At 48.1% G+C, this 138,254-nt stretch overlaps 15 protein-coding genes across 21 annotated transcripts in view; 6 read left to right on the top strand and 9 right to left on the bottom strand.

Annotated features, from left to right (window-relative positions):
• Window positions 1–18,000: 18,000 nt before the first annotated feature.
• LOC143432604 (uncharacterized) lies at window positions 18,001–60,590 on the bottom strand. The gene is made up of 7 exons (XM_076909353.1): window positions 59,886–60,590; window positions 56,010–56,109; window positions 54,022–54,184; window positions 24,713–24,898; window positions 19,113–19,302; window positions 18,697–18,989; window positions 18,001–18,625 (listed from the first exon to the last, which is right to left on the bottom strand). Exons 1-7 carry the CDS (start codon window positions 60,124–60,126, stop codon window positions 18,074–18,076), a joined length of 1,725 nt encoding a protein of 574 aa, XP_076765468.1. The 5' UTR covers window positions 60,127–60,590; the 3' UTR covers window positions 18,001–18,073.
• Window positions 56,247–58,259, top strand: LOC143429663 (uncharacterized). Its single transcript, XM_076905348.1, has 3 exons — window positions 56,247–56,413; window positions 56,492–57,024; window positions 58,053–58,259. Exons 2-3 carry the CDS (start codon window positions 56,644–56,646, stop codon window positions 58,257–58,259), a joined length of 588 nt encoding a protein of 195 aa, XP_076761463.1. The 5' UTR covers window positions 56,247–56,413; window positions 56,492–56,643.
• A 14,064-nt stretch (window positions 60,591–74,654) lies between the features above and the next one.
• Window positions 74,655–87,917, bottom strand: LOC143427829 (uncharacterized). 2 transcript variants are annotated; one of them, XM_076902300.1, is made up of 15 exons: window positions 87,771–87,917; window positions 86,916–87,054; window positions 86,607–86,743; window positions 86,293–86,533; window positions 86,086–86,202; window positions 85,212–85,441; window positions 84,073–84,282; window positions 82,842–83,085; window positions 82,127–82,401; window positions 81,730–82,051; window positions 81,183–81,653; window positions 80,023–80,153; window positions 75,572–75,723; window positions 75,232–75,494; window positions 74,655–74,976 (listed from the first exon to the last, which is right to left on the bottom strand). In XM_076902300.1, exons 1-15 carry the CDS (start codon window positions 87,867–87,869, stop codon window positions 74,693–74,695), a joined length of 3,315 nt encoding a protein of 1,104 aa, XP_076758415.1. In that variant the 5' UTR covers window positions 87,870–87,917; the 3' UTR covers window positions 74,655–74,692. The 2 variants fall into 2 exon arrangements, with proteins under 2 accessions (XP_076758415.1, XP_076758422.1); XM_076902307.1 differs by having other exon boundaries at window positions 86,916–87,058; window positions 87,771–87,804.
• Window positions 87,918–88,699: 782 nt separating this feature from the next.
• Window positions 88,700–90,125, top strand: Pym (partner of Y14 and mago). The gene is made up of 3 exons (XM_076909515.1): window positions 88,700–88,838; window positions 89,114–89,210; window positions 89,291–90,125. Exons 1-3 carry the CDS (start codon window positions 88,808–88,810, stop codon window positions 89,814–89,816), a joined length of 654 nt encoding a protein of 217 aa, XP_076765630.1. The 5' UTR covers window positions 88,700–88,807; the 3' UTR covers window positions 89,817–90,125.
• Window positions 90,126–90,278: 153 nt separating this feature from the next.
• Window positions 90,279–91,576, top strand: LOC143432623 (GATA zinc finger domain-containing protein 1). Its single transcript, XM_076909392.1, has 3 exons — window positions 90,279–90,836; window positions 90,912–91,114; window positions 91,195–91,576. Exons 1-3 carry the CDS (start codon window positions 90,561–90,563, stop codon window positions 91,406–91,408), a joined length of 693 nt encoding a protein of 230 aa, XP_076765507.1. The 5' UTR covers window positions 90,279–90,560; the 3' UTR covers window positions 91,409–91,576.
• Or (AP-3 complex subunit sigma-2 or) lies at window positions 91,572–93,822 on the bottom strand. The gene is made up of 3 exons (XM_076909401.1): window positions 93,497–93,822; window positions 93,035–93,418; window positions 91,572–92,236 (listed from the first exon to the last, which is right to left on the bottom strand). Exons 1-3 carry the CDS (start codon window positions 93,563–93,565, stop codon window positions 92,114–92,116), a joined length of 576 nt encoding a protein of 191 aa, XP_076765516.1. The 5' UTR covers window positions 93,566–93,822; the 3' UTR covers window positions 91,572–92,113.
• A 389-nt stretch (window positions 93,823–94,211) lies between these two features.
• LOC143432614 (beta-1,3-galactosyltransferase 1) lies at window positions 94,212–96,813 on the top strand. 2 transcript variants are annotated; one of them, XM_076909372.1, is made up of 5 exons: window positions 94,212–94,349; window positions 94,728–94,911; window positions 95,517–95,782; window positions 95,856–96,130; window positions 96,211–96,813. In XM_076909372.1, the coding sequence occupies exons 2-5, from the start codon at window positions 94,728–94,730 to the stop codon at window positions 96,626–96,628; spliced, it is 1,143 nt and encodes a 380-aa protein (XP_076765487.1). In that variant the 5' UTR covers window positions 94,212–94,349; the 3' UTR covers window positions 96,629–96,813. The 2 variants fall into 2 exon arrangements, with proteins under 2 accessions (XP_076765487.1, XP_076765486.1); XM_076909371.1 differs by having other exon boundaries at window positions 94,728–94,968.
• A 1,808-nt stretch (window positions 96,814–98,621) lies between these two features.
• Window positions 98,622–101,172, bottom strand: LOC143432608 (uncharacterized). Its single transcript, XM_076909359.1, has 3 exons — window positions 101,040–101,172; window positions 100,408–100,707; window positions 98,622–100,174 (listed from the first exon to the last, which is right to left on the bottom strand). The coding sequence occupies exons 2-3, from the start codon at window positions 100,454–100,456 to the stop codon at window positions 98,688–98,690; spliced, it is 1,536 nt and encodes a 511-aa protein (XP_076765474.1). The 5' UTR covers window positions 100,457–100,707; window positions 101,040–101,172; the 3' UTR covers window positions 98,622–98,687.
• A 40-nt stretch (window positions 101,173–101,212) lies between these two features.
• Window positions 101,213–104,155, top strand: Pex5 (peroxisomal biogenesis factor 5). 2 transcript variants are annotated; one of them, XM_076909349.1, is made up of 9 exons: window positions 101,213–101,355; window positions 101,698–101,889; window positions 102,000–102,082; window positions 102,169–102,607; window positions 102,691–103,231; window positions 103,300–103,468; window positions 103,550–103,707; window positions 103,780–103,947; window positions 104,023–104,155. In XM_076909349.1, exons 2-9 carry the CDS (start codon window positions 101,817–101,819, stop codon window positions 104,060–104,062), a joined length of 1,671 nt encoding a protein of 556 aa, XP_076765464.1. In that variant the 5' UTR covers window positions 101,213–101,355; window positions 101,698–101,816; the 3' UTR covers window positions 104,063–104,155. The 2 variants fall into 2 exon arrangements, with proteins under 2 accessions (XP_076765464.1, XP_076765463.1); XM_076909348.1 differs by having other exon boundaries at window positions 101,698–102,082.
• A 1,146-nt stretch (window positions 104,156–105,301) lies between these two features.
• Window positions 105,302–110,170, bottom strand: LOC143432586 (BLOC-2 complex member HPS3). 2 transcript variants are annotated; one of them, XM_076909305.1, is made up of 4 exons: window positions 109,741–110,170; window positions 106,088–109,351; window positions 105,889–106,003; window positions 105,302–105,808 (listed from the first exon to the last, which is right to left on the bottom strand). In XM_076909305.1, exons 1-4 carry the CDS (start codon window positions 109,753–109,755, stop codon window positions 105,627–105,629), a joined length of 3,576 nt encoding a protein of 1,191 aa, XP_076765420.1. In that variant the 5' UTR covers window positions 109,756–110,170; the 3' UTR covers window positions 105,302–105,626. The 2 variants fall into 2 exon arrangements, with proteins under 2 accessions (XP_076765420.1, XP_076765421.1); XM_076909306.1 differs by having other exon boundaries at window positions 106,088–109,567; window positions 109,741–110,169.
• Window positions 110,171–110,530: 360 nt separating this feature from the next.
• Borr (borealin-related) lies at window positions 110,531–111,674 on the bottom strand. Its single transcript, XM_076909377.1, has one exon. It carries the CDS (start codon window positions 111,477–111,479, stop codon window positions 110,619–110,621), a length of 861 nt encoding a protein of 286 aa, XP_076765492.1. The 5' UTR covers window positions 111,480–111,674; the 3' UTR covers window positions 110,531–110,618.
• Window positions 111,675–112,168: 494 nt separating this feature from the next.
• LOC143432629 (leucine-rich repeat-containing protein 51) lies at window positions 112,169–112,891 on the top strand. Its single transcript, XM_076909400.1, has 2 exons — window positions 112,169–112,283; window positions 112,410–112,891. Exons 1-2 carry the CDS (start codon window positions 112,169–112,171, stop codon window positions 112,889–112,891), a joined length of 597 nt encoding a protein of 198 aa, XP_076765515.1.
• LOC143432612 (cyclin-L2-like) lies at window positions 112,885–114,851 on the bottom strand. The gene is made up of 4 exons (XM_076909370.1): window positions 114,500–114,851; window positions 114,216–114,400; window positions 113,563–114,147; window positions 112,885–113,480 (listed from the first exon to the last, which is right to left on the bottom strand). Exons 1-4 carry the CDS (start codon window positions 114,728–114,730, stop codon window positions 113,234–113,236), a joined length of 1,248 nt encoding a protein of 415 aa, XP_076765485.1. The 5' UTR covers window positions 114,731–114,851; the 3' UTR covers window positions 112,885–113,233.
• A 212-nt stretch (window positions 114,852–115,063) lies between these two features.
• LOC143432582 (uncharacterized) lies at window positions 115,064–125,227 on the bottom strand. Of its 2 annotated transcripts, none has more exons than XM_076909296.1 (7): window positions 124,626–125,227; window positions 121,244–121,395; window positions 121,078–121,168; window positions 120,889–120,992; window positions 120,406–120,821; window positions 118,053–120,322; window positions 115,064–117,946 (listed from the first exon to the last, which is right to left on the bottom strand). In XM_076909296.1, exons 2-7 carry the CDS (start codon window positions 121,356–121,358, stop codon window positions 116,770–116,772), a joined length of 4,173 nt encoding a protein of 1,390 aa, XP_076765411.1. In that variant the 5' UTR covers window positions 121,359–121,395; window positions 124,626–125,227; the 3' UTR covers window positions 115,064–116,769. The 2 variants fall into 2 exon arrangements, with proteins under 2 accessions (XP_076765411.1, XP_076765410.1); XM_076909295.1 differs by having other exon boundaries at window positions 124,726–125,227.
• An 8,829-nt stretch (window positions 125,228–134,056) lies between these two features.
• Window positions 134,057–138,254, bottom strand: part of LOC143432592 (uncharacterized) — a 7,106-nt gene continuing 2,908 nt past the window's right edge. For both annotated transcript variants that reach the window (XM_076909319.1, XM_076909318.1), the window contains exons 2-4: window positions 137,610–137,750; window positions 136,512–137,107; window positions 134,057–136,271 (exon numbers count right to left, since the gene is read on the bottom strand). In XM_076909319.1, the coding sequence (XP_076765434.1) occupies window positions 134,448–136,271; window positions 136,512–137,107; window positions 137,610–137,727 (2,538 nt within the window). In that variant the 5' untranslated portion in view covers window positions 137,728–137,750 and the 3' untranslated portion in view covers window positions 134,057–134,447. The remainder of the gene's footprint in view (window positions 136,272–136,511; window positions 137,108–137,609; window positions 137,751–138,254) is intronic.

Raw genomic sequence — 138,254 nt, 5'->3', positions numbered from 1 at the left:
CCGCACGCACACGCCATCGAGGAGATCGCCGTGTACCAGCAGAAAGCCAGCCTCTACACGCGAGCCAGGCGTTAGTCGAGATTCAATCGCGGATGCAACGCTCGCGAGCAACCAACCGTCGCGAGTCACTTAGAAATATATCTGTATAGAATATAAACGCTGAGAGTTCGCTCGCGAAATTGTGCAAACGTTAGGAATCGATGGGCTCTAACTCCTATGCTCTTTTCAGGCGCGATAGATACGAACGTCGTCGAAGCACGCTTCGAGGAGACTCCGACGGCTTCGACGCGCGAGGGAACCGTTTCCGACGAGTGAGCAATTACACTTGTCGCGCGGTGCCGCGCGGCAGAGTGTCGAGCAAAAGTGTTCTTTTTTCGAGGGCGGATGAAGCGCGCGCCCTTAGCGTCGCGCGGAATCCTTTCGCGTTTCGATGACAGGCCGCGGAAGGATCGGTCCCGGCAAGGAATCGAGCCGTTCGATAAATATCCGCGGTGAGTGACGGACCAAACCCCACCTACCGCCTCCCTCAGCCCTCGTTGCTTTTTCCTTTTGTCTGGCCTTCGAAAGGGCGGTTTTCTCATTTCCTCTAGCCGGCATCCTCGCTCTTACGCTCTCGCCTCCTCTCGTTCTATCGACCGACTCGTTCGATTGTACGTCGCTACTCGAGCTCGTTGTATCGCCGAGGCGAACCTACCCCAGCCTCAGACCCACCCCGTTCGCTCGGGCTTTGCTCGGGGAACCGATACTAACGTAGGTGTTTCGTTTGCCGCTCGAGCCACAAGTGGTACACCTTGTTGCTCGCAATCGGAATAATAGCGGCTTGCCTTTGCCGCTGCCAACGGGACGCCCGGGTCCGTTGTCTACCTTCGAACAATGCTAGCCTAGATAGTTCCCCGGAATAATAACTGGGAGGAACTTCGCTGGCCGATTACATCTTTCCGGGATCGTTCCATTTCGGAAAGAAAATCAGATAGAAATCGGGATACTTTCGCGTCCCGAAAGGCGAGAGTTGAAGTTTCGTCGAGAAAATTGGCCGTAGAACCGTCCTAGACACTAACCTAGGTACCCTTAAGTACTATACACTCGCTCGAAGTCGCTCGTTTCCTTTATCTCTCTTCTGTTTCTCGTCGAAGCCGGCTGTTCATCTTCTTCCAGCGGCGCGTACTCTGTTCTCTGTATCCCCTCGCAGCCGCTCCCTAGCCAAGGAACGCGAGTACAGACTCCTGCGTAAGGAGGCCATATTTCATAAGACTTGCTGCTTTCCTCCGGCTGCTTTCCTTTCCTCCACCTCCTCCGCCTTCTCACCCTCCTCCTTCGTCGCCGCCTCCAACTTCTGCTGGTGTGCCGCGGCTGCTGCTGCTGCTGCTGCTGCTGCTGCTGCTGTTCCAGCTCCTCCGGTTCTTCTTTCCCTTTCCTTTTTCCTCTTTCGATGGTCGAACGGTCGAGCCACTGGAGCCCCGTGCCGCTGTCAGAGTTTCTAGCAACGCTTGCGCGACCCATTCCCATCTCGTTTTCCCCATCCAATCCCATGGCCCCTGCCAAGCTCAGTACTGCCAGCCGCCGATGTAATGTTTCTTTTATTGATTTTGCGGCGACCCGCGGAAATTATACGGCCCATGGATGTATGCACGCCCTGGCTCGCCTCGTCTCGTCTCGTCTCCTCTCGTCTCGTCTCGTCGCGTCCCGTCTCCTCGACTACGTTCACGCACTGAATGCCTGGTTGACTGACTGCTGGCTTGGCAAGTACGCCATCGTCCTCCCCGACAACGATAACGACAACGACAGCGTCGCTTTTCGAACGATTCCACTCTCTCTCTCTCTCTCTCTGTACGGCTCACCTCGCGTTTTCCGACACGCGAGATCCTCTACGCTCGTCGAGGAGAACGACGAACAACGAGCTTTCACCTCGTACGAGCGTACGAAACATCGTCGCCTGACCGATCGTCAGCGGAATCGCCGCGATTCCTCTCGATGCGCTTTCTGTCGCGCGTCGACGTCGATAGGTCAAGGACGCTCTCACGGTTCTCGAGGTCAGGTCGACAAATCACCCTTTTCAGGCTGAACGTCCGTGAAAAAAGGAAAAAAAAGGAGAGAGGACAGGAAGCGGGCGGCGGAGAATCCGACACCCTTCGGATTCCTCGCCCATCGCCGTTCCCCCCTTTGACCCTAAAAAAAAAAAAAAAACAGAAAAAAGGAGGAGAGAAAAATACAAATCGCGCGACCAATCCCGGCCACCCTCCGACGCTCGCCTCATCGGCCACGAAATTACGTGACTCGCCTTCAGCGCTCGTACAACCGATCGGGACGTAACGCTGAAAAACGGTCGACGCGCCGCGTGACCCGATGGTGCCGGCCACCCATTTTAACCCTGCCGCGACGATTTCGAACGAGCGTTTTCGAACAGCGAAAAGTTCGATGGACCAAACTTGATTTCGCTTTAATTAATTGAAACATATTTATTGAACCGATCGCTTACACGAATTGGCGGCAGCAACAATTAATGATTTTCGGTCCGCGTCCCGTGCCTCTCGAATCAACGGCCGGACCCGTTAAAATTGATAAAACGCGTCTGGTGGAACGATCGCCCGTCGTGCCATATTGTCGGCGAAAAACGGTTTTTATCGTTGCGCGAGAAAAAAAAAGCAGAGAGAGAGAGGGAGAGGGAGAGAGAGGGGCGACAAACGGGGCGAGAGAGGTGGATGGAGAAAAAAAAAGAGCGAAACGAAAAAATAACGGGGACTACGAAAAACGCGGCGTGTATCTCCGATATCAAATTGTACATGGATAAACGTACTCGACCGACAGAACGAATTGGATAGATTAAGAGCCCGGCTCGACTACTAATTGCCTGATAACAGCGTACAAACGCGGCGATCATAGCTGACTCGCGCGTTTAGAGGCGGCCGATCAATCATTCCGGCTATTTACGATGCGTTTGCCTTCCGTCCTGCGTCCCAGGACGCGAATCGCCTCGTTCCAGGCGCGTTTAAAATCGAGCGCGTTTCTCTTTCACCGCCTTCTGCTTTCACCGGACCCACGAGTCCCGCGCGTGCGGTATGCACGTGTTACTCGATTTCCATACCGGTATCCGCCGCGGATTTAACGAGTCGAGGGACAACGATGTTTATTAAAGACCCTGTGATCGATGCGCGACCCAAGTTGTCGCGCAAAATTGGACCACTGTCGGGACGGGCAGGACACCACGAACGCGTTGGGAAAAAGCTATCGGATACGGCTCGACGGGCGGCACCGATAAGTGTTGATGAAGGAACAGTCGAATAAACGGATCGTTTAGTTAACGACGGGGGATGAAGGGGGGCTGAAAAGGTGAGAGGTTGGCCGACCACGTGTGACGGTGCGTGATGCTACCGGCGTCGGTACTCCGGAGCGTACGTGACTCTCGTTTTCGCCGGGTGCCGTATAGAAAGCGAAAACGGGCTTCTACCTACATTTCGCCCATTCACGCAGAGAGCCCCGAGAACGAGGCTGGAGGGTGGCCGAGGGGCGCGAGGAACGCTGGCAACGGACGGCGAGGGGTGGCGGCGAAAAAAGAAAAAAAAAGCGAGAGAGAGAGAGAGAGAGAGAGGAAAAAAGGGAAAAAACGCCGAGAGGAAAAAAGAGGAGAGGAGAAAAAGAGGAGGAAAAATAAAACGACGAAGGAGGAAGGAAAGAGCGTGGAAAAAGGGAAAAAGCGGAACGCGGTGGCAGGCAGGCAGCGGTGGCACTATCGGCAGCGACGCGGCGAAAAAGGGTATTTTGCGGAGAGACACCGAGAGTACGGTGAACCGTGCACACTAATAGGCAGGCGCGCGCGTACGGATACGCGAGGCGAGCCCGTGCGTAAGCTACGTTTGCAAACGGATACGCGTCCGCTCGAGGGTGGTCGGAGGGGATTCGCGAAAAAGGGTGTAGGTTCGTCGCGGATGGGTTGTAGGGCAAGGGACGGTGGGGTGGATACACGCGGCCGTCCGCGGAAAGGAGAGAGTGGGGGGAGGGAGTTACGAGAACGAGAAAGGACAGAGTTGAACGAAGCGAGAGGCAAAGGGGAACACTAGAGAGTGGAGAGAAGCGGAAAGAGAGCGAGCAGAAAGAGAAAGAGAAAGAGAAAGAGGGTGGGGAAAAGAGGGAAAGAGAGAAGTTGAACGCGGGGTAAAAAGGGTGGCTAGGGGGGCTGGAACGAGCGGGAGCGGGATGGGTTCGTTGCCAGGGATGAAGTACGTAGGTATTGATCTATTTAAAGCCTAGAGTTCCAAACGAGGTCCTTATTAAAAAGCGGAATGAAACAAGGGGCGTTTCGTCCCCCGCCGGCTCCGCAACCCTCACCTTTCCCTTCTTTCTCTCATTCTCTCTCTCTCTCTTTCTCTCTCCTCCTCTCCGTCGCTCGCACACGTTCCGGGCACGGCACGCCTTTCAGATTCTTTCTTCTACTTTCTTCTCGCGTTCTCCGCGCTCGATGCTAAAGGGTCCGCTTGCTAGCAAGGGAGGAAAGTTGCGTAGCGAGCGGGTGGCAGACGTTCGGCGATCCTTTGGACCGCTCTCGAGTGCGCCCACCCCACGAGTCGAGGATCTCTGTGGGTCTTCGCGGCTCTTCGTCGTTGCGAGACCTTCCTTCCGACCTTTCGCTCGTCACCGCGAGCGCGAAATAGGCCGATGATTTAACGAAACAATCGTCCTTCGCTCGCTCCAACTGGAAATCCACCCTTCGTAACGGTTCGACCGAGAAGAGAGCGTGCGAAGAACGGTCGGAGGTTCGACGAGTCGATACCTCGAGAAGAACGAAGGGAAGACGAAGGGAAGACGAAGGGGTTTCGATCGGACGGAACGTGCTCGTTCGAACGATCCTCCGAAAATCGTGGATCGCGACAGAGCGATAAAGCGGATCGCGAGGGCTGCCTTGAGGCCATCGTTGGCGTCGGGGCTGTCCTTGAACCGGAATCTGGAGAACGTAGAAGCGGCAGGGTGGAGCGCGTTAGGCCTGGCAACACTCTCGGTCGGATATAAAATTCAGGAGTTTAAAGCATTTTAGTATCGATCCTCGTTTTTAGTACTAGACGCGAAACTCCCTCATCGGCGGTCGTTTGGTGGGGATGTACCTGGACCGCGATGGTGGGAGACTCAACATCCCTCTGGCAGCCAGCCCCTGTCGCGGGTTGGCTTGCCAGAGAACGATGCGTAGTTACACTGGCTGTATAAGTGTGTAAATGCATAATAAAACTGGCGCGCTGAGCATCAGAGGGACGTAATTCCTGCACCCCTGATTTTACTAAAGCGGCAAAAAACATGCATTTCCATTTGACGCGTTTCACCCCGACTGCCTATCGCGCTAGTTCCACGACCACCACCCTTTCCGAGCCCCTCGCGGCCCCTCCTCGCCCCCTCGTCCGCCTCCGGCGTTCCCGTTATTCGGTGAATTTCGTTTATAAATTAACATGACCATTTATAATAATTAGTCGCATTACCGTAGAAAGTATATACCTATCGTTATTTTGCCGTACCAACGAATGCATTTCATAATTATCTCGACAGTTAAACAAACACGGAGGAGAGGTCTTTCTGTTTCTATGATAATTGCGTCCTCTCCCTCCTCCCGGCGAGTCCGCCGCGCGGCTCGCCACCCCCTCGGGCGCTCTGTTGCCAGGCTTGTCGTAAATATTCGATTAATAAATTAAACGAAGGAAAACGACTATCAATTGCGTTCAACCGGTATCGACGCAATATTTACGGGATATAAACGACGAGAGCCGATATCGGATGGAGCTACCAGCATCTGAAATATCCTGTTAATCCTTACATTCGTCATCGAGCGGATCGATGAATCCCATTTACGAAATGGTTACCGGGCGCGTCTTCGCTCGAAACGAAAGTCTGCCTCGAACGGCGGCGAAGCCCAAGCTTCGTCGATCGAACGAAAATCACCGGCTTCCACGGACGGACGCGTCCTCCTCCCGATAATTATCGTTAATCCTGTGCTGGTAACGCGCGGAAAGGATCTCCCCGCGACGAGAGTCGTGTCGATGACACCGGCGAACAAGATTTTCGCCCGTTTCTTTACGCGTCCCGGGATACGCACGCACGATGCCGCGGCAACCCTTCCCGATACCGTCAACCGTTTTTCACCCTTACCGCTCTTGCACGCACTGCTGACCGTCGACCGTTGCGTTCTCTCCCCTGGCCTGGTTTCTTCTATTAATAGCGGAACCTCGAGTTTTCCTTTCCTGTGCGTACGAAGGAGGCGCGCGGTTTCGATGGACGATCGCCTAGAAAATATCCAACGGCCGATCGAAGGGCTCGACGGGAAGAAAAACATCGCCAGGCGACGCTTACTCTTGCGATCGGGAGGACGCCGCTCACTCGGGTTTCACGGAGAGAACGGCCGGCGAGAGCATCCCTCGTCCAAAGGGCGTGAACCGGTAGTTTAATGCGGATGTTTGCGCAATTTCCGCGAAACAACCGACCGAGTGGGCGGGCCAATAGAGCGGAAAAGAGGCTGTTTCCGCTAAGGTTCTAAACAGCGCCGGGAACAACGCCGCGCTGTTCCCGGGAAGAATTAGTTAGGGAAACATCGTGAGAGAAAAGAGTAAAAGAGAAACATAAAAATGCGTTACTCGAGACTGCTACGGTGGATAGGACGTTGAAGGGGGTGGTGGGACACGCAGGCCGGCGGCGACGACGTTACGAGGGGGTAGCTAAGAGGCCTCAACTTTTACAACCCGCACATGGTTGCGCGGTGTACACCGTATTCGTTGCTTGCTCATATCGGCGCGGCTGTTCCCTCTGCCGTTTTCAAAGGCACACGCGTACCGAGGCGCGTTAGGGAACCTCTACGAGTGGCTCGTCCTCCCGCGGCGCCGTCGATCTTACCGCGATTCCGATTGAAAGCGTTCCCCGTAAATCAAAGGCAACGACGTTTCGCGTATCCCCATAATTCACCTCCGGGGGAGGGAAGAAAAAAAAATTGGCACGACGCGTAACGGTTTTCCCGATCGTTTCGCGATAACCGGTAGGCGGTGGCGGGAAGCATCGATAACGTATGTCGCGCGACTCTTATCGTTGTACGCGTGCACCGCGAGCTTGCACGATCGCGGAGAGTGATAGGGTAACGTTATCGGACGTCGACGAAAGACGCTCCACGGATCTTAATTTATATCCCGCGGGAGGTGGTGCTCGCTAATTGACCGACCGCGTCTCCCATTTCCGGGAGCATTACGCGCGACCAGCAGCTACCCGTCGCGTCCTTTTTTCGGATCGTTCGCCGCGCGTATGTACCCGAGCAACATTGTATTTATGTACGCAGGGAGGAAATTATGCGCGTAGGGAGGAAAAGAGAAGGGCAGCTCTCGGCATCTCCGGTGTGCTCATGCATAATTCAATCAGAGTTAGACTAGAAACGTCAATACAGCTCGCAGATTATTTCTTTTCCCGGGCTGCTGCGCTCTCCCGCCTAGTCTTGTTCTTTCTCTTTCTCTCCGGCGCTCTCCTCTGCTCCGCCGCCCCGCTGTTCCCGGTTCCAGAGGGAAGAGGAGCAGAAGCGAGAGGGGAAAAGAGATTTCTCCTTCTGGCGCCTATCCGGCACCCCGCCCCCCTCCCCCCCCGTCGGTCGGCCACCCCGTCCCACCCCGCCTACCCGCCCCTACCGAACCCCGCTCCATCCCCACCGCTCTTCTTTTATATTTTAATCAACTAATTCTGCGCAATGCGTACATTTATTGCGCCCTTTCGGTCGGCGGTATCCGCCTACCCCTTCCCGCTTAACGGCCCCGGCGCTCCGCCACCCTCCGTCACCCTCCGCCCGTGGTATACCATCCCGCGTTTTAATTGCAAATCTCACCTCGTCCGCTGATTCGATGGGATTTTTTCGCTGCCGGCCAATGAGAACGATCACGACCGATGCCGGCTTTTGGCAAAGTCAATTTTTTGTCGCTCTTCTTTCCCTCCCTCCGCCCCTTCGCCCTCTCGACACGCCGGTTATACACGCCGGCATCACCCCCCGGTTTTCATCCCCGCCAGCCCCGTCGCTCCTCGATCATACCTGGCTCGCCTATCGCCAGGAAAAACACATCGTTGTTTCTCTTTATATTCCCCCTCGCGCAACCCCCCCGACCCACTCCCGACCACCCGAACCCACCCATCCACCGCCCGTTCGCCGCGCGATTCGTAATATTGTTAATTAAATGTCGTAACTCCGCTCTTTGTGTTTCGCAGGGCATAATGATATTAATTATCCGTCGCGACTCGTTCGTTCGAACGAGTTTCGATGCGTAACGCCATTATTAATCGGATATTAATAAATAGCCAGGCAGCGGCGTTGTCCCGAGGAAAAAATTCTCGGCCGCGACCAAGAGCTTTAAAGAATGCGTACCACGCGCGGTCTCGTTCGGCCAATATATCTAATATATACCTCCTACGTACGACGCCCTATGTCCGCGTACCTTCCCGTGCGTAAGCCGTTTCTCCTCGAGAGACATCTCACCGACGTCCTCCTCCTCGTCGTCGTCGTCAACGTCGTCGTCGACGTCGTCGTCGCCTACTCTCGGAGAAATCCAGCCCTGCGGGGAGAGAAAAAATATTGCATTACCTTCTACGCTAATAGTTTCCTTTGACGGCCCATCAGCGTCTGCCTTTAATCTAGGCGGCCACAAAGGAACTCATCCTTCACCCTCTCGCGCGCGCAACGCGCGGCATCCCTCTCCATCGGTGGTGGCCTACGTTCTCACTCTCGCTTTCTCGTTCCACGGCGTGGAAGCCAGCGCGTGTGTACGCGTGTGCACCCGTAAAGCACGCATTTGTCCGTGATCCGCGGCACGCCGCACACGCGGTTGCCGCCAGTGGAAAATAGAAACAAAAAAGGGAGGAAGAAAGGAAACTCGCGCGTGAGGGCCGTTGCGGAGGGCGCGCGGCGAGAATTATCGCGGAGGTCGTCCTCGTCGGTTGCCGACGAATAGAGGGACCCCGCGTGGGGTGAAAGGGGTAACGACGGTGTGTATACCCGCGGAGAAGATTCGTGCCCAGGACCCAGGGCCACGGGCGGAAAAAGGGGTGATGGGACGCGAGGAGACCCGTGCAAGAGAGAACGAGACGGCCGTTTTTTAAACGCGATCTCGCTCCGGCACCGCGAACCTCTGTGTAAAACACAGTCGAGGGTATGTTCTCCTCCTTTTGGCGAGCCCTGCCCCGTCCCACCCTCTCATTCAATAGTACCACCCTCCTTTTAGCCTCGGCTTCTCTTTTTCTAACCGAGTCCCGGTGTCTTTCTTCGGCCTTCTATCTGCCGTTTCCTCTCTTTCCATCGCGCTCTAACCCTCTCATCCTACCGTGATACGATTTCACCCTCTTTTTCCTTGCCTTGCCATGCCTTGCCTTGCCTTGCCTTGCCTTGCCTTCCCTCGGGCACCGAGATCCCTCCCACCCTCGAAGCGACTACCTTTGCCTTCGGCTAAAGAGGGAAATGAAAGCGAAACTGTTCAGCGGTGCTCTCACCCGACTTCGTCTCCCCCGCCTCCCTCTCTCTCTCTCTCTCTCTCTCTCTCTATCTATCTCTATGTCCATCGCTTTTACTCTCTCACGGTCTCTCACGCGGGCTCTCGTTCCTCCTCTTCTAGCTCGTGTCGTTCGCCTCTTCGTACGCTCTCCCTCGACGCGCGTATCTCTCGCTCGCTCGCGTTACCGCTGAAACCTCCCTTTTCCTTCCTACCGTGTGTCAGCCCTCCTCGTGCCACCCTTCTAATTTTTCCACCTCTTTCACTAAAATTAAAATCAATAGTAGCACCACGTGCCCGGGGACCCTGCCAGGAACACCGCCACCCTCATCAGCCGCCACGCCGCGTCCCTCGAACCCTGAAAAGTGCTTCGAAATAGTGCTCGTATCCGATACACTTTCCCTCGGCGGTCGCATGATTTCTCCGACGATTCCGCGCACGAATTCTCCGTTTCTCTCCCTCCGATTCCCTCTTCTGTTCCTCGTTTTTCCTCTTCCCGTGCCGCTGCTCCTTTTTTCTTTTTTTCCTCTTTTTCTCTTTTTTCTTCTTTTCTCGCCTCGTTGCTTCCGTCGTGGAATTCCGTTGAAATTCGTTTCGGCCACGACCGCTAACACCGGATTTAATCCGGCTGCAGCCGTGGCGCGTATAACGCGGAATATTATTGCACACAAACGATCGAAGCGAGAACAAGCCGCCTCGATTCCGGAGCCGCGGAACGGCCCCGGAATCACGGAAGGATAATCGGTGTACCTGTTGTTCGCGCGTAACGGCGAGCCATTCGTTAAATCGATGCGTTTTCCACCGGGCACGCCGACGATCCGATTTGTTAGTCAAATTATTTCTACTCCGCGAGAGACGTTCTCTTCCTCGCCCGCACTGCTCCTCGATCATCTTCCCTCTTCGCTGTCTCCCAACCCTCGAACCTTCGCACCGTGTCACCGAATGTCCGCGCGTGGAACGGAAACCTAAGAGCCAGAGGAACCAAACAGCGGTCAACCGTCGTTCTCCGCGAAAATCGAATTCTCATCGCAGTCTTATCGTTATCCGAGGGTGGGAAAAACGGTTTCCAACGGTGGCGAGAATAATCGGGGTAAGTGGTGTCTTTAACCGGAAACGGAAATCCCCGGTGGAGGGCCTCGGGCCGACTACCTCGCCGCGCCGGACGAGTAACAGGTAAGGTTCGATCCACGGTTAAAGCATACAGGTGGCCGAGCACGCTTTCATCATCCTTTCCACGTGCGGCCGTGTGTGCGGGAGAGCGTGCGGTTGTCCGTGCCGCGAGTCTGTGTCCGTGGTGCTCACGGGCATATGTTTACCGGGCACGAAGACGCGCACCGGCACCGACGAGGGACCCGCCGCTCGCTTGCCATCGGATAAGAACCTCGCCGCGTCGACGAGGAGGATCGTAGCCATCGCCAGCCGTACCGTGGTTACGTATCGGAAAACCCACCCCCACGGCCGGGACATTCGGCGAGCTGGGTGTCCCGCGTTGCACACCCTTCCACCCTGATCGAGCGAAGGAATTTCGCCGAGGGGCGGAGAGGACAGCCGGTTGAACGACAGTCGTTCCGTTCCCTCAAGATCGCCGAGGTTGTGTGCGCTCTGTTTGTAAACAAGGGGGATCGGCTACGAGGGGGTGGCTGAACGGGAACCCTTTTGTTCGATTTCGATCAGGTGTACAGTCCCTTCGCGAACGTTACCCCGGGCCCCTGTATCGCCACCTACACTCGATCTCGTACTCGTTTCATCGAACGCTGTCCCCGGTTTTTGTCTGGGCGTACGTTCCTTGGATGTACCTAGGCATTGTCCGGATGATGATTTTCACGATCGGGCGTAGGATCTTCTAATCAACGTAATTAACCGAGCACGAGACTGGATGGCATCTGACAGAGCTCGTCACGCGGCGTGCCAATCGACAACGATAATGTATCCGGCAAATAATACGTCCGTTTTGCGACCATTGTCCGGCTCTACGTAATGGCCGAGCATAATTAGCAAAACCAACTAAAATAATTAACGTGAACTCTAATTTCGTGTCGCGTATAAATTGACCGGTCGCTGATGCATTAAAACGGTTACGAAAGGTACATTGGGAATCGCGACATCGATATTATTGAAAATAAATATTCCTCTCTGCCAATTTGTTCGCGTTTGCCCGGTGCACCGCGTGGGAAGCAACCTTCGCCGCTTTTTTTCCCCCGCTTTTTTTTTTGTTGTTTTCTCTCTTCTTTTTTTTTTGTTTTTCGTTCACCCTCTGTTTTTTATTCCATTTTTCCCGTGTATTTTTTAATAATCCCCCGGTACTTTCTCTGTCGTGCATCGATCAAAATCCAGCTGACCGAATTAAATCGATTTCGCGTCCGCCGTCCCAGTTCCGCTCGGTTTCAGCGGACGAGGACCGATGGAAAACAGAGCGGAGGCGGCGTGCGCGATACGAAAGTCGTTCCCGTTTCGCTTCTGGGCTCGGTTACCCGGCACCCGTTGTCTCTCTCCGAGAAGGATGACTCGGCGGATGGCGGCGGTGCGTCGGCGGGCAGAGCGACGATTAACAGCAGCGGACCGTCCCGCGGCGGCGATGCCTCGTAAGCGTCGACGAGGACGGATCGCTCTGTCAAAAGCCATTCTCGCGGCAAGTGCAACGCGGCTCGTTCTCGTTACGAGGCTGTGAGCAGCCGCGTAACCGGTGCTCGTACTTTTCATCCGGCTGAATCGTTTCTCCGGCACCCTTCGTGGCCACCTCCTGCCGCCCCCGTTTCGTTCCCGGTGCCTATCCTTTTATCAGCGGCCCCCTTCGCTCCTCTACCGATTCCCGCGGCGGCAGCAGCAGCAGCAGCAGCAGCACCAGCACCAGCACCACCAGTACCACCGTCGACCTTCCTCTTCCTCTTCCTCCTTCCTTTCCCTCTTTCCTCGTCCCTCTTTCCCTTTTCCCAACGCTCGCCAACTCTCACTCTTTCTCTCCTCTCCTGTATTCCGGGATGCGAGCGTGCCGCCCCCACCAGAGCACTCCCCACAATGCGATGGTGGTATTGATTTAAAAGTACATTCGTGTTTTCATAATGCCGTATCTGTACCGACGCTCAAGCGCACCCTTCTCCCTGCCCACCCCCCTCGCCGCCCCGCGCTCCCTCTTCTTTCTCTTTCGTTCTTTACTCTCGGTTCACCCGGCCCGCGGCTGCCGCCGCATCTCGCTCACCCCTTAACCTCCTCCCTCTCCCTCGCTCCCTTGTCACCCACGCGTAGGTATGACGGCTACCCGCCCTTCGGCCAACCTTCTCTGTTCTCCATCCGGCCGCGTGTCTCGTTCCCGTCCTCGTACGTCCCGATCGGTCCCGACCGTTTTTGCCCGTCCTCCTTCGGCCGGCCGCGGAAAGGACGACACGAGTGGTGCGATTAAATCCGCGTTAATCGCCGCGCCCGATAATTCGATTCCACGGGTAAAAATAATTGGCCAAGAGCGCGGTGCCGTGCGTCGGTGGGCAGTACCGTTTCGCTCCATTCGCGCTGCCTCCGTCACAGCCTCGCCGATATAGGGAGACAGGCGGTGGGACGCGCGGTGTGAAAGTTCGCCGCGAGTTCGTCGGCCGTGCCGCGGGCCGATTTTTCCCCCGAGCTCTCTCGCGTCGAGCATGCTTGCCCTGTGCGGTCCCGAGCTGACCCACGTACGCGCCCAGTCCACGCGAGAAACGAAAGTTCTCTCGTCAACCAGCCACGAAACATCGACGAGGAGCCGAGGAAATTAGCGCTGGTAGGAGGCTCCGGGAGGACCCCGACCGGGCCTGGGTTACAATAAAACCGGCGAGAGAACTCTTGTAGATATACGGCTGTACGGTTTCGAGAGAGCGTAACCGCCGCTGTATTCGTTCCCTTCTCCGCGTTCACCAGCGCACACCTGCCCCGTTTTTGTAATCGTCTTTAATAAACAGTAATTATGGTCGCGCATACGTACGAGCGGATGACGTGCGTGCCTCTCTGCCTACGAGCCACTCTCGCGTCTCCGGATACCGGTTACCGGAGAGCCTCCTGTCTTCCCTCGCGAGGTAATTGCCTTCGCCTTGGAAAAATTATCCGACAAACGTTCGTTCTTCGTGCACCGTCGTCGAACGATCTTCCCCCAATGGTCGATCTTTACGTTTTAATTAACGCGCTGGCACGCCTGCTTATTGTAACCAAGAGCAAGCTTCGCCTCGCGTCTTCCCTCGCCGCTTACGCGAATCCACTTTCGTTCCTCCCGCTCGAATTCTCGTCTTCCTCGTTACCTCGTTTGACGCATTACGGAGCGGGAGGGGGGATGTGGGAGTGAAAAAAAAAAAGAAATCGAACCTTCGAAATCCCCCCACGATCGACCGCGAGAATAGAGAGCCAGTATTTGGCGGCTCCACCCACACGTGATCGCGAAGGGTTGTCGGCAGATGGGCATTGGCGAATCCTAAATAGCGGAAAAATGGTGGGGATATATTAGCGGTTTTTACTATTGATTACCGAATTAAAAACGCGCATGTATAATTCAGTGATATTTTGCGTTTCGCTGGGTCCGCCGCTGGCGCTGCCAGCCTCGCGCGACAACCCCCGTCCCGCGTTCCTTTCCACCCCTTCCGGACGTTTTATCAGCCGAGTCGCGCGACTTCAACCCCCGCGGCGTCGATTCCAGGTGGCGTACAGCGTCGAGGGTACGGCGAGTAAAGCAGTTCGAGTCACGGGTGGCGCACTAACCGTTCGGTCGATGGCGTTCGCCTTCAGGGGGTGCGCACCCTCTCCGATCGATCTTCGTACGCCCACGGGCTGCGTTACCGACCCGATGTTATCGTCCGTGGTTAAAATGTCACCGCGGAACGAGACTGAACGCGTGATAAATGGAAACCAGCGAAGAGACGGATCTCGAATCTCGTGGAGCGAGGAAGAAGAGGGCGATGTTCGTGTCCAATGATTTATTTTGCAAAATAAATTGACATATACAACGTGATACCTTAGCGAAAATGAATGTCCACACGTTCGTTCTGAAGGAGTTAGACGTGCGTGCCACCAGCGTACACAGACACGTAGCACGGATGGACAAAGTTACTTTCGGACTTTGACTCGTTTCGACCCGCCACCCCGTCGAGGAGGCGGCGAGGGGACGAACGAAGGGATGGGTGCGGTGCGCTGGTAACTGATACATGAACGAGAGGAGACGAAAAAAAGAACGTAATCCATGATCGAAAGCTGAATATCGTCCAAGCCCAATTTCTACGTAACCGACTGTTCACTGTCGCCGCTCGCTTAATCGCTACGATTCGAATTTAATTGATCATATGGAACGGTTGTGTGTCGGGATCGTGGGGGATCCACGCGCGTCTCCCTTAATCGTTAATTAAGTCTTACTTCGACGAATCTCTACGATAGTAATTACCACTAAAGTGTCCTTACGAACTGGTGATGCGCGACGCTATAGAATAACGGAGCGTTACGCCGTCAAAGAACGGGGAACGGTTTCCTCTTACAAAGTGTAACTCGGCCCCGTGTCGATCCGCGTGCGTCTACGTTTTCATCCTCGAGAACTGGGCCGGCCCTTTAACGCGACCGTCCTCTGCTCGTCCACGGTGGTGTTCCTCGTTCGTAGACCGCTTCAGATCGACCCGAGGACGACCCAAAATAGTCGATCGATAGTCGACCGGCTACTTGTCGTTCGTATAATTCTAGAAATACGCGAGAGACATTCAGGTCTTATAGAAAATTAATACTTGTCCACAGTTAGACCTCTAATACCACCTAGTAACAGCCACACGAGAATCGCTAAACCTGGAAACTAGACTTACTCGTTAGCGAGATGTAAAAGCGGTAGAGTCTCGGGTATAAGAGGGGTATGTGGTGGGTATGGGCGACGGGAATGAATCGATTCTGTTCGCGGATCGTGTGCAGCACGGCTAAATTCTTACGTACGGTACTTAATCGCTAGATACGCTCTATATAATCTATTATTACTACGTGAACGACACACGCTCGTGCCAGTGGGCGAATCGATGAGTTACTTTTCGATGAGTGTATGTGTCTGTGTGGGCGTGTGCGTCTGTGCGTGTCTCGTGGTAGTCGCTGTCATCGGCTCGGGTTCGATAATGACTTCGTAGACGCGAGATGTGAGATTCTATATTGGGAATGACAGATTCTTGCCATTTCTTAGCCACACTGTTTCGTGTGCAAATCAGAAATCGAATACGAACTACCCGTTCCAACGCGATTCGCGGTCCGCGTAGCTGTTTCGTAGCTGTTTCCGCGCTGTTTGGTCGAAAGCTGGAACAGTATATCTCGGAAATGACGAAAATACGGTGATAGGACAATTCGAAGGTCGATTCTCACTGAGAATGGAGCGAGGCGTATGGAGAGAGCCAATGAGGCGCGACGAACGAAGAAACGAGGACGGTGGATGCGGAAATGACCAAAGTGTCGGCCGGCTGGCCGCATCGTCGTCCATCGTGGATCCATACGCGATAGCACCATATCAACAACAACGTTCGCACTATGTAACGGAAGCGTATAAAATCTGAAATATTGGTAACGCAGCATCTGCTCGAAACGTACAAGTAATTAATTAATAATAATAATAAGATCGTCGAGTATAGTCATTCGGCATACGTTCGTCGAGTTGCCCCCGAGAGACCTTAAGGAACTATTTTGGCACTAGAATCCACGTAACGTTAATCTTAAGCCTCTGCTCCGACTTCCTCGAGTCGTTCACCTTGCGCTTAACGTAATTATGCTTTACGGATACGGTATACCTAGGATTCGTTTACTGGTTCTGATTATTTTTCGAGCTGCCTCGAACGTGCAAGACCTAGCGAAACCGTCGTCCTCGATGATTCGTAGGCTAATGCCGCCTAGAACTCGTAGACACTTGGACACTTGGCGTTACATCGAGTGTCGAAGGCCACGCTCGAACTCTTACTTTTCTAACGATCGTTCTATCGATCTGGACACTTAATTGCGTTCCACTAACGATGCTTAATTAACAGCTATTTCGTACCTACGGTTTCGGACAATAGAAAATTCATAGCAAATCTGGTTCGTTTTGTAAAACTGTTTTAGTCGAGCGGAACACGACGCTACGATTTCTAGAACCGCTTACAAAAATTCGGCATACGTATCCAACGTGTAATACGGATCTCCTCTCACGTACGCGTTAAAAACATTGTAAATTCGCTCGAAGACTCTCCTTTCTCGCAAACGAACCTTTCAAACTGCTGCTCGATAAAACGCGTCCATCTCTCGAAGTCCACGCGACGAAATCCCAAAGGGGGTAGACGGTTGTTCGCGATCGGACGAGAAGAGAAGAGGACGCACAGGGGAGTGGAAGAAAAAAAAATAACGCACGTTTAACGAATCACTCGCGGCTAGAACAGTTTTCCGTTCTAGAAAGTACTCCAGATGGATTCCAGGGGAACGATCGCAGTCTAACCCAGCCTCGTGTTTTCGAAATCCACAGTTCTCCACCCACTCCCCGTCTGCTCGGGCGTTACGGACACGCGTGCACGAGGGACGGTCCTCTCGACGAACAACTCCACCGTGTGGTGCATCGTGTTTCACGCTGCATAACGAGCGGACGATCGTTTCGAGTACCCGCCGCGGACAACCGACGGCGGCTCTTGCACCCCCGCGACGCGATTGCGGTCGCCAGCGCGCACAGAGTCACGGACGCGGAATCCGCAGGTGGCGCGCGTCGAGTTCGTTAGCGGACGATTGTTCTCCGCGGTCGTAGATCCTCGGTTTGGTAAATTTAACTGGCGGACCGAATTCGTGGAGCGCCACGAACACCGTGGACCGAACAGGGGCTGAAGGACCGAAGGAGGAAACAGACGGTGGTGGAGAGCGTTGGGACGCGAGCGGGAGGAATAACGGAGAGAAAGGGGTGGAGTTCGGGGCTGGTAACTGGCGAAGAGTCATTAGGAGATATTGTCAATTTGAAGCGCCTCTGCCGCGGCAGCGTGCTATGAAACACGGCTTTCCCCTGGATACGACCAATTTACCCTGGTCACTCTACCAACTTCCACCCCCCCGCTCAACCCCTATCGATCCGCCGGCGACGTGATTTTCTCCCTCGATGATTTTATCGCGGACAAACTCGGACGCGACTTCTTTTTATCGCTCTTCTTCTTGCTCGCGTTGCCGCCCTCTTTCCGCCGCGGAGAGTTCCTCGAGCGGCACTGTTACTGGGACCGCGGTGTACCCGATGGGATGGCTGTCTCGCCGATATTGCGGAAGTTCTTGAAGACCCCCAGGTAAAATCTCCGGGAACACCCCAAAAGGGACATCCGTTGGCGCTGATGGGATATCTACAATGAGTTTCGAGTTTATTTCTCTTTTGTTTTTCTTTTAAATAAAAATCGTTCCCGACGCCGGACGGAAGCGCGGCTCCTGGACTCAGGATCGAACTCGCGCGGCCGTCCGCGCCCCGTCGTTTTGATTTCGCTCCGTGTGAATCGTTCGGGCAAAGCAAATGTTCCCTGGACTATTATATTCTATCTTCGTAGAAAATCGCTGCGCCGCTGTCCGACGATGGTTGTGTTCGACCGTTGGACATCGTGCTTTGAGACGGTTCGCGACAGGGCCGATGCGAACCATCCTCATTAACTCTCCTTCTCCTCGATGGGACTGACTTCGTTCTGAAGGAGCTCGAACTTCGGGCTCAGTCCCGGAAGTATGCTTTTCGTGCTGGTCTTAATCTGGCTGTAAATGTCCAACGACTTCTTTGGCTCCAGCTCCAGGTCCCGTGTTTCCTCGATCAGTCGCGGCGGAATACTTCCGCTGCGTTTATGGCTCGGCACAAACGCGCAAGGTTCCGGCTTCTGCTCCTTTGCCCTCTCCTCCTTGTGCTCTGGCGTCAAAGTGCCGTTCCCCAGTTTCCTTTGCTGCTCTTGAAACGTGTCCTCCTGGACGTCGTCCTTCAGCAGCGCACCGGTTATCACGGGCTTGTTCGCCTCCGATTTGCCAAAGTCGTTACTCAGAGCTTTTTGCTCCGCGATCTCAGGCTTGTTCGGGGTGGTGCCGTTCACTTGGAGATTCGGGTTCGAGCGGACCGTGTCGGTGGAGATGCTGGCGTCCGTCGAGTCCTGCTGGTCCGTCGAGCCACCGGATCCTTGAGAGGCGTCCAAATTGTTCTGCTTCCCCGCGATCGATGGCTGAAGGAAAAGAAATGGACACGTTTTCATTCGATACATTTCACAAATGTCGAGAATACGTTCTCACTTACGCTTTCCTCGGCCTCCTTCTCGATGCTCGAGGTTTTCGAGACGTTCAGCAAGGTCTTCTCGGTGTCCGGCGACTTATCGAATTCCACCCATTTGGAGCCGCCCTCGAGTTTCCGTGACAACGTATCGGACTCGTAGCTACCGCCGTACATCGGGTAGGTCAGATGGCCCGCGTCGTATTCCACTTGATTTCCATAACGATAGCTGGGATTGACCGAGCCCGGGCTAGAGATCGAGAGATCCGACTGCGACAGCCCCGTGTTCGTGCTTCCGAACAGCGTGGTGTTCTCGAAACCTGCATCAGAGGGGGCGTGGTTTTTCATCGTCCCGCGTTTTCAAATATCATCCTCTTTAATTCGCCGCGGCTTGTACCCGGTTAATGAAGGGTCGGCCGAGTTTAAAAAAAGCTGACACGTACCCGGCGATCGATCCTCCGCAATTTCTTCCCTGTGAACCAGAGCTTGCTGATCGGTTACGCCACCGGTCATGTCATCGGAGGAGCCTTTATTACCCTCTGCCTCCTCGTTCTGATAGCTAGGTTGAACCTCCACCACGAACGAGCACCCGTTATCTTGGTACCTGCGATTTTTATTATCCTCCATCGTCACCTAAAACACGGCAACGACCGGGGTTCGTTAACTTCCTCCCTGGCACCTCGTCCCTTCGTCGAAACGGCGGGTATACGAGTAGCTTTTACGCCGAACAGGGAAAACTTTACCGCTCGTCTGGAGAACAAAATACAGGTAGAAACCAGCGACAAGGTATTAACGAACGCGAATCGTAGGGGTCGGTTACAGGGGCTGGACCGTGCGAGAGGGAGCTGATCATTTGACGAATGATCGTGCGATTAGCGCTGTTCGTTTCGCCCGCCTCGCAATCTCACCTCGACCCTGCGCTGGTATTTTAACGACGCAACTCGATCGGGGTGCGCGGCTCGAAACACCCCGCAATTGCGAGCTCGATGCGTCATCCTTTAGGTAGGTCATCGGCGGGCGGACACGGAAGGCGAGGAAAGAAGGGAACGTTAAACGGCTCCCTCGTCTCGCGTTCCTCCTTCGTCGTTAATCGAGACGATACACACGGTTAATCCGGCCGCGAACGGTGCCAGTTCGCTCGTCCGATTGTTATCGCGCGATGGTAATTCGTAACAAACGATCGCGTTGGTTAACAGAGGGTTCGCGTTCGCAGCCGACACATTGGATAGCAGAAAATTAATTTCCACTTTATGGATTTCCTAGCCGACGTTTCCAGTTTACTCGTAACACGGCTCTCGCCCCGGGGCCGTGTGCGAATGCAACCGCGACGGAAGTTACTCGACTCGACGGACCGCAGAATTAGTTCTCCCTATTGTTCGCAGCCTCTCCGACGCGTTTCGCCCGGTCTCGCTCGCGAGGCCGACCGCGGGTGCCGCACCACCCCCGAACGCGCGCGTCGCTCGCGCGTTCTATCGAGAATGTCGATATCGAGACGCATCGTCGAAGCAACCGATCCGAGTTCAACCCGTGTCGAGCAGTCGTCGTTAATAAACAACGTTATGGATACAGATACGGTAACGTCTGTCCGCGCGGGAAAGTTAGGCAACCTCGAAATCGAGGGTGGCTCGCAATCGATAGGTTTCGCAGTCCCCGCGCTGTTGCGCGTCGTTCGTAACGAGAACGGCGTTTGGAACCGCGCACGGCGACTTTGATTTCGCGCGTCCCATTGTCGAAACTTTCCATCGTGCCGCGGAAGTTCGAACCCCCTTGGCTGATAAATTATTCCATCGCCTAATAGGTTCCAACGATCGAAAGCGTGCATCGCAGTTTGACCTAAATAGCGAGGTATCCCGACGGTGGAGCGCGAGGCAGCTAGATCCAAGGGATACGACGACGGGTGTTACGGTTCGTCGTTACCGCGCGGGGTTAATTTGAAGTAGGGCGGCGGTCCCATCGAGCGAAACGACGGCCTTTTAGGCGGGTACCACGTCGCATTTACCTCGCGGCGTTCCTCGAGGAACATCCAAGACTTCGCGTCGTTCGACGAGAGGAAGAGATAGATAGATAGAGGGAGAGAGAGAGGAGGAGAGAAAAGGTATCGGTCGAACCGATATCACCTTTGTCCCCTACCCGGTTGAAAGGGACAAAGAGGCGGTAACGGTAAAAGGGGGAAGCAAAGTGGCTTCTATTTCTCGATTCCTCGAGGATACCGACTCCCCGAGGCGTCGTATAAACGGGTCTCGCAGTTTTTCACGGCCCCACGGCAAAGTGGCGACTCGCCGCTCGCAAATCGAGCTCTTCGAACCGATCCTCTCGATGGATCGTGGGAAACGAATCGGCCACTGGAGACGGGACGTAGATTTCCCGATGACGCGCGATACGCGGGGTTGGACGAGGGGATACGCGGGTGGAAGAGATGGAAGGTTACGTACACGTACGCGGATCGAAGGGTGGCATTCGGGAGCGGGAGCGAGGGGCGTGTCACGCTCGCGAAGGAAATGGTACCGCGTCGGATGTTCGTTCCAGTTTGGAAGTCCCGCTCGAGATCGCAGGTAGAAAGGCGCGAAGTTGAAGTGGTCGGGGCGACGGTTTTCGAAAAGTTAAGTCCCCGGGAACAGCCATAATTTAGAGACTCGGCTGCCTTCCGTTTCCAGGAACCTTCGTCAGGAGCCGCGACGAGAACTAGAAGACGAGTTGCCACCAACGCGCGAGTTGCCTGACCTCGCGCGCGACGCTGGCCTTGTTCTCTCTGTGCAGCGCGCGATCATTAAAGGCTGAATTTTACGAGCGTTCGACGGATCGCGGGGTATTGGTGTTCGTTACGAGGCTGACCGGAGAACGCCGGGGTTGCAGATTGAAACGCGAGCGGATCAACGGGAATTCGGCCGCGCTGCCCGAGGATTAAATTAAAAGAGAATATGGACACGGTGTGCATCGCCACGGCGATAGCCTCTCATTACGATGTTACACGTATAAATATGTTTACTTATCGAGATCACAAGGGGAACGCTTCGCCGAGAATTTAATCTTCCACGTAATAAATTAATCGATGCATAATAGGGTGCGAGATTACCGATCACGCATTACTGATCCCGGATGCTCTACTAAACGGACGACGCGTAGTTCGTGCCCCCTTCCAGCGTTTATTTATACCCGACTGCTAGTTAATAACCTTTTATAACCCAAATTTTTTTATATCCTTCGACGGTGATTAACGCGCACCGCGTTGCACGACGCCTGTATAATTGAAATTAATCATTCACCCGGAACGCGGTTGGAAACGACGATGGAAACAATCGCGCGTGGCTACGCTGACGACGAACTTTAAATCGAGCTTGGCGAAAGAAACTCGATGGCATCCACCGCTTAACGTTGCCCGAACGGAGACGCTGAAAACGGTCCTCCGTCCAATAACCGTATCGGCGGTCTCGAATGCGCTCGAACTTCGGGTACAATTGTATCTTCGTAGAAATTGCTGGAGAGGGGAGAATGGTAACGCGGTAAGACGATTCAACGAGGTATGCGGCAATGGTACACGGACAACAGCTAATTTGTCGACTAAAGTTCAAATGACTCGGCAACGATGCAGGCTGGTGGTGGTTCGCGGCGCATCCTGCGCGCTTTGCAGACGATGCAGAATTTAATCGTCGAATGGCTCGGGAGCGGTGAACGTTTCCCTCTTGTTTAAAGAAAAGGGACGGTAAGAGAGACGATCGTTGGGCGACATCGCGTCGTAAAGGATTAATTTCGCATCCTCATCGGGAATAGGAGTGGTTAATAGAAGGTAGGAGGAGGCAACGAACTGGATGGCTTTCGAACGAGCACACTTCATTCGAAAGAAACAGCACTTGTAGCCTCGATAGTGTGAGTATTTCTCGAATTCTGAGGGTATTCCACGCGGCCGAGGGTGAACACCGCGACTTGGCCTCGTGCCAAGTATTACGTCGAAGCATCCCGAGCATCCGCCACCCCTTGCGCCCCCGTTCCTTTCTATCCGTCCTCGACGCGGACAAGCGCATCGCGCGGTTTTTGCATTCCTTTAAGCTGGAAGTGCGCGTAAGACGCTTGTCGCGGCTGAAACAACCGAGGGCGTGTGAACCAGATTCGTCTGTTCGCGTTGAAATAGCGATTCCGTCCTCGAGCACCGCGAAACCGATACCGTTCCACGCGAGCGTATCGATCTGACGCTCGGACGTTCCGTTTTCACTGAGAGGTCGGAGGCACGCGCGAGCCCCGCGTGACTTCTCCGCCACGTCGAGTGTGTTTGCCAAAAAGATCAGCTCGCGACGCATAACCTCGGGGATTTCTACGATAGAAACGGAACGTAGTCTCGCGGTTTATCGTCAGATAATACGAGTCTTCCCACCGATAATCCCTCCCCCCCGTTCTTTCCGCCGATATCGGCCGCCCGTATCGCTTTATCGCCGCGGAAGCACGGACGTTCAACTTCCCACGTATACGCTGGCTCGCAATCAGGGCTCTCGCGAGGTTCTCGTCCCCGTTTATCTGTCGATTAACAGACTTACCCAGCCGTGCACGAGCTACGCGGGGACTTATCTCGGATTTAGGGGGGGCCCGATCCGCGATCCACCGGGTTCAATCCACGCCCTTTCGTTGTTCGATCGCACTCGACGGTTTGGGGTGTGCGCGCCTTGTTCGTGTATTCGTGTCAACCGGCGCAAAAGAAGAAGGGATGGGATCCTGCGAAGGTTCGGGTGGGCGGTGGGAAACGGGGCGGGAAGGGAAGCCTGGAGGCCAGGGGAAATTCTTTCGTCGACGTACCTCTCTGTCTAAAGCGAAATTAAATTGCAACAGGTCATCCTAGGAATAGCCGGCGTGTTACTGCAATTTTCGAGCGTGTTGTCCGAATGAAATTTCTAGCGGGATCGTGGCGAGTAGAGGGTGTGTGCGGTAAAAGAGACGCGGAGCACTAGCCCAGCGGATTTCGTGAATCCCCAGCAAGATGAGTTTCCACGGATAAGCCTGATCCCGTAAGTAGGACGATAGGCGGAGGCGAAATTGCCTGGTAACCTTCGACCTTACAGGGCCGTACGAGTCCCGATAATTGCGAACCTGTTATCCCTGTCAAAGAGGAGCCGGTGTGACCCAGCTGGGCGAAATCTGCTGCTCGACGATCGATTTCACGGCGCCCTTGTCGACTCGTCTGGACAAAGAGAGATATTAATCCAGCGTGGCGATTGTCCACCTGCTGGCTCGTTGCTATCGCTTTACATTGCGTTAAAAAAGAAAAAGGGAGAGAAAAAACAATGGTGCTAAATCGATTCGCGCGAGTCGTGAATCGCCGACGCTTATAATAGAGATAAGAGGGACGAACTCGAAAATCCTGATAGAAACGAGAGTCTGCGTGGATCGAGGTTAATTAGTTTAAGCCAACAACCGATAGCTCGCACCTTTCCTCGATCGCAATTGTCGATTCGACCACCTTCCCGCACCTGTTGCGCTCTTATTGTACACCGGATGTCGATCATACCGCGCCACGACTTCCACGTTACATCGAGACTGGTGGACGAATCGAAAATCTTCGTTTCCGTGGGATAATATTCATTAAATCTACGAAACAGTCCTTGAAAGACTGATTACTGACCACGATCAATACATTTTACGTATTTTTTTGTCCGAAATCAATTGAGAGACATTTTCTGATTATATAATAGGAGCTAACTTTATCTTCCAAATGGATTTACCCGACGTTTCAATTATTACGCGAGCCACCAAATCCAGCACCCCGTCCTCGTCGCCGTCCATCGTACCGCGCGCATCGCTAATGAAGCGACCTTTCAATTATCGATTAAATTCCATTTAATTGGATCCGCGGAAGAAGTCCTTCTGTCCGTCAACAAAATCGAGTCGCCGCACTAAACGCTTCGACCGCAAAATAACTTCGATCGATCGAACAGCGTCGGGCCACGACGTTCACCGCGAAACGTCGAGGCAAGCTTTTTACATGTAGGTCGTCGAATGGTGTCGCATTCCTCGGGACCTCGACGCCCTCCATCGCGAGTCCCACCACGCGAATACTCACTGCTCGCTCCTCCGTCTCTACGATAAGGTGGTTGTTCTTCAAGGTGAGGGTGATGATGTTCCCATTGGCGTTCTTATTCGTATGATTCCCTGGCGGGGTGTACTCGACAGGGGTGGCGCTGGCCGCGTTCGCCTCCTCGACTTCAGTCTCGCACATGTACCTGGGCCCGTCGAGCCCGTTCACCAGCTGAAACCCAAACAGGCGGACAATTAATTTTCCCTCTAAACGCAACGCGCGTCAGAAGGATCGGTGGCGGTCGTCCAAGTCCGCGTTTTTCACGGGCACGTAATCACGTGGGCGTCCGGTTGCAAAGTCGCGGGGTTCACGGACTGGTCGCGCCTTCGGGCAACGGCCGATTAAAAGTTTTTAATTCCGAGAATTTATACGGCGGCGCGAGCTCGACTGCTGCCAGAGGGGGTTAATACCGCCGAATCTGCGGCAGATTTACGACAACACCCAGCCGGCTGAACGTCGCGCGCGGAACGGTACTTTTATTTGGAAAGCGCGCCCTCTTTTATTTTTGCGCCCGAGCTTTTTCTCAACCGTGCACCCAAGCGAGAAAGCGGGCCAACGACTTATAGGCTCGAAGGTGTTACACGCCTAGCGATCCTCTTTTTCAGAGGACAATCGCGCGCCTCCAACTTTGGTGACTTTCGAATTTATGAATATCGATTCCCTCCTGGCTGGTGCCAATTTCAACGTTCCAAACGCCATTATTTGTTAGTGGCATCGCGAAATTTTCGTAGAACGAATACTAATGTCTGAGGCGTGACAGGCACGCGTGACATGGGTTACGCACACGTGCGACCTCCAGTATCATCGAGCCACAATTCCCGACGAGATACTGCATAACGGAAGAGCAGTTATCCGTCAAGGAAATTGACAGCGAAACGGAACGCCACGGCCGTATCCTGGGTTCGTTTCCTCGCGCGTCTCTCGAAACAGGAATTCATCGCACCCTCCGCCGCGTACCGATCGACCGGAAGAGGAAGAAGCGCAGAACCAGTCCGCGGTTTCTCCCCTTCACGGTTTTATTCCTATTCGATTCTAGCGAGGCGCGCGCGGGACTAGTCGCTTGCAACGGGCGATGATGGGTGACGCGGCAAGTACGACGCCCGATAAGAACAGATAACCGGGGAATGAAATATCAGAAGGAACGCGAAACATTTCTGCGACGTGGAACGTCGCACAACTTAGTCGATCGCGTTATCGACTAATCGGAAACTTAACGAGGACTGCTTATCGCGTCTAATCGTTCCACGAAGGACGGGTTACTGTTGCGAGAGTGTCTCGTTCGGCGCGTTGGAGAATTCTTTTCTGCTCGTCGTTTCTGGAGCGTCAGAAAATTGCTAGTTTCGACTAACTGCTTCCGTACGTTTGTAACTGTACATACGCTCAGGTATGACATCGTCGTGCAGTTTACGTTCCGAGCGATCTTTTGCCATTGAGAGAGCGAGGCAGAGGGGGTGGCAGTCTTGGGTGGCGACGAAGAAGGGCGCGCGACCCCATTCTCAACCCTCTCGATCGAAGCACCGATTGGTTCGTTGGCTCGTTCCCTACCCGATGATCGCCACTGATTTAGAAAGGGTACGTTCGATCGTTCGTTAAAGCGGCGACATCGGGAGAGAAATAATTTCCAGCCCCTTAGTCCGCTCTTAACTTGACTCCTTTATTCCGATTACAAAGCTCGCGCGCGTCCAACGCTGTACCCAACGACGCGGTCCTCGTCATCGTGCGGTTCCCGTTATCGCCAGATAGAGGAAGCCAACGGTCGTGAGAATTCGGAAATTTTCCTGGTTTTACGCCGCTCGAGCGCGTCCAACAACGCGTCCGCCTAATGTCGCGCTCGGAACGCGCGACGCGCGCTCGTTTTCTCGTTCCTGGAAATTCTTATCTCTTTCCTTTATCGTTCTTTGCACGAGCCTCTTGGAACGCATACCGGTGCGGTTCAGGGAACACGGGGTGCGTTCCACGGGCTTCGCCGCGGCCGGTCGATCGAACGCATTCTTCAGCTCGAGACCCGACCGCGTTCTAAAGGAGAACTTCTGCATTCACGGAAATACTCGTTTGAATGAAATAATTGGCGGTACGAGTGCGCTCTACGATACGAGTCTTGGTATTCAAAAGCCGCGCGAGGGGCAGCGGGGACGCGGTTCTCGAGCTCGAAAAAGCTCGTCCCTCTTGAAACTGTGCCGCGTTTTAACCCGTTAAATCACCGATTCGTTTTCTCCGACCGTACGAGCTAAGCGCCACTCTCCATCCGTCTCTCCGTCTCTCCTTCGTACGTTCCACTTTTCCGTCCGCTCGCGAGACGAGGACGGAGAAAATCGCTGCGCGGACGGTCGATCGCGATCCATCGGGATGCCTCCGCGTAGGATCGACACGATTCTCTCGCAACGATCGAAAACACCGAGGGGGATATCCCTTCATTACGAGCAATCGCTGCCTCCCTAATTACCCCGGTGGAACCGGGCCATCTGTCGGGTCGACGCGCGCACGTAGCTAGCGCAAGAAAGTTAGCGCCTATGGCTCGGATACGCGATCACGGCCGGGGCTCCTCTCGAAAGAAAGTAGCCCGGGAACCGGCAATTTGTCGACGATTTTCACTACAATTTCGGTCGAGGCGCGCATCGATTTTTCGACGAGTCGCGAGGCATCGCGCGGTTCCTTCGAGCCGAGCACGTACCATCTTAATTGCCGTGGCGTAGCGGATCGAGGATTAACGCGATTAAACCTGATTACACGTTTCGTTTCTAACCGAGTTGTCAGCTCGCGAACCGTCTCGACCGGTCGTCGAATCGGTCCCGTTGGCCACGCACGGATCCATCGGATTAGATTCGGATCGTAATTACGTAATTCTCGTAGAACTGTATTAAATTGCAGTTCGCGCGACACCGTAATTGTCCTCCGCATAGCAATTAATTGGGAGCGAAAACGCTTGTCCAACTTGACGAGCGAAAATGATGACCGCGTGTCCCGGTGGTATCGATTCGCATATTTTGACGCGGCCCGTGTAAACGTTAACAGCGAAATTGATCGACCAAAGGGCACGTTTGCTCGTTCATTTTCCGGTACGATTGAACGTTAGGTTGGCCTCCTTTAAAATGCAAACTAACCGGACTACCGTCGCGCGACCATGCCCACGGTATAGCCATCGTGTCCCTGGCAAGGACGACCTCCGGAAGAACGATAGAAAGAACGATAGTTGCCGGTCACGCTCGACTCGGCTAGACGCAGGCTAGACACGAGAAACGCAGACGTAGGATCCCGTAGACCGGTCGGGCAAGGTCGTTGATTCAGGTGGACGGACGCGTGGTATACCTGCTCTAGCCGGACTTTGAGTCGCGATAGCGGCGGTCAAAAGGTGCCGAAGGAAACGGTAATCCAGAAACGGCACGGCCGTGGAACGATTACAATTTCAGATCGCGTCGGCCTCTACTCTGCACAGCTGGTCGAATAAGAAACGAAACCTAAGCGCACTTCTTTGCATAACAAGGATCGGCTCCCGCGTTCGCCGTCCAGAGAAAAAGTGGAACGAGCCGATCGTGGCCGGACCGTGCGGCTCTGCTGGCGACGACGATGCCAAGACGACGCGGAGGCTGGCTCCGCGTGTATCTCGCCGAGGGATCGAGGACCGGTGGACGTTTCCGCAAAACTCGCGCGCGTCGTAGCGAACGGGCGCGTCTCTGTTAGAGGATGATTTTAGTCAGCCGCGTTGCCGAAAGCCGCGCAGGTGTGCGTGTGCAGGCGCGAGCGCGAGGCGCGTGTGCGTGCCGTCCCGTGCCGTGCCGTGCCGTGCCGTGCCGTGGCATGGCGTGGCGTGGCTCTCCGCGTGGTTTCAGCGTTGGCTTGTGCCAAAGGGTACTGACCCTGACCCAAGGGGCATTGCTCCTACGGTGCGTTTCTCCCGTTCCTTTTCTGTTAGATCGCTCGCACCGGGCGTAGGGACACGGCAGCTTAGTAACGATGTCCGGGCTTCATCGAGGAATCTTTTTGCATGGACGCTAAACGGTCCGCCCGGGCAAACTAGTCGCCTGTTCCCCGACAGAGACGACCGGCAGAACGAGGAAGCGATCGACCGGGGCCACTCCCGAGACGGCTCCTTACCGCGACCAGTTCGACGCGAATACACGCGTACCCGCTAAACGTCCCCTCCAATCGCTTCGATCGTTTCTTTTTTTTTTTTTCTTTCTTTTTTTTCTTCGCTGCTCGAACTACGAGTCTAACCAGTTTCGGTTAACCATCGAGTTACCATTGACTAATGATATTTCGAAATTTCCTGCGTTACCTCATCGGTCGCGTATACTTTTCTAGATTCATTCGCGTACGATGTATAGTTGGTTTTTGATGTTTCGTAGATGCTCGTCGAGTTAGATGAAACGAACGACGAGGGGTATTAATTGAAACGTAAGACCACTGTCGAGAACGAGCATCGTCGAGTAGCGTTGGTCGTTCGGTTGCATCGAGCTGAATCGAGGACAGACGGCGAATCGGTGCTCGCGATGATCACTCCCATACCATCTCTCTGTTAGAGAGTACTCGAACGGGCGAATCGAAAAAAGAGCATAGTCCAGCGATTCGCGTTCCGATTTCTCGTGGTGGTCGTTCGCCTTCCCCATAAAAGGTTCGGCTAAGACCGCTCCCCGGGCCCCTCGTCGGCCAACAAGTCTACTCCCCCTCTTACAGTACGTCCTGTAGACGTACCGTCAAGAAAAGGATACCACGTAGACGAGTTCTGGCCAGCCGGTGTCCCATATACCAGGCCTTTCACCTTTGCCGCGGATCCTCGAATCGCGCCACCATCTCGCCGCCGTGGTCCACGCGATTTTTCAACGAGCATCGTTTGCCGATGAAACTGTACGGCTCGAGCGCCAAAGAATTTCTTCGTCGCCGCGGTTGCCTTTTGCTTCGACGCAAAGGGACGATAGTTTTCCAGAGCTCGATGGTTACGTACACGCGATTTCCGATTCCTCGAGTTCCGCGAAATCGAGGCATTGGAAACGGAGCGCCAAGCTCGCGTCGCGATATTTTTTAACGCTCCACCTCGCCAGACCACCCAAGCTATTTCGCGTTTCAACCGCTCCCGCGACATTCAACGGCGCGTCCGTTCGAAGAATGAAAATAGTCGTGGCAGGCATTCGACGTGTGAATGAAGTCACGCGATAAACACGACAACGTAGACTGTAAACAGCGTGCTTTCGAGTATTCGGAAATCGCGCGGTCTCTAGTTACGCAACCGTCCGATCGATCGGACGATCGATCGTTCGCGCTTTTAGACGGTAGAAAAGAATCACGAGGAAAGACGAGGAATAAAAACATTTCATATCGCGTTCTCGGTTCGTGCCAATTGCTATTCATTGAAAAATCTCTCCTCCTCCTCCATCGCGAGAGATCACCTGCGCGGCCATGTCGTTCACTCGAGTGGCGAAAATTGCAGAAATAGATTCCTTCGAGAGGCTTCGATTCAAACGAGACCTCGAGTTGCGATAGCGCTGCTCTTCGCTCGAGAGACGTCACTCGACGGAGAGCGAGTACACCAGTCACTCTAATTCGGCCTTGAGTCTAATCCTCGTCGTTGACCGCTGGTCACAGACCCCGGCTAACGTCCGTTGCGAACGACTCTCGTTCGGCTCGGCTGAAAAATTCGCGACGCGTCGCGCGGCTTCGAATCTATTATATTATAGACGGCCGACCAATGTTCTCCCCGCGAGTTTCGCCGTTTCGCTCGTCCACCGAGATTCTCGCCAAGCGCGGGAAAACTCTCTGGAATTTTAATTGTTCAATTGCCTCGGTTACGCTCGCCTCGCGAGCAATCCCGCGAATGTCGCGCGAAAAAAAAAAAGAAAAAAAAAACGTTCGAATTACCGAAAAATCTCTGCCCCGGGGAATTTTTTCGCAGCGACGATCCGCGGACGGATTTCTGACGGCCGAGCAATCGTTCGATTTAATTCCCTCCCGCGCTCTGCTCTCGAACGATATTTTCGGTCCGCGTTCCAGCCAGCGGATTCTGGCAGCTCGCTTGGCCTATTCATAGAACAAGTGGCATCTAAGCGCGCCTCTGGTTACCAAGGTTGGCCGTGCCGCTAGTTCAAGGCTGAGCGAAGTATCAAACGGAAGTCTGGCCAGCGCACGGTCTGGTTCGGTGTACGTCGCGAATTAGCATGCCCGAAACGTTCTTTCGATGGTTGGAAACGCATTAGACGCGTCTGGTTGGCCAGTTACGCGGTAAACGTAGGTTAGTGACACTGCGAAGGTCGTACCTAGCAAAGCCAGACCGGGGCTGACAATGAGTCAAGCGGAGCCGAGAGGAATTGAGTCATAGATCGTGACGCGATCTAATGGCGGCCGCCTTAAAAATACTTATTCGGTCAGCCGATAGTTTCGCGTTTTCCTCGAAACTATGACTGGTCTCGGGGACCAGGAGAGAGAGGGGGGATATTAACACGTTCACCGACCGATCGTCCAAAATCCATCGGTTTGTTTTATCAACGGATTAACGAAACGATTTTGTTGTTTGAAAAATTTTTAAGATATTTACGTAGACGATAGCAGTTTGAAAATCTCGCCTTGACAAGTCGCGCGGCGTTAAAAGTTTCGCTTGTTTTCGGCAAAGTGGATTAAATGGAATTTTTCAACGCCTGATCAAACATTTAGGCGGCGCGGGTACGCAACCGACCATCCGGGGATTTCCTCGCCCCGCGACGCGTCGTTCAAATCCTGTTTCGCGATTAAAAAATAAATTCGATAAATAAAAAGGTAAGAAGCGACCAGCCGCGCGCGAGTCGCGAGTTTCGCGGAAAAATAGTTTCGCGAGCGCGTCGCGCGTCCTTAGGTATCCGACTCGAAATCGGGACACGTGATTTCATTAGGGAACGCGAATTTAACGGGCTGGATTCGTTCAATCGCGACCTTAAGTGGCTTAATTTCTTCCACGTTTGATACACAGCTCCGCTCAAACAATGAGACAATTGATGCCAGGAAAAAAGAAATAGATCGAGTCACGTTCGTTCTGACTCACGTATTCGCGCGCTAAACATAGACGGCACGATGCTCGGTGCCGACGAAACAGAAGGAGGAAACGCGACCGGTCGCGGCCGTTTCGCATGATCCGTTGGTTAATTTATGCCGGCCTAAGTAGCGGCTCGATTCGGTCGACTTTATCGGGCCGCGCGACTACTAGAGGCTCGCTTCCTGGAAACGCGGAAACGGCCGCGTGATAAAGTACGGTCTGGGAGCCTGCATAAACGATGGATTTACGAGTACGCAGCCGAGGTCGTGCAAGTGGCCGTAATGATTAGACGCGTCGCAAACGCGGTCCCGATTGCTTAGTCTGCGAGCGAGTGTTTACGTTACGCCCACAAAGAGACTCGGTCGCGGCTCATGGCTGCTCGCCCGAACGTGTCTGACCATGATCGTCCACCTCCCCCAGCGTCGTCATTCTACTTTCCAATTTCTCCGGCTCCTAACGTCGCTCGTCGCGAGATCGAAAACAAAAAGAAACGGTATTGCAAGGATTTTCGCGTCCTCTCGATATCGCGTCTTGAGAAAAAAAGAGGTAAGTCACTCTATTATAACAGAACGTAGAAAATGTGTTAAAAGGTGTCTAAAAAGAGACGCAGTTAACGAATGTGTGTCAGGAGAAAAAAAGCAAATTAAATTCTTTTCCCGTTTTTTTTTTCTTTTTTTTTTTTTTTTTGGTAACGTTTAGACTCGATCGCGTAAAGTGACGCGCGAAATGGAAGATTCGAGAAACGACGAGGGTGGATAGCGACGGCACGTATCTCTCGGATCGCGTCTATCGCGATCGCATTAACAGACTCGTCGAGAGTCGTTCCTCCCTTCCAGAGGCACGTGCTAGACGCTCAAGGATAAGGATCTTTGTTTAACGACTAGCTTTTTTTCAGCTACACCGTTAGAGGTTGCAGACGGTCAAACTACTTTCGAGGACGTTTGCAATTAGAAGGAAACTTGGGACGTCGTAGACTATCCTGTGTTTGCGTAAAGATCATCGTTCGCCAACGCCGTTCGCAGACAGCTGAACAAACGATCGCGAATTGCGTTTGAACGTTTCGACTATCAAATTTCGACTCGTACCGTAAATAAATTCCAAGATTGACAATCTTCTAATCGGAATCTCTGATCGGAGCTACGTGGCGGCGCGTTCAATTCGTTCGTCGAAATAAGCAACGAACGAACGCTGCAGGGCGGACGATAAATTTAGAAGAATTCCATATTGATTCGCTTGAAATCGCGCGGCGTTCGCGTCGCTTAAAGAGGACGGTTACGTCGCGCGAGTTTCGCTAGCCGTAGTTCGTGGTAATAGACCGGGAGAAAAAAAAAACGAGCCAAGGCCGTCTCGGGAGGAAATAATCTTGATTAACTAGAATGAGCCGGCAGCCTTAACTTTTGCTTTCTAATGGCAGGGTCGCAGACGGTCGCTCGGAGAGCCTAGGCCTCGTTAGAACGATCAAGGATCCTTATTATTCCGGCTTAGTTGCGCAACTTGGCCATAACGCTCGCTCGAACACCGGTTTCAGAACGGTTACGTAAGCGTCTAAGTAAGCCTAAGCGTCTGCAAATGCGGCCGTCCGGCAATGGGAAACTTTAAATGCCAACTGAATTCTCCGACTAGGAAGAATGCCGTGGAGAATATCAGACGTTGAACGCGGTGTTGCGCGCGAGGCAAAAAAATTCCACGTTAGTCGAAATATCAGAAATATTTCCCAGCCGCGGGAAAAATCTGTATCCGGCCTGTCGCGGCGACTTTTCATTTTCCTCGCCGCCGATATCGAGCCTCGGTCACGTTCGTTCTATCTTGGTGACGCGTGAAATATGGAGGACCCATTCTTCCGCGCGTTCACCAGCGTCCCGCTATTTCCTTTCATCGAACGATAGAAGAGGCGTCGTTGAATGCCCGTCCGAAATCGCGCGTTCAACGACACGCTCGATAATAAACGCTCGATTAATTAATCCGGCTCTATTCGCGCGACGTCTACTACCACTGGCGTCTGTCCGCGAATGGAGGTAGCTCTGGTTGATGGAAAAGGAAGGCAGCTAGACGAGGGCGTCTTGCCTCGACAAACAGCTGGGAGGAAGAAGAGAGAATTAGGTCTTTGATAAATAAAGAAGAAGGTGCCGGGGCAAATAAAATCGCAGCCTAACGCAGTTTGAAACGGGCGGCAAGGTCGGCGCTGCGATTTCCGGGGCTGGCTGGCTTCAATTATTAAACGGCACGTCTTTTGTGCCGGTCGTCCCTCGAATTCGCCGTCTTTTCGGAAATTTACGAGTTCCACCGGGACACTAAGTGTACACGAAGCGGCTAGATACCGCGGCGGAACAAAAGACCGCGGTGCCTGGTCTGGTTTTGAATTTTAAAACGCAGAGAAACGTCCGGCCGACCGGTTTGCAGTCAGAAATAAAGAGGTAAACAAACGAACGGAAATAGCGGGCCAGGTTGTTCCCATTACCATTATTGCGAGAACGTAATTATTCATTTGGACGTTTCAAAGGCCAGGTTATCGTCGCGCGAAAATAAAATCAGCACCGATAGAACGCGCCATTTGATAACTGCGAATTTACGCTCGCTGACCGGTGCTTTGTATTAATCGCCCGTGGAATTTGACGATACAACGCCGATGAATTTTACGTCTCGTCGCCTGGAAAAAGAATTGCGATTTCTGATGCGCTCGTTCCAGTCGTATCGCCGCATCGAATGTTTCTGTCAAACGGCCGGAATCCATTGTCAGTTCGGTAGTCCGTTTGATAAAACCAAATTTAACGTTCATTGTTTCGCCCCTTAAACGCAATAACGTCGGGTGAACACCCGCTGATTTCAATAACCTGCAATCGCGTTACTCGTATTGTTCGGGATGATTATTTTTTCATCACGGAAATTGATATTCCGGATAAAAACAAATACCACCGCGTTGCGACTGCGTCGAGCGCCGATAGCATCGACGAACGCTCGTTCGATTCCTACAACTGGATATAAAATAACAATCGAAAGAATCTCCGCTGAAAGGCGGTGCTGCGTTGCACCGTCACGTTTCGCGTCGATGCAGCTCGCTAGCAGGAAATGAAGTCCAGCCTAACGTTCAGGAATTACGAGCGCCCCGGATTTCGTTGATCTTGGCCGACTTTTCCAAGTACGCGCCGGGCCATCTGCTCCGTTCTATTCCGGTTCTAAGACGAGTTGGAATTAGAAGCGCGTCGATCGAGGCCACGACACGAACTTGACCAAATTTCCAAGCCCCGCGGCCGAAGGACGTTCGATGTTTCCGTAGCTGGCGTCCGAGGCTCTTCTTCGGGATCGTCTTCTAACGGCGCGACGGAGAACACGTTCACGATCGTGATCCAAGACAATGGGACACGCCACGAAACGGACCAAGGTCCCCTCGCGACGTACGCGAGACGCGAATTATTTTCCCGTATCATATAGTTCAGGCGCCATTGTCGACTAACCTAGATTCTACGAGGACGGACGCTTATTTCCTGCAGCAGTTCGCCAATCATTGCGATATAAATTTCCATTATCTGCCGAGGAGAATACTCGGCGAGGATCGCTGCGAACTGCGCGACGAATCTTCTCGAGGTACGAGCTTAATTCCCTGGAAGCTCCGTTACCTTTTCCACTCCGTGGTATCGTTCTACGTTTCACGAGGAAATGGCGCGGGATTAGAGGCTTCGAGGGAATCCAGAGGCGAGAAAAGAGAGAGGGGGTACACGGATTTCTCGGACTTTCGTGACCATTATACGCTTCGTCTCCGGTATTCGAGGCACCGCGATGTAAATCACGCCCAGCTTCGATGTTCCCGTGAAATTTCCCAGCCAGTCTGGCAGCGCATCGATGATAATGAAAAGGAAAAACCGGTGCACCGCGCGGCGGAAACTTGGACGGCGAACGCGGCGGAAAGTTCGCGACAAACAGGTACCACCGGGCAACTTCCGGGCCGGTCATGTATTATTCCGCGAAAACTCTCGCGTCGAACTTCTCCGGAGACGGGGAGAGATCGCAAACGGCTGGCAAGTTGGTCGATAAAATATGGTGATGGCGAGCGTGAATAATTAAGCGGTGACCTCGTGTCCGAATTGTCGGGAGGGATCCCAAGGTGTGAGTGGCATTTTTTCCTGTTCCTTCCTTTTTTTTTTTTTTCCTTTTCGACGACGTATCAAATCGCGATCTGGCTTTCTCGAGAGGCCTCGTTAGCAGGAACCGGCTAGTAACGCCGACTAGACGGAGCTTAGGTCTCTGTTAGTGGGCCGCCATAAACCAGTCGCCCGTTATGCGAGTACACGGTGCGCCGTATACCGTTAGTATACAGAATAGTGGTAGCACCGGCGGGCAGGTAGTGCGAGTATTATGCCCACGTCTCTCCTATAATACCCAAAAGCAATCTGCGCCGGAGAGGTCACCGGGAACAAAGACCAAAGATGGCCCGTCGCGATATTCCACTGCCAGGTTTGCACCGTCCACCGCGCCATTATATTCGACTACTACCGCCGCGGACTGGTCGATCTCCGATTTCTCTCCGTGGAAACCGTTGTTAACCCCGTCTACCCCTCCGAATATCGCGTCGTCGAAAACCCTTTGACGTCTTCCTTACTCTTCGCATTTCGCGCAGGGTCAGTTTCCTCCATCGGGACGAGAAGAACCATGCCGAAGAAAGTTGCGTCAGCGTCTTCCGCGTGGCGACCCAAATGCGCGAGTTTATCGAGTCGCGGGAAGCGATAACGTTTCCGCAAATTCATCGGAACGCCTCGAAACGAACGTTCGCCCGAGCGGCGAACAAGTTTTTCCGCTCGATTCGCCGGATAACAAGCTCGGATAATGCTCCGCGCGCGTTAAGGGAAAGGGGAGACTGTTGCCCCGCGGCGGTGCGATGGCCCCAAGGAATTTATATGAAAAACTAATGAAAAGTAAGAGAGCAGCGCGAGCGGAGAAGGAGAAAGGGATGCGTTAATCTGAGATCGCGGCGTCAGGGATGCGGCCCGTTGCCGCATCGAAATGAGTTTTTAAATTAAATTTTCAAACATTGTCCGTGCCGCAATTCGCCTCCTCGAGGGCTTTAAATTAAATGACGGCGCGCGGTGTTGCTGTTGCCGACATTGCGTTTACTTTTTTCCGTTTTCCCTCCGCCCCGTTTCTCTTCACGCTCGTCCGCGTTTCCGCGCCGGTTTTTCGTGCGCAACGCACCGTGACCCGAGCAACGGTTACCGCAAGACAGCCGATGGTCTAACAGCGAGTAATCGAGTGACGGTACGACCGACGGCTACAGGAACTCGTTAAATCGCGCGATTCAAATGATCGAGAAAACTGTCGATGGAAATATTGCCAGCTGGGACGAGAAAGAAGCGCATTTTCCTAAGCACAACGATTAAACAACCTGTATCGATGAGAGCGGTAAGAACAGAAATGGAATCCGTCGCATCGATTCTTCGCGCGGATTCTCAAGCATCTCTCCATCGTGTATAATTTGGCAAAATATCTCTGTTGGAGGACGCTCGACGGTTTTCACACGTTCCTGAACGAGTGGCACTCGAGTGGCACGTTCAACAGAGAGATTGATATTCATCGAGAGTTCTTCAAAACGTATTAGCTTAATCGAGTGTTAATACGAGTCTAACCGAGCCGTGAGATTTCATGGAAACGAATGCAGACGCCACGCATTGGAAATGTCGGGGATAAAACCGAGTCTCTTAATTTAATTAAACGAATTTGTTTGCCGCATTGAACGAACGCGGCCACGATCGGCGATTACCCGGTTCACAGTGGACGCTCGTATCGGAGATTCGTTTTTCGAATCCCGTTAACAAGCTTGAAAACAATGACGATAATTGCCAAACGAAGTTCAAGCTGCGCTCGTTGAAAGGAAACAAGATGATGCGTAATACGCTTTCGAACAGTAATGAGCGGCGCTCGCTGAATCCGCTACTAGATTTATTTTTGGGGCCGCTTTTATTATAAAGGTCAAGCGAATTCGCTCACGACGAATCGGCGAATCTCTCGGCCGTGTTTTCTCCAACTGCCACCTCCCATAAATGTTGCATGAGTGCCCAAAGCAACTGGCATTAATAATTTAAGTCTCACAGCGAAAGGTACGCGGACGCTCGTCGCGCGACTGGCATCGAACGAGACGACGCTGCGGACGCCATCGTGAGAGAATCGCCATTTTCATCCCTTCGCGGGCCAACTTTTTTTCCCTCTCCTCCGCGCGTGTCGCTGGACGCGACGCGAAATAAATTTCGTCGGTCGTTCGCGATACCTTCGTTTTGTATTCCACGCGAGCCGCCATGCAAATCGGCTCGACTCATTTGAGGTAATCCCACGGCGGTTCTAGCCAGCGAGCTGAAATCGTTTTCAACTCGCTGGGAACGTTCGATTTCGCGAGCGCGGCTCGCAACTGGCCCGATTAGATAACAGCCGCGAACAGAGATTCTAACGCAGGAAACGAGTCGAGAGTGCTGAATTTCAGCGTGGAAATTGAGCGAAACGTTATCGCTCGGCACGCTTGCGACGAAGCACGAAAGTCGAAGACGGTGAGACGCAGCAAAGTTTCCGACACGACGAACGCGTCTGGTCAGTCGCTCCGATCGGTCTCTATCCGCTAGCTTTCAGAGTCGCGTCGGTTTTCTCGTGTAGGTAGACGTGCGTGTGGGTAGGTAGACTCGAGCGAAATACGTTTCGCAGTTTCGAAGGTCTGCCGCGTTGTTTGCACGACGTCGGTCATTGAAATAATATTGACATAGTACTGGCGAATGGACAGAGACTTCCTTGTGGTTCGTAGTCGAGATAAGTTAATCTCTATCATAGTCTGGAACGCCTCGCGAGCGCATGGCAAACAAGCAGCGTTATCTTCCCAGGGCTGGTACGTCAGCCGATAACCAAACCGCGCCATTTCGTTCTAAAAACCTAAATCCGCCGAGCGAATAGTTCGAGCGGCCCGTTACGTTCGCAGTTTGCACGCGCAGAACGCCGCCGCGCGAATCGATAACGCAACGTTCCACGTTTCCCGTACGCGGGGACAATTTATTGCCCTCTCGATCAATGCCCGGCGACGATTTAAATCGGCGAATCGGCCGGGCCACGCTCTCCTGACTGATTAGTCGCGTAATCGAAACGGGAACGCCGAATCCGCGTTCCATCTTCCGTGTCTAGAGCGGCGTCGCTCGCGCGAAACGCCGCGCGCGCGGAGGGTTCGTCGGGAGCGCGTGAAACGGGAATTGCAGGAGGGCAACGAGTGGATCGGCGCTGCAATAAAATACGGGAGGGCTATAATCACGATCGTACGAGGATACACCTAGCCGGTCGCGACTCCTCGCGAGCGTGGATGCGGGTGCAGGAATGGCGTTCCAAGCTTTTCCCTCCTCTCCCTTTCTCTCGTTGGAGGGCCCCCCCTGTCGGCCCTCGGCGTACGCCCCCCATCGAACCAGCCAGATTTCTTCCCTCTCTCGTTTTCATTCTATGCGCTTCCTCCTTTCTCTTCCTCCCCTGCGGAGAAGGACTTTTTGTCTCGGCCAGGTTTCGTGCCACCGCTGCACGACCGGCCCGTTGCATTTCCGTCATGCACGCTTCGCGAATCCCGTCGAAACAGCGTGATTTCCTTCGGCCCCCTTTTTCCCTCCGAACCCGGGGCCGCCCTGATCCGACTCTCCGCCGAGGCCCGACGAAGGAGGCATTGACTCCAGCCGCGTGGATCACGAAACTGAAAAGGCGCACCGCACCGCCGCCACGACGATCTAGAAGTCGTCGCATCTGCCATCCCGTTCCTTTTATTCCCACCGTGGGCCCACCGTCGCCGATTCGTTCCTCTTTCTTTCCCCGCCGGTCTCACCGCCGCGACATTAACCGAGCAATCCCGCCGTTTTTTCTTACGCGCGACGATCGCGCGCAATACGGTTTGATCCGATGGTGAACCCGTCCGCGCGGTCGGACGGGAACGAGAACGGGGAGAGGACGGCTGAACGGTAGACCGGCGAAATTCCAAACGGGGAATCATAATTTCGACGAGATCGCGCGACGAGATAGGCGAATCGTATATACGATACTTATCGCGAATCCCGTGTCAAACGGGGGGTTGGGGGAGTAGAAGGGGAAGAAATAGAGGGGTTCCTCGTTCCTCGACATCGGCGCTGGCATCGGTGGAACCGGCAGCAACAGCAGCAACATCAACGCGGCATTACCACCGGCCTCTCTCTCTCTCGGCTGCCTAAAATCGACTCGTTCTATCGTGGCTCGCCATCCCTCCGCGCCGCGCGCTGGCCCGCCCGAAGAAGTTGTCTCTCGGTTCCCAGGTCGAGTTATGCCTACAAGAGAGGGAACAACTACCGCGAAATAACCGACTATCCGAAAGAGCCGACGGTAAATAACTATAATTTCTTTTGGACTCGGCTACGTTCAGGGGTTGAGTAGGTTGGCCAGCAGCGCGCGTACGGCGATAGGAGAAGGACGAGAAGTCGGGAGAGGGAGGACCAAGGAGCCGGTACTCTCCGCGGCGAGCGGCCAGAAGAAGAAGAGGAAGAAACGCGAGGAAGAACGGGCCAAAGAAGACAGAGAGGAAAAAGTGAAGGAGGAGAGACGCGGTGAGAGAGAGAGAGATCGAGGATGAGCGACGAAGAGAGAAGGTGAGAGGAGAAGGAGGTGGAGAAGAAGAAGAGCGGTTAGGTCCGCGAGGCTGACCAGAAGAATCAGAGGCGTGGAGGGGATGAAAGCGGGCCCAACCGAGTGCAACGACCCCTTCTGTTAGGTCAGCTACCCCACGGGCGAAGCAACACGAGCGGACCGGACGGACGGACGGGTGGTCGGCCGGACATACGGATGGACAGATGTACAGACGAATGGACAGTCGGATGGACGAAGTTGGAGAATCGTGTAATCGCGCGAGCAGAGTAGCCGCGACGCGTCCTCTCGCGATTCGTTTCAATTTCGAGGTAACAGCCTCGGACTCGACTGATCGTGTCCCACGTGTTCGCTCCTATTACGATGTAGCTCTCGATCTACGATCCACCACGTTGAAGCCTGGACCACGTATATCGATTCGTTAAATTGAAATATATCCACGCGTGTTTTCGAATGTCTCATGCTTTTACCCGATACCACGAGCCAAACAGAGCAACGTGTAGGAACAGTGGCAAACCAGAGGTAAGCAAGGTTTCTCGAATCCATACTTGAAGCTCGAAATGAAATTTCGACGCGTAAGTAGCACGGAGAGCTCCCCGATGCGCTTATTGGTTTCCATCCGACAGTAGTCGTAGGCAGGAAGATACACTGCCACGATACACTGAACCGACGAAGAAAATCCATCGAGAATGAAAAAGACAATACAGGATCGTATACCGCGGAGGTCGGTCGTCGATGCGATCCAACGATCGATAACCCCGTATTTACCTACGTTTCGTGAACCAGCTAGTGGAATCCAGCCGTGGTCTGACCAGTTGGACGTCCGCGGCTCAAGCTACTTCCGAGCTGGCCGCTTATTCGGCCCGCTTGGAGAACGGTCGGCTCGCTCGGGACGTATAATATCGTTTAAGATCCGTAACACACTTGCATAGGTTGTATTTTAATTGCAACGACAGAACAATGGGCAAAGCGTATAGAATTTTGACCGGGCCCGCATAACATTCCGCGTGAATCACGGCGTCAGTTCGCACATAGGTGCGTGCCTTGAAAGATGCAAGGCCGGCCACGTGGCACTTTCGTCGTAACAGTACGCGAATAATGTATGTCGCATACTTCGACGAAACTACCAGGAAAATGACCCGATGAAAATTCCAAGACTACAGCGCGGCGTTCAGTTTGCGAGCGGCACTTTCGAAACGGCACGCACGGGGATAATGGCGCTGGGAGGATCGGGTAAAAATGAAATCCTTTCGATATCAACGGGCTGGCGATGGCTGAGCTCGCGTAAACAGGTGTACGAAACATCGGCAGCCCCGGTGGGTTGCATCCACCTGAAAAAGAGTAGCGCAACGCGCGCGTCAATTTACACGGGGCTCTGGCTTGTGCGTGGTTCCAGCTTGCGCAGGACGAGCAAGCTACCTACGAGCATCCTGCGAGCTGCGACCGTGCATCGACCCCGCGCTGCACTTTCTTGCGTTCTCTACGAATTCCTTGAACTCCTCGTGGCTGGCAATAAAAAATGATCGATCGCAAAATGGCTCGAGCGGAGAACCGCGCGATGCGTCACACGGCGTACAACCGCTGCAACCATCTGTCACGCTTCGTCGAGTTTATCGAGCCAGCTGATATCAATCGGCTCGTTACAGCGCGAAAATCGATTAGCCACGATCGGCACGGTTCTCTCGTTTTTTATCGCTCTCTCTCTCTCACTCTCTCTCTCTGTTCACCGTGTACCCTTGTCCTGGTTACACCGCCGCCTTCCCTTCTTCTTCTTCTTCTTCTCGCGCGTCAGCGCTACCAAAAAAGAGAAAAATCAAATGAAAAATAAAATCAAATGGAAAATACGAATGCCCCATAAAAAAAACGTACCTCCGCGTGCCTTGGAGAACGCGCGCGTGCGATGAAACACGGCGGGCACGTTTTCCATCTTCCATCGATTTCTATGTATAACCGATTGCTCGATTTCGAGCGCGGTGCACGCGTTTCTGGTCTATTCAGCGTAAAATAACGCAAGCGGCGAGGAGAGGCGCGTTTGCCGTGTCGCGTCGGCTGCGATCAACGTGCTGTGCAGTTGCAACGAGAAGCAGCCACGAGGCGAAAGGGAGAGGGGAGGACACCGATGGCAAGGCGCCAGATAAGAGAACTCGCCGGATGAAAAAGTTATAAATAAGCGTTGCGTTCGACGATGTGTTCGTTGGTAATGCAAATACACAGCCGTGGTTCTCCTGACAGCGATCGCGGGCCAATTAACGCTCCGCTTCCACCCTCCTCCGGGCCCGTGGAATTCGAAAATGCCGCGGGGACGCTGCCCGTGTACGTAAATCGGATCGATCGCGCGCTAATTGCCCGCGGATCGATGCTCCATTCATTGTTCTCGCGTTCCCACCGAGGAACAGGCGGAGAGGCGCGCGGTATCTGAAAACTCGCGTGCGCGATGCGCCGAGAACGATGCTGCAGTTTTATTTTTGGGGCAGTTTATGCGGTGCTCGAGGATTTTAATAATAGGCAGCGGTTCTATGGGCGGGGCCGAGCGAAATAGTGCAGGCTGTCGTAATTCGAGATTCGCTCGGTTCTTGCTCGAAATAGTAGACGGCCGCGAGTCGGATGCGAGGACCGTGGTGGCAGCCGTGACGTTATCAAAGATCAAACACGCGGCTGCACGATCCACCACGATCCCTGATAATGAAAACGGTCCCGAGGCGGCGGCGACGGCGGCGGTGGTGGAAAATTTTCGGCGAACTAGCTTCTAACCACGCAGCTACGACCGTAGATGGGACGGGCGACGTATAAACATTTTACGAGCGACGCCTATTGTTCTCGTTGTCGAGCAGACCGCCACCGGAAAGAGCCGAGCGGCACCGCGGCGCGGTGCAGCCTGGCGTTTCGTCCTGGGTCAGGCGGAATCTACGCCGCCGCGCGACCTCGGTGAAATACGAAATTCCGCAAATCCTCGCGGCGGGCCACCGGAACACCGACGAAACAATAATAAGAGGGAACGGGCCACGGGCGTGTTCGCGAAAAACGGAAATAGCTCTCCCGTATTCGATCGAAAAACAGTTCCTCCGAATTCTATTTCCGTCCCGGTGGATACGTTTGCCTATCAATCGTGACCGTGGCTCCTCCTCGCTGGGGCCGAGCGGGACGATTTGTTAGCCAAATATTTTTCGAGCAACGTTCAAACAGAGAAACGTCTATGGCAAATAGCGCGCGGTGCAGAGGTTAAGAGAGCGTGGAGCGCGGCGGAGAGGCCGGGAGAAAAGGAGAAAGAAGAACCGGGCGAAAAGGGAACGCGGCGTAGCCGTGCGCCGAGCGGTGTAGAAGAGAAATTGGGACACTTAGCAGCCGTAAGCAGCCCGATTAAGGTCTAAGGCAATCGCGCTGGTTCGAGGCTGGCCGCGATAGTCGAGAACGCGTCCAACGAACGCGAAACCGATGTTGACGCCCGAAAAACCGAGGGGCGGTGAGGCGAAGGAGTTCTCGAAGCTGGAGCCGAAGTCGCAGCCGAAGAAGACGAAGTCGCCTAGCAGGGGCTAAGCTGGTAGGCACGGAAAGGGGCTGAAGCGGGGTGGGGTGTCGCGGCAAGAAACTGTCGGTGGGCGGTGTGGCATCGGCGACGGCGACTGCCAGGGCTCCCGAGGGGCAGGAGGAGGCCACCAATGACGGCAGTATAGGGGCAATGGAGGGCAACGCACCCAGTCAGCCTTGGCATGAATTGAGTCTAGCAATGCGAAAGTAAGGTTAGCAGGCGCATTAGCGCCGCGTCCAGCTAGTTCTCCCCGCTTGCAGCCAAGTGCATCTCTCCGGAGTGCCGAGGCCCGTCCCCGTCCGTTCATTTTGCCGCGGCAGGATTTTATCTCTCCGCTCGGAGATATACCCGGATCGCCGGGTTCTTCGATCTTCACCAACGAATTAACCGATGACGGTCCGAAACTTCGTGGATGCCGTTCAGCTGGCTCGAGAAAAGAAGAAAAAGGGATAGAAATTTGCCACGATGGCGAATATCCCCTCTCTTTCACTCTCTCTCTCTCTCGCTCTTTCTACTACGCTACCACGACGCAGCGGGAAAATTGAGCCGTTCTAGCGTTGGTTGGCACGCACCGCATCGCGACGCGGTCGTAAAACCGGCCGATTGGCTTGGCGAACGTTTCCCAAAGAAGCTTATTGATCCGCGAGTCGGATGCACCGCGTTCTACCCGCGAGTTTAAAGCGGTTTCCGTTGTTGGAAATCCTTCGGAGTGGATTCGCGTAGCGCGGAATTAAGACGATCCGCCAGCGAGGACGCACGGTCCCTCCGATCGGCGGGAAATTTTCGCACGACCGCCCCGCCAAGGAACTGACAGATGCTCGTGTTTTCGTAAGACGTTCGCGTGACTCCGCCACGGAAGTGTACCACTGGTAGCGGAAATAATTACCCTTATTTATCTTACGGTCGCTCGAGCGCAGACGGTCCCTACGGCGAATGCATCTTCCCCGAAGCATCGCACGAAATTACGAGGCAAACAGGGGTGGGGGGAGAGCAGAGGCGAGTGTCGCGGTTTTTTCTAAAATTGTCGTCGAAAGAGGTGGAGGGGGCGTGTTTCGAGAGCGTGTAGGCAGCAGATTTCTCGCTGATTCCGCGCAATAGATACCGGTCTTGAGTAATCGATAAAACCCGATGCAACAGGGCCGGCAAGCAATACGACCGGTGGCTCTTGCGACATCCCCGGCTCGCGTACTAGGACATAAATTATTCATGCCCGTAAAAAAACTCAACCTTGCGATTCTTCGTGAAATCCGTGGCCGCGGCCGTAACGCGAAATCGGCCGGCACCATAAATTTCCGGCAGAGCGCCTTGGCGTTCTTACGGCGGTGTCCGAATGCGGGTCATGGAAATTCGCGTCGATAGGGAAAAGATGAAATCCCGTAGCCGAGTAAAGGTCGAGAGATTCGGCGAACGGAACGAAACGGAACGGAACGGAGCGGGTTGGGACCGTGGCGAGGCTGCATAACCGCGGCCGGGCGAGCACGAGCACGATGCAGCCGATGCAGGCGATCGCGTCGGAAAAAGAGCTAGCGGCATGGCATGCCGGACGAGGAGAGCCGGGACGGTGGGGCAGGAACGGGGTGGGTAGAGAGAACGTCAGCCTCCCGGTGCTGGAGGAGGGGGGCAAAGAGGAAACCGGAGAGAGAGAGAGAGAGAGAGAGAGAGAGAAAGAGAGAGAGATAAGAACCGACGAACGGAGAGAGGAACGAACAGCGACGCGAACGAACGCGCGAGAGAGGAAGCGAGAAATCGGGAATGCAACTCGAACGGGGAACGGAGTGCAACGTCCGGTGGTGGGGGAGCTAGTTGACGGTAGTGGGGACGGCGCGCCGCTTTTGAAAAAACCGCAAAGCTTTAAGAAGGCGCGCGGTACCCCCCACCCTCGAGTACTACGCGAGCAACTAGCGGCAGACATAGACAAGCCTCGCGCTTACTATTACTGGAAAATAGTAGTTGGATCGTGGTAGCCGAGGATCGCGCTGGGAAATCCTCGGGAAAATCGATCCTCGGTGAAAGTGTACCGCGTACTCCAAGGTCGGCCGGATTCAACGGAAGGACGTTTTTCCGATTCGGCAATCGCCCCGCCGGAAGATGAAATCCCGCACGGGCTGCCTCGGTTCCCATCGGCGTCGGAAAAACGGCGAGCATCGTGCGAAACTCGTCGACGAGAGATCTCCGGAGGTATCGCGAGGAAGGGTGAAAATTGGAGACGCCCTGGCGTCGTTTAGCCAAACAGAATTTTCGAACATCGTCGAGGCGACGAGCGAACGCCGCTCGAGAGTGCTGTGCCCCCGCTGATCGGGAAATTTCCTTCACCCCGGATTATTTAGCGCCGTTTCGACGAGGCGAGGAGTCGTCGGCCAATTTTCGCGAACAATTTTCCGGATCGAACGGTACACGCGACGAACTCGAGGCGACGCGACCCGGATGAAGTCCGTCCGGGAAACACGTTAAGCCCGACCAGAAGTGTCGATTGAAAATCCTCGATGGATCCCACCCTTGATGATTCTCGGCGTGCCGCCACGGGCGAGGAGATTTCGTGGAAATTCAATTACCATCTTTGGAATTGGGCACGCACCGTTGCCACTCCTAAAACGGGAAGGAACTCGCCGCCCCCTTGCGGACCAGCCGCCAGAAGGAAATTGAATTCGCCGTATCTCTGGGCTGCTCATCGATCTTTGCGTCGTACTCGGCCCCGGAAAAATGACTCCGATATGGCGAACGGGGAATTGTGCTCCGATGATGAAGTGCGCGCTGGTGGGCATTGTCGGTTCGAGTAGCATTTTTTTCGACCACTTGCCAACGTCGAATTTATTAGACTCGTGGTTGGTGAAGAAATTTCCCGCGTATCGGTAGAAAGTTGAAAGATTTACTGGCCGGTTGTGCGCGCGGCGATCGTTTAACACCGTAACATGATTTATCGCGAGAGCTTCGCCTCCGTATTGTAATTTTTCGGTGGGGTGGTAGAACGGGGGTGGATGGAGGTTGGGAAGGGCGAGGTAGCGGAAGCGATCGATCGACGGATTATTTATTACGCGGTCGAATTTCCTCGTTACAGTGTACCAGCCGCGGACCGCGAACGCCCGGAAACTGCTCCGCCGTTTCTTGTCGCTGCGGTTCGTTATCCCGGATTCCTATTTTTCTACCCGTCGAAACCGCGTCTCTTAACACGCGGAACACGGCGTCATCCTACGGTTTCCTTCCGATCGAAATCTCGTTGTTTCTCCTCTCGCGTGCCGCGTCGTTTCTTCTCGAGTCCAGCCGCATCGTTCGAGACGGGATCGCGGTCATCGAGAGTCGTGCTAGCGGTCGATATTCCGTGACGCGGCGAGGCGCAAGCTGCTGCAGCCGCGACAAGCTGTAGCCCTCGAGTGATCCTGTCGGATCTAAAGCTTGCGGGCGTGCTTTATATACCGGGGTGGATCGTAAAATTATTCAACGGTCTGTGTTGGTTTACCGCGTGATCCGCAATTGCATTTAGACAGGTGGTCACGTTATGACATGCCGAGCCCGTAAACCGCTTAGTTCGGTGGCGATACGCTCCCGGAGCACGTTGAAAATTGGATCGCGAGCGTACGTATGCGAGACATTGTTAACATAACTCACACGTGTGTCACGCGGCTCGTGTATGTCGCTCACGTATCTTGCACGTACGCTCGTTCGAAGGTACATCGGGTGGCGTGGCGTCGGTATCGCGTATGTGCGTGGGCTAGCACGCGTTTCCCCGGACACATCCCTCAAAGCGAAGAAAATCCTCTTCAAAATCTCTCTCTCTCTCTCTCTCTCTCTCTCTCTGTTTCTCTTTCTCTATTCGTCGGTTATCATTTGCGTCGTTATTCCCAGTCGCATCGACGACGTCGAGCGATCTTAGACTCAGTCGCGTCACCGTGCGCCTTCGTCGCTGCTTGTGCATTCGATGGGATTCAATTCAGCTCGAACAGTATCTCGAGATGGTCGCCCCGGTTCTTTTGTGCAGCCGAGGATTCGTTTCGCCTAGAAAGTGTCGCGATAAACAAGTCAAAAGGTCTCGCGAATCCTCGACGGTCGGTGAATCCTTTTCAGACCTCGAATCATCCACCTGCGAGGCTGCCGTGTCCTCGCATCATTCGCGAGATTAAAGTGCAGCACCGAGCGGCTACCACTGCGAGCTTTTGGCCTCTTCGCCTCTGTCCGTGCTGCGCACGTCCGGGAGATCCAATCTTTTATCGCGGCACGTCCCGAAATCTCGGTAATCGCGTCGATTCCGCCGGCACCCCCGGCGTGCTTCGAAAACGGCGAACGACGCGGCCCGTTCCGCCTCCGGTCCGCGAGTGTTCGTGCGCGAATCCCGTTGATTGGATGTTCGAGTGACACGTTCGAAGTAACGAGAAGAAGTGCTGCTCCGTTCGGGTGCTCGAGAGAATTTGTGTTAAACGTGCACCGGAATTTCAATATAATAGTGGAGAACGGGAGGAGAGAAGTGGAACGCGTATCGCGAGTGAAAGGGGTGAGGCGGACAGGGTTCACGTAAAAAGTAAAAGGATTCAGGTTTGATACGTAGCACGTAGTTTCATATTCCCCGAGCATCCACTATATTACCCTTTATCGGGTGGAATACGGGACAAGGGGTAAGGCAGTGCCGGCAAATAGCTAGTTCAGGGTGGAAGATTGAGAACGGGTGACCGTGTACAAGAGCTGGTGCATCGTCGACGACAAGATGTTTCTTCGTTTTTCGAAAGGCGAACGCGTGCAATTTGACGCGCTACACCAGCGTCCTTCATCCCCCTCGGGGTAGAACGGTCGCGCGTTCAAAATTGCGAGTTATCGTCTCGAACGTCGAAGTAGGTCGTACACGAGAAAGAAAGAAGCAGGCGAGGCTGATCGTGATTAAACTATCAAACGAAAAGTTAATAGCCTCCATGCATCACCAGAGATATTCCCAGGCATCCCCGAGTAGATACACTGGCCCGGAGGTGATCCGAGTCTTCTTGATCTATCGCGAGTTCGCGGGCTTGGCTGCGTTAATGCGGGCATAAATTTACGACGGTGATCCTTTAAAACGGTTCCTCGAATCCCGTAATACCAACGGAATACTTTGCTCCTCTTCAGTCCCGCGCGTCTTTCCATTCAGGATTACTTAAAGTCGTGTTTCTAGTTGGCGGGAGGTTCCCTTCGCCATCCGCTTCGAGATAATGCGGGCACGCGGCGGTTGATTTCAGTTTGCCAGGCAAACGAACTTCTCGGATGGGTAACCGTTGCGAGTTTTCCAACGCGGAACCGGCGCGTTAACGAGCCGACGACGGAAAGTCGAGAAATCCGTCCGCGGATAGGGGTGTCGCGTAATCGATTCCGGTTAGAACGCGCTCGAATTTCCAGCATGCAAATCGAATGCAAGCCTGAGCCGTACGTGCCGCGCGAGGGATACCCACGGTGCACCCGACCTCCCAGACCGACTGACACATTGGAGTAATCAGTGCACCGTGGACTGTAAATCCACCGTCTATCCACCCAGAGATCGCGGTTACATCGATAACTATTCATACCCTCAAGTTTCTCCTCGTGAATATAATTACTACGTAACGAACGGACTCGGATTGTTACGCGTTTCCGATTGTTCGTACGTCCGCGTGGATGGGGACGGTGCCACCGCCGTGAATAATTGCGTTCCGCGGGGCGTAGCAAAATATATCCGCGCTTAATGAGGATTCACCGATATTAGCACGGTTCACGAACAATTATGCAACGTAGGCGCGTTACAATGGGGCCACGAAACGAGGTAGATCCCACGACAAAAGCTAAGACGAGCTAACGCAACGAGCTGGCTTACGCAATTTCCACGGGTCGTCGTTCGAAACGCAAAATGGCCGCCGACGGACGCGAACCCGCGGCGTGTGCACCTATTGCACGCAATCTGGTCTGCCGCCCGGTGAATTTAACCTCGAGTTACAGGGAAAAAGAACAAGAAAAGGAAACGGGAACTCGGTACACTCGGATAATGAACGTGCAAGCTGGCTACTTAGTAACTCGAGAGCGACGCGCGCGGGCATAGAAAAGGTTCGCGGTGGTTGCGCGTCGCCATCTGGCACGCGATGTCTCGCGATGCCACGGACGATCGTTGCGTTCAGCTTGCGCGACGAAAGCGTCGTTTCGCTGTTGTTGGACACCAAAAATGTTGAATGGAAAATTTTAGCCGTCGGCTCGCTCGACCCCTCGGGAGCTTAGGAGTAGGAGAAATTCAGGTCGTTCGGCGACAGAACCGCCGCGAGCAGGCACAAATATTGACACGAGCCACCGGGACGGAAAAGAGACTTCGACTTAAGGATCAGAAAAATCGCGGGCAACTGCGAGCGACGCCAATGCAGCGGGTGCCCTTATACCCTACGGGTTTCTGTTGGGCGGGCAAACGGTGGCAAAAGGGGCGGACAAAGTACTTTGCAGCCGGTGAACTTCTGCGGTCCGTCGCGGCCGGGGCAAAAATCGAGGACGCTGTCTTTTCGTTTCGCGTCTCGTTTAAAAGGTCTTCGAGGGGAGAAGCCCCCGTTCTCGGCCGCGGGATAGTTGTTCGGCGTTTTTCTGGCGAAACAACGACGTCGACCTCGTTTCCAACAAACCCCTCGAACCGTGCGCGACGAAACGCGCGCGCCAGTCGAAGGTGTTAATAAACCTGACGCGAGGAGAGTAAAAATTCGATCGATCGCTCGATTGCGAAAGAACCGAGCGCGTGGAAGCTAGCGCGGCGATAAATTCGTGATGTGTGTCGATCGTTGACGAAAGTTCTACAAATTTTGTGAACGTTGCACGTTTGACGAGGACGCGAGGTGAACCAATAACTGTTGCTTCGAGTGCACTTTTTCGCGAAGGAATGTCGCGTCGCCCGTTTCCTATCCCAACGCGAAATAATTGTATTTTCTCGAACAAAGGCAAAAAAAGAGCTCGCGCTCGTTATTTAAACGACACACCTTTCACGATCAGCGGAGAACCCTTCCACTCCTTCCTCTGTCCCTTTAGTAGCCCGCGGCATCGTTCCCGTTGTTCGACCAGGTGTGCTCGTAAAACGTGGAACGCTAGGGAGAGAAACACCGACGCTGCGAAAAAGCGCCGGTGAACGGGCAATTTCCATTTCAGCTGGTGTACCGCATTTTCCTTGACCCCGACTACGTAATGTCGCGCGTCCATCCGTGTCCCCTATAGCGAGAGCCGCATGAAAAACCGCCTATCTATGGCGCTCCGCTTAGAACCTCGTTAGATTCCTTCCACCGCCTGCACGCGTCCTATAAACGTTACCTTTCACTGGTACCCGTCGGTTTTGTTCGTAGAAATTGCATAGCGACGCGTGCTCGCGGTCCCACCGGACAATCATGGCGGACGGGCGAACCGAAAGTTTGCCAAACTTCGTTCCCGTTTCCGTCCGTGTGTATGCAATTTCAATAAACAACCCGACCACGGTATTCCCCGAGCGTGAGGTCCCGTTTAGTGCACGGCCGAGTTAGAAAAGGGAGAAATCTTTGAACCAGATCGAGGTGCAGCGCTGCGAAAAACGACGAGTCGCTTTAGATTCCGGTTGACGAACAGCGCGATTAAACGATGGCGAACGGGCGAGAAGCAACGAGTCGATGTAAGCGAAACACGCCGACAGGAAAGGTGCTCTGTCTCCCTCTCTCTCTCTCTGGGAACTCATCTAAGCGCAGTGACTGCCATCGAGCACGCGTGAAATTAAAATCAGGTCACTGCCGCTGACTGCCGCCAGAACGACCGCCTCCCGGTATTTTCAGCCCGACCTGAACGATCGCGCCTTTATATACACGTGTGCAATCGTTCGCGCACTGGCTGAGAGCGGTGCACCGTATCATCAAACGATCGATTAAATTAATAGATAGCTCGGCGTATCGCGGACGAGAGCAAGTTTTTTCGCGACGACTCATCGGGCTCGAGGCCGCGGGTTACACGCGAACCCGCTCCGCGTTACTTTTTCCGCGCGATGTCGAAATACGAACGAATAAAATTATAAATTTATACTCTCCTCGCGGCAAGTACGCTTCCAGAGAAACACGGTTACCTCACGCAAAGTGGTTTCTCAAATACCTTTATATCGCTTGATTCCTCTCCGATGAATCGCTTTATCAAACCGCGAGCCCACCCCATCCGCTCCGTTTATATGGGAGGTTGGCTAGAAAATAAAAATTTCTTTCCAACATTTCAGACCAATAATTCCGCGAATGCCAGATTCAAAGAACGCTCGACGAAGTCGATACTTTATTCCATAAACCGCGGAGTTCTCTGCGATAAAGCTCGTAGCCGCGAGTATCATTGTGAGCTTTGAAAAACGTTTATTACCCGCCTTTGAGCATGGTCCAGCCTTTAATGTTTTCCCAGAACTACGATTATTGTTTTATCATATTCCTCGTGGACGAGGAAGAGTTTGGTATTCGACCGTAACGTCGCGGTGCCAACCCCGTCGTAAAGCCCAACCCCCGTCGAATCCGTGGGTAACACCCGACGACTCGAGAGCAAACTTCGACGAACCGTTCGAACCGGTGGATCGTGTCGAGGAAAAAGTGCGCGCGTACGGACCGTCTACGCGCATAAATGTTTGTGATCGTTGAAGAAGATAGGCGGAGGCGTCGCGGGTATGAAAAGTCATCGTAAAGGGCGGTACGGTCGCTCGTAAAGTTGAACTGCGCCGGGTGTTCACTGACGCGCGAGGCCTGCGCCTGCGAGTCGTTTAACCTACATTGTCCGTGCTTAAAGTCAATGCAGGGCGGTTTGCAGTAGCCGCAGGAGCGGTGGCAGCCGTTGCCTTCCAACGGAGCGACACGTTTCCCGTTGGAAACCGGTGCACCCCAACGACGTGGCTTCGTAGATTTTCGATCCGATCACGCCTCGTTCTCGCGTGTTCGATCGATGCCCGATAGGAGCTAGCGTCAGCTGCGCTCGATAAGTGGCTGGTGGCATTCCGCTCCTTTGCTCTACGCGCACGTCGTTCCTTGGCTAACCGCGGCATCGATGAACCCTTAACGCCGCTCGAAAATTTCTATTAACGACGGTGTCGCGTGTAGCTCGATTACAACCAGCGATCGCTGTCGCAGTACCGCGATACGATAGAGGGTGCGGGGTAAGCGGCTTGTAAAAGACCGAGATTTCGACTTCGAGATGGACTTATTCTCCTCGAAGAGGGCGATGCTTTTCTCTGGCCGCGAGTGTTCTCTTCGAGATACCAGCCCGCAAGCTAAATCGGGGATAATTGCATGACCGTGCAAACTTTGAGCATAATCGGGTGCGCTTCTTCCTCCGGTAACTTCGCGCCCGTTTATCTGTAATATAATAGGCGCAAACCGGAAGGGATTCTAGCTAACCGTGGAAACGTTCCCCGAACCTTTTCGTCTGGTGATTAGTGGAACAGCCGGAGCGAGAAATGAGATTCCGCGTCGGCAAAAATTCGGCAAGTCCGCGTCGCGTTCGATGCGACTGAAAAAAGACAGAAGAATCCCACGGACGCTGTTGATGCCGCATAATGGAAAAACAGTGTACGGCCGCATCGGTGTAGCGTGTCACGTCCATCCATCGGACAACCGATTCGGACGAGTGTCCATTATCTTCCTTCTTTTTTTTCTTTCTTTCTTCCGTTCGTTCGCCATCTACGAGCGGACACCGCCCTCGTTATTTCCAGGCTGGAGTATTTGGCAGAGCGTCGCGCGCGAGCCCCGCAGTTCTCGCGACGTGCCCTGTAAAAACGTCTCGTCGACCGGTCGAAACGATTGATCAATGGCTGAGTCGAAGAAATACCGGGGTAGGTGGATGGGAGAGGAGCGGAGAATTTTTTTCTTTTTTTTCTTTTTTATCGAGAGCCTCTCGAGTGTCGGTAAAGGAAAACGGGTCCAAAGTCAGGAGGCAGGGTGAACGGTGATCCGGGAGAACTGGGGCGTGAGAATTCCGTTTTCCACGCTCGAGAACGTGCCTCGCTCGGTTTTCGAGCGGGCCAAGCGTTTTATTTATTCACGAGCGGCGTCGAAATTAGCATCGCGCCGCTACGGAATTATCGAGGGGAAATCGATTTCCGAACGCGTCAGGGACACTCCTCGGCCAGTCGCGTGTTCACTGACCTAAACCCTGAAGATCCGAAAGGACAGCGACGCGGCTCGCACGCTGGTGAACTTCTCGCGTGCGCGTAGGGGCGGTGGTGGATGTACTCACGTCTTGGGCGGAGAGAATCCTCGTCCCGGACTGGATGGCGGTGGTTCCCGAATGAGGTCGATGGTGCAAGGATTCGGCGGTATTGTCTCGAGTGTAGACGCTCTTGTACCAGGGCAATCCGCTCGTGCTGTCTAGTCTGTTCCGGTACTTCCTCCACACGTGCCTGCGAAACAGAACGGAACCAGTCCTTCTCTCGTTTAACCGTGTTACTCGTACGTTTCATCCCTTTAAAGGGGGAGGAACTCTTTGAACGCGTTCGAAAGCCTTTAAACACTGCCCGGTTTCTTTCGATTTACCAGAGACCGTTGCTATTTAGGAGAAAATTTCAATTGCGGGGTTGGTCTTGTCCGGGCTGCATGAAAATGTATAAAAAGGTGAACGCGGAACGGCCGGGGAAATTTCAAGCCACAAAGGCATAATTCCTCGCGGGTGTGCTTTCAGTGCGTGGAACAGGGAGAAAATTGAAATAATTAAAAATGAATGGACCCCTACCAGCCGCGCTTTAAAGCGCCGGCTCGGTTTATAATGAATCAACGGTACATAGTCGTTTTAATTAATAGTCATTTTTGCACGCGAACCGCGCCGGCAACACCGTGGTGTTGACCTCGCCGTGTAAACGGCACGGCGCTCGTATAGGAAAGCAATGGCAATTATTCGGACAGGGAATCTAGGAATCGCTCGAATGTAGTACCGTGTAATTTCGTTCCGGTACACCGGGCAGCGCGAGCTTTGAAAATAATTTGAATGCATCTGCCAGCAGTTGAACAACTATCGAATAAATTGTTCCCATCCGCTTGAATGGCCCCGACATAATCCTCTCCGCGTTGCCACAATTTCAGCCATAACGCCGGGATTACTCGGTTCTCCTCTTGGCTGCGGCGAAAATTTGCGAGGCCCTATCTTCCAGCGAATCCGTGAAATCGGTTTCGATCGGGAGCACGTTATTCCAACGACCTCTAATAACGTCTCTAAATCTAATCAATTTTTCATGCATCCCCGATCGCTGGTTTTTCCATCGATCGGGATCGTGGCTCGAAACTGCGTTATCTCTAATTAGTTGAGGAACGTAATTGAAAATCGAACGAGTAAACCGTATTACGTAACTCTATCGTTACGGTTGACGGTTTCACAATGGGAACGATCGCTCTGGTGACTTCACCCCCTCGTTACCGTCGCAGTCGGGGGACGCGATGCAAGAATCGCGCGCGGGTACTTACGCGTCGATACATCGCGAGGGATTAGGGATCGCGTCGCAGCCGAGGCGGCGATCGATCAGCCCGCGAAATTCCCGGCGTAGGTGGCAGGTTCGACAGTGATCGAGTCGCGTGCGACGCGAGCCGCGCGCGTACACGCGCGAGACTTTGCCTTTAATTGCCCCATTAATCAACGTCGTTGCTTTCGCTTTCGCGAGACAGCCGCGAGGCAACGTCGCCTCGTCCCCGGTTATAACGCGACTGTCGCTTGTACCGTTAACTTATTCGCTGACTTAACGGTTTCCCACGGCGCTCTTTATGCCCGGAGATGCGGATCTCCGGCCCTCCTGTCCTTTAACGCGAACTCGCGTGCACGCGACGCCCGCTCGACTGTCACGCGTTTAGAGATCGTGGAACTGTACAAAGTGTCGGCGCGATCATTTTGCAGCTGCGAACGCCAAAAATGGAACGGGAGCGGAATAATGTTTCAACGATAGAGAGTGCACACAAGCCAGCTGTCCCCTCTGACAGGGTGGAGTTTATTAAGGTAATCTTCTAGAGAGTGAACTTGTCCGACGAATAAAGAGCTACGCATCGAGAGCCATCATTTTTCTTTCCCTTGTTTCGTTCATCCTCCCTTTCTCCCCCCTTTAGAGGAGAGGAGTACAGCTGTTTGCAGAAAATAAAATCTCCGACCGCAAGGTAAGAGAGCGTTCGAAAAGAAGGGGGCGAAAGTTAGCGGCAATTTTCTAGGCGTACACCTCGCGGAGCCGCAGCTACCTGTATTCTTCTTACCTGATGCCGAAGGCGATTCCCAGCGCGACGATCAACGGCAGCAGCGTCGCGATGCACGCTAAAAATACTGTCTGGATATCTGAGAAGCCGGCGAGTATACCTGCGAAACGTACATGCACATGATAATCGTGTTAAAAATCGTTCGTAATATGGTGTTGAGGTGGTTTTTAACGGGGTGGGGAATGAAGCGATTGAAATTAAACGATACGCCGGGCAATTCGCTCGGAGCGCAGTCACGGCCACTTCGATCTCGCCAATTAAAATACATGAAGAATGCAAACGAGGGTAAACGAACGAGCGTGCGTCTCTCCGAGCAGTGCGCGCAGCGCACGCGTTCCTTTAATTTCCTTTAAATAACTGCCTTTAACGAACATCGCGCAAGATGTCATCGAGCTGATCGATAGGTGAGTATCGCTCTCGACGAACCCTATCAAGATCACCTCCTACCCGTGGAATTCCATTAACGTGAAATAAAATTCAAGGTTCTAACCCATGTCCCCGATCTGTCCGCCAACCTGACCCAAATTCCAACTTCATCAACGATGCGTCTCGGTGGGACGAGTTTATCGACTATCTCGTTTCCATTCAGCCCGAATGCTACGATAAGCGAGCAGCCGCGAAGCTCGAGCGTGCAATGTGCGAGCGTTTCGCGGAACGGTTATCGCGAAGAACCGTCGACGAGGAGAAATGGACGAGCCGTTGTTTCCGGAAGCTGGCATCGCTTTACGGGAGGTCGCCTTGCCTGTGGAAGAAGGACGCGACAGGTTACCTGGACAGCGAGCGCAGGCATCGTGCCTACGCTCGGATTCATCGAGCCATGGGCCTGCCAGGGGTGACGTTCGTCGAGATCGTGTTAAAGATCCGCGAGATGCGACGGTTCTACGTGGACGAGTTGAAGAGGGTGCTGGAGAACGCGTCGCGCGGGCGTCGTTACCAGGTCTCGCTCCCGTGGTTCCACGAATTGCATCGATTCCTCTACCCGTACCTGGATTACGACGAGGCGGTCGAATTGCACGTTCGTATCGATAAACTCGTTACGCCATTAGCATGACCGGCGCTCGACAGTTTTGCCAATAACTTCGTTGTACTTTCTCGTTACGGGGTTCTCCCCAGGGGTCGTGACGTCTACCGGTGGAACGTTTTTAATTCCCTCGATTACAACCGCGCTCCTCGATAATCTGACGTGAACGAAACCGATACAGTTGGTCGCTTTAATGGAAAACTCCGATAGAAACGAAATCGTTCAGAGGAGCGAAGTGTGTTTCGATAGGTTGAGAAATCGAAACCCTTCCTCTACCCCTCTCTGTCTCCTGTGAGCTTGATCCGACAGAGGCTCGTAAATATGAAGATAAGCGAATTTTTATAAGATACTACCGATCACCGAAACGGCAATAATACGAGCGCTTTTGGCGTCGAGCCCTCTGCGCAAAAGTGGCGCATAAACCCGGCGGTCATAAATATTTAAAAATAGATTTCCTATTCCGTACAATATCCGCGCCATTATCCGGCACTATATTAAATTTACGATCCCGCCGTTCAATTGCCGCAGAACGCCGACGAAACTCTGGCCGTGTCCAGAGGAACGGAAGAGCGCGGGCCGCGACCACTTCCTTCGAACTGCAGCTGCGTTCGACGCTCGATATCGAGCAGGAACGTACGAAATACATCGCCGTGCAACGCGCCGCCGAGTTTCGCCGCGCAGAATACGAACAGCTCCCCTGTCGTTTCCTTGCCAGAGGTCAAGACTCGCCCTCGAACTTGCCCGCGCCTCTCCTGCGCCAGAATCGCAGACAGGAAACAGCTGGACAGATTTTCACCCCGCAGTGGGTCGAGTCGCTGCTACGAGAAACGAGAACGCTTCGAGGATACGACCAAGGGCGAATCGACGAGGTCGCGACAGGTTGGTAGACGATGCTACGCGACCGGTTAACCCCTCCTGGCGACCGTTCTATCCATTAAAAACTATCCATGATGGAAGGGTTAACTGCATTTCTGCATTTCGTATATTCTCGAGGTTACAAACGACGATACTTGTTGAACCAGGAGACATGCCACGAATTTACGATCTGTGGGCTACACGGCGGATCGTCGAGTGAAAATGCAAACGACTCCGATTCGGATCGATTGGAAGCTTTTTCCATGACCATGACGCGGTATTTGAAAAAAATGGACAAAGTCTGCGCGCTCAGGGCCCAGACGGAAATTCAACAAATGTTAAAGGACATGCTAAACAGGTCGAAGGTAGTATAACTAGAGCGTATCGATCGAAGATATGAATTTACATTTGCATTCTTGTGGAACAGTTGCCCGTGAAGAGGCCTCGTTGAGCGAAGCTGTGCGGCATCCGTTAGAAATTGATTCGAAAGACCCGTGGAGGGTGAAACCGCTGTCCAAATACTGGAGAAGGGCGGATCGGTTAAAAATGCCGCGTTGTTTCAGAGCCAGCCCGGTGAAATGTATTCGAAAAGCCTAGCGCACTATCGGGGCAGCGCCCTTCGCTCGCGCGTATCAGGTAACCCTCATAAATATTGCAAAAAAAGGCTGGCGGGTGGCGCGAGTAGCTAGCGAGGGGCATGAATATCTAACGACAAAAAGCTTCAATCGGAGGCTGAATTCCGTCGTATATCAGGGTTGTACCGCGCGGATGGTATCGATCCGACTTTGGTAGACCGCAGCGTTACGATTAGTATTCAGCCGGTGTCGCAGTCGGCCGGTCGAACAAGGACGAAGATGGCAAGATTTGCTCCGGCGAAACGGAGGATGCGTGCCACTGATAACGGGTTATCCTTTGATCGGGAACGGTCCGCGTAAAAACCGCACGTCCCGCTCGTTATTGCCGCGAAGCTGAAACGCGATTAGACGGGAACGCGTTAATCCTCAAAGCGTTACCCACGATTAACGGATTACCAGAGGTTTTATCGAATCTCCGGTTGGTCCGCTGCGGATTAATTATCCGATAACGTCGACTGGGGAATGTTACAATTTTAATGGGATCGATTCAGCTGCGAACCGTTCGATCGTTTAATTTTGTTTCCCCGTTTCTTTTATTTTTTCAACCGTCAAAGCGCAGAGTCGACGACGGTAGGCATCAACGACGAGGCTGTTTTTTCCGATCGTGAAACGAACCGTGGCGCGACGCGGTAATAAATTCAATGCGCCGGGAGGATTAAGCGTTGCCGTAAACAGTTTTAGGCGCCGCGAGGGAAGAGAAAAAGAGGGGTTGTCTCTGGGAGTCCGTGCGCGTTCCTGCGTAACATCGAGAGAAGGCAGAACGAACGAGGACCGTTTAGAACAATTCCGAAAATCCCCTCGACGCCTGATGAAACGAGATTCGAGCTCCTGGTCGGAAGAGAGGTTCGAGGCTCTCGAACGAGGCCGATAAATAGCACCGGATATCTGGCAGCCCTTGGTGCGTTCCGCGCGAAAAATCGCGTTCGGTAAAATCGAGCCGCGCTTCGACGTCGTTTCGCCCGGGAGATATTTAATTCGACGAAATGCCGCTAGTGGCGAAACCAGTTGAAACAATTTTCGAGCGAACAAAACGTGTCGCGACTGTATCGAGCCAGGGGTGGATCGTTGTCGCGCTCTATCGACTCTCTAAGCGATCTCTTTGCGATCTGGCCGTCGCAACTGGAAATATGATTTTTGTCGGGTGGGTAGATCAAAGGAAATTCCATCGTCCGCCGACAGAAAAGGAGCAAGCTACGAAAAGAGGTAAGAGGGGCAGGCGGTCGAGGCCGGGCGAGGCAAGCAGGAATAGTCGAGATGATCGGCAAGTGGCGTTTCCGGACGAGAACGGCCTAATGCAGAGCCATTAGGTACGGCTTTGACCGGTGTAACGCGCATTAACCGTATTCACGGCCTCTTATTACTTACTGTGATCGAGCTCGTCGTGTTCCACGAGGTACCCGGTCGCGTTGTAGATGTGATGGTCGGGTTTAGCGGTGCTGGTGACCGCAGCTCCACCCGTTACTGTCGTGGACGGATTAGTTGGAATTGCTGTGCCAGCGCTAATCGCGGCTGCGACCGCGTTAGACGGTGACGGGTATATCGTTGATACGATATTCATAGCGCCGGTCGAGTTCTCGACCTTCGTAGCGTACAGCTCGCTCGTCATTGTTCCGTCGTGGACGTCTAACCCTCCTATGCGAGCATACTATCGCCTCGAAGGTCCACGATTCGAGTAACCGCTGCGTTGTCGTTGTTGTTCAGGGCTTATCGGGACGGCACTGGTTCCGGGTCATCGATTCGACCGATCGATCTGTCCAACGTCCACCTCGCAATCCCTATTCAATTTAGACTTAAGCTTGCCCCTGATTAGACCCGTTTCGCGGCGACCACCACCAGCTCGAGGCGCGACAGACCTTTGATCGAGTCGTGCTTCGCATCTCTTCTAATAGGCGAAACCGGAACACGCGATCCGAATACAATTAGCTCGACCAACCGAATTCAACCAGGTATCTCCTTAAAGACGACCAGCTAATTAGACGCGCCCGCATACCGTCGACCAATCGACGAACGATCGTTCACGCGTGCGAACCTCGTCTATGGCGCGATCTACCGTTCGCGTGCACCCCTGCCCTCCTGTCGACCCGAGAAACGACAAAGCTCCGGTTATCGTAACTAGTCTCCGCGGTAGACACGAACGTATCTCTTCGCAACTCCTCGGGTGACGGGTCTGTCGGATGATCTCTCACCCTTCGCTGGGTTTCACGAGTGGATTAAGCCTGGCCGAACGAAGAAATCTTCGCGAGGGGATGAGAAACTTGTTCGTCCCCGCCGATGTTACAGCCCCTGTCCGTGTTAGCCACCAACCGAGCGGCCACGGTTCAATTTCACCGGCGCAAAGGACGACTCTGCTGGTGTTTGTTAGCGGCCAGCCGAGCTACGCTCATTCTCGCTGCTTTCCTCCCGGGAGAACCCCGCCTTCTGAAACAGAAAAAAAAGGATGCTCTCCTGTACCGGATTGCCCGTGTAATTTCATTTCCTGCCGGGGGATTCATCGACCGTTGTAAGATTACTCCTGTCGCAGTTAGGAGCACGTTAAGGGTCGCGTTTGGAGAAATCGTGGACGATCCGTCGCGCGATCCCGAGACCGCCTCTGCTTACGGGTGTACGCGCCTCCGCCGCCGCGACGGCACCCTCGGTCATTATCGTCGCTAACTGCGCTCTGCTCGAGAGAAATCTTTTTCAAGGTCATTTCACCTCGGTTCATCATCTCCAACGGCTCTGTATCGCCTTTAACGCCTCTTGCGTCGCTCGTAAAGCCACGTCGGGACACACCGCTTCCTACTCGCTCTATATCTCGTTACCAACCCCCATCCCCCCGTTTTCTTCTTCTTTTCGCTCGACGTTCCATTATGTAACATATTTAAAGCGGCGCCGCTACCCGCTGGAAAGCTACGAACACCGCTCGTACCTCACCGGCAACTGTTTCCCTGTCGCAAATTTAAATATCGCAATAAACTTCTCGAACGACTGCCCGTGACACTACCGCGATAAAAAATCCGTCCTTCGTTGATCAATTCTAGAGCTTCCCGTTCGTTACGTCACCGCCCCCGTCCGTTTCGCCTACTGGCTTCTACCTGACCGTATCCTCGAACCCTCTCCACGTTTTCCCTTGACCCGTTCGACCCCTCGACCTTTCCGTTTCCATCCCTCCCTCCCGCAGCCAATTGTCCGTCCGCGTACGAGGCGTGCGGCAACGTCAACCGTGTAACCGTTAAAACTGTCGAGGATCGCGCCAGAGAGTCGGACAGGATCAGATTGATTTTCCCGTGGAAACGGGACAATACATTGTTCCCGTGTTTGACGCTGATTAGTAATAAATCCAGTTCGAATTCGGCGCAACAGAGGGCCGGTAATTTCGTAGCACACCGTCCTGAAGTCGCAGCAGCAGTTCGCAACGCGAGCGTGCTCGATAATTAAACTCGAGGCCAATAGTTACGGCGACATTGTCCCGTTAACAGTTTTCCGGGCGCGCGATAATTATTCATAAGAGAACAGGAGCACGCGCGTCTCGATAAACCCCTCCCACCGTCGGTGGATTTACCAATTTTTCCGCGAACAAACCTTCCACGGCGCAGAAATCCCCAGTGGAAATACGAAGCGTGCCACCGGCGACGATGGTCGAAAGATGTTGTTCCTCGGAAAATCGAGGCGGCACCGGACGTTGCTCGAGTTAATGAAAGTCCCGGGACGAGAGGCTCGCCTCTCGAAACGACGCACGATTTCGTCGGACGTTTAATATCGATAATTGGCACTCGACGTCCGCGGCGGGAACGTCGTTAACACGAGCCATCGGTAGTTCGAACACGACTTCGCATTAATTGGCACGGCGCATTGAAATTGCAACTGCACTGCGGTTGCCTCGAGGACACTCCTGCGAGAGCGCGGGGGCGTAGTCGCAGGATACGACCACTCTCGCACACCGGTCGACGTCGTATAATGAACTCGAGCCACCGACGACGTTAAACGTAACAAGCGGCGGCGACCAAATTATTAATCGGATTTGAAAAACGATCGCTGGCGCGAGTTTCGACATTGGCCGCCGCTCGAGGCGTCTCCCAACCCCCGAGGCAATGAACGGGAAATTTACAAGGGTGGGGGAGAAGAAAAATTTCGCGAGTTCGCTGTAATCAACGGAACACCGTCGTCTAGCCGGTCGCAATCAGCGGTGAAATCAGTGGGACCGCAGGAGGAACGTAGGTGCTCGTCGAGCGAGATTTTAATGAAAATTTACATCCGCGCCGCGCCGCGTTGGTACGTACGTCTGTCAGAGTTGGTGCGTCGTGCATCTTCGCGAGAATATCAGCTTAACTCGGTTATCGTGTGGGAAGAGAATGATTCGCTACGTGGTCGTCGGAGTACAAGCGAAGGATGGTTCTCGCCCGTTCTGAAGTGCATCCGGCCTGTGCGACGGTGCGGCGATTCTTACGTAACGCGGCTTCGAAGATCGCGCGGGTGATTTGCATAATCGAAACTCGGCGGTTCGGTCTCTTCTTGGTGGTGCTGGCTGCTGCGGTGGGCAAACGCGATCGCGGCATCTGCGACGTTAATAAGAAACTTTCTCGACATCAATTCCGTTAGGTTCGTTAAAACCAGCGCTGCGGCAGCGATTTTCTTGCCGCCGCGAGCTTTAATGGCGGACGCGTAAATGGCTATCGGGGATGGGCCCCAGTTTAGACTAACCGGGGTCTACCCCCCCGCACACGCGGACTCGTTTCGTCGCTATTACTTAATTAAGCAGTTAATTAATTTTGCCCGATACACCCGGCGAGCCTGGCAACCGTTGCGCGGAATAAATTCCGCGAGTGCGCCTGCTGGAAAGATCGCGAACCTTTTCGACTTTGATCTTCGATACTGCCGGCCGGCAGTGGCGCGCTTTATAATCAACTTTTGCCGGCGTTCCTTTTGCATCTCGACTTCTAGCGAACGCTCGTTAGTGGACGGCGAATGGGCGCTGACCCCGATTAACTATTTTCTTGCACGGTACCGTTTTTCGAGAAAAAAGCCACCTTCGATGTAAAGGCGAACGGTGCTTGTACGTGGAACGTGCAAGCGCGGTTCCGCGGGAAATGGACCCGGGAATCGAAGCGTTTTCATATCGACCGACTGATTACGTTTTATACGATCCGAGAACTTTTTATCCGTCGAACGGTATCGTGGTAAACAGAATTACACGGCAAGCAACGAACGACCAATTAAATTACGCGACCTTAGCCAGATTAATAGCTCTAATTACTAACTTAACGGTCTCGTTGCGCTCGCCTTGTGCCACCAGAATTACGGCTATACCGTCCAGATAAAAGCTGTCCCTTTTCAGTAAATTTCAAGCAACCTCGTGCGGGGTATTTAGTCGCGTTCATTTGAAAAATCGAACGGCATAGACCACGCTCGAGAGCACCGGGTGAATAATCAATTTCGATGGGTTTCCCTGTTCGATCGAGGCACCGCGGTATGTCCGTTAAATTGCATAAACTATTACGCGGAGGGAAGTCAATTTTACGAGATTTTAATTGGAAACAAAAAGCGTGCCAGTCCCTGTCGACGAAAGGCAGTTTCATTTGGACGTTCAGCTTTTCCGAAACACGCGACAACGTTTCGTCTTCTCCACGGTTGCGCGACAGGTCGTGCAGCTTCCCGAGGGGCGCGCGACCGATGCATTTTATCCGTAACATGTAAATCTGACAAGGCGACGCGACGACCGTGTCTACAGGCTGATTGGCCTCTCCGACTGGCATTAGCCCCGGATAAAGCAGAGGAACTCACTGGTGAACAAAGCCTCGCATCGTCCACCTTCGGTTGTTCTCTCTCTCTTTCTTTTTGGCTGGGGCTAACCCAAATTCCGTCCAAGTAAATGACGCGGAAACCTCGACGACGGCACAAAAATCCGTTCTCCTCGAGAGGCGTATTCGAAAATGAGGGCAATTCGCGATCACCTAAATTGCGACTGCGATTCACCGAATCCTGGTTACCTAACAATCGCAGACGCTCTTGGGGGACACGTCCGCGTCTCTCGACGACCAATTCGTCTCGCGGCGTAATCTTCGCGCAAGAATTTCGCATTAGTAGCGACTAAAAGGGAAGTAGAGATCAGCGAGATCGAGGAAGATCCTCGTGGTAAAATATCACAAGTTAAAGGGATACTTTGTTATCAAAACGAGATAAAGTTCGACGCTCCCGGCCGTTTAAACTTCCAACTCCTTAATAATTAATAGACCCTGACGAAATCTAGCTATCGTTAGAGAAGCCAAGTCTACTTTTATCCGGGCCGTGGGACGGGAAGTTTCCAAGGGAACGCCGGACCTTTGACGCATCCCCGCGGAACTTCTCCGGAAAGTTTCCACTCGTTTGAACGGCGGGCGTCTATCGAGCCTGATCGAACGCCGCGTCTCTCGTCGTCCTATTTGTCTCTGAACAGAGGCAACGTGTTTCATTCACGCGGAGCATATTTCGCGCAGAATGTTCGCCTACCGACGCCGCAGCCCCGTTTACGAGGCTGGAAAATTCTCCGGAGCAATATTCCTGGCAGGATGTTTCGCTAGACTGCCGTAGCCCGTGGCGCAGAATCCTGGTTGCGTCTCAAAGTCGTGATTCGCGGATACAGTCGGTCAAAGGGCAAACGAACTGCTTACTGAACTGAAAATTTATGTAACCGTGAAACCGATACACGATTACGCGCTGGAACCGCGCTCGTTGGACGAACGCTCGAGGATCGTCCGCCTCCTTGCCTCCGATCTCACGGAATTCAACGTGACCGACGCGTTCTTTAAACGGACGTATATACGAGAAAACGTCGAACAAAAACTGTCCATCGATCAAACCGCGCGAGGGAAATTTTCATCCCCGTTTCTCTGTAAGAATGGAGATTCCCTTCGACCCCGCGCGTCCGACAGAGCCGACATTCCAACGAGCTACCCAAAGAGAACACGAAAATTCCCATTCCGTTCGAACTAGTTAAACGGCCACCGAATTCCGTGTACAACAATGGCTCGATGTTTTTGCCCCGTGGAACGACAATGTACGTTTTATGGTTTTATGAGCGAGCGGGATAAGGTGGAAAGACGGGAAGGAAAACGAGGGAGCGAGAGACGGTAGTACGCATCGGATGGCGTTTTTTCGCCGAGGAAATGAGATTCCAAGGCGTGCCCTCGACGGGCGCAACGCGTCTCTGCCGCGCTCCCACATTTCCCCAACGTCCTTGCGAACAACGCAAGACAGCGAACGCGCGAAACGCACACGCGCAGATGCGGGGAGGTCCGCGAAGTTGCCGGTGGCATGTCGAAACGCGCACGGTTGCACCGAATATCGATCATGGGATACACACCAGCCGGGATTACAATGGTGTTCCGTTCGAGCGGCGTTCGAAACTTCGTCCCGCTATAAATCCGCGAAGAATACAGTCAGCTGTCGGAACACGCGCCATCGTCGCACCCGAACGAACCCGACGTGGCGAACAGCAGGTACATCGGGCGGGCAGATTTCGGAGTGTAATTCAATTAAATCGCGCGCGCGCGACGTTCCACGCTCGGTTCGTCCTGCAATTAAACATGGTCTGCCGAGCAACGCGCAGAAAAGGGACGCTGGGCCATCCCTTTTTGCGAATCCGCGCTGGTCTGACTTTCTGCTCGACGGGCTCTCGCTCTGTTCGATCACTCGTTCAACCCTGAAGGGCCTGCACGAGCCACGGCTACGTGTCGCGACTCGCAAATGGGTTGCACGATCGATCAGTCGATTCCCTGTCTCGCGTATCGCACCCTTTCGAATTCTGCGAGGGATATTGCGCGTCACAAAGTGAATCGTAATATGCCCATTCCGTTCTCGATAGTCGAGTACGTCGTTACTTACGCGTCGTTGTCGCGTGTTTCTTTCGACAATCGAATTGAAGTTGGAAGTACCGCGAGAGGACAGATCTGAGGCAATCTGATAGATTCGAACGGTGCATCGAATTGTGGTTATTAGAGGCAGATCGAAGTTAATTAGTCGGGTTCGATGGAACCAATTGTTTGGTAATAAATTAATTTCGATCAATAGCAGGCTGGCCGCCGATTGACAAAATCTCGACGCCACTAGTCGTGGCCACTCGTTCTACCAATTTATGGAATCGGAGCGCGATAAAAGGGTTCCGTCAAGGTTCCGTGCTCTTTTAAAATAACCTCCGTCCCATCATTTCGATCTGAGGGAAATGTCTAGAAACTTGCCAGGAATTTCAAGGGAATTCCTGCTAACATTCCGGGGCTTTGTACAGCTTTAAGAAGAGCCCGTCGCCTAATGAAATGAAAGACAGCGCGCTTTGTGCTCGACGAACGTTCCCGGGGAAACTCGCGATTCGATTGGGAGGAACTGGAATAGAGTTTCCGGTTCCGATTCTGAAAATGACGCGTTGCACGTGCCTCGTGAGCCGGTCGAGGCCTTCTCTCTCTCTGTTGGGAAATTCGCCAAGGTTCGTTAGGCCGCTCAATTTCGACGGAGACCTTTCGAAGGCGGCGTAGCCGTGGCAGTCTCTCTCGGTTACAATAGCCGCCGTTCGATATCGTTCATCGCCGGTCATTCTCTGCGGATCAAATTATAGGCGTTGCCCTCGAAATTTCACCGCAACAGCGACGCCTACGGCGTTCACGGAAAAGCTCGCCGTCGTCTTTGATACCGAGAACAAAGGAGGGAGCGCGCGAAACAACCGCGAGAGCGCGAGAAAAAAGGGGAGAAAACATTAGCAACGCGCAACAACGGGTACCAACCATCGAGGAGATAAGCGGAAGCATCTTGGGGAAACTATTTGGCTGCTATCTCAAAGCTCGCGGCGCTAATAGAATTCTAGAAGCTGTTAGAGGTCCATTCAGGTGGTTGATGGGCTTCCATTGAATCGTAACTTCCTTAAAAACCCGGGCAACGCCGTTGTGCCCGCGATGTTAAGAATCTGTTAAGGCGTTCCGCGGAAGCGAAAGCACACAAGTTCGTGGGACAGAGGAACGAACGAGCTGCGTGCCGGTATAATTAAATAGCTACTCCGGCAGCCCAGTCCTGTCTTAGGAACATTTGCACAATGAACAACGAGAACTACGGCTCAAAGCAAACGCCCCGTGGAACGGAGGCGTTTGACAGGGACTGTTAACACGTGTACCCGCTTGCCGTACACATCGACTCGAGCCTGTTGATGTACACGCAGACCACAAAGTGCGATGCGGTGAACTGTAATTCAATGTAGTCTTGACGAAGACTTGGAGTACGCGAGCCACGATCGCGAAGAGTACACGATGTTCAATACAGGAAGTTTAAACGTTAAGAGATCTCTCTCCTTCTCTCTCTCTCTCTCCCTCTACATGTATAATAAACTACCGAAGGTTCAAATTAAATGCATTGGAAATGAGACGCGACGCTAAATGTGAATAATAGAAGACGAGCACGAATTTAGACCGAATACGTTATAGATAAATGAATAAAGAGCGACACACGTCCCCCATTACTCCAACTACGTAGTCGAAAGCGAATCGAGGTGACTGTTCGTCGATCCACGGATCTATTCTATTCTCGATTTAGCGAACTAGTTCCCGGAAACCGTCAATGTCCCCCGGGATGAGATTCAGCTATTCGCCGAACGAAAACGTAGAAGTGTCCATTAATTACCGAGGTCGGTTAATTACGGAATTCCTTTCCGGTGTACATCGCCGCGGAGCATCTCCGGCGCGCGGTAAACGACGAACGAGCCTGCCGAGATTTCCCGGGGACTAAATTTTTCCCGTGCCCCGACACCATTAAAACGCACCGTGAAAATAAATCAGTCCGACCCGTAAATTTCCACGGTTCATCGCGCCCTTTTTCCCGCGGCCGCGTTGAAACCGGGGCTCGGCCGTTTTTATTCTCCGTCCGCCGTTCCTCGCGGAAATGATTTCCAACCCGGTGATTTCGAAACTACCCCGCTGCCTCCACTCGAGGTGTACGCAGACGAAGAGCGAAAGTGTCCCCTCTCGGGCACTCGGCAACGATCGTCGTTTCCGCGTGACACGCGGCGAACTAACCGAGGAGCGACGCGGGAAAAGAAAAGAGAGGAAACGGACGAGAGAACGTTAAACACGAGACGACCACTTTGAAAATCATCGTACAGCGAGAAAGTGGTTAGGAGAGGTCAAGGGGTGCTCGGCGCCGCTTGTTCCAGTTAAGTCAAACTGCTGACTGCGCCTGGTGACGATCCGACAGATGCTCCCCGTGCATCAAAAGCTCTTCGCTTTTTCCAAGCCCGTTCCAGTCCGGGATGCCCCGAATCCCCGCTGCCTCGCGGACCCGTCCCTCTTCGGGACGATCCTTGATCAACGGGAATAAAACACGAGTGCACCGTTTAAGGAACGTAAACGTACCGCTACACTCGACCGCGGCGAATGATAATACAGAGGAAGCGCGGGTCAAGGAGTACTCCTACGGAGAACGGACTCCGCCGTGCACCGAAACCACTCTTCTTCCGGTCCCACCCGTTTCCTTCTGTCCGACCAACCAACCAACCAACCCTCCAGACGCGGACTTACTTCCGCCGAGTGCTCGATAATTCCTTGACCAACCTCGACTCACGGGGCCACGCCTTGCTCTCGCGCGCGAGAATTAGCGGCTGATTCTACCAGCCGGCACTTCTGCTAACCGTTCCTTGGCATCGCACCTCCGAACGGTGCCACGAATTCTTCCGTCCGAACGAGTTCGACGCGGGACGCAGTTCGATTCCTACGCCCTCCACGGAACAGGCGTCGATTATTTTTCAACGCCTGGCGAATTTCACGAATGGATTAATTCCCTCGAAGCGCGACGGTAACGTCGCCGCTAGAGCGAGCGTGGAAATCGTAATTGATTTAACTAATTTATGAGAAACGCGAGCGGGAGCGAGGTAAAACGGCTGGAAGAGAAAGAGACGGTGGAAACAAAGGGAGAAAGAAGGACAGAGCGAAAGGTGGAGTCGAGAGGGTAAACATGGCTTGTTATTCGCCCCTGAAGGCAGTCGGCGAAATTCCTCGCGGAATTCGGCCACAATACGCGTCGACGTCCAACGCGTAAACTAATTACGGCTATTGGCGTCCGCGTTGCGTCATTTTGTTCCGTTATACAGGCGGTCGAGCTCGGAGAATCGCGGAACGAAGAAGAGGCCATCCTCGGTCCCCTTCGTCGGTTCAAACGACGAATAAATTCCGGGCATAAAAATCCGCATCGACTATTCTCGGTATTGGAAAACTGTCGCTTGTTTAAAAGCACGGGCCGCGAATTATTTGCCGGCCGACCGCGCTCTAAAATCAGTCCGGGGAACGATTCGACCCCGAGTCGTGCACCTACCCTATTCGGGTCACCCATTCGGCCGGCAAATGAATGGCTGAAATATTCAAAGGTAATCGCCACGCGTGCGCCAGCCGTGCGCTATTAACATGCGGGAATTTATCGCGATCCCGTTCGTCGCTCAGATCCGTAGCATGGACGACCGATCGACCGTTTGTATTCGATATCACCGCGGCCTAAACACCCCCGACAGGCCAAACATCCCGTCGGACGAAGACGGATGCCGTGTTTCCGCGCTGGACTAAATTTCATTCCCAACAGCCGTCGGAGGACGACGCTCTGGGTATCGTCGCGAGATGCTGGGGGTAGTCGCGTTGCACCCTGCAACTTTTCTCCGCCCGCAGTTATAAATAAACCGGTCGCGCTCACCCGGAGGTACCGATCAATCGATCGAACTGCTCGACGACTTGTTGTGTCCGGTTCGAACGTTGTACTTTCTAATGAATAACAACGAGCAAGACTCCGGGACAATTCCGCCTCGATACAAGGGAACAAGCGTTGAAACGTATGAAAGGGAGAAAGCGCCGGGGGGAAAAAACGGGTCGTTATTACGCGGTGCATGCAGCCTCTGAATTTTCTAATTCAGCGTTTCACGGTAGAGAGAGCCGCGCGGAACGCGGAGGTACTTTTCTTTGGACGAAAATCAAGTTAAACGTAAGGGACGGTAATGTGTCAAAGGGGCGGAATAGAATGGCGAGCGCGTACATTTGCCTGTATTACAGCGCTGACTCGGCGTCTCTGTTCCGGCTGAAATTCGTTGTTGCACAGACGAATTATTTGCTTATTGCGTGCCGCGTCTTTGCGTCCTCTGCTCGTGTTCCATTTTACGAATCGGACGCGACCATTCGATTCGCGCTTCCCTCTCGGCTACGTGAATTCGATCATCTCGATTCGCAGAACATCCGGTAATTAAGAGCGCGCGCGTAGATCGTTGACTATCGGACGGTCGGTGACGTTCGAAAATCACGCGGATCGGCGATTATTCGAAACGAGTGACGGAACACTCGACGCGCGACATCGAGCGTTCATCGACGCATCGTTTGATGGAACGATCGTGGACCGCGGTTGGCTTTTGTTCGACAAATTCGACGGAAAATATCCAGACGTTAATCGCGGCTACGATATCTCGCTAACTTTTCCCCGTTCGGATAATCCGCGAGAAATTTGCCATTTTCTCGACGATAGAACGCGAGACATAAGTGCTCGATGTAACGTGGACGCGCATAGGGCTTGCGCGTCGAACCGAGAGTCAGCGGTATGCAAAATTCTCGAAGAATCAACCAAGAAATTTTTCTACGAGCATTAATCGCCCCGTTACTGAGGGGATTATGCAGATTTCGTTCGGATTAAGTTCTCTCCCCTTCTCCTCTCCCGGCTTTTCCGGATGAAATCCACGAACGTGCCAAAACCCGGAAAAAACGGACCCCGTACACCGGGGAACCGGCGTGAAACTACAGCATTCGCCAGAAATATAAAGGTACGGCGAAGGTTGGTCATAAATCAAACGCATCGATATTGGCGTTCGTTTAATAAATGATCCTGGTCCGTGGGAAAAGGGGAGCACAGTTCGTTCGCCTGTATACGAGACGTGGCGTATAAATGATCCGCGCGAAAAATCAGTTTCGGGTGGCGAATATTGCTCGTTAATCGGGACGTCGCTAATATATTCGACATCATGTTGAAATATCGTTCTATCCCACCTGCGTCGATAGTTTACGCGTTAAAATACACGGTAGGACTCGCTCCGAGGAAAAAGAAGAAGAAGGAGAAGTAGCGTACCGCGAAATTAAGGGGAACAGAAATTGTCGATCATTGGCGGACGGTAAGTAAATACAGCATCGACGTAATGGAATAAATTCTTCCGACGCGGTGCGTCGAAAGTTCCCGGGAGGAGGAAAAAAAGCTGCCACTGAATACCAAAGTAGCTCACGGGACACGGGAGAACTCGTCTACAACTCGTAAAATCATCCCCAGCCTAAGTTTGATACAATTTGCATGTACAATATATTTCAACGTTGCCCTCCCACTTTTTCATTTCCAACCCATCGATACCAAACCCATCGTACAGTCTCAACTTCGATTTCCAACTACGACCGGTTTCTATCCAGCGGATCGATTTTCGGACGATTAAGTGTATTACGCGTAATGACGAGGCGAGGGTTCAAAGGGTGCTTTAACGTTCTCTAACCAGTGGCTAGAGCTCGAGAATGCGCTATTCTCTTGAGGGTACAATCGACAAAGCGGGTCTCGCGGCGTCCACGGAACTCCATCTCGCTGGACTAGCCGACAATTAACAGTGCACGAACGGGCGTCGCGTTTAAAAATCAATGCCCGATCGTATCGTGGACCGCGGGCGAAACGGCGTACACGAATCGCAGCGAGGATCGAACGTCGAATCGATGACTCGAAAGGGCAACGAGGGGACACCAGAGCCGCGTGAGCGAGGTATAGGGTAACTGTGACGCAAACAGCTACACGTACGTTTCCTTACCAAGTAACACGCGTCGGGACCTCCGCATCGCGCACCATTGTCCTGCCAGTCGTCGCTGAATCACCTATCGCACGGTAACATGCCTCGTGGTAACGGTCAACGAGAAAGTTACATGACGAAAGACGATTCCCACTCGTCCCGCGATCTTCCGCAACTTTCGAACACCGTTGCTTGGTGGCCCGATCGAGCGACTCGCGAGGAACCCCGATCGCGATTAAACCATCCGCGTCTCTCTCCGTGGATCGACCGGCTCGCGGGCGCCGATACCAAAGGGCGAAGAAAAGGTGAGACACGACGAGCAGGACGCGGATAGAACGACACACCTCTGTGCCAGCGACGGCAGAGTTGATGCGGACCGCGGAAGGGAGGCTGCGAAACTGAGATGAAACCACGGCGCAACCCCGGTGCGCGCGCGCACCAAAACCACCCCCGGAATACACGGAAGCAGCCCGGCCAACCGAACAGTACCACCCCTCCTCGCGTCCCTCTCTACTTACTTCTCTCCAGGACTACCACGTCCAGGACGACGATGCTCCCGCTTCCATTTTTCGCTCTCCGTCCGTTTCCTTTGTCCACCTGCTCCTTCTTAAGGCCGCCCTCCTGCCGCCCGACCGCGAGCAACCCCTATATACGCCTACGAGTATCAACGCGTTCTCACGGCACCGCGATTTCCCGTTACTATTAATCACCGCCGCCTCGGTGTAACCGTTGCCACCGCGTGCTGTATCATTCGTTCATCGATCGGTTCGTTGATCAAAGAGCGGTCCAGAGGGAACGGAATAGGCGGCGTGGTTAATTGAAGAGATATCGCGGGAATACAGTTTCGTTACACGAGTTTCAGGTTATCAAAAGATTTTCAGTATTCTTTGGCCTTTGCGAACGAATTCTGGGACCAATGGTAAAACGGCTGAATGGTAAAGCTGAACGTTCGCGGAGCAACGAAACCGTAGCGACTCGTTGGCGAACACAGGTTAACGCGCGGAAAGTGGCTGATCGTAGAAATGAGGTGAAAGCGATGCGAACAACGCGGAGTTTTTCAGGTCAGTGGAATTCACGCAGTCAGAGTTCGCGCGGGTGAAGCTCAATGACTCATCGATAGAGCTCGAACAATGTTGCTCATTCCGACGACTTTAATTGGCAATTACGAGGCCGTTGGCAAGCCCGTGCTTTTTTACAATTCGGTTAATCGAATCGCGCGCTCATAGAGGTGCCTCTACCTATTTCCAATTACCCCGGTACCCGCGTTTCCCGAATTTGCGTTAAATCGCAACGCAGCCAATGGCCAGAGCGGGCTTTCTCGCGCATCGTTACGAAAGTCCCGCTGGCCTCCATAACTCGCTTCTCTGCGACGAGAGATGTTTTCGTAGCACGGAAATTACACGGAATTTACCGATCCACTCGAGCGATTCGATGTATTCGACGACCCTCTCGCAAAATGTAGTTGCATCGATATTATGTAAATTAACGAAGGCAAAATGTAAAGGAAGGAAAAGTTATGGGCGCAGTTTCGTTTCATTCGACATCCCCTGTCTCGCGCGCGAGGGTGTACAATCAAACCGATGGTTGCCGATAAAACAGCGTTACATCTTTTCGCAATTTAAGGCGCTGAGAACTTCGGACGTTGGATGGAAACCAAGGAAGAGACCGAGAGTACACAGGAAGGCTTCTCCGCGAGGAAACCTCGCCGGAGCGGCGTGCTGGGGATCCTTAATAAAAATGTACGGTCACGGAGTAGCCGTAGGTGGTAAGGATTGATGAAGGAGCACGGAAAGAAGCGGCGAGCGAAGGCGAGGAAGTTTCACTTTCGTCGAATTTGCCAAAATCAGTCGACGTTAACCGAGGTTTCGACAGAATATTCCAAGCATCGCGTGGTTCCCACTAATTAACGCGAGGTCATCGGGCTGAATCGACGTTGCACCCCTTTCAGGGGTAGATTAAAATTTAAGGCGACGGCGCGTACCTCTGTCGAGCTTTACGGGAGGGTTTCTATCCGTAATCATTATATATACTTACGAGTGAACGGGAGCACTCTCGAAGCGCGAACTTCTCCGTTGTCTTGTCTGCGAGAGAATTAAGCTCTCATCGAGTTTAATCGACGAGCTGAACAAGCGGCGGGGACTCGATACCGCCCTCTCCGCTAAATATCTGCCCGAGTGAAACATTTATTTGGCCGTTCGAAAAGGGCGCAAAGTCGCGTCGGAGGCTGTTCGCCGAAACGTCGAGAGCTCGAATATGTCGGCCAAGTGTCGGAATCGATATGGTTGCTTAAACGCGATGTATCGCGGCGCGTTAAAATTTTCGCGTTGGACGTTCGGATGGATGGGAGGAAAACGAGGGGAAAGAAAAATGTATTCCCCTCGAAGCGAGTATTATTCCACGGGAGTCACTCCCGAGACGTCACCGCGCGGTTTCCTCCGATACTTTCGTCTGTTTCCAAGGATCCTGACAGGGCGTTGCCGTAATTACACAGCCTCCTATTCAGAGTCGCCTCGAGCGTATCCCAAGATGGCAATTCGTCTCCATTCTTCGACTCGGAGTCGTCCAACTTCCGTCTGGCGTCCAGCGTGCTCCACGTAGGCGACTCCTCTCGGCTGATCATCTCCTCGTCGAATTTATTTTTCTCGATATTGCGATCCGCGCCCAGGCTAGACCGTGCCGGGGAACTTCCTGAAATTGAAAAATCGATCGCCGTATTGTTTGCACGGCGTTACCGGGGCTCGTTCGTGAAAAAACGAATCGTGTGCTCCGGGTAAATTGTTGCCGCGTCCGTATTAAACGATCGACCGCTTCGATTCGAGGCGAGCGCAAATAGAGGGGCGGCCGTATCGAAATAAAATAATCGAGTTTAAGAACGAGACAGGAGAGAAACAATTATCGCGCGGCGAGAGATTATTTAGCCCGTAGTCCGCAGAGTAAAACGACCTTTAATCGCGTCCCATATCGGGGTGCGATATTTCCGGAGGGTAATTGTCCCCGCGATGGAGTCGATCGAGGAGCTCCACGAGGAAACCGAGGACGAGTCCCAAACGTTGCAGGGACGCAGCCTCGTTAAAGCGTTCCGCCTCAGAGTGTCGTGCATCTCTCGCATCTCCCTCTCGAGTTGTTTCTGGTGTTCCGCGATGATTCGCCGCTCGCGCACCCCCGGCGACAATCGTGGCGACGAATCCAGCTGGTCCGAATCCGACCTGAAATCGACGAACAGGAATCTATTAGGAGATCTGGGTAACAACGTGGCTATCTTCTTAGAAACGAGATCCTCTACCTCGGTCTGTAGATTTGCTTCGGTGAATCGGACGCGTCCGCGCATATGGCCTTCCTCGAACGGCGAGAGGACTCCCTGGCCGCGCGTTGCACCATATCCAACACGACCACTTGCTCCTCTCTTGGCAGAAGCGCAGCGACTTCTTGGAGAACCTGCGCGGAAACAAGAAAAAAAGTTTCTCGATCCACGACTCCAAACACGAGCCGCACTCTAACCCCGCACGTTCGGTGAATTTCAAGAAACAGGATAGCTGGCCCCCTAGATAAAAGGGTAGACGAAAGTAGAAACGCTCCCAGTTGGCTCGAAACGGTATACCCGACGCGAACTCCGCCAAGTTGTTAAATAAAAGGGATGTTTTTTCGTAAATCTTGGGCAACTTCGACGGGTACCGAAGTTCCCGTTCACGCGAGGGGTTCGGGTGCGTACGACTAGGTTTCCGGGGCGGTTCAGCTAGGATTAAACTTAGTCTCGCACATTTTCCATAAGCATACGGGGATCTGCTCCGGGTTGAATCGGGTTGTCGCTCTTTAAGTGGAAAGTTAGTTGGCACACGGTGGACGGAGACGAGGAACGGGAGCCAAGAGTTGCTCGGCGCGCAGGGTGCGCGAGGGTGCGCGATGCTGCTTCGGCAAAGTAAATACGCGTGTCCGGTTTTTTCCTTTTTTCGTTCGCCTTCGGCGGCTCTGCGGGTAACATGCACAGCCCCTCGTGTAGTGCCGAGAGCACGTCCGAGACCGGTTTTTATTCTGCCTTCGAGACAGTTTCGTGGATCGGGTTCGAACGATTCCAAGCGAAATCGCTCCAAGATATGAAGAATCGCTGACGTCTCCGGGCTGTAATCCAATCGGTGCTGTTTCGCAAACAAGTCTGCGATCCTCTGCACGGAATTGCCTCGATTCTCACGCGGATTGATTGGCAGGACAAACAGCGAGGAAAATTCGCTGTTACACGTCCCATGGAAAATTCATGGGCCGCGAAAAGGACTCGTCCGCGAAGCAGAGGCGTCCTTCTGGAACCGCGCTGCTCGAGGGCGTTCGAGATCGACCCTCGTCGAAGCGTTACCGCGTTCCCAAACGGTTTCCCACGGAAGCACGTGCAAGCGGAAATTAGCTGAAATGGAAGCGAACCAACTCCCCGCGGTGCCATCTTCGCGGATAAACAAACCGAAAAATACGGTTACCCTTTCTCGTTCCTTTCGATTGTCGCTCTGTGATTGACAAACTTGGAAGATATCTTCCGACCGTTTAACTTCCATTCGCTCGGAAAAGTGGCCATCTCGTGGCAATTCCACGGCAAAGTTTCCGTCGTGGAACTTATCCCTCGCGATAGTAATGAGAAACGCTCGAGTTGAAGAGTAATCAAACGGATCGAGCGACGAATCGAAATTATTACGAAACGTCGGGAGCGGGAGGAAATCTGCCTTTGACGGAGTAGCCTGTCAACCGATGAAAGACGCGTACGCGGTGCCGCGAGGTTTGGAAAAGCATCGAGGACGCTCTGGCACCCGTGCTCCCGCGGGACTCGCGAACGGGAAACGAATCGAGCGTTGTTTATTTTACTCGAGAGAATAGTTGGAAATGCCGATGGCACGAACGATGGGAACGTTAATCGGATAAGTAGCGACCGACTCGGAACTTCCACACGTGAATTCTGTCCCGACCGTGCATTGGCCCGTGCGCGACGACGGAATCGGACGGGGTTTTATCGATCTTCCATTTTAAGTCTCGTTGGGTCCATCGTAGATCTGGCTGCTCTCGAGGTAGAAAATATCCGTCGAACTATTGGTACGCTCTTCCGGAAACGATGGTGAAGTGTACGCAAAATTTCGTAACGGAAGGAAAGTAGGAACGAGCGAGTTATGTACGATTGGTGTTACTTCATTCGAATAAAAGAGGATCGAATAGGATCGCCAGATAAACGTCTATGATTCTCGTCAACCTTGGATATCGACCGGAGAGGGGTTGGACCGACGTCCACCCATCTCGCGAGAACTCGCCAACACCTATTAAGACTGGTTTAACTCGAACCCACGGTCCCGCGAATGCTGATACATTTAAGGCTCTCCGGGGACTCGCTAACCTTTAGGAAAGTCTCTTTGATCCCGAGGTGAAGTCTCGTCGAAACGGTAAGCGCAAGAGCGATAGGCACTCTGATGGATATTCCTAACGAGCTGCAAAAAAAAAAGAGAGATTCGGTCCTCGTAAGTGCGAGATCGTGTCCTGTCGTTTGCGTGGCTCTCGTTCCATCCGCTTTTTTAAGAAGCGAAGTGTCTTCTGTCTAATTATCCAACGGGTTGGCTCCGAGTTCTTATGGAGCCTTGAGGAAAGTTAGACTGTCGAAGGTGTATTAAGTTGTCAGTTTGATAGTTCGACGAACGAGGAAGGCGTTTCGCCTGGAATTCCATTTTGATCTATGCGATAGTGTGACGCGACGGAAATTTCTGTGGACTGTTTCGAGCGACTTTAGAGAAGCTACTGCATACTTTGCTCTTTAGAGTATCGAGGAAAGTACCAAGTGACTGTTAGCGACGGGAGCGATTCGATTACCCTCTAAACGTTTCGTTTGCTATGCAAATTCTTGTGCACTCGCGTGCATAATGGGTGCGATGTGTAAAGTCGTGGGAAAATCAATATTGCTTGCAAAATAAAGCAATCGCGACGTTGAATGACCGAGCAAGCGCGACGAAGCTTTTCAACAAACCATCGATATCGTTTGCGAGAACGTTGCTCCCATCGCTACCCGCACGAGCATCGTTGCGGCAACAGCCTTCTTGTCGTCATTACAGTAACACGATCCTTTGAAGTAACATCGCAGCCCAATTTTATGATCTCTCCGTAAAACGAGGTTTCACTTCGCAGTTTCTCGCCGCCGGCTTTCCCGAAGCATTAAACCGGATTTCAAACCGGCGCTCGAAAATGCGAGAAAAACGGAAGTCGTTTCGACGCGGACTGAAAAGCGAGGATTGATGGAAAAGAAGGAAAACACGGAGGGGAAAAAAGAAGAGGAGCGATCGATCTCTCGATCGCGCTCGTTTCGAATTTAATCTTCGGCACGTTTGGACGGTGGCGTGTTTCTATGCGTCCAGCTAGAAATGATTTTCCCCGCCGTTAATTAACAATCGACGCGTAATCGAAATTAAAAGAGTATCGCGTCCTAGTCGAATTTCATCTGCGCCACCAGTTTCGAATCGATCGATAGATAATAACGATAATGGGTGACTGTGTACAGCGCGATATCGGGTATCCCACGTGAAATTTAATAAAAAGACTGATTTAATGTATGTATACGTCCTATTAACGCTTATTTTCACCGGATTAAAAGTCAATTTATATTCGTCGGAAATTTATGCAAACGATACACAGCCGTGTAGCCGGTCTCTTAAACGGCGACATGTGAGCGACGTTTAATTCTCGTTGTCAAGAAAGAAGCCACCCGAAGGGAGATGAACGTACCTTCGTGACACCGCTCGCACACGTCCACGTTCCCCTGTCGTCGACCGAGGGACTCAATTTTCATCAATCCAGCGAACTTCTCTTATCTTTTAATTTTACCACGCGTTAGCCGTTCGGCCGACTCGAAATTGGCGAGGATGGTGGGTGGTTGAAAGGCTGTTATCAGGTTGGTCATTAAATCGACTGCAAGCCGATTATATAAACGAAGGATAATGGGCGGCGAGCATTAGGGAAGAAACGGATCGCCGGAAACGGCGGTGCTCGTGGTACCAAGTCCGCAATTCCCTCAAGTTCCGCGTCGATATCACTGTCGTCGAATACGCCGCGTCGGTGGAGCAGGGTCTCTCCTCTGGCGGACGCCTCCGCGAAATTACTGTCCTGGAATTGCCTCCGTGCGCCGGAAATCCGTGCTCGTCTAATCTAATGAAACTGCGCGAACTGTGTGTAATTAAGCTGCCTCGTGTCTACCGCGCGCTGAACGAACGTCGGCCCGAAACTACGGGACCGAGCAAACAGCGATTCACGAAGGCCTGGTGAAACGCGAGCCTCTTTCCCACGGAAATTACTCCAACAAATAATCGGCCATCGAACCTGGACCGTATCATCGCGCGACATATCGGACGAGACGCTCGACCCTCCGAGGTGGCCTCGTGGCGGGCGCAACTTCGATCCTCTGTCACGCGATGCAGCCAACTTTTGAATCGGAAAGGCTGGTTAATCCGTCGAAGATACAGAAACACCGGAAACTTCCTCCCTCGCGGTGATGATTCGTTGAAAACTTCTGTCCGCTCTCGGAATGTTTGCTGCGACGCGGTGTACGAAGCAAAAAACGTCGCGTTCTCGCGCGAGAAGAACGCGGGGACGTCGAGCAAAAAAGCAGAGACGCGGAGGAAGTTCGAGCGACGTGGCGGAGGCGCGGAGAGCGGAGACAAATCGCGAGAACGGGACAAGGGGGGCGGTGCAAGGATCACGAAAAAGTTGCAAACTTGAAGAACTCACCCTGAACTTGCCAAGGGAGACGATGGCGGAGATCAGATCGCCGGGGCCGCGATGTCGAGCTCGCGATCTGCTCATCGACGCGACGTACGTCAAAGGGCTGGCGTCCCTCAACTCCGTGTATCCTGAAACCTCTGACGAAAATATTGATTTTATCCAAGCCGGCTCTGCCCCTGGTGTACGCGACTTACGTAAACATTTTCTGTGATCCAGTGACCAAGCCATCGGCGCGCGGAGCAGAAATTTGCCTACGTCACCGAACGGCGACGTTGATTTAAAACGCGTATCCCCGGGACCGGCTCTCTGCCGGAGCAGCCACCACGGTTGATCTATCACCCGGCATTTCCAGCCCGAATTTTACGTGCTCGCTACGTATGATATTCTCCACCGACGTCAACGTAAATCTTTGTCTCTTCCGCGCGTTTAACCTCGCTCGACGGCCGCCGTTGCGCTTCAATTTTTAACGCCAGGCACGTTCGTTCTACGCGCGATCACGGCTAGATAAAGCCACCATCGAGCAAGGATTTTATTCGATAAGCCTGGACGAAAAGCGCACCGTCTGCCGCCGTTTCCCGACCAACGATGGGATAAATGTTGGTTTCAGAACCAACGGTGTTCAAGCTCGACCAGACGGGAGCCAAAGACGCGCGAAATGAACGATACTCTGTCAAAGGCGACGGATCAAAGGTAGAGCGCGCAGGATTAATTTATTTCGCGGACAATGCGTTTTTTTTCAGCGAGCTGGGAACACTCGACGGACGATACGCTGATAGGGAAAAATTTCGAGTGAATTTTTACGCGTCGCTCGGCAGTATCGGTTTTTTTTTCTAGCAGGGTTTGCGGGTGTACCGTGGCAAGCGCGCGCCATGCGCCGCACGGAAATAATTAATTTCACTCAGTGTTATTAGTCGCGCGAACTTTAGAGACCGATGTTTTCGAACAACCGAAACCGAGTTTCCCCGTGACCGGGAAAATGGGAACTCGGGAATGGCTGGCTGGGAGTCTAATTAATTCTCTAAACTCGAACACCCGACCGAAATCTCTTATTACCGCGCGACAAGTTTCCAGTAACTAAAATGTAAGAGAGCAGGCGGGAAGGCTTCTTACACGCGACGGTAGTACTTCGACCGCTAATTTATTAAATCGTACGAGATTTTCTTTACCTCCGGTTCCGATAGACGTTCCGCGTAACTCTGACAGAGAGTCGAATAAATCACCGGCACTGGAGCTGGTCCGTCTCCTCCTCGCGATCGCGCTGACGCTCCTCGCTTTGCTCCACGTCGAGTACGAGCTGAGGCCCTTGTTACCCGTGAACGTTAAGTTATACTTGATCACCCTGCCGCCGGGCAGGAAAATCAGTCGCAGCGAATTCCCCGAACGCTCGATCATCTTCGTCATACTCTCCGCCCAGCGCCAACCCTTCGACAAATTGTCCACCAGCCCGTTGGCGGGCGACGTTTCCTGGGTTATCACGGATTTACAAAACGTTGAGAGCGACTGCATCTCGGACACGTAGTCTTCCTGCCTCCTCTTCCAGGACGCCGCGCACCAGCCGTACTCGTGGAGGCTGTTGAACAGATTGTTCAAATACGGACGCAGGATCGGCTCGAGGACCTTTCGATCGTAGTCCATCCCTTGAACAATGGAACGTGGTTAATAAACGTTGGAAATGATGGCTCGCTGTCTTCTCAAGCGGATATTTCCTCGTACCAAAGTGTAACCATCGTAGAAGCATTTTGGTCATTATCGAAGGAGTCCTCAGGTCCATGTTGGCCGTTTCTCTGTCCCTTCTGACAACGTCGACCAAAAGACCGAGCGAATAATCGAATTCGCTGGTCGTGTTGCAACGCCTCCTACTCTTCGATTCTTTCGGACGATCGTAGACTCGCCTCCTGCGATCCGCCATCGCGTGGATCTGGTCCCTGGCCTGCGTTACCACTAGTCTCAATAGAAACGCGAGCTCTTCCACCTGGTCCGTTGTCCGGTAGGATAATTCCGGGGAACTCAAATAGGAAGAGTTGCACGAGCGATCCTGTCGACGTAGAAAAGCGACTCTTTTTCATCTCGGTAAACAGTAACGAGCTACCCTCTCGTCGGTGGTTTCTACCTGCAACGCATTGTCGTTCGCTCGCAACGCTTCAACCAGGATCATACTAAAATATTCGAGCTGCCTCTGATTATATCCGTAGTCGTCGTTGCCGGTCCCCCTGGGCAACGAGGCCACGACGTCCCGCCATTTGACGATGAGCTCGGTCTCCATAACGTCCAAAGGCCTCGGCACGCTCCGCGTCATGGAAAATGAACGATAATGGAGCGTTTCCAAGTACGACTCCAACAGACGACAATCGGAGACGTAGGAATCCTCGCGATGCACCAGTCCGCCTTCGGGGCGCGAGAATACAAGCAGTTCTGAATGGGCCGTCGAAGGCGAGCGTATCAACGAAGAGCAACAGCTTTCGTCAGACTTATATTTAGCGCACGCTTCGAGGCTTCGGGGCTCTACTCTCGATTAAATCGCGGCGTGATGTAAATGGTAAACGTTTAATAAGCGTAAGCTCGACAGGCGACGCGCGATGGGAAATGGTAACGCGGTCGAAAACCGTGTCATTTGTTCGACGTCCACGATAATGGTACACGTCGTTATCGTCACCAATTAAGGATTACCATGGAAACGGAACGATCACGAGGACGTCCAACGTGTCGCCGAGATATTGATTGCGATATGAAAAACAGCGGCGGACGAAAAAGGGAAAGGAGAAGGAGACAACGGCCCCACGGCTGGCTCTCCCGGCTAGAGATTCTCTCCATGGAAACTGTATTACCTCTCGCGCATTGCAGCATCACGTTGCAACGCGGATGAAAGTAACACCTCAGGTTCTGGCGTTTCAGAGCGGCGACTAACTCGTCCAACGTTAATAGAACGTGACGCGAGAGGGTATCGGGCGCCCAGCTTGTCAGCGGATCCGGTCCCGCCCTTTCCAGGGACCATCGGTGAACGGTCCTCAGGATGTGCCTCGAGACAACTCGCGAGCGATCTTGCAACGATGGTCCGGCTTTACGCGTTGCCTGAGGAAATTTCCCTTACACACTTCTCTGCGAACAGCCCCCGTTAAGTCGGCAATTTTGCGATCGATACCACGAAATGGAGCAAGTACAGTCAGGAACCAGAGGAAGGTGAGTACAAGGGGGTGAAAATTTTCGGGATCGAGTTCAACTTTTCTCGTTACGTGTTCACCGGTGGTGAACGCTCGCTCCCACGTTCGATCGTACATTGACGTGGGCTGGTTAAAAACGGGGTGGATAAATAATTACCAAACGCGGGGCAGTGACGTCTCTTCTTATTGGACGGATATCGATCACGCGTCCGACAGAATGGATTCTCAACGTCGACGCGGTGTCTGTGTACCGCGAGAAGAGATTCGAAGAAGGAAAGAAGATATTGACTCGTTGGGTAGACGGTTCGAGTTTCAGAAATAGGACAAATCGGAGATCACGTGAATGGGAGCTCTCACCTGTGCGCAGAGTGGATCCGTGAGCTTAGCTATTGTCGGGACATCACGCGAAATAAGTCGTTATTTCCCCGCGTGACACGCGGAGCTACGAACTGCTCTCACAGGTGATGAGAACGTCAAAAGAGACCGGTGGATCTCCGCGGGATATTTCCGAGACGGCTGTCGACGGCGGTGCACGGGAAGAGAGACAAATGATACAGCCGTCTGAGTGGACTATAAGTACAAATAAACTCCATCGGGAGGAAGTCTATTTCTCGTGAATCTGACTAGAAACGAGGTTTAGAACATCGCGTGCAACATCTCTGAGAATACATTATTTTCGTTCCTTTTCTCGACCGATGATCAAAGCGTATTTATTGCTGCTGTGGAGGAATCGAAATGAAAGGCAGACGAGAAAGTGTGTAAAAGAGAGGAAACAGACTTGAATCCACGTTTTCCATAGAAAGGAAATAGTGGAATAGCCGATGAAGGTTCATAAATAGATGGTTTCGATCGCTTCGATGGCTCCACGTTGGTTGGTTTCAGAAACAATTTAGGATACCTTTAGCTTGATTGGCAAGCGCATAGCGCATCCTTCGCGCAATTCGTACAGAACTTCCATGAGAACGGATTCAGTCAAGGCTGGCACACTGTCCTCGGCATAGTGTTGACTCATAATTTTCTCAGCTGCCGGAACGCGTACTCTCCAGAGAGTAGCTCGGTTCTCGCAGCGTGCACCGGCGTACGGACCAACCGCCACCCCGTACATACCCTGGAACAACCACGGCAAAAAGATGTAGCGAAACAGACGAATCTATTCGTTTGACGCGTCGATAACGATATGAAACGTGCATTTTTCCCGACAGCTCGATGCGGGTGCTTGGAAAAACTTGTCTGCTCTCGCTTTTCCAATAACGCGTCAACGGTACAATGCAAGTTAATTTGTTTAAATGGTCTCTGTTACATTGGCGGAAATGAAAAAAAAAGAGTCAGGTCACATCGGAACGATACACGTGTATCGCGTCCTCGTTCGTTGATTTAATTTACCGACGAATCGCTAATAACCTCCACCGACCACGGATTTACCTCGTACACGTCCGGCGGTCCGACGTTTCCAAGCAATTCTCATTTACGCGAGACAAGCGTGATGCGCCGATGTGTTGTTCGTTGCGTTACACGAACGGTGCAGTCAGTCAATGCGCGGCGCGATGCACGCGAACCGATAGTTTGTCAGAATGCATGCAGAAACAACAAAAGAGCGTACGCTCATTACGCGACGCGGTGCTTATCACGGGATGAAAACCACAACGCAAGAGCGTGAAAGAGAATTCTGCGAGTGCTGTCGAGAATTTTCACCAGTACGTCGTCCGATATCATCAATTGGAAACGAGCGTGTTCGAAGCGTCCCGTTCGAGAGGAACCTCGTGTCCTCGCTCGTCGCTGCTCCTCGAAGGGTGCGCGATTCCTCCGGCTACTCGCGCCAAGTCCCACGCCGAGTCGAACTTGGCGATAATCGTTTATCCGGCCGCGATACAATGGGAATAATCAATGCTCTAATTGCGTGACGCATGCGTAAAACGCGAGTCGATAAACTTCACTTTTCGATAAACTCGTGTCGAGCAACTGGAGCGAAGCGGGAACGATAGACGCGGTGGTTGACTTGGAAAGATTTTTCGACCATCATCAGCCGTGCACGCTTACGCTCTGGGCTACGGTGTAGTGGAGAAGCGCGTCGCAGTGGTAGAGTGGTATCCGTTGTGGATAGTCCGCTAAACTGGGCCACGACGACACTCCGATGCCGACTAATAACCTGACCTCGACTTCGCGAGCCTTAAAACTGCCCAACTCGATTCTGAGCAGTATCCCGCCGGCGTCCTCGATCATAGCCACGCGATGCTCCCTCGGCTCTGGTAACGGTCCATCCGTAACGGCTGGAAACAACCACACCATCCCATTGTTACCTAAGGGACGTTGCTAAAAATCGCGTGGCCGGCCATTAGTTGGCTCTTGTTTCGCGCGGCTCGATTTAGAAGGCACTCCTTAATACGGTTACACGGAAATTGGGAGGGTGGGCGCTCGTTATTCGAAATCCTCCAACTTCGACTAAGCGTCTTGTTCCGATTTATCGAACGCCGAGTACATCGAATTATCAAGTTGGCTCGTGCATCGGTTATTTAGTATAAAGCGAGGATAACGGGGATAAGGGAGGGGAGGCGATCGAGGATGGAATGTAAGACGAGAGTAGGACTAGGAAATCGAGCGAACAGAAGTTTTCGGATACGATCGTGAAACGGTGAAACGACAATCGGACGTTGATAAGGAGTGTGTCGAAGAATGTACGAAACGAGGAATCGCAGTTGCGTGATAAAGTGTCGCGAGAGCGTTCCTGTTTACGATTCCTCGGCGAGTGGCTTTTGTTCGCCTCACGTTCAAGGGTGATAAACGCGCGGTAATAATTCCAAGATGGAATGTTTCGAAACTTCAACGTTGTCCGCGCCGGGAATTTATCTCGCTCGCTTTTATCGCTCTTAATTAACGAGGGCGTTTAAGTTACCCGATAATGCAAAAACGTTACCTGGTCCGTAGAATATCCGGCAGTGGTGCGGTTGCTTCAGTATTTTGTCGAGTACCTCGGCGTCGACCACTTGGCCAGGCGAGACGCAGACCTCGTCGTCCGGTGAACTCGCGGAATCTGAAACACGAGTCGGGCATTTTTATTTTTCGTTCAAAAAGATATCGCGAAATTTCGCGCCTGTCCAATTGGCAGTTAAACACGAAATACCTCGCTTAATGGCCGTGGCCAACAAATTTGCTAGTTTGGCTTTCACGAGGTCCCTTCTCAACCTCCCCGCAGGATCCATGTACTCCCGCCACGCTTCCGCTTCAACGCCAAGCATCCTCAGCCGAATAAAACCTGGCAGAGAGGTATCTTCCTCGACGCAGACTCTCGAAATTCCTGGGTCAGGATTCACGCTCGGAATCGACAACGCATCTATCCGTAGCAGATACTCGAACTTGAGTCGCTGAATAGGGAAGACGTTAAATCTATAACGCGAGAAACTCCATCGTTCCCAACATCCTCGTCCCTCCCGTTACCTTTATTCGCCGTGGCTCGTTCAACGAAACGAGGTACATGGACGAGAATCTCCGGTCGAGATTACCAACGCCTAGCACCAAACGCTGGACCAATTTCTCTACCGTGGCTTCGATCGCGGGAATAGCCCGCGAGGAATCTGTAACAAATCCGTTCGATCGAGCATTCGCGAGGTACGAAAACACCATCAGCTTCCATTTGGCTTTCAAATTGAACACTTTCGTTGTTCTACGCGGTACCGCGAATGCGATACGGCTATGATTCACCGAATCGAAGCGCAAGATTTATCGAGATGCTCGTTAAACGTTCACCATTCTGAGCCTCGTCGAGCAGCTCGCGAAAATACGTATTCAGGTTGTACAGCTGAGCCTTGGTGAAAGCCAGTTTCGTAGCCATTAATCGAGTGCCGCCCTTCTTGCACGATGATCCGCTAGGTGCGCAGCCCATTCTCTTTCTCGAACAAAAAGAAACGAATAAAGAAAAGGACCAAACGGACGAGCGCTATGGTAAATTGAATCTAGCGGACGTTTCGATATACGGAACCGGGAGGCGATCGACATTTTCCAACTGAAACGAGAAACAGAGAAAGACTCGAGAATGTCCCGCCGTTCGAACGGAAATGCATCGGTACAATGCGTTTCCTGAATCAATCAGGGACGTGATGGGAAGCAGAGATCTAAACGAGAAACGTTGCAACGCGATAAATCGCTGGGGAGGATCGATTTATCGACTCGTCACGCGGACCGTTATTAAATCGCATCACTTTTGCCGCACGCAACAACTGCTGTTAAGCAGCTAGATAACCGGAAACTGTTTCAGTTTACGGTTTAAGGCATCCGACGAGAGAATGAACACGCCGCTCTCTCAACAAATTCCGTCCATACGTCTACGTCGGCTTGCTGCACTGCTTCACGTTCATTCATCGTGACACTACACCCTTTCTCGAGTCTCGCTTGAATTCCGTTTCGTTTACTTCTGAACGTCTCGAAAGAATGGTCTTGATAGGAATGTCAGGTGGCTCGAACGTAACGGTTCGTGAAATAACAAATTAGAAAAACTGTAACGCGCACTATAGCTGCCGTAGATATCGTTGGAACACAGCGAAATTTTCGTGACGAGCGAAGGTATACAAAAAAAACTCGCTCCGATTTACTTTTAATACGTACCTCCGAAACGACGACGAAGTCACAGTCATAGATCCACAACAAATACTGAAGGGACGGTATATCACGGAGCAAAGCCACCGAGCGACGTTTCCATTCCATCCGGAAAGATATTGACACTTGACAATCGTGGCCATGTAAATGCACTGAACGCCAATTATTATTCAGCGGATCGGCTAACAATGCCATGACGGTGTTCAGCCACCGGAATTACTTCCGATTCTGATTGTGTATGCCCGATTTCCGTTCCTGTGAACGTGTATCCGCTTTGTCCTATGTATAGATCGTGCTACCATTACGGCACTACACATACAAATAAACTCTTGCGTGAGATAAAAAAAACTCAGCTTAATAAATAAATAATACCCATGTAATAAAGATGGTTACTCACCGATGTAGCCGTACACTTGTGATCACTGGTATACTCGAAAATATTGCGTAATTGCAACCAATCGCCCTGTGTCGTATCATATCCTTTGGTCCTACGACGTAACTGGTTGACTGAAAATACTCCAATACTGATAAAAAATCTGAAACAATAATAATAATAACTGTATTAATATCTTATCACGGATAATGCCACCAGAAATACATGGATGTAAAGAAGAAAAACACAGCACTGAATAGTCGATAAACTAGGTCACGTATCTCGAACGGAGTAATGCGTTTTATCATCAGGTTATTCGATACCAAAGTAAGCACCTAGCTTAGCGATGAATGATTTCTTTCATCATACCACTCCAACTGTCGATGACTTCGTATCGTAATCTCTAAAATACCGATCGTGTAAAAAAGCTACGAATTTCATAGTACATTTTTTTTAACGATCGGTATTTCAGAACACCAGATAGTAATTTAAAAATGTTATTCTATGTGGAATAACTATGTAGTAGCGACATCTTACAATCGCATGGAAATACTTATGTATTTTTTGAGCGTTTGAGGTCCTCGCGATCGCAAAATGGCACGAGGATAGTTAGAATTATTAAGAAATATAACAAACAATATTTACGCAGAAAAGACCACCATACTAATTAACTATGGCTTCGGCTTACATTAAAGACGAACAAGGTAATAAATTCTGTTTCGTTAATTCATTTTTTTTACTTTCAGCACTGCATTATTTATAACCTGTAACATGTAAACAACCTTTATTGTACAAAATTCAAGACAAGTTCTGACATTATTTTACCCAAAATTTATAATAAATACTATCAATATTGGCAATAAAGTATATGTAGCGTTCTAAATAGAATACAGAGAAAGTAATGTGATAAAGTTACACGCAAAATGTGATAACATTGATTCATAAAATTCATTTTCTTTCATTACAAATTTTTCAATAGGCGGAACATTCATCCCTGCCAGTCAACGTCCAGACGGGACATGGCGCAAACCACGTCGTGTCAAAGATGGTTATATACCTCAAGAAGAAGTTCCATTGTAAGTAATAATAATTTGGAAGAAAATATTGAGGCGACTTTTATATTATTTTACGCATTTTCAATGTCTTCTGTTTGCAGATATGAAAGCAAAGGTAAACAAATAAAAAATAAGCCCACGTATCCGATAGGTGCAAGTCCAGAATTCATAGCAGAGCATAAAGCTAAACAAGAAGCATTATTAGCAGCAAAATCTAAAACCGTTCCTGGTGTTCAGGTCAAAACAGAAGTTAAAAAGAAGAAGAAAAAAAACAAAAATAAAACAACCGAGCGTATAACAGAAGAACTAGCCAAAACTACGCTTTCTGAACCAGAAGAAAAGAAAGAATCATTGTCACATAATAATAAAGCACAATCCAATGCAAAGACAGCATCTAGCAATCAAACTTTACCACCCAAACCAAATGTTCCAACTCAGTCTGAAAATTCGATGTCAGATCCGCAAAAGAGATTAAAAAATTTAAGAAAAAAAATTCGAGAAATCGAAACATTGGAGGAAAAGATAAAAGCTGGGTTGTTAAAAAATCCAGAGAAAGAAATACTTGACAAGCTAGCACGGAAAGCTGAAATTTCGAGAGAAATAAGACGATTAGAAACAAGTCATTAGGGAAAGAGAGGAAGAAGAAAATTATATTTACATACATACCCTCATGAATGATCACTTTGTAGTTGTACCTAAAAAGATGTGTGTTTTCAGATTTTAACAAATTTTAATACGATCTTATGTAACGTCACAGTTTCATCCTCTTTATACGGTAAATGAATGGCAATATAAAAATGTACATTTATATAAGAAAATAAGGATTGAATACTAATGAATTTAGTATGCAATGATATCACTATGTGAAAGACCAATCAGATTTTAATAAAAATTGTTTTTGCATATTATATATTGTTATTTATGTCATCAGAAATATATATATATATATCTATAACAATTAAACTTATTTATATCTCTTGAATTTTCCCACAAATTTTATGAAAATGTACGCGTTTACTAGGGATTTTGTATGCACTGGACACACTGACTGACTATTTTCTTAGTAACTGTTGAATTTCTCACATTGTATTACTTTATGTTTGCAGCTACTGTATACATTTGCAATTGTGTACTGTGTATCGTGGATGATGTGGAAATGTAGAAGTTTTACAACAAACATTTTGATAACTTTCATATTTTTTTCCATAAATGACACCGTTTAACTTTCATTCGGTATTACATTGTGTACGATCAAAATGATAGTGAATGGAATTCAAATGATAAAAAGATCGAGAAACAGATTGAAAAAATGTTTAACCATTGAATATTACTAGATAAATTATTAATGAAATTAAATTGATTGAAAATTCGATGCCACTCGGCAACAAACCCGAATGTGTCAAGTGTGGGACTCGAGAGACCCCGCTTTGGCACTCAACCGAAGCCGGTAACCTTTGTAACGCTTGTCTGGAAGAAGAAAGAAATTCCGAGGCGAGCTCAACCACAAAAAACGAAGACGAGGATAAAGGTGGTTCGATAAAACCCACTAGAAGAAGTACAAGGATCACAAGATATTGTAATTCTAAATCAGTTCCACATAAGATTGTACCTAAAGGAAAAGGAAGAAGAAATTTATTTAAAAAAACTGTGTGTCTCTTGCTTTTCTAAACGCTAAGGAGAAAAAACATATATTGTCTTATCTTTTCCTTTTCTACTTTTTAGCCAGTTAAAGCGCCAACAGCTACAGCAACCCCAATTACAAGCAATCATGTATTTTACAAAGGAACATACTTTCAAGTAGGCGATATAGTTTCTATGCAGGATATCGATGGGGGGATTTATTATGCACAAATTCGTGGTTTACTTACGGATCAATACTGTGAAAAAAGTGCCGCTGTTACTTGGCTTTTGCCAACCACTGCAAGGTAAATTATAAGAGCACGCATCAGCTCAATTGTTGATCTTAAAATATCAGATGTAACAAGCATGTATGTCCTGGATTTAGTCCACCGCCTGATGAAGGATTTAGTGCAGAGACGTATATCATTGGACCAGAAGAAGATCTCCCACGAAAATTGGACTGCATGGAATTTGTAATGCATGCTCCATCAGATTATTATAAACTTAAAAATACACCATATCCACCACCGCTTACAGAAAGAGGTACCGGGTATATATGGACTACGCTTAGAAATGAAATTACTACATCTAAAAAATGAATATTTGTTTTGTAAATTTGTTATTGTAAAACTGTTTTTGTTAACATTTTAGTTTAACTTTTATGTGTATGAAAAATTTTATCTTAAAAATTAAACAAACATAACTCTAAAGTGTATGAATACTGTAATTGTCTAATAGTTATTTAAAAATAAATAATTGTCGTGAATTATACCGTAATATTTATTACATGCTTGTTTGGTACATTGTAACATTATTATTTAACATTATCTTCAATGATAATTAAATGGAAGTGTTTCATAAGTAAGGTAACACTTGTACAGATGTACTGCTTTAGACATATGTAGTAAAGGAAATGCAATTTCATTAATATTATACATAAGACTAACAAAAAGGATAATGCATCTTCGTAAAACATAGAATCAGTATTTATGGTACTATAAATGTTTACCTTTCTTAATGTACTGAGCATAGTATTCTGGATACTATATATTTCAGTTCCTTATTTTTAAAGTCAAATGTAAGTATTTTTTCAAATTTCATGATACAATTATCCTCTTCTTTGGAAATCAGACAATCCTCTTTACTTAACTCTGGTATCGTTGAGATGAAATATATGAAGAATTTGTGGTCAGTATTGGTGCATTTTCATTTGCTTGAAGGGAAGGGAAAAAGACCCTTGTATTACTTGCACTTGGAATTGCAGTTGAAACCAGTCAGCTTGGAGCCAACGAAGTAACGGCTGGTCAGAATTTGAGATCTTTTATAGCTTGTGGCAAATCAGGTAACTTCATATCCTTTATCTGTTGCGGTATGTTCATATTCTTGACAGCAGAAACAGCACGCGCCGGCGCTGCTGTGATTCCTGCCTGCACATACCATACGGATGGAAAAAAATGGAAAACGGAAAATTTCTAAGGATTTTTGAATTTAAATTTAATTAGTAGAAGTAAAGACAAATGAATAGCTATGCAGTACACATTTTATTCTTAGAGCATAGCGACGTATACATTTGCATTAAGGCACTGTTACCGAGCAGACATTTACAAACGTTAGCACCATGCGTGTTATGAGTACTCATTTTGTAAAGCTACGAGAGATTTATGTCTTAAAATTCTTGGTGAAAAAAAGAGATCACAGATAAATTATACAAAGGAATGAGCGTGTATAAAATGATCTGATTTTTTACTGCCGATTTACTTAGGGAGGGGGCCCCAGAAGGACAAACGGACGAGGTGAGCAAGATCGTCCTGATTTGTAAGTTCCCTAAAATTCATGTTAGGTCAATCAGTCCTACCACCATATGAAACTGCTCTACGAAACATTCCAATGCATGCACAGCTAACGAATAAACTGCTATAGGCTGTTAACTTCTTCAAGCCCAGAAAACATTATCAATGAAACATTGAATGTCTCTCTATCTGTTTCTTTTACTAATTCAAAGATTTAGTATATAAATTATGACTTAATTGGGCCCGAAAAGTTAAGGGACGTTTGCATACATCAGTTATCACAACTGTGATTTAGCAAGTTAAACTTTATCACAGTGCATTGCTATACAATACACAAAACTTGTTATCTTTAATAACCATGAATTACACAACTAAAGCTTAAACATACAACATATATATTAATCAATTAAATGCTGATTGTAAAATATTACTTACCTCTTGCTTTTCCAATTTATTTTGATCTTCAATTCTTGTTAGTATTTCAGTCATATTCGTTTCCAATACCATCCCACCCATTACTAATTCATTAAGTATGTAATGAACTTTGTCCACATGAAAGATAAGATCCAATTCGCATACATTTTCAAAACATTTGTCCAATGTTTCGACAAAAACTTGAATTAAATCTAGAATTCCCAATTCTGATTCTGAACTATCAACACAGAATACAAAATACAATGTGGCGTAATGTCGGTAAATCAACTTGTAATCAGATCCGCCGATTAAACTTCCGCCTTCCAAAAAATTACAAACATTGTCATCTCTCTTCGAGACTAATTGAAACGTCTCTTTTATTATTTGTTGTTGCATATCCTCATTCTGAAGGAAAGAAAAAAAAACGCATTATACTAAATACTACCATTGTAACAATAGCATTCTAATTGTTACTATACTTACAAAGTACTGATAAAATTTGGAAAGCCTAGGCTTTCCATGGTTATTAAATACTAATATAGCTTTAATCATGATTGATGGTCAATTCAAAAGATAAACTTTAATTCTAATGTACAAAAGGTAAATGTTCATTTGAATATACAAAGAGGTTATAGTTTAAAATGTCAAACATATGTATGTTCAACGAAAATAATAACTAATCTTTTATCAACATTACGTGATCGAAAAAGTTTCTAAAGGGAGGCAATTATTTAATTAGAATATAATCATCAAATTTAGATAAATATATAAATATTTCATTTTGCAGCTGCCACTGAGCCCCAATTCTTCGTAACTAACTTTGTTTATTTCTTGTTCCCTTTAACCTCTTAATTCAACAACGTGACTTAATACCGATTATTAACAATTTGCTAAAATAAAAATATAACTCAACAATAGTAATTAAACGTAACGAACAAAAATCACAATGCGAACGCGAAATGATTCTCTCAAATAACTGTTTCTTGTTGTTCCATGTAAACAACACACTATTACTATCCAACAATTGAAACTCGACTAACAAACTTCAGGTGGTACTATGTTCGCACAATATCTAATGGTTTCTTACATGGTATCGTCTGTGATAGAGAATCTCAATGCAAATACTCCGTATATTACCGAATTTAATTAAGTAAATATGTATATATGAACATTAAAAAGTACGTAGACCGAGATAAAAATTATTTCTCTTAATTTTTGTATTATCTTCTTTAAAGTGTTCGTACATTCCAGCGATATAAATCATAAGTGTGATTTTACGGCGGAGGTAAATGGAGAGCTGTCAATTGCTGCTTAACGCAATAATCGCGTCTAAGAGGTAAGATTGTTTACACCCTTACGTTCTATTTAATTTAACGATTGAATTTTTATATTTATATTAACGTTTGATATTACTTGTATAGTTAAATGAATTAAAATTAATATAAAGTTCATCTTGAATGTATTAACATAAAAGATGTATTTATATGATATATATCTCGAAAAGTTAATTAAACCTTTTCTTGTCTGGCATGATGAATCAAGGAGCACAATTGTTATCTACTTTTTTTTAAATAAACATTTATATTGCAAGCTGCACGATCAAATGAGTAATTGATTCATTTTACGTAATGGATTTTATATATTTATAAAGTTATTTCAATTATTAATAAGTAATTAAGAAAATGTATACAGAAACATACTTATGATTTCTTAGATGGACAGATTGCGACTATTGCCATTGGAATTACCATCAGCCACTAATATAAATAATAATGGAATAGTTAAAGGAAAAATATCATTTGTTCGAAGATTAGCAATAGGATTTGTGATTTTGGCTACATTAGGCTTATTATATGTACCGGCATATCATTCTGCCCAAGGCCCATTTTCAGGCTTAGGTGAGACTTCATCTCCTGCAGACCATATTGGTGTTTCATATTTGGTAGCCTCAGTAGGTATGCATCCACTAACATTGCTCGAGCTTTCGTTACATTATAAACTAACAGGCCTTGATATAGAGATTTGCAACCAGTTTACTGCTTACAATTACCAAGTAGTTTCTCCACATCTTGAATTTTATAAAATATATAAATTTAAACTTGCAAAAGATATGATAAATTAGATAAGCGAATATACCCTACCATAGGAGAATATATTTACATGCTATGAAATGTGTAACGAGACAAACAAATAAAGTAAATATATCTGTCAACGGTAAATAAAAGTAATTTATTCAACTTATGTTAAGTAAAGAATAAAATCTGAATGGTAGAAAATACAGTAGTAGTAAAAATGCAATAGTTAGTTTTCCTTGTTCCATCTACTTATTCTAAAATGCTTAAATAATATTGAATTAAAATAATTATTTGATTTTATTGGGATGCATAAAATTAAAGGAAACAGTTTTGTAAATATAATTCTCTTTACACAATTAAAGGGTAGAAAGTATATTCTTATTCTTTCTTTTACTCTTTTTTTTTCTTTTTTTTTTAACAATTTACAGCACAATTACCAGGATGGACTTATAATACTTCAAGAGATCTTAGCATATATATTCATCCGGAAAATACAACTTCAATTTTAAACCCATCTGGTATATGTTCTCCATCTCCATATCTTCTCATAATCATTTGTTCTGCTGTACCAAATATCTCAGCTAGAACAGCTATAAGGAACACTTGGGCAAATAAAACTAATTTAGATAATATATACAATTCAACTGTGAAGATAGCATTTCTTCTAGGACAAAATGGCAATGAAACTCTTAATGTGAGTACATGTGCAAAATTCATTTTATGAAGACTATATCAGCTATGTAAATTAACGAAAAATTATATTACAGGGCATAATAGCTGAAGAAAATCAACAATATAATGATATTATTCAGGAACAATTTCATGACACATACAATAACTTAACATTAAAATCTGTAATGATGTTGAAATGGGTAACGTCAAATTGTGGTCAAGCAAAGTATCTAATGAAAACAGATGACGATATGTTTGTAAATATTCCTACATTAATGAAAACATTGCAGTCAAGATCACAGTCTACTAACACATTATTAGGTTCCCTCATCTGCAATGCCAAACCCATTTTAGATCCAAATAATAAATGGTAAGTAACCATTTGTAGTAGAAAATAAATATATAGTATAAGAATATATAGATGTAATCAAAGCAAATATGTTTAATTAGGTATACACCAAAATACATGTACTCAGAAAAAGTATATCCTAATTATTTATCTGGTACTGGGTATGTGATGAGTTTAGATGTAGCCTTTAAATTGTATCATGCAGCATTGACAACACCGTTACTTCACTTGGAAGATGTTTACATTACTGGCCTTTGCGCGAAACGTGCAAAGATACGACCTGCAAATCATCTTGGATTTAGTTATGTTCCACGTAAACTAGAGGCTTGTACGTTAAAAAACGCTATTACACAACACAAAGTTAACATATCTACTATGTATGTAATATGGAACAAACTAAATGATACGAATCTGTCTTGTAGTAATCATAATGATAAAAAATCAGTTACTGTAAGTAAAAATGGTAAGAACATTGGATATTATATAGTGAAAAGGAGAACCAACAACAAATGCGTTTAAATTATTGAAAATTTTATAAGCATCACGTATATGTTATTTATTATTGATTTAATGTTTATGAAAAGGTAATAGTAAGAAATAGGTCAATGATTTTTCTCTTATAATAATTACAAAACAGAGTAATACTAAAATTTTTAATAGATCTGACTTTTCTATTAAAGAACTATCAGAGGGCGTAAGAGAGAGAAAGAGAGAAAGAGAGAAAGAGAGAAAGAGAAAAGTGCTTTGCAGACTATTTTTCCATTTGAATAGCAATAATTGTTAAGAAATACTGTCAATTAGATTTGCCGTGTAAGTTTACTTGCTTGCCTATTTACAAAAGATCTGCATTACTTCTTTGACGAAACAAGTGTTTTGCACAATTTGATTATACTTCCTCTAGAATTTCATTAATTGTTATACGTATTATTAACTACTCGAAGTTTTAGATCTTAATTTTATATCATTTCCCCACAAACTCAAGAATTTTAGAGGTATTGTTCTATTCCAAGTTAGCATAAATTATTTTTAATTTGTTATAAAGACACTATTGTCTCGAAGTTATATTCCTGATAATTTTTATGTATATAGTTCAGATTTTTATTATATTTATCTCACTAAGTGTAATATTTAACAAACAGCAGAAAATATGTAACACATATTTCAAGTGTATTATATTACACTTATTGCCTAAATAGAAAAGATATTAAATTTTTCACAATTCTGTAAGAATTGTTATAAGAACGTATATATATATATATATATATATATATATATAAAATATATGTATATTTTGCTATTTGTGCCTATTCCAACTATTTTTAATAGTTATTTTATTGATAAAAGTTTATTCTGTTTAAAGTTTGTATACAGTCCAAATTATAAAGTATTAGTATTATTTCATACTTAAGTACTGTAATTACTTTGTGATATATTGTAATACTTTCAAATTGATGCATGTTCTTTATTACTTATAATATTGTAATCATCTTTAATGAGTCGTATATACAGAAACAGTGCAAGTTTTAGTAGAAAAGTTGTTAAAAGAAACAACTTCATCCATCCAATATTTTGATGAATGTAATTCTTGCAAAATATTGCAGTTGAAGTCATATCGCATTATTTATTTAAGTATCAATGACATACATTAGCAATTAAGAATAAGATTTTGATGTAGGTTATCGTATGTTGAGGATATATAAAATTTTGTAAAAGTTATAATGTATCAATTAATGCTAGTAATACTTATAATAATGATGATGATCAAATACCAATATTGATTATCATTTTATACGATATTTTACTGATTACAGATCTAAGAAAGGACTACATTCCTTAATACTCCTAACGCGAAATACATATGTAGAATGTTAATGTCTAAGTCTACTATTAGTTTAATTGAATAGTATGAATTGATATTTATTAAGCTTGTCGAGTGAGATTTGTTCACTAGTGAAAGCGAAATTAAAAAAAAACCTTTAAGGAGTATTCTCCAATGGCCTTATAGAAATCTCTTATTTTATATAAATTTATTACTCGAAAAATTCATCAACTTTTCGAAGTTTTTCAATCATATTACAAAATTTGGTGCTACATAATAGTTAATTCGTTGTATATATTTCTGCACATATTGTCCATTGATTTCTATAAAAGCTAAGTTTTACATAACGAGAAAAGTGTATTTTTAAAAATAAAAATCTGATGAATTTTAAAATAACATATTTTTATTAAAAGCATTACCATGTTTGTATGTTGTTTTTTAGATAGACCATACAGCATCTTATTATTTTGTATACTTCACATGATCATAGATTATCTAAAACTGTTCTAAAATTTTAATTCTTCTTACAAAAAGGAGAGAAACCAACAACGCTTATACTAAGATATTGTATGTTTCATCAAATTTTAATCAATTAGAACATATTTATAAAAATATTAATTACATATTTAACAAATAAATACATGTTATGTAGATATTTTACATGCATTATAAGATGTAGTATATGCATAAATATTTATATATACAGTTATTTATTGTTTAATATTTATACACAATTATTCAATTACAGTAGATTTTTAATTAAAAATCTTTTAAATGCACACTTTGTTTCCTTTTCTTTTTCAAAGACTTAGTTTTATCAGTTGTAATATCAGTTGCCATTATTTTCTTTACTATTGCTTTTGATTTCTCTTCAATATTTTTTTCTACAGTCTCTTCTTCGGTATTAAAATGAACAGCCTCTAAACTTTCTGTTATTTTAATTAATTTAATCTTTTCTTTTTTACGTAATTTTGCCCGTTTCTTTTTTTTTATCTTAGCATTTATATGAGCTATCTTTTGTTTAAAATACGTATCTGCTGGGAAAGATTCTACTGTGTGAACTGATGAATCTCTGTTTTTATCGTATTCCACAGGCACATTGTTACAAGAAAATTCTGTTTGAAATTCATAATTGTAACACTTGAATGTATTGTGATCTAACATATTACCATCTTCATATTTAATCTTCTTTGTACTAAAGTCTATATTTTTATGTGATTTTTTAAACTTCTTCCTTTTAGAATTATGTATTTCTTCATCTTCCCATGTATTAATGATATTTTCATATTGATTATCTAAATATTTTTTCTCTTTCAATTTTTTCTTTTTCTTCTTCTTCCTTACAGAAATATCTCTATCTTGATCAAACTCAACATAGTTATTTAACTGTTCTTGAACAGTTTTCTCGGTTATTTGTTTTTCCAAATTTTGAGCGACAGGCAATGATATATCATCTAGTTTATTATATGCATCCTCTTTTTCGATACTCTCAACATTACAAGGTATTGAATCTTTTCGCTTTTCTTTCTTCCTTTTCCTTTTTCTACTCTTCTCTTTCTTATTCCACTTCAATTCGTCTTTTGCTACTTCCTCTAACACAACTTTCTTTTCGGTATCACTTACATTACACAAAGTATTTAAGCGGTGACTTAAATCTTTTATAACTGATACTGTGTTTCCATCATTAATCTTCCTATGTTTGTCATCTTGCTGCGGGTCGTTCGTTTTCCGCAATTTTTCTGACACGCTTATACATGAACTTCTGTTTAATAAATCTTCTTCTTGTTCTGCGATTCTTTTCAGCTTCCCATTTAACATTAATCCATGCCTAGCCCCTTTATGAGCAGTTCTACCGCCGCATATATTAAATAATTCTTCATCCGTTAAAGGAACTTGAGTAACACTTTCTGTAATGCTTTTATTCTTGGGCAGATAAACATTGGTTTCTCCTATCAGATTGCCATTAAGAAGTGTAGAAGTTTTAAGGAAATTTTCATAGATATTTTTCGGTTTATTTTTATTGGGATCCTCTTTGGTAAAATCATCAGTTGCGTTTTCTTTTGAAACAGATATAGAGACGCCGCAAGTATCGGATTCAACCATGATACTGTTAGCCGCTTTATTAAAACCACTTTCCCACCAATTATTCCATTCTTTATCTCCGTGTCCCATTCCAACAGTATCGAATTTTAATTTTGGTCTTAATGCTTGTGTAATACCGTTTTCGTGTTTACCTAAACCTTTACCTGTATCAACAAATTTTTAAACCTTTTGCAAATATTAATCATGCACAGTCACAATGATCATTATTGCTCTATTTTCAATCTGTATGCACACAATTGAATACGTTAACTTATATTACTCCAACGAAGAGCATAGAAATTCAAATATATATTTTGAACGCGCATGGTGTATACAATATTTATATAATTTTTATGTACATATTTTATTATCGTGAAATATACTTTCAAAATCATACCTTCCGTCCACCCGTATTTCATAAGTTGAGATTTTGCGAAATCGTTCATGTTTCAATTTTCGTTACTTCGGTCCCGTACTCACAATATTCTCTCGTTTAATAATATACGAATGGAACAAAACTCCGCACAAGTGGTAAACGTTTTTACTATCTAAAAACTCGAGCAAGTCATTGATTGAGAACTAAACCACTTTTTAGATGTAACGTTCGTTGTAGTCTCTGTGGTAGTCACCCGATGGCGTTGCGATTAAGTTGAACGGTAACGGGTGGTTTCACAGGAATTTTGTCCAATTTTAATGCCTAAAAATGTTAATACGTATTGTTTAATTTTGCTATTCTAAAACGTACCACATTGCCTATCATTATGTTCTGTATTTAAATAAAATTCTCTTCATCTATTTTCGTTCTAAATGTACGAATGTCCAATTTATAAATGTTTACGAGAGCAATCTTGAATTGTATATGCAAGATGTAAAATGATGTTACTATTATTGGCAGAAACTTTAAGTAATCGTAAAATATTATTCGAGTAGCCAGAAAGAGAGAGAAAGAAAATTTTAATTTAACAATAAAATATAATATACATATAAAATCATATTACTGGTGCATATCGTACACGCACACATTCATACGTATTAGTCGTTACAGAAAAGGTGTTCAAGACTTCAGATAGTTCAGCAACTTGTCCATGATTTGACGTTCGTTAGCTAACAACGTACGAAGAATGTCTTTATAATATGCAGGTTGCCCTAACGTTAACTTTGTACATTTGCTATGATAATTTTGCGCACCCCACCATCACCCAGCGAAGTTTATTCAATGCAGGCTACCGATATTGTCCGATGGCAGGGGAATGAACAATCTTAAACAGTAGTAAAGCTTGATATAAAGCACGTTTACCATCAACAGTACCATCGCAATATTTAATTATATTAAAAACGGAGAGAGGTTCGTGAATTTTATTCTCATACGAATATTTATATCCTATTTTATTTGCGAACGTTCGTTTCCCCAACAAAAACATCGATATTACCGAATTTTAATATTGTGCAAGCAAATTTTTACGTAAATATTTTATCTCAGCGATATCCCAATCGAGTGCCTAATATCTATTAGAATGTGAGAAATTAAAATACATTTCATTTTAATTTTAAATTATGTGAATCAGCTGTGCATGTGATTTGTTCGACGTCGAAATAATGTTTTTTAAATACGTCTTGTATAATTCTATTATTAGTGTGGATTGCATTTTTCAATGTTAATAAGAGTGCTTTTTGAACCACTATTCAGGTAAATTTTGATATTAAAAAAAGAGGAAAAAGGAATAATGGCATTCCGAGAATTAGTTGAGGGTGACTGTGGAGGACCTAGTCCTTTAATTCGCTTAACATCACACTTTGTACGCGATCATGGATTCAAAGAAGAAGGAATACATCGTCCTTTTGAGCCTGTGGAACCATTTCAAGCTTCAGATTCAGATCAGTTAGTTAAACAATTTTTAGAAGAAAACCCTACATGTCCTCAAACATTTAGAATGGATAATTTATTACAAGAAATGCGTGAAATTGATCAAAACATTCATCCACCTATAGCAGCGCCAGGAGTTGCTCAAGAATTAACCAGTTTAGATACAGCTTGGGCAAATCAGTATCTTGAATCTGGACGTCATTTTAATGTAAATTTCATTTTGTCACTGCTATTTATATATTAAATAGCATTATACAATAAAATAGATATTGACTATTCCTTTTTTCGACACAGGAACATCACGCCGATGATATTTGGAATCCTGAAGTAGAACAAACTTCGAATGTTTTGGATCACCCGCAGCATGAACTTGGATTAGGACCAAAATGGGCAGAGGAATATATAGAGCATAGTATAGATGCCATACAGAGTAACATAAACATGGAACATCCAACGGAAGCAATAGAGAACAATGATAATCCTAATTTTGAATACTCAAAATTTATGAAATTTATGAAACAAGAAGGAGAAATACCCTTAGAAAACAATCAAGAAGCACTGCCAGATATACATAATACAAACAAAGACTGGACAGAACAGTACGAGAAAGATAATCAAACGTCAAACGAGGACAAAACTTCAACAGATAGTAGTCAGGAAAATGAGGTAAAAGAAGAATTAGCTGTTGCTGCTAATTGGATAGATGAATTTCAAAAAGAAAATGCTTTATCAGGTAAGTGGACATTTCAGTATCTAAATTGGTATACACTTCTTACTGACTAATTATGTGTACAAAGGGTAATTTCTATTTTATAGAGACAGAAAATTACGAATCTGCATTTTTAAAACTTCAAAATGAATGGGAAAAGATATCATCATCCGAGGAATTATCCTCTAAGCACCCATGGCTGTCAGAGTATGATACATTTTACGATCCATTTAAAGATTATGAATTTCACGAAGAGAATCCTATGAAAGATTTACCCAATGCATTCGAAGAGGGTAAGAAAAGATTGGAAGCTGGAGATTTACCAAGTGCCATATTGTGTTTTGAAGCAGCGGTGCAACAAGATGAAAATAATCCAGAGGCCTGGCTGCTTCTCGGTAAAACACAAGCTGAGAATGAACAAGATCCATTAGCTATTTCTGCTTTAAAACGTTGTCTAAATCTGGATCCTGTAAACGGTGCTGCTCTTATGGCACTTGCAGTTTCATATACAAATGAATCTTATCAAAATCAAGCATGTGTAACTCTCAAAGAGTGGTTATTAAAAAATGAAAAATATAAGCATCTATCGATACGAAAAACAAACACTGAACAACATCCAAAGTCCAGCGTATCATCTATTCTATTCGAGTAAGTAATGAACTTCAACAAATATGAATATATTTACTAATACTCTACTTATATAAGTACTTGTTTAGTGATGTGCACGCGGAAGTAAAGAATCTATATATTCAAGCGGCACGAATGAATCCGTGCAATGAAATAGATGCAGATGTTCAGTGTGGATTAGGAGTACTTTTTAATTTATCTAATGAATATGATAAAGCCAGCGATTGCTTTCAAGCGGCGTTGCAAGTACGCCCGCACGTATGTATTTTGGATCAAATCTTTTTCTGTTACATATAAGTAATTATCATGTGTCATTTAAAATGTGTTATTTTCCGGAAGGATTCCAGATTATGGAATAGATTAGGAGCAACTTTAGCGAATGGTCAAAAGTCAGAAGAAGCTATAAATGCATACCATCATGCCTTAAAATTATCACCTGGATTCATCAGAGCTCGTTACAATCTCGGAATTTCTTGCATTAATCTTGGCGCATATAAGTAAATAACATTTTTCTATACAGTATTCACATGATATTTCTCACATCATAAAGTTACTAATTTTGTTTACAGAGAAGCGGGTGAACACCTGGTAGTAGCTTTAAATCAACAAGCTGCTGGACGTGGAATGCAGGGTGAGAGTTTTTCGCCAAAAACCATGTCGAACACGATTTGGTCAACACTGAGACTTGTCGTTTCGTTAATGCACAAATATCACTTAAACGAAGCTATAGAAAACAGGTATGATTGGCAAATACTTTCAAAATGCAAACCATCAAATTTTGATCCATACGTGTAACTTTTTTTCTATTTCAGAGATCTAACAAGGTTGAATAAGGAATTTGAAATTGTGTAAAAACTTGTATACTTGTTGAATTCGTTTGTTAAAAAGTATAAAGTCTTTTTAACTTAGTAATTAAGGTATCGTAAAATAAAATGATTAAAAATATTTTTCGTAGTTGAAAAATGTACATATAAACAAAAACTAAACAAATTACAACCATATAATTTCTTTCAATTTCATACAAAAGGGGTTGATTTCAAAAACATTAAGCATCAAATTTCGATATTTTATATTTTTAGAAACTAATTTATTGCATGCCTGAATTAGGTATACAGCTTCTTGTTATTTTATCTTACCTAAATTAAAAGGGATTATATAGATAATATCGACGTAATAAAATTGTTATGCATTTAATAAAAAAAATAGTTTAAATAATTAAATCCCTGAGTAAAGTAACTATGTTTAACTTCTTAAATAAATAAAAATTTATATTAAAATAGAACAGAATGAACAATCCTAATATATAATATCCATATTTTTTTCTTTTTTTTTAAGTAAAAGAATGCAGCATCCTAAAATATATCGATCACATAATAAATAAGCATTTTTATATGATTTACAGATATATTATTTCTATCATAATTTACAAATAATTATAGATCACCTCTAACATAATTATATTAGATTTATAACAAAGAGAAATTAGTCCTAAAGGCACATCAAAGTTACACGATCTGTAACGTTTAGAAAGTGATGGAAATACTACATTATAGGATTAACGAATATAATAAAAAGTAACTATCTTAGTAATACGTGATTCCCTAAACACATGCCATCCCGCCCTTAGCGGTTAAAATATAAACGATTCTTAACAAATTCTTAGAAATATTCAAACAGCAGTCAAAAATACATGATCATAGCTACAGAATTTCTTAATTCAGCGTATAAAGCAATCTACCATGTTATATATTATATGTAACATTGTAAAATGTCCATATCTATATGCTTGGTTCTGTATAAACTTTTACTATAATTATGATTTAACTATTTCATTAGCTAAGGGAAAGATAACACACGTCTAGACATAATACAATATATCTATATAGAACATGTCAACAGTCAATAATAGATGAATTAGTTTTATCTATAGTATTTGTCTTCAGTTTTGACATATTGTTAATATACCTTTATCCTATAAAAGATCTTTGTGCATAGCTGTACGAATGTAACAAAAATCGAGCGCATCACTTAAATAGATCAAAAAGTGTGCATTTTTAAAAATATTATAGAAATGAGGAAGATATTTGAAAAAAGAACATCTCTGTAAGTGAAAAAGGTGCCTGAAATGTGATGAGGAATAAAAAGTTGTTAAATGTCTTAAATAGTCAAGTAACTACAAGCGAAAAAGTTCCAATTCGGAAAAATTGTATCACAAGGAGAATTATTGTTTTCAACAAATTCGATTAAGTACGATTTGTTACGAATCTATGTCTTCCCTCTTTCTATATATATAATTTTCATCATGCAACAATATAACGTCTCATTGCATTTGAGTCACATGATTTTGCATGAATAAAGTAAATTGGACCTATACTACCGCCAAGCGGCGATCAAATTGATTAGTGAAAATTATCGCTCACAATTTTAGAGTTGATAAAAGTTGTTGCCCTGTTTCCATTATCAAAGACTTAACATGTTCCGCATGCATTATTTGATTACACATTTCGCTACATTTTTGGTATGCTATTACATCGTCTTTTGGAAGAACACGGTGAAGACTTTTTAAGGATAACGTATGCGGTAGATAATTCAAAATTGCTAGAATAATAAATAATATGTTATGATATAATTGACTATAATTATCAAGAATATTTACGAATCAAAGTAATTTGTTTTACCTTTCATAATTTGCGTATACAAACAATGTAATTCTTGCCGAGAAATCGATGTAGAAATTTTATTTTGCGTCAACTCGATTAAATACTTCCATTCGGAGTCTGTGGTATACATATCCTAAAATCGTAATGGAGTTTCGCGAAACTGTATTATACAAAATAACTTGAAATTTCATAATATGATAAAATGTGTGGCATGTACCTTTGCATATTGTACGACAGCTTGGGGGCAGTTTTCCATTAAAAGTGCTGTTGCTTCTTCCGTATTTTTTATGCTTAACGTTTTTAAAGACAAGCTGCCGTCAATTTCTTGTGTTTCAAGAAATTGCTTCACTTCGTACAAGCATTCATTTGGTATAAAATCGCACGACAATACAGATTGTAACTTAAACAATTCCGTTGGTACAGTTTTCTCAGAATCAGTCTTATCGATCTCAGTTAAATCTTTCAGATCGTACACATTCAAAACTTTTTGATAATCTTTGGCGTACGGTGGCATCCCATTTAAATAATGAGGTCTAAACTTGGCGAATATGAAATTATCGTAACTTTCTTGTATATTCTCTTTACTCTCTATTTTGTACACTTTTGTTTGAGTTAATTTGCCTAAATACGATCGTACTAATAGTTTGAATGCTTCGACCAGAGCGAAATCAGTGCGTATTTGATTTTTGTTTATAACAGATGAATCTATGATCAACTTTGTACTAAAATAGTTATGAAGATACTTCTCGAGGAAAACTTGTAAGGTCATTGCTGCGTTATGTCCATCTCGTCCTACTCTCGATGGCAAATATTCTAAGAACACCTGTATAATTTGATGAAGGGATAAAATTCCATCTTCTATTATTTGTGTTAAAATTTCTGCGAAAGTTGAATTCTTTTGGCGCATTAAGGTCCCGGCAAAGTCGGAAAATGTGGGAATCATCGGGCTTCTCTTTTTCATTGCCGTCATGTCGAACAGTAGATCATAATGTTCCAAGACTATTCTTTCGATACATAACGCCGATACTGGTTCCAGTATTTTCTCTGCTTGTTCTTGTTTCTCGGCTTGTATGTATAAAAGTGCTAAAGCTAATTTCACTAGCTCATCCGTTTCGTATAATAATAAGAGGTGTATTAATTTTTCCGTGGTGTACTCTCGCAGCACGGGGCTACTGAAGATCAATTTCAACAAGTCTAACTTTTTCAATTTACATATAATTTCTACAATATTAAATCCTTGGAACAGCGCATCAGCTTCGGAACCACTCTTCATAGTCAAAAGTATATCCGTTAAAAACGTAACGAGACCCGGTGCATCTTGACTTGATTTTCTAGATAACACTTCTGAGGGTTTTAATCCGGACATTTTATAATAGGGTATACAAAGATCCCAATCCGTCTCGTACTCGGACCGAATATAATAATCGCCAAGTAGCGCGCATGATTGATTATACAAGTTTCTCAATTTCAACCCATTTTTGTGCATGGTATCGTCGTATTCGTTTGTGTCTGAGCAATTATACGCAGCATCTTTGGTTAAACGTATCAAAGCATGAGCTTCTCCTAGTAAATGTCGATACGTGCTAGGACTAGAGGATTTGTGACACCTTGCGGCATTTAATATATCATAATATAAATTCTCTAATTTAGGTAAAATTAAGGAGTATAAAGTCCAAGAGTTTTCAGCTTTGGCCAAGAGGACTAGGTAACTTTTGCTGTGTAATAGTTGTTGTATCCCCAGAAACGGTCGTAATCCGATTAGACAAACGGGCTCAGAAATGCTGGGACATGTAATTCTAAAATTATCCATGTCGTTTGACGTTCTCGCAACATGATGGGATAAACGTAGTGTGTAAGATTCTAGACCAGCCTCGGTCAATGCATGTAACGCGGTATGCTCTAATGCTACGTGATTAACAGGTGCTGTAAATGGATAGGTAGTTAAACAAGTCGCGTCTGTAGGATTCGAACTGGTGGCAGAAAAATGATAAAGGTATCCTTCTTGTAGCGTACACAGAAAGCAACTTACACCTTGCAAGTACATGTATTTATCTGATCTGAGAATCGATTTCTTTAAACAGGAATTGTTGCACTCTTTCCTCATGTACAGTGGCTTCAGCAAGCAACAACTGAACAATTCTGAGCTTCCGTCAAGTTTAGCATTATTATTAGATGCCATTATTTTAAGAGATAACAAATTTTTTATTGTATAATTTTCTGACCATCCCAAATCAGGAGAATTAGTTTTAATTATAATCCTTATGTCGGAAGGATTTAATATAAAAGGACTTAGGGTATGTCCAGGTCCTGCTCTTTCCAAACTAATAGATGGCAAATTAATGGTTAAGGGTTGTGAACTTCCATCAACAATTTCTTGATCAACCAATATTTGCAATTCATCTCTTTCGTTGTACATTAAGCAATCTAAATTTATTAGAGCCTCGTTGATATTAGATTTTATTTTTCTAAAATCTCCTGTTTCTAGTTTACTCCATATACTCGTTTTAGAATTTCTATGCTTCTTGCTTTTACACTTTGTGCTTAATCCACTGGAATCATTATTCTCTGATACAATGAAATGAAGATCTTGGCTAAAACTTTTACGTTTGGAATTTGTTCCTTGTAATAATGCGTTGTCATCTTGATTAACCATATTATTACTATTTTCCACAAGGGAAGAATCAGTGGATATAGATGTTTTATCAACGGATGAAGAATTTGTTGAAGTTAGAGAACTTAATTGGTCTATATCTTCATACATTGAATTAGTTAAACGGAAAACACATAAATTTGTTTTATCCATAACTGATATGAAATCTTCAACAATTTCCATATGCGTGGGAGAAAATGAGAATCCTAAGGACCACGGTCTTGCTTCGAAGTCTATAAATTTCATCTTTGACACTTGCTGAGTTTCAATCTTGAACTCGTGTAGAATAGCACTATTCCCAGAGGCCACTAAAAGATTACCAGTACTTTGGCAGCAAGCAATTTGTGTAGGCTGTACACTTAATGGTAACTCTATCATCTCCAAACTGTTCAATGGTCGATTTAAACTCGGTGTAACACGTCCTGCTATTCTAGCACGCATAGGTTGACTTTGATCTTTCACCATTATCCAATTAACATAGATTCTGACAAAATTGTTAATTGTCTTTCCTGAATGATTATTAATGCTCGCATCTCTAGATAATTTTGATTCTAATGTCACAACGTAATCTCCTTTGGAGCAATGCATCATTTGATTAATCATATCCACAGTGGGAAAAACAGTATGTAACTTAATATCAGACATCATCAATTCCCATACTTCAATGCAATGCGTTGAAAGCGCTAAAAGAAGCATTTCATGTCCAGATGCATTTGCTATGCAGCTCGCAGTTGGTTCCTCAATTTGTGTGATATTTTGTCCCAGAAAATTATGTACTGTGATTACACGCACCATGTTGATTTTTATATTAGAGACGTTCTTTAAACATATCTATGTTATGTTTAGAAGGAGATCGATATATTTAGTTAAATTGTACAAAGAAATGGACATAAATTTAAGATATTAATTATTTTGTTCGAATGCACTGCAGGACCTTTACTTTTTTATACATGGTATGATTAGATAACATTTACAAATGTAAAATTCGTTAAGGTTATCTTACATTTTATAATATATATTTAATATAAGAGTTACTTATGAAACAATCTGAAAGAACAATAAACTTGTTACTTTTTCCGAAATCTTATACAGTAATAGTAAAAAATTAACATAAAAACATAAGAGTGAATGCATGCAATATTGTTCCGTCTTATTGAAATTAATAGATATTTATCTTGGATTACTTAAACATTCGTGTTAACGAACTCAATGGCACGTACTTTGACATTCTTCATTCACTTATATATTTCACACCCTTATTGTGTACGGCGAATAATATCGAAAGTAATAAGTTACTATAAAATCACGTTAGCTTATAGTGATCACGGAACGGACATTACGATATTTTACACACGATTTTTTTTATACAATCTAAAGACACTACACAATTGTCACAAAGTATAACAATGCAAATATAGGTAGTTCGTTCGTTTGACAGATCTATATAGCATGTATGCGCATGCACGTTAATGGTTAGACATGTAAGTACAGTTGTGGTACAAACGCGCTCTACTGTCTTTTTACCCGCCAAGTGTGATATAAACGTACTAACAGGGAAAAGCAAAATAAATGTAATACAGACAGTGTGAAAGAGATGTTTTAAAGAGCTATTCATGAAGTAATACAACAAATAGTCTAAACATTAATTTTTAAATAATTCATTAATGTATTAAATGCTCTCATTATAATAGATACATATATTCAAATTACAATTCAATTGTTAGTCTTTTCAATTTTTATTGTATACAAAATTGTTGACCTCAACATATTACATAATATTGATCTATTGTAGAAAAATTTCAATCCAAAATATTGATTTTCTTATTCTACAATATCGTGTTATCTTAACGAGCTAGAAAAATCTTATTGTGTCCCAAGGTACAAGAGATTGCAGGAGATGCTGCCTACATTTATAAATATATATATTAAATGATGATGTAATTATATTTATTTCAGTCATGTCACTTGTAATAGAGTCATAAGAAAAGTAATAAGGAAAGTAATGATCCGTTCAAGAATGCTTTACATCAGTTTCATTCGTGTCACGCAATAGTAAACAATATAACATATATTTTATAAAAATCTATTGTTATTTTAACTATTTTGTTGAGATAACTTTGTCGATATGATTTTTCAGAGTTTCTAGTTGTCTCATTGTCTCTGGGTCTAGCTCAGGAATATGTGACATACGCAGACCATCGTTGGGTAATAAAGATATAACATTGCCATTGCGTAAGGGCACATTAATGTTAGCAGTATTTTCTTGAATAACTGCAGAAACCAGTAATGGGCTACCTTGCATACTGAGAACCATTTCTCCTTGCCTTGGCCGTCTTAATACATTCAAAGGAGTGTTAGGCTTTATTTTTGGGGTCACGAGACCGTATTCATTCCTCCCAGGTTTTAAAGTAGCAGGAGTTTTAAATTTATCATTTTTTATAGACTCTTTATTACGTTCCTTCCTGGTTACCTTCTTTACTGTTCCTTGATTTATTTCACTAAGCTTCGTCGTGGCATTCCTCGAACTGCTACGTGTTCTTCTAACATTAGAAGATTCGACCCTTGTAGTTCTCGATGCGCGCGTTGTGACAACTCCCTCGGTGACGTATCCGTCATCGGATGCGTTGGTAATTCTTTTCCCGGCTTTCTTTTCTTTGACTATTGTCGCTGGCGGTGCTAACAAATAATCGTCAACAGACGACGAAACTTCGTTACAATTTTCTTTCTCGTCGCTCGCCTTAAGAATTTCACCGAGAGTCATTTGCTGTATCTCAGTCGGAAGACGAGATAAAGTAACGTTAATAAAAGTTTCGAAACTTTTTATTGCCATTTTTGCTTGTGCCTCCATTTTTGAAATTCTTACATATGCTTGCCGCTCGAAATCTCTGATTAATAAATCACTTTCTTCTGCAAATTGCTGTCCTTGTTTTGGTTTCCGAACATGTTTTGTTCGCGGCATTTTCAATACACTTAAAGTAAAAAGTGTAGCCGAGCTATTCGTCTCTTATATCGCACGGTATAGTATCACGATTTAAATGTAATTCTTATGTTAAATTATCATAAATTCCTTGTTTAGTTGACTTACATCAAAATGATGTTTTTAATTCCGTTTACCGCCGTTAAAAGCTTACGCCTCAGATGTTCATAAAATGTGTAGATGATAATGTGACTATGGAATGCATACATTCTCGACAGCACCCTCTAGCATCATTAATTCTTGTTACATATCTAAGTGTTCAAAAACGCATTTGCTTCAATTTAGTTTCATTTGAATTACGAAAGGTATACCCGCGGTAAGTTTCTCAAATTTTGTGTGGTTTCATTTTAAAAATTATTGAACTGTTAGTATAATTAAATTTATTCATACCATTATGTGAGTGATTAAAGTTGTCACTTTATATTTTATGTTATCTCGCGGTTAAATACATATACATATACATATGACTACAATTATCGGATAAGTGACTGTCTGTATTATTTGAAAAAATTATGGAGATAAGAGTGCTAGATGAGATACGAAAATTTTATTAATAATACTGATAATTAATGAAGGATTTTGCGTGAACACTCTGAATGCATTTCTAATATTAACGTTGGAGTAATTTCTCCAAAATTTCCTTGACGAATCTTTTATCCCTCGAACACTAAATGGACGCCATTCCTTACGAAAAATCACTTTCTGATTACAGACGAAATGAACGTCAAGAAATGATAATAGCCGCCCCATTGGACCTATCATTTAAAAAAGCAAGTACAATGGATGGTATGTTATAAAATATAACATTTTTTTTCAGTTTGAAGCTCGCATATGCATCATTAAAATTATACAACACTGCTTGGTGGTGCCAAGGAAAAAATGTTAATAAGATTTTTTACTTTATTACAAGAGAATTGGCAAATAAACGTCCACAAGCAGTGAGGACAGGTAAAATTCCATTACGAACGTCTGCAGATCGTTTCGTAACATGCTCACTGTGGTTAAGCAATAATTCATTGACGTCAATGGACGGATTTGAAAATCTTACGAAAAAAGTTCTCGATGATCCAGTACACCTTAGCTGGCTTGATCTTTCATTTAATGAGATAGGAAAAATTGGGGATGATATCACAAAATTTCCGAATTTAAAAATTGTTTATTTACACGGAAACAATATTTCGAACATAAACGATATTGTGAAATTGAAAAAGTTGCAAAATCTCAAAACTTTAACGCTACATGGAAATCCTATTGAAAACCTTCCATATTATAGAGGCTACATTGTTCACATTCTTCCCCAATTAACGGCACTAGATTTTTCAGCAGTATTATCTGCTGAAAGAAAGAAGGCAGCACCCGCTGGGTTTTACAAAATAATAGATTATAATACATGAATATAAAATTTTATTTTCAACTTTTGTATTAAATACACGCCTCCTCTTAAGTATCGTTACTTGTAATTTTTTTTTTTTCGAGAACGTACCGTTTTCCTTGTGGTACTTTGACTCAATGCTCTTAGAAATAATTTATTTTAAATCCTACTGTTACGGTTTTTAAATTAACTCAAAAGATATGTACCATACAGTAGAAATAAATTGTCCTATTTAAGTTCGATATTAACAGAGGTAAAAAAGGCCCCGTTTTATATTACAGTTCGGATGCGACTGCCACTTGCGATCGCAGTATTTTTTTTTTTTTTGTAATATACACGAATATTTTTTTATACATTGGAAAATTCAGTGTCGTCTGTGTTTACTGCGATGTTTACTTGATTTTTCTACATCTCTGTCTCGAGATCGGCTGCGTGATCTATAACGACTACGTGATGATTTGTGACTGCCGGATCGTCTTCGTTGAGCTTTTTTCGGTTTTCGTGATCGTCCATGACTATGGCTGCGAGATCTGCTCCTACTGTGTTTCTTTCTCTTGGAATGTTTTGTTCCTTCACCCCTAGACGGTGAAGTACTTGGTGATTTAGAACGTCTAAAGCAGAGATAAAAAGCGGGTTTAAATATGAGAATATGCATTAGTTATATTCGTTACACTATTCGCTAGAATATCGTACCTAGGCGATTTTGTTCTTTCGGGCGCTGCGTGCGTACCGCTACGGCTAATAAATCCGCCCCAGGCATTATGATGTTTAGGCAGTGGTGGGCTCGGTGTGTGACTATCGACATCGCCACTTCTTGCTTTAGTTCTTGCTTCCTCGTATTGCCGACGAAGCTCCTCTACGCGTTTTTCTAATTGTTCTGGTTTAACGCGGGGTCGGAAATACAGTCGCAATATACGCCGGCAAACATCTCTAATTGCAGATTCGTTAACTTTAAAAAGGGAAAACCAAGCTGGTGAAGTAGGTAGAGGTAATTGAAGTTGTCTCGCTCCCAGATATACACACGCGCAAGCAACAGTTTCTGGTTGATGTCTTAAGAATACATCGGATCTTAAAGAATCGTTCATATAATTCCAACACTGTTGCATTAGAGCATGATTTTTCTCATACCCTAACACTTGCAAGTACATAACAATAATTTTATGAGGGTGTTTCACATGAACACAGAAACCCAATTCCTTTAGAACTCTTCTCTCTGATTTAATTACCTGATTCTTTAATGCAACGTAATTTTGGTCAAGTATTACTGGTTGAATTGGCCTAAAGGAATTACTTGTTAGATATTGTGCGAATAAGTAATATAAAGAAATGTAGATAATTTTACTCACTTTTGACTGGAAACTTGTTTTATGTGATTAAACACATTAATGACATCTCTGATACGCCTCGGTGCTTCTTCAATTTTACATGCTAAACAAATACAACCCATTGCAGTTGTTTCCATATTATGTCTAACTAATGATTTACTATAATAAAATCGTTGAAATATTACTTGTCCTGTGGCCATTGCAACCTGAAAATTAAGGAAGCTCAAAACGTAAATTGTCCGTTTAAAGGTTATATAGGTTATGACGTTTATAAACAAGTATTTATTTATGAAAAAGCTACGAACCTGCGGTAATTTCAATAAAATACCAGCTGTTTGTATCAGTTCGCATCCTAATATTCTTAAATCGGTTTCGGTTTCTGCGTCTAGTCCATCTAAATGAGACGGCGTCGAATTCAGTTTTTCGTCGGGCAAAAGACAATTTTGTAGTGTTAGCACAATTTTTCCATAAGGTTTTGTGTTCCCAGCGGTAGTATTTTTTACCGGAGCCGTAGAATTTTCTTTTGTATTACTCATTTTCACTCACACCCTTTAAATAAAGCAAAAACTCTTGTTCGCACAGCCGCTTACCCACGGAAGAGGTTAACCTCTCATTTTCTCGAAAACCATACTTACGACATCTATATAACCTTTAAGTTATGTATTTATTTGAAGAGGTGTAATTCGCGCAGAATTCGCTTGGCCAGCATGGCGCTGCTGTCTACTTTTGGAAATCAACCGTTTCGTTAAATTCTTGTTTGTATTAATAACAATATAGTATTAAAAAACAAATATATTAGTAAAGGGCGCATTTCGTATTATTTTCTATATAATAAATTTGTACGAAAAATATAACGTAGTCATATAAAGTACATAGACGCTTATATTGCTTATATGTTTGCGGATTGTTTCCGGTAGGAGGCATTAGGCAGTAGGTTGCCGAACACCATTGCGCGCGAATGATCGTTGCTCTTCGGAAGTTTCAAATATTAAGTGAAAAAGTTTAGAGTAGCGTAATGTAGTGAAATACAGTTGAAATTATGGAAAAAATACTGAGTAAAAGTCAAGGTACTGTATTCTTTTCATATTTAGTTTGGAGAACATATTTTTCATGAGTAATCAATCTAATAAAACACCGGCGTGTTTAAATCTTAGCAAATTGTAGAATTACGAAAGCTCACTTTTTAATATCATTCACTCACATTCTGTTTTAGAGCTTTCAACTGTCTCTCCCCCTCTCTCTTTCTCTCTCTTTCTCTCAGCAATGCTGTTATGGGACTACAGGAACAACATCTACAGCGAATTGGTAAGTGTTCTTCTATGCCCGTATGCGAATAATGAAAAAGTTCAATTTGTACGTTTAGTAACGTTAATAGATGTCACCATGATAAAATGTCCGGTCACTTCATGTTGTTTGATGTGCGAAAAATTTTCTCAGTCTTTGATTTGGGTTGTTAAAAGAAAATATGATTCTTATCTTAAGTATATAATGATATATCCTTTTGTTATTACATGTTTGTTTTCTGTCAATTAAAAATCAACATGCATACAGTTGAACTGAAAAATTTTGACGGCATTAAAGTAATATGAGATTTCTTTCGATTTAAGTTGAACATTTCTGAACTTACAAAGTAATAGGATTTTGCGCACATCTTGCAAAAACGACATACTCGCGCGATTATAAATATATACAGATCAAGAAATAATACATATAATATAATACAGTCGCATAACATAACAATTATTATATATACAACGTATACATAATAGTAACTCATAGTGAAACGTAACGCAAAGTAAATAATGAACTAACAATAGCGTAGATATCATTCATACGTTGTACAAATAATTGTATTCTAGCCTTTTTCTCGAGTTCTTGTTTTTATTTTTCTTTTTAAATTCGGTCCCTGTGTTTCTTATTTTACGTACACGTAACGTTTTACAATTGTAGTTGAATAGGAAAGCAGAAATTGTATCGGCTAATCGATTTTCGTTGTGCTAATTTATTTCTGCGTCCACATACGTAGTCAGTTTCGGAGTTTGAACAGTCAAAATCGAAATCATTGCGAAACGGCTCTTAATGCGATGCGAGGTACTTCGATAAACATTCTGCTTTCACGTAGTTATCATACGGACCGAAGTAGGAACAATTTTCACGTTACAAGTAAAACCATTGTACGAATCATACCAATCGTAGTTTTATAAAATTCCTTGTTCGTTAGCCATCGAAAAGTTAATAGTCGACGTTATTGAAATCGAGCGACTCGTGGAACGTTGCTGCCTCGACAAAGCAACTATACATAGATAGAATTTCTTGAGGGATGTGTGTTTTTAAAAAATTTGAAAAAATAAAATTTCCACAGCGTCCATGCTGTATTTTTCCCTGTATCGTACGGCGTGCGTACACCGTGTTCCTATATAAGATCTTAAAGAATCCTAAATATTTAGTAATCGGTACACATATCCACGCTAAAAGTCATTCGACGACATTGTATTGGTATCCGGCAGTGACGTAGCTTTGTCGTTCGTTCAAAAACGAAGAGTTTCGTGCATCGCCAACGCAGTTATCCATCTTATTAAGACGACTCGGAGACGTCTGTGCGAGGTTTAGACGAGGCTTCGTTATTTAAACGTGTCGCATCGTTGCACGCGAGCTGATTTTCAACCTTCTCCGACCCTACGCTCTCCATTTTGTTCTCCGACTTGATCGACGCGTTCAAACTTTTTAAAAAGTTTCCAAGATGCACTGCAGCTATCGGGTTGTTTGCCCATTCGTTAGAAGGAAATGCAGCCAACAATCTCTTCTCGAACATCTCGGAAGTCAATTGTTTCGCGTCGGCTTGTTTGAAGGAAGTTTTCTTGTCGTTATCGTTGGTCGAGTCCTCGACGACGTTATTGTCAGCTTTTGTCGAATTCTCCGAAGACTTCGGTGCGTCTGCCGTTTGCGAGGGGGAAGAAAGACCTTGCTCCACTGTGGAGCAACTTTTTCTGGAAGGAGTTTCAATCGTAACCGAGCTAGAATCTGGACTAGCGGGCGACTTGCTACTCGACACTTCCGCGCCTATATTGTTATTTTTCGTTGGACTTGGCGCCGGTAGATTACTGTCGATTCCATTCGAGACGGTGTTCACGTTGTCGTCGCTGCGAGTAGTCTCGTCGTTTCTATTTGCATTCGTATCTCCGGGAGGCGGTGACGGAGAAGCCGTCGATGATACCCTTGGACTAGCTGCCTCACGATTCGGTGTTTGCCGCGACGAATTCTCCGGCTCTTTTCTAGTATCGTTACTCGTTTCCGACGCAGAATCTCGAGGAGTTTCGACGGATGTTTTGTCCTCGTTGTTCACGTTACCACTACCGTTACCGTTTCGCGGCGAATACCGACTGTTGGCTTCCGTAACTGGCGGGTACTTTGACTGGACGGACGATTGTTGTTGACCAGATTCCGTAGAGTCGAGAGATTCGTTATTGCGGAACGCAGGTGTCTTGCTGATCTCGTTCGCGGTAGACCTGTTTATGCAAGCAACGGGTTTTTCAGTCGATTGCTGTTGCTTGGTTATGGCAACAGCCAAAGGTGCCACGGACGATCTTGCTGGTTTCGCTGGCGCACACTGAGCAGCTAGATGACTCTTTCCGGGTATATTAGCATTCATGTTCCTGTTGTCCGTGTTGGATATGCTGGAGGCATTTGTGTCCGTCCCTCGCGGTAGCCTTAGCCTCGCATCCATTTGAAATTGTTGAAGATTCGGTGCTTGACTTATAACAGAACGTAATATGAAAAATTAGTGTCATTTTACACACAGTAATTATATATTCGGCATAGATGAATAAATGGAATAAATTATACGCCCATATCACTTACCTTAGAGCGTAAAGACTCTGCAGACTAGGAAAAACAGACGAAAGATTCGTGCTCGGTCTGCTACTGTTCAAAGGACTGGAGAGACCAGGTGCATAGACCGGTGTTCTCGACGGTGTTGGAAGTGGGCAATCGCTTACTCGATGCGCCGCCGGTGTTAGAGAACCTGGTGGCGCTCGATAATACCTCTGACCACCAACTACAGTCACAACCTGTCCCTGATCCGGAATATTCGGCATGTCTCGAGGTGTCGATTTCGCCTTCAGTTTCGTTACTGGCTGCGGTATTCTCAATGGATGTATGTCTACTTTCTTTACCCCGCTGAGATCCAGAATGTCCCTCGATTCCTGGTTCCTTTTCCGTTTACCAGGAGGCGTCTGTCGATGCGGCTGGTTCACGTCTGGTTGTTTAGTCTGCCTCGGTTTCGGTGGCGCGGGCATTCTTATTTGCCCTGCTTTCAAGGCTTTCAATACCCGTGGATCGACAGACCTATCGTTCAGGGTGATGCTGGGACTTACTTTACCCAGAGCGTTCTTTCGATTGTCTTTGGAGTCGCTTGGTTCGGGGTATCCACCACTGTTACCAGGCGATTTTGGCGCGGTCAGAGTTATGCTGAGACTCGCGGGGATGTTCAACCCGCAACCGTCCAATATATTTCTCGTGTCGTTAGAAAGCACCGGGCTTGATGATGGTTTCGAGCTTGGCGTCGTGGGTGTTCGACTAGGACCAGCCTCTCCGACGGCGTTCGCCGGTCTCTTCGTTGGGACAACGTGCTCCATTGGCAGTTTTCGAGGTGACTTTGCGTTGTTCTGTACAACAGGTAGCGTGGCAACAGGAGCGGCTTGCTTCTTCGCGGGATGAATCTGTTGCGTTCTCTTCTTCTTGATATCGAAAATCGGCAATCCTGGGGGACATTTCCTCTTGACCGCACCCGCGGGAAGCACGGGCGGATCGTTGGAAAAGGTGTACACGTCTACTTTAGCGGGATTATTGTTCGCCGCGATGTTCATAGCCGCACCGGTGGTCTTCGCACAACTGTACGTGCACGTATCCACGTCACTGCACTGTTTATTTGCATTCACTCGCGCGTTACCGCTAATTCCACTCATAGTGGCGACTCGTTTACTGGCACTTGCATTTACACCGATATTCTCGCTGTTGCTCTTGCTCTTTCCGTCCTCTTTATTATTCGTGTTGTCGGTCGTGGCGCTGTCCTCCTTTTTCAATGCGATGCTCGCCTTCTTTTGCGAGCTATTCGTTTCTTTATTAGCGCTCGGATCGTTTGACTTGGAGGCAGACTCTAACGTCACTTCGGATCCCGATTCTTTGGCTGTTAACTGGAAACCCTGGAGGAATTGTTTCTTCTCTTGTTGCTCCCCTGGCTTTTTCTGTATAGTCTTCAACACATTGTTGATCGTCGCTTTCTCGGGAGTCGATCGTTCCATAAATGTCACTCTCCTTCTCTGTTTCTCCTGCTTGTCCACCTGGTGTTTCTCGCTGTCTCTGTGAAGATGCTGAAAGACCAGCGCACCAGAAGCATCTTTGTCCACTTGACCACAGTGTAGCAACAAGTCGCTAATAATCTTAGGCTTCTTTGGACTCGTATTGTTTGGCGTGCATTGCTTCAACGTGATCTTCACCCCGTTCGAATTCTGACCGCTTCCTATGCTTACGACACTGAATTCTGGATTCGTAGATTTCGAAGCATCGGCGCTATTGTTCGCAGCGCTCTGTTCCTTCAAGTTCCAGTTACCTGGCGGACTTCTCAGTACCTCGTACCTCCCATCCGGATTCTTTAGTATCTTTAGTGCTGTCTCGATTTGTTTGGGTTCGCTATTCGTAGTGGACGAGGCAACCGTGTTGAGCGAAGTCGTCGTCAACGTGGTACTCGTTGTTGTTATCGAAGCAGTCGTCGACGTCGATGTTGTCAACGTTGCCACGTTGCTATTCGCCGGTGGTACCTCTTTAATAGTTATCTCCTTCGTCTCCTTCGCAGGTACTTGATCACTCGTAGACTGCCGTTTCTTGCTCGGGATTTCGTTCTGATTGTCTAACGCGGGTTTCTCGACAACGTTGTTCGTACACTCCAGTTCCGGCTTAGATTCCGCATCGTTTTTCGCATTTCCCGATTTAACATTGTCTTGTGTAACAATGGCGGCGTCAACCGGAGGTAAACTGGCGCCCAAGCCTGGCGTAGAAGGCCTGTCGTGAGGAGGAGCCTCTAATCTCTGCTCTTCCAGCGTCACCCGGTAGAAGAATCGCATGGGTGCATTCTAAAAATTGAATTATCACATGTTAAATCATCGTTGAAACGTGTTAGAGATACTTTACTTTATCGTAATAAATAGTGAGGTACCCTTTTCCACGCGAACATGTAGGCAACGTCCATGAGAGTCCAGTGTTCCGGTAGTGGACCGCGTCGATGACAGATCTCGATAGTGTATCTCGTCATATCGACACTGTATTTCAAAGCTAAGAATTTCTTTAGGTGCGCGATCGTGACCAACGCCGGGCACTGAAGGTATCGCCTGTTACTCGTTATACCCGTGGTACCGTGGTTGTTGTTGTTGGTGTTGCTACCGTTGTTACCGTTACTGGTTTGATTGTTGGATGCATTCAAGTTACTGGTATCATCGCTGGTGTTACGTAGAATAATCCAAGGGTCTGCCCCAGGCGGCAGGTACTCCAAACTTAAACTGACCGCATCTTCTGGAGCGAAGATTAGCCTTCCGCTCACGTCCTCACCGCGTTGTTCCGGAGTCGCTAAGTGCGCTAAATTGGTTCATATAAAGAATTCAATCGCATTGCTCGTAAATTCAGTGATTCTGTGCGTGCTTACCATGCTCTGGATGCTTTTTATAAAACTCTCTTCTCTTGCGCATCTCTTTGTGGTAGAGACCTGGGACCAATTTGTACACGATATCTTGCAACGCCTTGTCGGCCCTGCGAACAAAAGCCATTAACAAGAGACATTTCGCGACATGTCGACGAACTCGAGATTTCGAGAATCGAGCCAGCCGAAACTTACTTGATATCCGGCTTTGCTTTGTTAAGCACATGCTTGCAAGAAGGGCAATGCGCTTCTGTGTTGAGATGCTTGAGGATACAGCTTCTGCAAACTGTACGGTGAAAAGAAGCAACGTATCATTATCTGTTCCGCGGATTGTGATTTAGACTCGATACAATTTACTTACACGAATGCAAACATTCGACGACCGTGGTCGCGTCTATAAGGTAACCCCTGCACAGCGGACAAATGAGATAGGGATTTACCTCGCGGATGTAAGTCCTTTTACCCACTCCCGACATTTTTCTTATTACGCCACCGAGCACTCCGCGATGGTGTCTGTAACGAGAAATATTTCGTGTAACACTCGCAACGAAATCTCGCGACGCGAGGGACATAATCAAATACAGTAGACATCCATGCGAAGCTTCACTTACTGAAACACCTATCAAGGGGGCCGATCTGTCGCGTAAAAAAGTATCTACGGCGCGGTTTCCCGATCGACGCGCATCTTCCATATTTCTCCTCGCGCTCGAACCGGCGAAACGAACAGATCAGCGCACGTTTTCCCCCTTTTCCGTTTGAAAAGCGACCGGCAGCATCGCGTTACCCGACGATAACAAGATAAGCAAGTACGCGATGATAATCCCCAAGTTCCGCAAATAAATCGCACGACATAGGAAACGGTTAGACCGTGTCACGATGTTTAGCCCACTTTCCCGAAGGTTTCTCAGGTAGCTAGAATCCCGTTGCCTCGTTCTCGTCCCCCCTCCATCGGTTTTTAACCACCCGTAGGTATACGGGTGCGTTTTATCCTCGCTCCCTCCCCGGGCTGGAATAGTCCTTTCCGTTTTTCCATTCGCCTGGCGACGGTGAAACCGCCGAACAGCAGCCCTTTGCTACGCGAATGAAACGCGTGTACCACCCGTCCGATACCTGTCCTTGTATTGATCGAATATCGCGGCATTTCGCTAGGGACCGAACGATAAGTCGGTTAGAGGCGGCTATCGTTATCGTTGCCAAGAAATTAACTCTGCCCCGTGTCCCGTTCGTTCCGCGAATCCTAAACATCTTGGCTCGGCTCGGGAGAGCGCGTCAACTGTACGCGCGAACCGGGAGGACGAAACGAATACGCCCGTAGCTAGTACAGGGGAGCGGCGAGGAATTACGTTCAATTCTCCCGGCGACGCTCTTCATTCGTGCTCGCTAACGACGGATCTACACGCGTTTAAAACATTGTTCCACGCTGTCAGACGCGATAGAAACGAGCGTGGCTCTCGCACGAATTCCCAAGCCTGTTTACCAGATTTCTCCCGCTTTATCTTTCTTAACCGAGAGAGACCCGAGGCTCCCGTACGGAGATCTCGTAATTTCTCGTTCGACCGTTTCTATCTGCCCGCTTGGACACTTTCCTGCGACCGTTCCTCGAGTGTAGCACGTGTCGCGAATGCTGGGACGCACCTACCGAGTAAAGCTCCGTTCACAACGACGTTCGTACGATTTCGAGCACGCACACGTCCAAGAGAAAGATCGCGTCCAGCCGCGTTGTTAAGCTCGATCGTCCTGATGGAAATTTGTCGGATTATTTGGACAACGATTCGGCACGGGCTTAGGTATACACCGCGCGTTCTGCGATGTCTAGTACTTCGTCTATTTATATCGTGCTGCCCGGTAAGAAGCGAAATTCTCAAAGCGGCGCCGTGAGTGGCGATAGCCAGGGAGAACCGATTCGAATCGACAACGCGAACTGCTGCGACAGTGCAAGCCCCTTCGTAGAACCGGGCACCGATGGTCTTAATTAGCTGCTCTTTTACTCTACTACCGCAGCATGCATAGATACAGTTTCGAACGTTCTAGACGACGCGTCGAGAAGAGGGTAAAGAACGGCCGGGAGATCTACCCGTAGAACTGTACGCTACGCAAACAGGAGAGTTCAATTTCCACGTTGTTCCATTCCCGTGTCGTACACTTCTGCTAGGCAATTCGCTCGTTTACCGAGCTCGGTTGGGAAGACACGCTGGAAAGGGCAGAGAGAACGAGAGCGGGCTCGTTAAAAGACCGTTCTTCCAACGGAACACACGCACGAACGTGTTTTCGTTTCCGAGTCTCCCATTTTCTTCCCGCGAAACTTTAGCCGCCTTATCGCGTATTATGTGAGTTAGAGATTAAGACCCCCAGCTGCTCTCCCTGATCCCTCTGCCGTCGCTTCTATACGATCGTACCCCGGGAAAAGAGAGTAGGGAGACGACGACCCTACTGGGCGGAAGACCGTGATTCGAAGTAACCTAGCGACCGTCTACAGAAATCGCAAAAGGAAGGAATTCAATCGGCCGGCCAGTCGCTTGTGACTGTTGCTCGGCGAGGGGGAGGGGGAGGGAGGTGGGGAGAAAAAAAGGAGCATTCTTCCCGCTGGAAATATTCGTGCCTCCCTTTGCGAAATTCGCTCGCTCGTGGGCATTTGCTCCCGGGTGAAATCGAAAACGATTGGGTAATCACATTTTTTCGATCGATTCTTCGTCGCGTCAGCATACACGGTGTAGGTACTACCTACACCTATACACCTCCTGGAAGGCGAGCAGCCGTACCCGCGGTGTTATACGACGCGTTCTCGATTAAACCAGCTGAACGGCCGACAACGACGTCCTCGAATTTGTTTAACACCGATCGAACGGAATTTCCCGCGTATTGTTCCGCCGCCAGTCTCGTATTTGAAGTTTTCACGGCGATCCGGTTGCCGGCGGGGGCAGCCAGCTGATTAATCAGTAGGGACACGTTTTCTCGCGTATCGCGGTAGATAAGTCGAGAGAGTGAGAGAGAGAGAGAGGTTCGCGTCGCGCGTAGTACGCGGAGAAGAAGACGAGCAGTCCCGCGAAAGAAAGCGGCGCAACGAGTTTTTTCAGCCGGAAAGCTTTTTCGACGTGCCGCGTCCGCTACAGTGTTACCTTCGATTTCGGGACAATAGCTCGGCTAGATCTCGCGCTCGAAAAGGCGGGGAAGTTCGCGCAGGCCGAGGGCGGCCGGCGACACGTAACACGGCCCGTGTTCCGTCCCGGGAAACCGGCGATGTTCCCGATGTTGTTCCATCATCGTTTGTATCGCGAACGCATACCGAGCGATTTCGTCGAGGACGAAAAGAGGAGGAGGAGAGGAGGCAGCAGCGCGAATATGAGAAAACGCATAAATACACGAGTACGCGTATATACACGGGCGAGCGAGACAAACGGCAAGTGTAAGGTTAGAGGAAGAGGGGAGCACGCGCAAGAGGATAGGAACGGGTGGAGGGGGTAAACGAGTAATAACGAGAGAAAAAGAGAGAGGGAGAGAGATGGAGAGTGAGAACGGCGGTGCGAGACGGAAAGAGCGAAGGGAGGGAGAAAAAGATGGAGGAAACCGCCCTCTTCGTCTCGCGCTCTCTCTACCCCCTCCCCCTCCCCGCTTCCCTGCATCTCTCTCTCTGTTACTCCCTGTTGTTTCTCAGCATTCAACCGGCGAGTAGGGCTACGTGCACACAAGCGTACTCGATGGAAAGCGCTATATCGGGTGGGCATGGTGTGCGTGCGTGTACTTACGTGCGAGCATGCGACCCGTTCGTGCGGCTACACGCACACGAGAATCGGAGTGGCTAACGCTATCCTCTATGGTAGTAGAGCATACTGGTCCCGTACGTACACAAAGCGATGCCGTCTCGTTCGTGCTCGGACGATACTGTAGAGGAAACGCGCGGAGGTCGCCACAGCGTTTAGGCTCCGAAACGTATCAGCTCTCCCTCTTGCGAACCCGTGCTGCGAGCTGTCCAGGCAACGGCGATGTCGCGTGCCCGATATGTACGCGATTTCGCGACGTACGACCAGCTTCCCTGGCATTCGAGTAACCACCACCGACGTGGGATTTACTTTCACCTTGCCGTCGACCGTGCGCCAGCCTTCGGTACTACGCTACGGCCTTTGGCCGGGACCGCGGGGGGAAAAAAATACGAAACGATACGATTCCGACGACTAACGACAGCTGCGACAACGACGACGACAACGACGAGTACACGGCTAGCCAGGAATACGATCAGTCCGTACGACGGCGCCACGGAATACGACGCGGCGTTTGCTCGAACTAACCGGTGGAAATGAACGACATCGAACGTGGAACGATCGCAACGATACACAGAACACCGAACACCGCGGCGACTCACGCCAAACTAAACTGAAACCCCGAGTAGGATATGCCCTTTCCCCTCTTTCCCCTCCCTTGCATCCCTTTGCCGCGCGCCCCTTTTGCGCTCCACGTTCACCCCCTCCATAGTCTTTCTCTCCTGTCCTCCAGGCTCTACACGCTCCTCGCTACGCCTGCCGCTTCGTTTTACTCCTCTCTTCTCTCCCTACCCGTTCTCCCGTTCCCTCTCTCTCTCTCTCTCTCTCTCTCTCTCTCCCTCCCTCCCTCTTTCTCTCTCACTCTCTCTCTCTCCCTAGTACCGACTCTTTCCTGCCCCTTCGAGCATCGTGTCTCTGCTCGGCTGTTCGCCTGACTATTAGCTCGCCTAGCCTGCCTGGCTTCTCTACCAGCTTGGCTTACCCGACTTGCCTTCCTTCCTTGCTTGTCTGCCTGCTTGCTTGCTTGCCTGCCTGCTTGCCTGCCTGCCTGCCTGCCTGCCTGCCTGCCTGCCTCACTTGCCTGTATACGAGTCGTTTTTCTCTCCACTCCTCTATGCGCGCTTCTGGCCCACCCCTCCTCTGCCTCCACCGAGTAGTACGTATATACAGACACTGCTGTACTACATCGAGCACACCAACCAGCCGACTACTCCTCTTTCACCCCATCGAGGATCGCACCGCGTTACCAGCCGGGTTACAAGCTCCCCTCTATTCGTGTCTCTACCGATACCTCACCCTTCTTTCGTTACCCCTACCTTCTTGCTTTCCCTGTTTCTTTTCTCTATTTCGTTCCGTGCATCTCCGATTATTCTCTTTCGTCTCTCTCCCTGAACGCAGGGAACGACCCCCTAGCCAGAACCACGGTATCCTTCGCCTCCTTCCCCCTTGATCATTCTCCTGCTTCGCAACCTCCAATTACAGCGCGCCGCGCAACGGAAATCGGTACTCGAGACTACGCGGCCAGATGGATTTCCGCGTGTGTTTGAATAAACGCGCGATAAACCCGTTCGCGTCGGGAAACCAGTGTTGGCTGGCGTCCCCTGTCGACGCGACCAACGTATGGACCACCGGCACGCAGATAAAACCAGCTAGATTGCTAGAAAATTGTCCAACTTTTATCGCGGATGTTAATTTCACGTGCGCACCGAATCGCGATACGTTCGGCTTTTTCCTCCTTCGATTAGGCTTGTAGTTTCCTTCTTTCAGACTTTACCGAGTTTTGTTGCACAACGTCCATTTTCGATTCGGTAGAGGAACTTTCCGTGTCTTCCTCGGTACTTTTCTACCACAGATTTCCGTATTCTATATCAGTAAGAAAAAATAAAAACCGCTTTCCCAGATGCTGGCCACACTGAATTGCATGGTTTTCGAAAAGGGTGCTCGATGGGCGTGGCAAGAGTGCCGAAATTTGTCGTTCATCCCAATAGCTGCCTTCCACTTGGAAACCTTATCTTCCGATGCGCTCATCGATAGAAATGCAAAGGTTCCGACCTCGAGTTAGTCATCGTAAAACTGAAATCATCATTTAATTTCGTAACAAAGGTCCAACACAGGTAATCAAGGGTAGCGTGCACCAGCAGTCGTGCTCATAATTTTTGCACGAAGTTGTCAGGTCAAAACGATAATAGCTTTACGATGCATCCAGACGAAGGGAGACGAATGAGTTTATGGTACGACGGCAGGCGGGTACTTGCTTTTATTGACAAGCGTATTGTTTTGCATTATTTCGAAATGGAAAAAACTCATTTATCAAGTTTTCTTTAAGAGTAGCGATACCCTTTATGCGATACCTATTCTATTTATCGCTCCAGTAGTAAAAGAGAACCTGAATATCCGTCGCGATACGATAAAGTTTCCTGTACTCCAAGTCCCGCCATTTTGGTCCCCACCAAAATAAGCAGCAGCATTACGAAACGAGCATTTAATCTAGACTCCAACAACGTTACGCAATACTTAATCGTACATTCGTTTTACTTCTTATCAGCCGCAAAAGCGGTAGGTTAATGTAGGTACTTAATGTTCGAACGCTTTGACGAGACCTTTCCTACTTTACAATCAAAACCGCCACCTTTGCCCGACCGGTTGTCGGGCATGAAACGCGGCAGTTTTACTAGGAGAAAACGTTTCGACCGAAAAGATTCGAAAGTAGACATCGGGTAACGGTATTCGATTCGACTGGATCGGTTTGTTCTGCGAATGTTTGAACTAACAGTTTGCGACTTCTTCGCCTCGAAAGATCATTTTTTCGGCGGTGAATCCGGTTGGATACATCGGCACGGAACGAGAGCAACGGAAAGGAGACGAATTATCGCGGATGCGTGCAAATTCGCCGTATTCGAATGATTTGCGTATCTAAGTGTCGGAATGCGAGTCTTCGTGTGCAAGTACAGCGTACAGATCTCCGTAACGTGCACCCGCTCGCTATTTGCGCGTACGGCGCGCTTGCGCTGTCGAATAATCTTTCAATCCGCCAACGCTTTCGTCTCACTGGAGACGCGTAGTCTTCGCAGTTTTCAAGGTTATTATTAGAAATCTAGTGAGATTGGCGTTGGTCAGAGGCGTGAAACGCCGTTCTAAAACGGCGTGATCCTTTCGAGGAAAAAAAATGACCGACGATGACGACGGGGACAAGTCGCAGATCTGAACGTTCCTTTACCATATTAGTGATAGTTTGCCGACAAAAAAGATGGATAAGGTCTTCAAAAAGGATGAGATAAAGTAACGGTTAACTTTACGTAAAATGTTTGGGACGTATTGAGGGAATTGAGGCGTCCAAAACGATGGGAACCAAAATGGCGGTAATGCCTTGCAGAGCGACGATAGTTGACGAGTCCCTCTCGTAGAGTCACCGACGAAAGAATCAATCGGTTTCGAAAGATCGAAAGAGTCGCTGATCGAATGCATTAAAACGACACCAGCTGCGTCTCTGTTGCGTACCGAATGCGCGCCGACAATATGCATAATTAATATCTCCCGTATACAATGAACGCGTTCGCATTGATGCATGCCGCGGGCATATCGCGCCGATGAAACCCTAGCTTCGAATGAAAAAAACTCAACCAAATGGTGCACACCGGTGTTGTTTTTAAATTCGTACCGAATCCAGACTCGGGGAAGTTCGCATGATGAATCGAGCGATGAACATTGGATGACGAGGAAGTATTAATTACAGGCGTTTTTAATTACACCAGTCAGCTATGAGGCAACCTAACAGCCATACTCCCACCACGGCAATCGACCTTCCAATCCTGACACTCCCTGGGTGTACTTTAAGAACAGTTCCCCCTTCTACCTCTTCCCGAACAGTTGGAGGATGTCGAGAAAAATATTCGCATGGTGCGTACGGGTTCCCTTCCCCTTCAACCCCCCGAGCCCAGCGGGTCTCCCCTCTGGCATACATCGTTCGAAAACAGCGGCTTCGTGGGCTTCCTCTCGAAGCTTTCTCTGGAAGGATCCCTTGGAGGGCTATCCCCACCAAGGAGGGTTTGGACGGATGGTCGGTCGTTTAGCTGTGGAACGCGGCTCGAATCACGAGCGAATGAGACGCCGCTAGATGGGCTCCGCAGCTATCTCTTCCCTTGGTCCTTTCTCCGCTTCCTCGGCTCGTTCTTTGTCGACCGTTCCGCGAATCGTTCCCTTCTTCGTGTATAGAACCTGTAGGTGATACGTGGGCGGCCCGATCCGAACATTTAGTCGGAGGATATAGGTATTGGTATACGTGCAGGATCTCCAGTGAGCCTGCGCCGTGTTATCGGTCGATATACGCTTTTGGGAAACCTTCCACGTGTTTCGTGGAGCTGCGTGATGCCGATTCTCTTCTGCTCGCCTCCTGCTACTCCACCTATTTGCGTGCACCGATCGAAGCCGAGTCATTTAAATTATCCTACTCCCTCGTTTCATCTATATGGCACGGGATGTTTTTCGAGGGACGAATTCGTTTTGTTCTTCCGTGCATCTTACGCTTGCAGCGTCGTTATTGCAAATACAGGTGTACACTTGTAGAACTTTGCGGCGTAGATGGTATACCGTAATTACGCTCGTCGATGAGAGGCGATCGGCGAGCATCGGCGTCTTATAAAAGACCATCTTCCCGTCGAAGGGTCTTCGAAAAAAGATCAAAGGGATTGATTGATTAACGCGAGCATTAATGCATGTCATCTTTACGTTCGGATTCGCGGTAGGTGCCAGCCTGAACGGCTGCCTACGATCGCCTACGTGCAATCCTGTCGCAGACGGCCACGCCGTTTCGATAAACGGCCTACAAAGCCGTCGGAGGGGACGGGCCGATGCTTACATTCCCTGGAGCCCCTCCTGACATCGGCTGTACGTGGGTACATTATTCATTCTCTACTACATTCGGCAGCAGGAGGGTGCGGACGAATGTGTGCGTATCCCTCGTAGTCGATGACGCGACATGCACTTGCGTCCCTTTTGTATGTGTACACGTTCGTATAGATACCCGTGTCTCTCGTCTCTTTTTCTCTATCCCCCCTCCCCTCTTCTCTCCTTCTCTACCCTCCTACCAGTATACCCATCCTTCTTTCCCTTCGCTCGCATACCATTCGCCGTCTCTCTCGTCTTTTTTTCAGCCTTATCTATCCTTTTTTTCTTCTCTCCCTCTCTTACCCGCCTCCGACCGTCCACCCCTCGACAGCTATTTCCGCCTCTATCTCTTTCCGCCCTTCCTTCTCCGCTCTCTTCCTCCCGTTCCACGCAAGAGTGTGTACGCGCGTGGCGTAAACAGAAGCCAGTAAAGGGATTGCTCGGTGGGATGGAGGTCGACAAGGGCAGGCCGCGATGGAACGGGCGGTTGTGGAGGGGTCGAAGGGGTGGCGGCATTAGTGCGTACCGACCGGGGCAACAGGGTGCGAGAAGAAAAGAGGGAGACCGAAATCAGAAGAGTGTCAGGGAGAAAGAGATCATTCGAGGGACAGAGAGAGGGAAGTAGCTACCAAGGGAGTTCGTTGCACACGATGCGTTTAAATAGAACAGCGGATCCACGACGAGGTCGCAGGCACGATGCTCCCGCCGGTACGAGCCTTTCGCATCGTGTAGAAACGGCTCGCTCTAGGCATGCTCACCCCTCTTCACTTCCGACGCTCTCGTCGCACTTCCCTGGGGGAGGTTGTAGCCAATCAGCGGTCGAGTTTCCGTGGCCCGCGGCCGCAGGCTGACTCCACGTCTCTCGTACCTAATGTAGGTTGCCGAAGGTAGGCATCCTTCGTACCCTCCTCGCCTTTTTACCTCAGTACCCTGCCGCCTGCTCGCGTCTCGAAGGTAACGAAGGTCATCCGTGGGTTTCTCTACCTGACTCGATACCTCTTGGTTTCTCCCTCTCGTACCCCTTACGCGGGCTCAACTGGTTGATAACGCTAGTCTCGCTCGGGGGAGTCAATGCACCTAGAGGGACGCTGAACCCTTCGTAAATTTTATTTCCGCCATTCACGCGGGGATCTCCCTGTTCCGTTATTAGCTTTCGCGGCTACTCATTAGCGTCAAGTCGTTTTAGTACGCCCTTCATTACGGGGATTCTCTGATTCTCTGTGCTCCCTATCGCTTGTACCCCCCCATGATGCCTTCCGGGGTATCGGGATGATATTGGTTGTTTATAAATGTTGAAGTACCGATGTGTTTATCTCGTTGAATTGTTGTAGTTTTAGTATTGCGTCAGCATCGAAATTTGCATGAAGGATTGCTCCGTTTCCGGTCGGACGCAAAAATGGCGTGGAAGACGTCCGATTAACGCCTACGTATTCCTCGAGTGCTTGGTTTACTTGTCCATTTTCGCGTGATTTTTGAAATTATGCAAATTGATGTAAATAGGAAAAAGTTTCTCAACCTTTTTAGCTTTATTTTTAATATTTTTCCGTCTAAATTAAGCGACTCTCGCTGCGCTTGACAAGGTACTTACTTAAGACGAAAGGGATCGAATAACGTATGTTTATGGTTATACACATCATGGTTTATTTACGAGCAATGATCGTACACTTGATGTAACATGATTCTCAAAAACAATGCTAACAAAACATCGGAATAAACGCGCTGGCTAATTAGCGATAACAAACACTGCCGATTACTTGCTACTTTGTCGACAAGGTGTAACGTCGTGTTTTTCAAACAACGAGAACCTTGCGATAATGACGTGGATAATTAGATACTCGAACGATCAATGATACTACATATATAGTAATATAATACGCATTTATAGCCTGGGTCATGTTGTGACTTAATCTACGGTAACTAGACATTTCTTTGTTTGTCAATCTCGATTGAACGAATTGCGTACGGCGCTTACAATCAGTACCCTCCACCTCCGTGTCGTTCTTACAATTCTGTATCAATCGAGTCGTACGCAGTGCATTAATTAACAAAAAACCTGGCAACCTTAGGACCGTTTTGCGAGCGGCAACGGAAGGATATCGTAAAACGAAACAACATATGGAAATGGAGAAGGTTTCCCTTTGTATTAACTGTATTCTTAATGGTTAAATATTGACATTTTTAGTTCGATTACAACTCACAGCTTGTTTATCATGGAAATACTGTATTGTTACATATTTAATATTCATGGCAATAATATCGATAGTAACTGCATAATTAGTTGTTTAACGCGACGATGATACAGTTACACTTATTGTTACAAGTCTAATATTTCAAAAACAAACATTCACGTAACTACATACATGATAGGATCAGCGATGAACGAAAATAACACTTTGTTTTTTTTTGTTTTGTTACAATTTTAATAACTTCTTTAAAATCTAAAACATTCGCATAAATTTCTTATATCAAACAGACGCGACTTTACTCGGCCGTCTTCGTGACAATTTTCGTTTTCCCCCCATTTTTGACACTCTCCGCTTACGATACGTCAACTTTCCGGGCACAATGGTATTCAAGAAATGTCTTCGAGATGTGCAAAGTTGAAAAGAACTCTTGATCCCTCGTTACGGCGCAAGTATCGAGGCACCTGCGCGTTAAAGTCTTTTCGAACTGTAACTTTACGGTACGATCTAGATCGGCGATTCTGTTCGCGTGGTTAACAAGGAAGTACACGAGCGTCGTATCAAATAATGGGTTAATATTTCAGGTCGAATTTACGTTACAGTTACGTGGCAGCTACTCTCGTTCTTGGAACAAATCGGATATTAAAATTTTCGCAGTCTTCGTGGTTCTACATTATCGTCCCGTGAACCATCGGATCGAACGAACATTGTCTCGCTACTTGTTCGACGTGGGTATTCTATAACTGGCGGGTCAATGGATAAATAATAATCGATCGTGACGGTAGATTCCATTCTTAAAAGGCCGTAGAAAAATAATATGTAAAAATCTGGGTCCCTTTTGGTACATCGTAAATCCTAACGAGTAGTAAACCCTATACAGTGTAACTCTCGCCTCCTCAAACTGGCAGTTTTTGATTTTAAGCTTACTCGAAATCGCGTGGCACCCTACCCGCCCCCTTCTCATTTTTCCTGAACGTGACGAATAGGATGGCCATATTAACTAATTGACGCAAATTTCACGAGTAATTCAAACGTCACGAATAGTGTGTTTCTCATTGTCTCTCTTTTCATTGCCTCTCGAACTTAGTCTCGCGACCAATCGTTAATGAAAACTTTACTTTTTTTACATACCCACCTCCAATCCCCCATCCGATAATCGTCGTGCTCTCTTTACGCAACGTACGCGCTCGAGCGACGTGCACGTCGTTAACACTGAATTGTTCTGATCGTTCGAGTAGGATCTGGATTCCTGGTAAACGTTCTGGGTTTCCTTTTAATCAAGTTCATCTTTATTGCTGTCCTCACCCTAACGGGAGCAGTTCCATTCGACCGTACAAATTCCAATACAGCATTAAAAATCGTCATATATATCACGCATAATGAGCTTCCAACATACTTGATTAGTCTCTCTTTTCGAAATGTTTCCAAAGCACTTGATCGTGTCGATCGTAGAACGATAATATATTATTCATAAATCAATAACAGCGATATGAATTTACACTTTTATAAAATAAAAGCATCCTCACGTAAAAGATACGCGCGATCTTTACAATAATACGCGCGTTTAAACTCCCAATAAACGGTACACCTCGATTACGGGGATCGAGCGTACATAAAAAGCTTTTTCAAAGCTCCTCGCAGTCTCGAGTTATTAATTATTTTTTTCCTTTCGAGATTACCTTTAGCCGCAACGACTAGCATCTACCCTTTACCACGAAATTGGCCTTATACCGCAATAAATCGCTTGTAATATATTATTATTATTATTATTATTATTATTATTATTATTATTATTATTAATATTATTATTATAGACGAGATAATTAAATTGCACTAATACATTGCACACGTTCTCTGGCGTTCTTTGGCATCTCTATGAAGTATATAGTTCTCTAATGTTGTAAGAAAGGAGAGACACCGCACGGGGACAAGAAAGCTTATTCGTCATCCATCCACCGTACTTCTAACCATTCAATCGGTGTCCTCCTTGCAACCCCCCTAACTACACGTTATATTATTTCTAATATATCTCTGTCAGGTGTTGTGCCATTGCCAGTGGAGTCATCCGCGAAATTGCTGGCTCTTCCTCTAAATTCATCTATCAACTTTAGACAGAAATATAATCTGCGTTTAATCATTGATCGTAGACACACATACTTACATGCATTACAAACATACGTAGATTACTATATCTAAGTAACAACAGACTGGTACCATCATTCTTTCTCTTTCGTGAACAAGAGACACACGGTAACTTGTTACTACATCCGTAATTTTCTCGTCTGTATGTGTGTGTGTGTGTGTGTGTGTGTGTATCCTTTTCCCAAATAATAATTCTTTCTTTTTCCATGAAACGCGCGTTCGTTAACTCTAAAAAGTGTATCAGTTGCATTTAATCTTACCGTATCAAATGTTGCCATCGTTCTATCACTTTCACTTCCCAAGTCGGCGTTCTAGTTTATGCTACCGGGTGTACCGTGTGTCTTCACACCCACGCGGAACTCGTCACGTTTTACGAAACATTATAGGAAGCGGGGGGAAAATATATGGTAACGTACAGCCTTTGGGTTGGTCACGTAGGAATCTCGTTTCCGTAGGAGCATTTTTACACGTAGTAACAGTGGGAAGTAATGAAAGAATAGAATGAAAAAAAAAAAGAAGAAAAAAAGAAGAAAGAAAGAATAGTAGAGGATACTGCAGAATCTGTCGTGTTACTTGGTTCCGATCGATAAGGATCCCCCGTTTACGGTGGTTGCTGCGAGGCGGTGTTGAAGTAACTGACTCTTTGATTCCTGTACTGCGAGGCGACCATAGCCTGAGGATTGGGGATGTGTCTGATGCCTAGGTTCGGTTTGATTTTCATTCCGAAACCGGAGATTCTCTGATGGGGCTGCGGTATTCGCAGTGCCACCTTGCTGGCGAGGTTCGCTGTACTCAGTAACGACGGATCGACCGAATCCTTGTCGGCGATGCACCCGCTTAACAGGGAAACAGCCGCGTCAGAAAGTGTAACTAGATTCGAGTCTTGACCTCGTCGTTGTTCCAAGTCTTTCGCCTTACCTCGCAGTAAGTTTCCCGGGGCGATCGGTGGCCGTGGATTCAACGGGGATATGGAACAGGACGAGGAGGAGGATGACGACGAGGGTGAGGAGGAAGAGGAGGAAGAGGACGACGAGGACGACGACGAGGACGACGACGAGGAGAAATTGTTGGCGGACAAATTCGCGGATAAATCGAGCACGTTGTTGTGTATGGGTCCAGGACTCCTGGCTGGCGCCGACCAGTGAGGTCGTGGGTCACCGCTGCTCAGGTCCAATGGGATCTCGTATTTCGAATTGTTCGGCTCCAAAATGGCGCTTGACGTAGCGAAACCGGAAGGCTTCGCGACGCGCAATGGCGCCAACGGCGGCGGGCCTTTCTTCTTCGGCGAGGTGTTCACCTGGACAGGCGCCGGTTGTTCCTCTTTCGTTTTCGACATTATCTTCAACGCGTCGCGCATCTGTTTCTCGGCCAACAGACTTCTCATACGATTCGCTTTACTCTCGCGCAACTGCTTCTCGAGCTTCTCTCGCTCCGTATTGTCGATCTTCTCGCCGCTGTTTTGACCGCGCTGTTTCGCCTTGTCCCGGAAGTTATCGCTGGCCTCGTTCACAGCTACCAGCCCTAATCGCCGGAGGATTTCCTCGTCCTTCTTTGGCCGTTCCGGTTCAGTTTGCTCCGGCTGCTTCGCGGTCTCTGGTTCGGTTTCTTCTTTTTTAGCCGACGATCTGCTAGTCGGGGCCGCGTTTCTCTGATCCGGAACTCTTTCCGCCGTAGCGGACGCTTCTTCTGTCTGGGGAGTAGTTATATTTTGCGCGATTCTGACGACCTCGTCCGGTATACTGTCTATTATCTCCTCTATTGTTTCCTCCGTTTCGCCGATGGTCTCCTTGGTACCGGCGCCTTCCTCTCGAGCCAACGCGCCTGTCGCCCGCTGCTGTCCTATAGTCGTGGCTTTGATCTTCTCCCTTCTGACGGCCCTCATCTGCAGCAATTTCTCTTTCGTCTGGCCGCTACCAGTGCTCGACGTGATCCTTGGCGGGCACGGGGTCAACCGAAACTTCAACTTGAGTAAATCCTCCCGCGGCGTGGTCGTGATCTCGGCTATCACGCGTTTGCTACGCCGTTTCCTGTGCTTGCGGTGCTCGAGCCGTGCCAGCTCTTTCGTCTTCGAACTCTCCGGTGCCTGGCTGGTCTGTATCGGGACGAGATCGGGTGTTCTCATGACGGGAGTCACCTCGCATCGGGGTTTCTTTGCCTTCGGCTCTTTGTCGCGTTCCAAGTTGGTCTCTAAAGACCGAAGCGGCTCGGTGCTACTTTCTAAAATCCTACGAGCCTCGACTTCGCATTCTTGGGCGGGCTTCGGACTCAGCGGTGGCGTCGGCGGCCTTTGAATATTTTCCACACCGGTTGTATCCTCGGCGCGGCGTTCGTCGTCGCAGGGACTCGCTCCGGAGGTAGAGGCGGCGGCGGCGGCGGCGGCGTCCTCCTTGCGCACCACGCGATAGAACAACTTCATCGGCGCTTCCTGAAACGTCAAAATTATCACTTCTCCTATGGTATTTTGCATCGTCACGAGAGTTCTGTGGAAAACGCGACTCATGCGATGGGAAATAATTAAGACTACCGCTAGGTGAAACGAGGATCGACCTATCCCGTACGAGTATCGTGCGAGTTACCCGGTAAAATCGGCAGAAGAGAGAAAAACAAATCGCGGGGCTAGTAAATTATAGAGTAGAAGGGGTAAATGATAGGGAAGGAAACTCACTCCTTTCCAGCCGAATATGCGCGCAAGGTCCAACAGGGTCCAGGAATGATCCAGTACCGTCGTACGGCTCCCATCCTGTCCAGGCTCGTTGCACTCGTACAGAATCTCGATCTTGTTGACGTTCATCGGGTGCGAGTTCGCCTCTTCCCATCCTCTCTTCAGCATCAGCAACCGCACCAGGTGCCGCACCGTCACCCCTGCCGGGCACTTGAGATATCGCGTATTTCTAACCCGGATCGCGTCCTCCTGTTGCGTTTGATCGGCGCTCGTCCGATGTTGCGACCCGGCACGGTTTTCCGGTTCGTGACCACGCGACTCGTCTTCCGGCTCGTCGAGCTCGCACAAACTCAGGCTGACCAAATCGTCCAAGGTTAACTCCAGGGCGCTCAAGGGCAACGCCAAAGGGGGGCATTGTGGATTGACCAGCCGGAAGTGACGCCTTCGTTCAAGCTCCGACCGGAAGAGGCCCGGTACCAGTAGATATACCAGTTGTTGTAGCTTCACGTCCAGCAAGAGTGGCGGAGATGTTGCGACATTGCATACGGGACACGCTCTGGCACCGCTGCTCAGCCGCCTGACTATGCAACCTCTGCAAACTAAGCGTCGTCCACCTTGTACTTTACGCTCGATGCGTGTTCCTTTCCTATTTCTTTTCTACATCTGTTTTTTTTTCTTCTCTCCTCAAGCGTTTCGTTACGATCGTTTTACCGCGAACGTAATACCCGTTAGCGTTTGCAAAATCTCTGCCCGGCTACGAGAGAATGTTAGAACGTGCACACGGGACAGAGACCGGAGCGGTTAGTCACCCTCCTCGAATTTAGCCACCCTGCCAGAGGGGCAGAGACGAGAACGTATGGACTATTTCACGCACGCGAAGTAGATACGGCCGTTCGAGGTACGGCACCGATACGTACGCGTTATTTTGCATCGCTACCGACCGACATCGACAAATTTAGTACGCCCTGTACATTTTTCCATTGCAAATGAATGATAATAACCCGATGACATGCAAGTTGGACCGGCGAACATTGCTCGCCGATCGATCGCCGCGAACAACGAGACTAGAATTCCGATTGGTTGAAATAAGTAGTTACTAACAAGAATGCAGGCATTCCACGAGGGTCGTTGCGTCTATGAGGTAGCCTCTGCAGAGAGGGCAGACGATATGTTCGTTCAAGTCTTTAACCAGCGGCTTCTTCCTCTCCTTCGCCTCCATGTCGCTACTCGGTTCTGAAACAGCTGTGCCATCCGATTGTTAATCCGCGAGACCAAACAGCGCCGATCCGAGACGCCTTTTTAATCTGGCTACGTGACATATTTTCGTCGCCGTTCGCGCGCGTCGAGATCGACGTCGTTCCTGCATTTTTTCTACCTCTCGTATATAAAATTTACACGTGTCGTTGCGGTTCGTCGCACTCGACAGAAAGAGAGAGAGTTAGAGAGAGAGAGAGAGAGAGAGAGAGAGAGAGAGAGAGAGAGAGAGAGGTGGAACGTCGGTGATCGGCAATCTCTGGCTTATCTAAAATTAAATCGCGTAACGCACGCGTTAATACCAACAACTGCGATATCGATGCGCATTCTAATAACGTCCAGAGGATTTCGAAATGCAGACAGTCCGGTCGCGCACACCAGTCCGAAGGGAGGAAACACACGCGCGTAATCGCGTTAGGATACATTCGAAGCGGCGATTTCCATTTACGCGGGACTCGTGCATGCCGCCGATATATTTAGAATAATGAAATA

This window comes from Xylocopa sonorina, chromosome 1, assembly GCF_050948175.1.
Source record: "Xylocopa sonorina isolate GNS202 chromosome 1, iyXylSono1_principal, whole genome shotgun sequence".
Taxonomy (NCBI): domain Eukaryota; kingdom Metazoa; phylum Arthropoda; class Insecta; order Hymenoptera; family Apidae; genus Xylocopa; species Xylocopa sonorina.
This window is presented reverse-complemented; position numbering and strand designations above follow the sequence as displayed.

Bases quoted from the DNA above. Each gene is read 5' to 3' on its own strand.
- LOC143429663 (XM_076905348.1), top strand. From the start codon at position 56,644: ATGTGCGAGCGTTTCGCGGAACGGTTATCGCGAAGAACCGTCGACGAG. The intron at 57,025-58,052 runs GTTCGTATCGAT...TTGTTGAACCAG, and splicing joins ACGAGGCGGTCGAATTGCAC to GAGACATGCCACGAATTTAC.
- LOC143432604 (XM_076909353.1), bottom strand. From the start codon at position 60,126: ATGACGAGCGAGCTGTACGCTACGAAGGTCGAGAACTCGACCGGCGCT. The intron at 56,110-59,885 runs GTAAGTAATAAG...TACGTTTCGCAG, and splicing joins ACACGACGAGCTCGATCACA to GTATACTCGCCGGCTTCTCA. The intron at 18,990-19,112 runs GTACGTGTCAGC...CCTCTGATGCAG, and splicing joins TGCGGAGGATCGATCGCCGG to GTTTCGAGAACACCACGCTG.
- LOC143427829 (XM_076902300.1), bottom strand. From the start codon at position 87,869: ATGGAATGGAAACGTCGCTCGGTGGCTTTGCTCCGTGATATACCGTCC. The intron at 86,744-86,915 runs GTGAACGTTTAA...GATTTGTTACAG, and splicing joins GCTCGACGAGGCTCAGAATG to ATTCCTCGCGGGCTATTCCC. The intron at 82,402-82,841 runs GTAATACAGTTT...CGCGCCCCGAAG, and splicing joins GATGCTGCAATGCGCGAGAG to GCGGACTGGTGCATCGCGAG.
- Pym (XM_076909515.1), top strand. From the start codon at position 88,808: ATGGCTTCGGCTTACATTAAAGACGAACAAG. The intron at 88,839-89,113 runs GTAATAAATTCT...ATTTTTCAATAG, and splicing joins TTACATTAAAGACGAACAAG to GCGGAACATTCATCCCTGCC. The intron at 89,211-89,290 runs GTAAGTAATAAT...TTCTGTTTGCAG, and splicing joins CCTCAAGAAGAAGTTCCATT to ATATGAAAGCAAAGGTAAAC.
- LOC143432623 (XM_076909392.1), top strand. From the start codon at position 90,561: ATGCCACTCGGCAACAAACCCGAATGTGTCAAGTGTGGGACTCGAGAG. The intron at 90,837-90,911 runs GTGTGTCTCTTG...TCTACTTTTTAG, and splicing joins GAAATTTATTTAAAAAAACT to CCAGTTAAAGCGCCAACAGC. The intron at 91,115-91,194 runs GTAAATTATAAG...TCCTGGATTTAG, and splicing joins CTTTTGCCAACCACTGCAAG to TCCACCGCCTGATGAAGGAT.
- Or (XM_076909401.1), bottom strand. From the start codon at position 93,565: ATGATTAAAGCTATATTAGTATTTAATAACCATGGAAAGCCTAGGCTT. The intron at 93,419-93,496 runs GTAAGTATAGTA...TCTTTCCTTCAG, and splicing joins CCAAATTTTATCAGTACTTT to AATGAGGATATGCAACAACA. The intron at 92,237-93,034 runs GTAAGTAATATT...TGGTATGTGCAG, and splicing joins ATAAATTGGAAAAGCAAGAG to GCAGGAATCACAGCAGCGCC.
- LOC143432614 (XM_076909371.1), top strand. From the start codon at position 94,728: ATGGACAGATTGCGACTATTGCCATTGGAATTACCATCAGCCACTAAT. The intron at 94,969-95,516 runs GTATGCATCCAC...AACAATTTACAG, and splicing joins ATATTTGGTAGCCTCAGTAG to CACAATTACCAGGATGGACT. The intron at 95,783-95,855 runs GTGAGTACATGT...ATTATATTACAG, and splicing joins ATGGCAATGAAACTCTTAAT to GGCATAATAGCTGAAGAAAA.
- LOC143432608 (XM_076909359.1), bottom strand. From the start codon at position 100,456: ATGAACGATTTCGCAAAATCTCAACTTATGAAATACGGGTGGACGGAA. The intron at 100,175-100,407 runs GTATGATTTTGA...TTGTTGATACAG, and splicing joins GAAATACGGGTGGACGGAAG to GTAAAGGTTTAGGTAAACAC.
- Pex5 (XM_076909348.1), top strand. From the start codon at position 101,735: ATGGCATTCCGAGAATTAGTTGAGGGTGACTGTGGAGGACCTAGTCCT. The intron at 102,083-102,168 runs GTAAATTTCATT...TTTTCGACACAG, and splicing joins AATCTGGACGTCATTTTAAT to GAACATCACGCCGATGATAT. The intron at 103,708-103,779 runs GTAAATAACATT...TTTTGTTTACAG, and splicing joins ATTAATCTTGGCGCATATAA to AGAAGCGGGTGAACACCTGG.
- LOC143432586 (XM_076909305.1), bottom strand. The intron at 106,004-106,087 runs GTACATGCCACA...TTACGATTTTAG, and splicing joins CTGTCGTACAATATGCAAAG to GATATGTATACCACAGACTC. The intron at 105,809-105,888 runs GTAAAACAAATT...TTATTATTCTAG, and splicing joins GTATACGCAAATTATGAAAG to CAATTTTGAATTATCTACCG.
- Borr (XM_076909377.1), bottom strand. From the start codon at position 111,479: ATGCCGCGAACAAAACATGTTCGGAAACCAAAACAAGGACAGCAATTT.
- LOC143432629 (XM_076909400.1), top strand. From the start codon at position 112,169: ATGGACGCCATTCCTTACGAAAAATCACTTTCTGATTACAGACGAAAT. The intron at 112,284-112,409 runs GTATGTTATAAA...TTATTACAAGAG, and splicing joins AAAAGCAAGTACAATGGATG to AATTGGCAAATAAACGTCCA.
- LOC143432612 (XM_076909370.1), bottom strand. From the start codon at position 114,730: ATGAGTAATACAAAAGAAAATTCTACGGCTCCGGTAAAAAATACTACC. The intron at 114,148-114,215 runs GTGAGTAAAATT...TAATTCCTTTAG, and splicing joins AAACAAGTTTCCAGTCAAAA to GCCAATTCAACCAGTAATAC. The intron at 113,481-113,562 runs GTACGATATTCT...TCTCTGCTTTAG, and splicing joins GAAAGAACAAAATCGCCTAG to ACGTTCTAAATCACCAAGTA.
- LOC143432582 (XM_076909295.1), bottom strand. From the start codon at position 124,919: ATGCCAGGGAAGCTGGTCGTACGTCGCGAAATCGCGTACATATCGGGC. The intron at 120,323-120,405 runs GTACCTCACTAT...TTCAATTTTTAG, and splicing joins ACATGTTCGCGTGGAAAAGG to AATGCACCCATGCGATTCTT. The intron at 117,947-118,052 runs GTAAGTGATATG...TTCTGTTATAAG, and splicing joins CAGAGTCTTTACGCTCTAAG to TCAAGCACCGAATCTTCAAC.